The sequence below is a fragment of the Balaenoptera physalus genome, assembly GCF_965194825.1.
Source record: "Balaenoptera physalus genome assembly, chromosome: 14".
NCBI lineage: Eukaryota > Metazoa > Chordata > Mammalia > Artiodactyla > Balaenopteridae > Balaenoptera > Balaenoptera physalus.
In genome coordinates this window covers 77,748,337-77,876,326 of record NC_138893.1, presented here as the reverse complement: position 1 = coordinate 77,876,326, position 127,990 = coordinate 77,748,337, and the positions used below count along the sequence as shown (strand labels likewise).

The following is a 127,990-nucleotide window of genomic DNA, read 5'->3' as shown; positions in this document are numbered from 1 at the left end:
TATTATTATTATTATAATGGCCTTTGCAGTTGCCATTATCCATTGCTCATGACTAGTATAATGATCACTAATATAACCATCATTAGCTAAATGCTTCTAACTCTTCCTACCAGGCATAGTCCTTCAGGGGTCTCATGCTCAAGAAGTCAGTCTCTGCTAAATAGACATTTCTCCAAAGAAGACATATAGATGGCCAATAGGCACATGAGAAGGTGCTCAACATTACTAATTATTAGAGAAATGCAAATCAAAACTACAATGAGGTATCACCTCACACTGGTCAAAATGGCCTTCATTAAAATGTCTACAAATAACAAATGCTGGAGAGGGTGTGGAGAAAAAGGAACCCTCCTACACTGTTAGTGAGAATGTAAATTGCTGCAGCCACTATGGAAAACAGTATGGAGGTTCCCCAGAAAACTACATATAGAGTTGCCATATGATCCAGAAATCCTCCTCCTGGGCATATATCCAGAGAAAACTCTAATTGGAAAAGATACACCCACCCCAATGTTCAGAGCAGCACTATTTACAATAGCCAAGACATGGAAGCAACCTAAATGTCCATCCACAGATGAATGGATAAAGAAGATGTGGTACATATATACAATGGAATACTACTCAGCCATAAAAAAGAATGAAATAATGCCATTTGCAGAAACGTGGATGGACCTAAAGATTATCATACTAAGTGAAGTAAGTCAGACAGAGAAAGACAAATACCATAGGATATCATTCATATGTGGAATCTAAAATATGACACAAATGAACTTATCTATGAAACAGAAACAGACTCACAGACATAGAGAACAGACTTGTGGTTGCAAGAGGGAGGAGCAGTGGGGGAGGGATGTATTGGGATTTGGGGTTAGCAGATGCACACTAGTATATATAGGATGGAAAAACAACAAGGTCCTACTGTAGAGCACAGGGAACTATATTCAATATCCTGTGATAAACCATAATGGAAAAGAATTTGAAAAAGAATATATATATGTATATATATATAACTGAATCACTTTGCTGTACACCAGAAACTAACACAACATTGTAAATCAACTATACTTCAATAAAATAAATGTTTTAAAAAGTCAGCCTCTGGTTATTCCACCCATGAACATCCACCTCCAACTTCCAGTACCCCCTGCACACTTAAATGAGTTAATTCACATAAAGCTCCCAGAGTGGTGTGCCTGGAACATAGGAAATCCTCAATAACATCAGCTGCTGATGCTGCTATTATCACTATTGTTGTTGCTGTTGTGCTAGAACCACGTAATTCTAAACCTGCAGTTGTGTTGCTGCAGGGGCTTTCCCCCAGCTCCCCACCACTTCCACGATTTTTCTTTCTCCCTTTACGAAAGTTCCAGCCTGTGTTTCCTTTCACAGCCATGTGGTGTCACCAGCACTTCACAAAGGTTCATCTGAAGTGGCTGGTTGTTAATTTCAGGAGTATCAGGATCATGCCTCTGCTTATACAAAAAGCCAAGCCTCATCAGACAGATCTTTCCGTGGATTGCAGAAACATTTCCTTTTTATGTGTGTTTTCATGGAGATGTATTTAGCACTGAATTTTGTGTAAAGTACCCCTGCTTTAGCCTCCGTATTTCTTGTTAATTATGCTGAGAAGATATAAGCACACCAAGGAGCAACTTGAAAATAATAATGGTAATTTATTGAACGCCTGCCAGGTGCGGGCACTGTCCTAGGAGAGACAAAGTCTCTGCCCTCCTGGAGCTTACAGAGTAAGCTGAGCCAATGATGAAGATGAAGCTAGAGGAAGGACAGAAGCCACGGTGCAGATCACCTTGTATAGTTCAGGATCTTATAAATGTGGCCAGCCCCAACCTGGGTCTGAACCGATAGCAACCCGAAAACAGGCAGCCCTCGTCATGACGCTGGGTCAGGTTGTCTAGGGGGAGCCAGATATCCTCAGGCTTATGTGACTTGTTTCAGATGTGAGGTGAAAATTTTGCAAATGCGATGATGTGTCTGTGTGTGTGTTTCCTTTGGTCATCCGTGCATCTATCCAGTCATGTGGAGATGAATTGAAACCCCAGCTCTACCTTTTCCTTGCTCCATGACCTTGGCCAAGTCACTTATCCTCTCTAGGCCTTCAGTGCTCATCTTTAAGTGGAGGATCGCAAGGCTTTCTTTACAGAACTGAGGTGAGGATTACCTGAGATAACGTATATAGACCACTTAGCACTGGGCCAGACAGATCATGAACACATGGTAATTGGTAGTTATTAGCTTCATTATTATAACAATTAAGTTAACCCAAAACCACCAAGCATGAGCCAGGTACCGTGCTTGGCTCTGCACAGAGCAGAGAAATCAATCCAACATAATCCTTGCACTGAAAGAGCTTCTAATTCAATAGAGGAGCAAATAATACACCAAATAATGATCATACAGACTGACTGGAATCATGTGCCAAGAGAGGAACCACAAATTGTAAGAGAATCCAAGGCAGGAGAGTTGCTGTGAATGTAGGAAAGGAGAATTAGCCTAGACCTTTGATCTAAACACAAGTGGGGGATGGAGGGGCAAAGATCAGACCCATGGACCCAAGATGGTGCGGAGGGAGCCAACTCCACCACCCAGGGTTGCTTTTACTGGGAAAAACAGAACACAGGCGGCAGCCTACTAGGAGTGCCCATGCAATATCCTCAAGAAAGCTTCCTTCTTCTCCAAGGCTTGCAGTAGCTGACAAACTGGGTCATATAGGTGCCCCCTTAAGGTCTCACAGACACCCTGTGAAGAGAGGAACTGTGGGTCTGCTCAAAGAAATTTCCAAAGTGCCAGAGAAAGACTAAGCCCCTATCTCAGGTCCCAGAGCCTCCTGCATTCATGACCACCTGAGGACACATTCAGCAAACCCCCTCTGTAACACAGTGTCTTTATAGCCCAGAGCTACAAATCGACCTCTAGCACAGATACTTTCCTGCTGGGAGGGTCAATGAAGTCTTCAAGAATGAGGTGACTTTGATCTGGGCCTTGGGGGGGATTTGGGGAAGATGCTCTAGAAAGAGAGAAGAGAGAAGTAAGACAGAGGCAGAGGCTGGAATGCACAGACCACATATACAGTGTACATCTGGTAAATTATCCTACTCTGCTGGAGCAGAGGACACCTGTACTGTTGACAATAAGTCCAGTTTCCAAGTGCTTCAGAGAGTGCTTACATTGTACCGGGTTCTAGGCTCAGGTCCGGCATGCCTTATCTCATCAAGTCCTCACACACTAGATACTGTTATCTCTGTTTTTCTTTAAGAAAGCCTGAGTGAGATAAGTGACTATCTAAGGCTACAGAGATAAAGCCTGTTAAACTGGAATTCATCCCTGACCCTAAGTCTCAGCTTAAGTCACTGTGCAATCTTAGCTTCCAATATGATTGGAAAAGTACCTTAGGGTTGGGTCAGAGAGGGCCTTGAATACCTAGCAAAGAATATTGCATTCAGGGTAGCTCAAGTTCTGGAGTGAGAACATTTTGGAAATATCCAAGGTTGTGGTGGAATCTCCTTAAGCCTGAGCAGAAAGGTACATGCAGACCCAAGCCAACACACAACCGAACCTGGGGAGCAGAAAAACTCTGATTTGAGATAAGGTGGTGTCTGCTGGGAGTGTGACTCCAGACCCAGGGCACAGGAGAAGTCTTCCCAGGTGCTGGGTGTGTTCATTCTGCCACTCTTGGACAACAGTCTGGGCTTCTGTCATCTTTAGACCCAAAGGACCACGTGACTTGTTTCCATGGTTATACATATTTTTGCCCAGTAAAGATGAGCTACCCAGGAGGCTGATGAGGAGAAGAGAGTAGAACTGATGAGAATTTAGTGTCTCGCAGGGCCTCCCCCGCTGCCCTGGCTCGCTTGGGACCACCATGGGGGGCCTTGGGCTCCTCCCTTCCCTAATGAAGGAGGAGGGGAAACTCACTAGAGCTGCTGGAGAGGCAGGCTGCTGGAGCAAGGAAAGCATCCAGCCGTGAGTCAGGTCACCTTGAATGTGGATGATAACCTTGGGCAAATCTTTGCGCCATTTGTAAAACTGTAGGACAAACCAGGTGATCCGGAAGAAACTTTGTTTTGTTGTTGTTGTTTTGTGGTTAAAAAAATGCATAACATAAAATTTACCATCTTAACCATTTTCAAGTATACAGTTCAGTGGTGTTAAGTATATTCACAGTGTTGTGCAACAGATCTACAGAATTTTTCCTCTTGCAAAATTGAAACTCCATTAAACAAGAACTCCCGTGTCCAACCCCCTTCTGCTTGGTAACCACCATGTTATGTTCTCTTTCTATGAGTTAGACCACTTTAGATATATCGTATAAGTGGAATCATACAATGTTTGTCTCTTTGTGGCTGGCTTACTTCACTTAGTATAATGTCCTCAAGGTTCATCCATATTATAACATGAGACAGGATTTTTTTGATGCCGAAAGCTCAGCTTCTCTGTACATCAGTGCCAAATCAAATCTCGGAGACAGAGTTTTGGGTGAAGGAGAAAAGGATAGCTTTATTACTTTGCCAGGCAAAGGGGGACACAGCGGGCTCCTGACTCAAAAAACGATGTGTTCCCACTTGGAGAGGATAGTGAGAAGTTTTATAGCAGTGGTTCAAAGAGGGCATGATCAGCCCGTGGACATTCTTCTGATGGGTTGGTGGTGAGGTAAGCGGGAGTCAGCATCATCAACCTTCTGGTTCCAACTGGTCTGGGGTCTACATGCTTGTGGGCAGCATACGATCGTTAATCGTTAACTTCTCCTGCCCGGAAGGGGTTTCAGTATCTGCAAAACAGCTCAACGATATTGTTGTGTGTATCCTTTGATGGGGAACGGGGACCTTGTCCCAAGGCTGCACTATTGTTTCTCTTGACTGTTTTTTTCTCCCTGGTCTCGCATCCCCTCCCTTCCCTAATTAACAACTGCTTGAATCTGCCCACTGGAACTCAGGGAAGGTCATGTAGGCTGATTGAAGGATATTTCCTATAATCAAAGAAATGGGGAACACAGAATGGCTTTGTGCCCAGGAGCCCCAAAGGGCCCTGCTCGGTATCATTTTTAAGGCTGAATAATATTCCATTATTCATATATATACATATATGCTACATTTTGTTTATCCAGTCACCAGCTGACAGACATTTGGTTGCATCCACCTCTTGGTTATTGTGAATAATGTTGCTATGAACATGGGTGTGCAAATATCTTTTCAAGACCCAGTTTGACTCTCAGGTTTAAGATACAATTAGTTCAGTTGCGTGTTTTATTACTGCTTTCTTTAAACAAACAAATAAACAAACATGGAGCCTTTTGAAGAGTGAACTAATTGAGATGAACACTTCAGATGCTGTAGGGTGACGTTAATTTGGGAAGTTTGGACACTCAAAGCTAAGATTTTGGCACTCAACAAAGTCCCAAAGCTGCACCACCAGAAGGAGCTAGAATAGCCCTAAATTGGGGCCTTGCAGAGAAAGTCCCGGCATCATTATGAACTTCAGTCACAACATTATGTAGGAAACCCTTTCAGCGGAGATAATGGGTATCTATTAATATAAATCATTTGCTGGATGAGTTATGCATTGACTTGTTGGAAAATACGGGAGATTACATGCCAGGTGTGCAGGAAAAACATTCTTCAAATTCAGTCACGTATACTATACCCCCAGGGAAAAACATTTAGGATCTATACAGTTTCCCTTGAAAGAAAGGTTTGCTTTTCCTCTCCTGAATAGCATGGTTGAAAGGTCTGGCCAACAATCAGGCTGGCAGGCATGTTACTAAATACTGGGACCTCTGCCTTCAGCACGATGACTCAGTGGGGTGGTGGGCGTTTGTTAGATGATTAATGTTTCAGTGTAGGTGTGCCTGCTGGTTGGGGTGCAGGAGTAACTTAAATCGCTAATCACAGAATCCTCTTTAGAGAAAACTGTAGTGAAACCCGGCTGATCCATTGGAACTTTCCTCCCTTGGTTCGTTTCCACAATGAGAATGCCTATCTCAGGATGGTAGGGGGAGAGCCAAGCCATTCTTCTTAATAACAGTTGCCAAGTCCTTGTCTGGGAGTGTGGCTGTGATAAGCACAGTTTCTACCCTCAAGGTCCTAGTCCAGTGGGGGAGACAGAGGAGGATGATGAGGAGAAGAGAGTGGAACTGATGAGAATTTAGTGTCTCTCAGGGCCTCCCCCGCTGCCCTGGCTCGCTTGGGACCACCATGGGGGGCCTTGGGCTCCTCCCTTCCCTAATGAAGGAGGAGGGGAAACTCACTAGAGCTGCTGGAGCATGGAGAGCATCCAGCCGTGAGTCAGGTCACCTTGAATGTGGATGATGACCTTGGGCAAATCTTTGCGCCATTTGTAAAACAGTAGGAGCAGCCCCCAAATTAGTAGGGGGGTGTGGGCAGTGTGTTAGTAGGCAGTGTGGGAACAGAAGTAGGAACAAGCCTTGGGAGCCCAGAAGAGCAGAACTAACTCAGGCAGAGTGTGAGGAAGAGCATCGCACAGATGACTTCTGACCTGGGTGTTGAAGGATGAGGAGGAGTTTTACAGGCAGAAAAGCACGAGGAAAGGCAGTCTAGGCAGGGGGAAACAGCACGCGTGCAAAGATATCTCGATGTTCAGAAATGCGTAAGAATGGCAGGATGGCTGAATAGCAGAGGGTTGAGGGTGAGGTTGAGACTTGGGAAGGCCTCTTAATGAAGTGTGAGAAATCCAGAAGAGGCCCGCCGTACCCCTGCCAGGAGCTCTGGGTGGATGCGATCCCATTCCTGGTCTCCCTGGCTGCCCACAGCGTCTGACCAGGGAGAAGCCACAGCTTACACTGTGCAGCTGCGTGCCCAGAACCAAGGATGGAGAAGGCATTGCTTCATGGGTGGCACAGGCACCACGTTCATGGCCGTGTGTGGGGAGGAGGCACTCAATCACCAAAGAGGAGACCTTGCCAGCTTTGAGGGGAGGTTTCCTCCGGTGAGGCTGAGGAGAGTGTGAAGAATACTCACCTCTCGGCTCCTTCCTGCAGCAGCCCTGGCCATCCCAGCCACTGACCTGAAGCTCACCAACATTCCTGGGATGCAGAAACAGCATCCACTGGCTCCCACCAGGTCCCTGGGTGTCCTGGCAGCATGCCAACGAGGGGAAGGTGACACTTTGAGATAGCAGCAAGAGAACATAAGGCAAGGTGACTGCAGGCGGGGAGGAAGCTTTCGTTTTCTCTCAGAAGGACTGGCTGATGGCAGCCTGCTATTGTCCGAAGCAGGTTACCTGTGGTTTCGGAGACAATGCTTTTTATCATCGCAACCACGGCTCTTCTATCTGGGACACAAGCTATACTGAACGGGACACTAGGAAAAGAGAGAAAAATTAGACAGTGTTAGGCAAACCTAGACTCTCTCTGGGGTGCTCTTCCTTCTAAACATTTTTAGGCTGAAACTGAGTCTCCTGGGAGAGCCTCGAATGAATTTGGCGCACCTGTCTCACTAGACAGATTGCTCTTTGTCCGGGGGTTCTGAGTGTCTTCTCTAGCCTCCAGAAACCGTAGGTGATTTTTTAAAATAATAATTAATAATTTAATGAGAGGTAGGCAGAGCTGGGAAGAACTATAGAGAACTCCCAGAGCAGGGGGATGCCCAAAGTGTGACGTATGAGGAAACAGTTTTTTTTTTTTTTATCATTGCAGCTATTTTCTTTTTAGTTATATTGCTTTAAAAATACCAACATGAGTCTACACGTCGAAAAGTATATCTTCCTCTCATCTTCCTCCTTCCCAAAGTGGAACAATTGCTATCAATTTGTGGGGTTTCCTTCTAGAATTTGTTCTATGCCCATATGGCGTCAGCGTGTGTCAATACAGAGCTACACATAGCTAGATGAAGAGATAGACAGACAGGGCCAGAACTGGGATACAGATAAGGATAGAGACACAGCTGATGTCAGTTGTCCCTTCCTGTTCATCAGGAAGAGAGAATAGAAGATTTTAGCTCTTGGGAACAGGGAGTGAGGAGTACACATTTTCTGTTTCCAGCCAGCTGAGCAGTTACATTGGGGGAAACAAGCCAATACTTGGGAGGAAGGAGAGGCTGGAGAAGCCAGACCCATGGTGATGTTGAGATTTCTAAGACAAACGGAAGAGATGCGTCTAGGGTTACCCGACATGACGGAGGGCCTGAGCCCTCTCTGTCCCTGGATTGCTGCAGGATCTTTGTAGAAACTTGACCATATGCCCTAAAGCATTGAGGGTGGCTTCAAGGGTCTAATGGCAAGTGTGCTGTCAGTGGAGGAAACCACAGGGGATGATGGAAAGTACTAAATTTGGTGAGGATGTGGAGCAACTGGAATTCTTAGAATTAGAATGAAAATCATATAGGCACTTCAGAAAACAGTTTGAGAATGTCTTATAAAGTTAAACATACACTGACCATATGACCACTCCTAGACATTGATCCAAGAGAAATGACAACATACGTCCAGAGGTTGCATACAAATGTTCCCAGCAGCTTTATTCATAGCTGCCAAAAAGCTAGAAACAACCCAAATATATCCATCAACTGGTGAATGGAGAAACAAAATTTGGCATACCTATACAATGGAATACTTCTCAGCAGTAAGAAGTAATGAAGTACTGCTGTACACAGCAACATGGATGAATCTCAAAAGCATTATTCTAAGTGAAAAAAGCCAAACAAAATACGACATGCTGCATGATTCCATTTATATGAGATTCTACAAAAAGCAAAACTATAGTGGTAGGAAGCAGATCAGTGATCTCCTGAGGCTAGGGGTCTGGGGAAGGAATTGACCACAAGGGCCATGAGAGAACTATTGGGGGTTATAGAAATCTTCTATATGATGATGGTGGTGGTGATGGTAGATGTCTGCACACGTGGGTTCCAACTCTTCAAATTCAGCAGTTAAAATTGGTGAATTTTACCTCAACTCTAACTTCATAAAAAATTGAACTTTACTAAAGCTGACAAAACTTTTTTTAAAATAAATAAATTTATTTATTTATTTTTGGCTGCGTTGGGTCTTCGTTGCTGCGCGCCGGCTTTCTCTAGCTGTGGCAAGCGGGGGCTACTCTTCGTTGCGGTGCGTGGGCTTCTCATTGCGGTGGCTTCTCTTGTTGTGGAGCACGGGCTCTAGGTGCATGGGCTTCAGTAGTTGTGGCTCGTGGGCTCTAGAGCACAGGCTCAGTAGCTGTGGCACATGAGCTTAGTTGCTCCACAGCATGTGGGATCTTCCCAGATCAGGGCTCGAACCCGGGTCCCCTGCATTGGCAGGCGGATTCTTAACCACTGCGCCACCAGGGAAGTCCCCAAAACATTTTTTTTAATTAATTAATTTATATACATTTTTTTTTTTTAATTTTTTTTTTGGCTGTGTTGGGCCTTCGTTTCTGTGCGAGGGCTTTCTCTAGTTGCGGCAAGCGGGGGCCACTCTTCATCACGGTGCGCGGGCCTCTCACTATCGCGGCCTCTCTTGTTGGGAGCACAGGCTCCAGACGCGCAGGCTCAGTAGTTGTGGCTCACGGGTCTAGTTGCTCCACGGCATGTGGGATCTTCCCAGACCAGGGCTCGAACCCGTGTCCCCTGCATTGGCAGGCAGACTCTCAACCACTGCGCCACCAGGGAAGCCCAAAACATTTTTTTAATTCAAGCAAAAATAGGTGAGAAGGAAAGTGATAACCAGATTGAGAAATGGGATATAACTACAGGAAAAGCAGAGTTTTTAGAAAATCATTAGGGAACAACTTTAAATAAATACATCTTAAAACTTAGTTGAAATGGACAATTTTTTCAGAAAAATATAACAGTAAACTGAATCAACAGAAAAGTTCTTAACGGGTTTTACTATGCTAGATAACCCAGATGCCCCTAAACCTATCAAGGACAGTGAGGAGTTTGAGGGAACAAGACTTCTGACACCAATTTCAAGTTTAGGGTCCCTGAGACCACACTTAGGTTTGATAATTCACTAGGGGAACTCATAGAACTCACTGAATGCCATTATGCTCACGGTTATATTTTTTATTATAGGGAAAAGATACAGATTGAAATTAGCCAAGGGAAGAAGTGCACAGGGCAGAGTCTAAGAAAGTACCAAACTCAGAACTTCCGGTCTTCCTCTAACTATGGAGTCATGAAAAGTGTTACTTTTCCAGCAGTGATGTGTGACAATATGCATAGAGTATTGGCAACCAGAGAAGCTCACCTGGACCTTGGTGTCCAGCAAAAGAAGTGAGGAGGAAATCGATACCGGGATTGAAAATTGGGATATAGTTATAGATAAAGCAGAGTTTTTCGAAAATACCGTATTAATTTGAATTACAATGACTTTATGGTGTATTTTGATATTTGGTAAGGCAAATTTTGTCTCACTGTTTTTTCATGTAACTTTCACAACTACTTTCACACATTTGTTTTCCTTATAGAGCTTGGATTCTGTGTTAGTTAAGTTGCCTCCAGTTGCAAGTGCACATTGTTTATATTCCATGAGTTGAGTTTAACTGCTGTATAAAAATCTTCTAAGAGATTACATTAGGATTTGGCACTAAAGTGAAAAAGTTATTGTGAACACAGAAATTCATGGAAACAGCAAGTGGAAAATAAATTTATATTAGTAAAGGGAATTTTGTTATCAAGGGAATGACTTCATTTTTCTGTTTTCTTGCAAAGCAAAATCAAGAGGTTTATAGAACCAAGAAATAAAGCTACCCCCAATCCCCCTTCACACACATATGAAGTCTATTATCTTTCACTACAAGATCCATGCAAAAGGATTGTAATGCAATGGAAAATTTCCCAAATCTCTTGAAATAGATAAAAGAAATTCCAAAGCAATGAGAGATTGTCATCACAATTCATGTGTTTTGAAGGACTACCATTAGGATGTAAAACATCTATTTATCAAAACTTCCTGCTGGTTTTGAGCAGAAGACAATGGTGGAGCACTCTTTTTTTAAAAAAGATTTATTTATTTATTTATTTATTTATTTATTTATTTATTTATTTATTGGGCTGCATGAGTCTTCGCTGCTGCGCGCAGGCTTTCTCTAGTTGTGGCGAGCGGGGGCTACTCTTCGTTGCAGTGCGCGGGCTTCTTGTTGCAGTGTAGTGGAGCACTCTTTAAGAAATGCTGCATCACCAGTGTTTCTAATAGCCCAAGGATAATATTGTGTGATAAATGCAGACATTAGTGATTCTGAGTCCAAAAATGATGGAGAAGAGTTGGACTTTGGATGTGAAGATGTCTTAGGAATACCTTAACACATTTATTTCACTTCTATTTATCCTTTTAACTACGCACGCAATAATGTATGAGATGGGCACTAACCCAGACTTAGATCAATCAGAGCGCAGCAATACCTTGACCACAGTGACTGGCCTATCAGAGTGGCTGACTGGCTCTGGGCTTTGTTCACTCCTTAGTCTAACTGGCCCCTCCCCATGCTGCATCTTAGAAGCCATCCTATGACCACAAGATGAACCAGTCTTAACATGAACCAACACCTGGCTAACAGTGCAAAGAAGCAAAAGGACCTGGATAGTTGATGACTTTATTGAACCATAGGATCACCTCAAGGCAGTATGAGTTGGGTTTCTGTTACTTGCACACTAAAGCTTCCTAAATGAATGTTAGTGGATAGAGAAAAAGATAATGAGTGAGGACACTCAAGGCAGCCCTGCTTCCCCAACCTGGGGACAGAATTATCCTACTCTCCAGCTCTGGGTCAGTCACTGATGCATCTGGTGAACCACTGGTCACGTCTATTGAGGGCTCCAGAAAGGCTTTGCTGTGAGGTGCGCTGTGGAAGTAGAGCATCTTTATATACTTTTACAAAATAAGAAAGTGCAATTCAAGGATATTGGCAAGTAGAAAGATATTTGGAGCTGATCCGTGCACATCTGTTTTTGTGGTTCATACATGTTTCCAGATCTTGATTTGACTTTTATGCATTCACGGAACAAGAACCTAGCCCGGAAACAATGAAATCAAGCACCTATTTTTACTTTATTTTCATGTTGATGCTAGCTGCTTCCAGAACTGTCCCCAATGATCCCAGACACACTGCAGGACCATCAGCTTAAAAAATCATGTTATGATGCTGGCCTGGGTCACTGCTGAGTGAGCAGATGAAGCTAGGTGAATCTAGAGGTGTCTGTGACACTGAAAGAATCACAAATCTTTACCCAAACTGCCTCCTGTTAGCAATGTTTTCTGCCTGCCCCAGGGGATTTATGAAGGACAGAACAGTTTCCCTGCCCCTGCTGAGAGGGTACCACATCTAAGTTGTCACAAAGCTCGTAGTCGACCTTAATTTCTACCCCCTTAAATTAAAATCTAGGTTATTTCATGGTTTTTACAACACCAGAACTACTTTTCTCTTTCAAACTTGGTAGATTGGTGTTTTTCTTTTTAATCCCTGTGTTTGTAAATTTTCCTGTGCCTACTTTTTCTTCTGGTCTGATGACTGCTTTTTAATGAGTTCAGCCTGTGCCTTCTTGGACAAATTGGGAGTGTAAGGAGTGTGTTAATTAGCTATCAGATCTAGCCTGGCTTTTGAAGTCCAGAGCTTTGGAATGCTACAAAAGTATAAATATAATCATGGCTTTTTGTATTCGGTAATTATACCACAGCTTGAAGCCTCAGGGAGCCTTCCACCCCAGGATTCTGCTACCGGTGATCCCTGAATGGTTCTGGCATTAATGGTCAGTCTCCGGGGACCCATACCCAAGGGAAATGGCTTCCTGTTTTGTTCTAAGTGGCCCTTTTCCCCTGCAACCTTTCTCCCTGTTGACCAAACATCCTATTTCAGGATGGATAGAATAAGCCTTTTCCCCCTCCCCTTCATGGGGTAAGAAGGTAATTAAGCAGGAGTGAGAAAGGCCCTCTGGGGGTAAATTGTCTTCTTATGACTACACCCACATTGTACCAAATTATACCAAATATTTTCAGGCCTTCAAATCAAACACCTACTCCTGCAAGAAGGCTGCATGATCACTCAAACTGATTCCTCTCACCTTCAATTTAGAAACATCCTCTCTTTCACAGCACTTCCCTTGTGTACTTCCGTGCTGGCCTTGGGCCAGGCTCTGGGTTCCCAGAGATGGAGCAAAGGAACTCACAATCTGGTGAAGGAGAGATCTCTTAAATGGCCCATAAATTTACAAGGAGCTTGGAGTCTGGGTGGGAGGTCGGGAAGGTGACAGGGAACCCTTTGGACTTTGTACACCGGCAGGCGGTGCCAGGTGAACTCAGGGGACCAAACTGCAGGCAGACAGCTACCTCTGACCAGTGGGTGTGGCAGCCCTGCTTTGCTATTTCATTGCACACTGCCCTGTGACCCGATCAGTTGTCCCAGTGTTACTTTAAGTGTTGTATTGTGAATCAATTCTTCCTGTCTCTGAAAAGGTGTTCTCTCAACTGCCTTTTATAAAACAGTGTGGAGACTTAACATATGAGGAGTAAATGAATGAGTGGAAGAACCATGTGGGTCAAACTAGACCCTGACTTCAGAATCTGTGAAGTCAGGCAACATCCCAGTAGCCAGTGCTCCAGGCCTCCACTCACCACGCTCTGCCCAATGGCCAGCATTTTGGGGTGAAAGAGGATGTGGGATGGGGGGTCAGAGGCTGGCAATTCTGAATTTGTTGCTAAAGTGTGTCGGTCCTAAAGATTCCCCCTCCCTATGCCAAAAAACCGTGAAAACATAACTGCTCAAAAACTCGCTGAGGACTGAAAGGGGACTGTCCTCGGCTACAGGACTTCCAGATCCCAGCAGGGCAGTCGAGAGCCTCCTTTTGCTCCAGAAGGCGCCCCTGACAATGAATCAGGAGTCTAGGGTCACCACTCGTGAAGGACTGAAAGCAGCTGGAGCTGTGAGAACCAGGGACCGCATGCGAACGGGTCCCGGGAGCCGCATAGGGTTGGACGCGCGCTCCGAGCTGGCGACAGCGCCACAGCCGGGCTGGCACTGAGCCACGGCGGGGGGGCGGGGCGGGTCACGTGGGAGTGGCGCGCGGGGAGACGCAGGCGCGAACCTGCGCAGGCGCTGGGGCCACCCCTGGGACCCCTGGGGCCGGGGAGTGTGTTCCGTCCGCCAGCCACCGGGCGTCGGGCGCGAGAGGAGGCGGGCGGCAGGGGAGCGCGAGCGGTAAGTGCGGCGCGCAGGACTCTGCGGGGCACGTGACGTCCGCGAAGGCAGGTGAGGAAACTGAGGCAGGGAGGGGCGAACGAGGCAGGTCGGCGCGCGCGGGTTGGCCGGATGCGGGGCTGGTTAGGTCCGCCCCACGGTCGGCTTCGGAGCCCGCGGGAAGCTGCTTCAGAGCCGGCAGGGCGCGGCCACACCTGCGGGTCTCGAGGCGGCCCCCACCTCCCTCGGAGGACGACGCCCCTCCTGCCCCTGAGCCCCGCGCTCCGCGGAAAAACCCAGCGTTTGCGGTCCGAAAACCCGGTGCCGGGACCCGGCGCTGATCTGACCGGCCGAGAAACCCCCCTCTTCCCCGCCCCCAGGCTTTGAGAGAGGCTGATGGCACCGGCCTGCCTGGATTGTTGGGACAAAGAACTGAGAAAGGGGCTTTGTCCTGGCGCGTCTGTTCTGCGGGGCCGAGCCCGGGATGGGCCTGCGGGGTTGCCTGTGGGTGGCGGGCCGACCAGCTGGCGATGTGCCACGTGCGGGTGGAGGCCAAGAGCCTGGTCATCTTGGGCCCTGTGCCTGCTTAGGGTCCTGTGTTTTATGGCGCCGCGATTTCTCGCTTTTTTCATCATCTCAGGGGCACCTGTTTTGCCTCCCTTACCCAAAGGTTACAACCCCTGGCAACTTTGAAAAGAGCTCAGCCGTACGTTTTAATACACTGTGCTGAAGTCTGGGAGTGAAAAGTCAAGGCACTTGACTGATGATCGGACAGTCTCTCCTCGAGGTTGTTGCAGGGATCGGAGCTAAAGCAGTTGGAGAAGATGTTTAAGGCCCAGCCTGGCCAGGGCCGTGGGGAGGCAGCACCTCCGGCGGGCCAGAAGCCGGCTTGGGGTCCAGTCCCAGCTGACTCTGGGCCTCTTTTCCTTACCACACGAGGCTCTTTCCACAATCCAATTCTCTAACCGTCAAGTTTAGTTTTTGTTTTTTTTTTTTTTTTTTTTAATGTATTTTCCTTTGAACTTGTCAGTTGGTTAAAAACAGAAAATAATTACTTGGGATTTATTTAGCAAAGCATTGTCCGGGAGCCAGCTTGTATAGTCTCCGATGCTTCTGCTCCAGCCCAGTCCTGGAGATCCGAAACCCTGTCTCCTTGGAACATACCAGGTCATCAGAAACCCTCCATCTTATGTACAAACAACATTTTAGGGGCAATCATTGACTAATCTAGAAATGAGTAAGAATTACACCTCACATATGTCACTCTTCGTAAGGCAGCTTACAAAGCACCACGTATACATTTAATCCTTTGATTCTTACAACTCTGTCTAAGATCACATTTTGTAATTTGGGAATCATTCCTGTTTTACTGATACAAAAACAGTGCCTTGTCCAGGTTCTTACAGCTTGTAGGAATTTGAATTAGGTTTGAGCTATTCTTGGTGTGGCCATTCCTGTATTGCTGTTCTTTATAAGGGCATGCCATTTATTTGCGATCTTATGCGTTGTTCCTGAGGGGTATGAAGACATTTCTTATTTTGTCTTATCTGCTTCTGTCACTTAAATGGTGCTTGGAAAGTCTGGTGAGGACTGGAATTCTGAGGCTCAAAGCCCCAGGCTCTATTAGTATCCCAGAAATAAGGCAGCTCTCCTGCCAGCTGGGTACTTGCCTTTTTGTGAAATGTTGAGCAGAGACACTCCAAACCTCCTTCTGCTGAGGCGTGTGTGGCAAGAACTGTCTGGAGACACTGTGCGGGAACCAGCTCACCCCTGAGCCCAGTGGCCTCTGACACAGGGAGATTACAACTGGGCAGGGCCATTTGCCTTCTCTGGTTCTGGCAGGCTGCAAAAGGGCAGCATGGAGTATGCATTGTGGAGTGGCAGTTAGACCACAGGGGCCTGAGAAAAGCCAGGGTTCCCTCCAGATCCAGGACTTCCGCCCAGGAGGCAGGCCTGCAGTGACACAGCTGAAGAAGTTGTTCAGTGTTTTGTGTCTGTTCTGCTTCAGATCTCCTGCCCTCATAGGAGAATGAGTGAATCTGAGCCCTGCAAAGAAGAGAAAGATAATGCTGCCTTACAGTTTGTTCCTCATTGATCTTATATAGTCTTCCCAACAACCCTTCAAAGTGCCCTTTTTTTAAGAAGACACAGGTTCAGAGGGACGAGGTGACCTCTCATAATCAAAGAGTGAGAACCCAGGATTTTTGTCCTGAATCCCAGTTTCTTTTGTGGTATCTCCCTTGCCTTCCACCCACACTCATATAACTGAGCCCAGACAGGAGGCTGTGCAAGCAAGGGGCAGAATAGCCAGGTATTTTGCGTGGGGCTCTGTAGCCTCAGGATAGCTGATCAGAGGAAAAGACCTCTTCCAGCCCTCATATTCCTCACACTGGCAGTGACTCAATGTTTCCCAGTCCTCTTGTTCTACATTCAGCATCTGCTCAGAACTTTCTGAATCTGGCATTTAAGAGCTAAGCAGTCACTCCAAGGAGCAAAGCAGGAAGTCAGAGACCGAGGCAAGTAGGTGAGAGCTCCTTGCAACTGGCTAGTTCCATGGTGCTTGACAACAAGGGTGGGTGGGAGTGTATGTCCTACTGCTCGTGGGGCCCTGTGTGCCCTTGTCACCAGGCTGCTAAATTGCCATTTTCAAGGCTGTCTATCCAGAATTGACAGGACCTTGTTACTCTGGGGAGGAGAGGTATGGAGTGGCTTCTCAGCTGAGAATGGGCAACGTGACCCTTAAGAAAACACTTGGCTTTGAATTATAAACTGCTCACAAACCACTGGGCTTGGGAAAGATTAGTGCTCTCTCTAGCCACCCGATTTCCCAGGCTCTGTTCAGGAGCAGTTTTGCTTTCAGCCTTCTTCAGGCCAGTGAGCAGACTTGAAGACCTGCAGGCCCTCTTCCTGAGCTCTGATCCCACACTGTTTCAGCCTATGCGGGAGTGTCCAATGCAGGATAAATAGCTATGGACTGGGAGTTGGGAGACCTGAGTCCCGGCACAGCCACTAACCAGTCCTCCCCGCAAGTGACCTGGGGCTAGCTGGTCCCATCTCTGGGCCTTAGTTTTTTCTTTTGCTCAGTGAAGGAGGGTCTGAACTAGAGCTCTGAAGGAACAGAGGAGAGCAAAGAAAAGAAGATGAAGCATCCTTTCCAGCCTCGTTCACTGAGGGCTTGAGACAAGGAAGCCCATGTACACTCCTAGTTTCTTTTGTCTCCCTCAGGACCCCTTTCTTCCTTCTGCCCTGTGTCTGCCTCAAGCCAGCTCATTCTGAGGAGGGAGGATTCCCTGGGTCGGGCTTGGCTGGGCAGGTGTACCCTTAATGTTTGGAATATGATGCTGTCTCTACTTGTTTCAGGCATGAATTAACCCACCCAGTGCTGATACTTTGTTTTAGTAAGACTTTATCAGTTCCTGCCCAGAGGCAGCTCCTTGAACAGGTAGAATGAGGCCTGGGGAAGCAGAGGGTGAGACTGTACACACCCAGCAGGAGAGCAGTAGTGGCAGGTGTCCCCGTGGCTTTCTGGCTGTCAGAACCCTGGAGTTGCAATCATGCAGTACTTCAGAGTCTTTGGATGTCAGAACTGAGATGAACTTGTAGATTTCCTAGTTCCCTCCTCTGTACAGGTGAGGAGACCCAGGCCCAGAGTGTCTTCATAGCTTGTGTCAGATCACCCTGCCATGAGCGGTGGAGGTAGGACCCAACCTAAGGTCACCTAAGCCCCAGGCTTGAGTGTTTCTTTAAGGTCAAACCAGCTGCAGATTAGTTCCAGCTCTGCCTCACTGCGGAGTTTAAAGAGTAAAATTCAGATCATTTCATTCAGAGATTTAATGCCTACTAGTTGCCAAGATTTGTGTTAAATGCTGAATTTGCAGGAATGAATAAGACAACAGCCCCTGCCCTCAGATTGCTCCACCATATTGTGTAGACAGACACGTAAGTAACTAAATTCACTAAGTCCATCTGCTTGTGCATTGTGCAAAGCTATGTGTGTGTTTGCACATACATGCCTGCTATCTAACCAGAGGTGAGGGAGCAGTCAGTTGTCGGGGCTTTCAGGAAAGGCTCCGGAGAGAAAGTGTTACACGTGCTTGGGCCTTTCCCTAGTTGGCATGGGCGGGGAGGGCATTCTGGGTAACGGAAACAACACGAGCAGCAGTGCAGAGGCCTAACAAAACATGTCATAGTCCTTGCACATTAAGTGATCTGACGAGGGTGCTGAAGTGGCCAGGGGTGAGGCCGGAATGGTGGCCTGTAGCTGAGCTGTCAAGGGCCCTGGCGGCGGGCGGGCTGAGAGGTTTGTAGCTAGTGAGGGTCTGAACGCAAGGGAAGGATGTGATCAGGCTGGGGGAGTGTGACAATCGCTCTGGCTACAGCACGGAGAATAGGCTGAAGAGGACCTGGCTGGAGCCAGCCGAGCTCAGTTCTGTAGTTACTGAGATAGGCCAGGTACAGAGTAATAGGGGCTTTGCCGTGGACAGCAGCAGTGAGGCTGAGAAGAGGATGGGTAGCGAACCCGTGTCATAGGATGGTCGGAACTTCCTGACTGATTTCCTGTGGGCGATGAGGGAGAACAAAGAGTAAAATGCAACTCGCAGTTTCTGGCTTGAGCAGTTGGCTCCATGCTTGTGTCATTCACTGAGCTAGGGAAAAAGAACTCCGGAAGAGAAACTGACTCAGCTTTGGTCATGACGCAACAGAGACAACCTATAGAACCCCCAAGTGGAAACTTTTGAGTCCGGAGCAGCACTTGGAACCTGGAAGTCACTACCAAGGTGGTGGGTGAAGTGCTGGCTGTAGGTGAGGTCACTGAGGCAGGGAGTGTGGGTTGAGAGGAGTCTTGAAGTGGCAGGAAGAGAAGGGAAGGCAGAGGGAGGTGAAGAATAGACAGCAGGTTAAGGGGCCCCAGTGGTGTGGGGTGGAGGACAGGGGAAGGGAGCAGGCTGCACGAGTGTTACCAAGTCCAAACTCATACTGCTCGCCTCACAGCATGCCAGTAAATCGGGAGAGGAGGTGTTGGGGCAAGGAATAGCGACTTTATTTGGAAAGCCAGCAGACCGAGAAGATGATAGACTCGTGTCCCAAAGAACCATCTTACCCGAGTTAGAAATTCAAGCTGCTTTTATACTGAAAGGGGAGGCAGGTGGCTGGTGGTTGCGTACTTCTTGGTGCAGGAATCCTTTGTCCTTGCAGCTGTCCTTGTAGGTCTGGTCACAGGGTTCCTATAAACCTCCAACAAGACAATTGTTATTTTTTGTTCTGCTACTTTTTAAAGGTCAAAGCCTCAAGAATGGGCTATCATGTATATTTCAGGCGCTAGGAAACATCCTTTTACAAAGGTGCAGAGCCAGCATGACTAAGCGCAGGCCACAGAGCACAGGGGTTAGAGCTAAAGGAATAGATCCACTAGGGAGTCAGGCTTGTTTGTCTGTTACACAAGCGGCCAGGGAGAAAGGGACATCTTCCTTTGATTTCAGTTAGTGTGACCCCTGGGCTGCGTTAAGGGCCACATTAAGGGCTTCGCTTCATTAACCTGCCCCAGAAAGCAGAGAGGGAGTCTGTTGGCACTTGATAAATGTTATAATCTGCGTGACTGCAAATGACTCAACATTTGCTCAACGTTTTGAAGGGCTAGGTGGTCTTGGCAGCTGTCCATATTGATGTTTTCTGGAGATTGACTATCAGCAGCTGAAGGAGCCCCAGGGTTTCTGGGTGGCCTGGTCCTGCCAATGGAGTGAGCTTAGGGCCATAGGCGGGACTCCAGAGCCCCACCTCCAGCCCTCCCCGGCTGCCTGTTCCCAGTGGGTCAGCAGAAGCCAGGGTGTGCGCACTGCGGATGGTGAGTGCCTGGTGCCCGAGGTTGGGGATGAGGGACCATGTGTCGGGGAGGGGAGGTGCCTTGTGAAGCTCTGGGCAGCGGGGAAGAAACACTCTGGAAATTGACATGGGGGTGGGGTGGGGTAGAGCCGTGATGAGGAACCGAGAATGTGCAGCCTCCAAAGTGAGCTGTTTTTGATAGAATCCCACGATGTCACTGCGTGCTTTAGAATCTTTGCCATTCACCCCATCCAACTCCCTCATCTTGGAGTTGAGGAAAATGAGGCTGAGGGAGGGATCAAGCCAGCTGGGCCTAGGGAGCCCAGCCGGGTCTCCTGCCCCGAGACGCTTATCCCAGACCAGCGCTGCCACTCTGAGCCGCCCCAGCTGTTGTTTCTTTGTGGTCTTATCACGCTTCACGTTCTTCTGTGGGAGAGACCAGATCAGATAAGTGCCACAGTGGGGAACCGAATACTGTGGCTGTGTCAGGTGGCGGCTGGCTCTTCTGTAAACAGCCTTGCTATTATCTTTCAGAGAAACTGACCCTTTCCTTAACAGAAGGGGATAGAGAGGGGAGGAAAGAGAAGGGACATCTGTCACACGGTACATTTCCTTTAGAGTAAACATGGTTTGACTGTATGTGATGATTGAAAAAAATATAGGTTGCTCATTTAAAATTCTCTTTAAGACAAAAGGGATCATGCCCTTTGACCTCCAGAAACCCACCACTGAACGTGTGGGGAGGCCTGTGTAGTAGAAAGACTACAGGCTTTGGGGTCCTAGTGATCTGGGTCCAGGATGCAGCACTGTCCTGCTGGCTCTGTGACACTGGAAAAGGTACTGAACTTCTCTGAACTTCAGCGTTGTCAGCTGCATAACAGGATACTATCTGCATCATACGACTGTGTGAAATTAAGGCACGCATTCCGGGTGGCGCTAAGTAAGTGCTCGTTTACCGGCCTCCCTCTCTCTCCAGTTGGTAGCCTTAGAGGCCCGTGTGAAAATGCGTTGTTCCGTGTGGATGTTAAGCTTCCTGCTACCTCCAGTCCTTTTTTGTGGGTGGGAATAGCTGTGATGCAGGATTCAGAGCCAGCGGGTTGCATGGCACATGCTCCAAAGACATGCTGGGATGGGAATTGCTTTGCAGCTCAGGGGGGCCTGGCTGAGAGGCCGGATCTATACACTCTCTAGGTGTTTCCGGAAGTCAGGTTTCACTGCTTCCCACCAGCAGAAGAGGCAGCTGCTAGAGGCCCGCTGGGAGTCTATGTTCATGGAGAGGCCAGCCTCTCACCTCTGGTGCTGATAATACTCTCACATCTTAGTGCTGCGGGGCCTGAGGTCCCGGGCCAAGCTTCCCAAAGGGGTGACTCTGTGCTTATGCTTTCCGGATCACAGCTGGAGGCGGGGTGGGGTGCTAAACAATGCTCCTGGGGCTTCTGAAGCCCACATCTTGTGCTCCGGCTTGTGAACTTGAGGTAGGGTGTCGGGCGCCTTTGGGACGTTCACCCCAGCCAGCCCTCTGTGTCCCAGGCTTATTGAGCCCAAGCCTGGCCTAGCTGTTCCATCCTGCTCTCTGAATCCTATGGCTGCTCCAAAGCCATTTCCTTTTGGGTGCTTCTACGGCTGCCCAGACCAGACGTAACTGGTTCTCACCCCTGCACTGCCTTAGCCCCGTGTTCATACCTTTCCACTTGAATTTCTGTTATCTGTGTACTAGGCCTGTATCTCCTTGAGGACTGTTTATCATTTAGTTTTATGTCATCCCAAACTGCCATTTATTAAACAGGTCAGTGCTGAATAAATGTTTGGAAATAAATGTTCAGTCTGTTTGAGTCTGATTCCCTTGTGCTCGCGAGCAAACAGGCTCGATGACTGTTGATGGGCAGTGGGGAGCCGGAGCCTGTTTGCCTCCAAAAACAGCCAGTGGTGTGTTAGAAGGGTGTGGAGCTGACTGGAAGGGTCCCTGGACTTCCTGCAACGCTCTGATGTGTCCCAGGAATTGAAGTGAGTCCTTTTGGAGGGTAGGTGTAAGCTGGCCTTTGCAAACTGATGCAGAAATGTTAGCAAATCTGTGATCAGAGACCGTGCCATGTGGGCCTTAATCATATACACATGTCAGCAGTCCAGGGAGGTTTTGGAAGTGCGTCAAGGTACAGAAATTGTTCCAGGCTCTGGGGAATCTCCTGTTTACAGCAGGCAGGTGAGAGCTGTGGTTTTCCTCCTGATTGTTCTGTGAACTATAATGCAGTAATGTGTAACTTTGATACATAAAAGAACTGGAAGCTGGCCTGTGGAACGTTCTTTCCTGCTTCACCCGAGCGCTTCGGTCCTCCATAAGTTATCATTTTCATCACTCAATCCTACTGAATTCATTTCGGCACACATTTATGGAGAGCCCACTGTGGACCACAAACAGGCCCTGTGCTGGGCACGGGGGAATTCAGAGATAAACTGAGGAAGAGTCAAAAGAGAGAAAACTTGAAAACAGGTCCAAATCAGAAGGATCGTGGTGTGATTTGGACACAGGTGGGGGTGAATAATCCCCTCTTGCGGGGGCGTGGGTAGGCAGAGCATCCAAGAAGACCCCTGGAAGAGGCGTCTGAGTCATGCAGAATAGAGCGAATGAGGAAGGACACTCCGGGCAGAGGCGTGGAGTTGTGCCCCGGTTTTTGACTCTTGTTGTCTCTGCGGCTGCCCTCACACAGTGAGCTGAGGGGACAGAAGCCGGCCCTTGAGGAAGGCCCAGCTCTCCAAGGCCAGCCTGCCCTCATGGCTGTACTTTGTTCTGTGGCTTATGGCCGACCAACCACAAAACCTGAATTCTTTGTCCCGAGACAAAGCTTCTGAAACTTTCATGTGCCTGTGAATTGCCTGCCATGTCTGATGGAAATGCAGGTTATGATTTCTTTTTTTTTTTCTTTTTTTTTTTTTAATTAATTAATTTATTTATTCACTTATGGCTGTGTTGGGTCTTCGTTTCTGTGCGAGGGCCCTCTCTAGTTGTGGCAAGCGGGGGCCACTCTTCATTGCGGTGCGCGGGCCTCTCACTATCGCGGCCTCTCTTGTTGCGGAGCACAGGCTCCAGACGCGCAGGCTCAGTAATTGTGGCTTACGGGCCCAGCTGCTCTGCGGCACGTGGGATCCTCCCAGACCAGGGCTCGAACCCATGTCCCCTGCATTAGCAGGCAGATTCTCAACCACTGCGCCACCGGGGAAGCCCTATGATTTCTTAGTTCTGAGGTAAGGCTGGAAATTCTGCAGTTCTCCATGATGCCAATGCTGCCAGCGCACGAGAGCACGTTTTGAGGTTATAAGAGACTCTTCTCTCCCAGCTCACCTCCTCCCCCAACACACACAGAGTCCCCTTCTTTTTCCTCTCCCCTAATGTACAGATGCCAAATTCCTCTTTCTTAAAGGCTATTTTCATTTGGTCATTCCCATTACACACTCCACACCCCCTGTCTGAAAGTTCCCTTTTATTTCTGAACTCAAGTCTGAACTTCCCGGGCTGGCCTTAACACTAGTCTGGCCTACCCTTTTCTTCCCAAAGTTATCACCACCAAGTTACTCCCAACCCTACCTCATGGCAGTGGATCCCTCACAGCCCCCTCCCTTGGCAGTGACATGCAGATATCTGGGCCTTTGCTTAATCCTTTTTTAAAATTTATTTATTTTATTTATTTATTTTTGGCTGTATTGGATCTCCGTTGCTGCGCACGGGCTTTCTCTAGTTGCAGCGAGAGGGGGCTACTCTTTGTTGCGGTGCACGGGCTTCTTATTGCGGTGGCTTCTCTCGTTGTGGAGCACGGGCTCTAGGCACACGAGCTTCAGTAGTTGTGGCACGCGGGCTCAGTAGTTGTGGCTCGTGGGCTCTAGAGCGCAGTCTCAGTAGTTGTGGTGCACAGGCTTAGTTGCTCTGCAGCATGTGGGATCTTCCCGGACCAGGGCTTGAACCCGTGTCCCCTGCATTGGCAGGCGGATTCTTAACCACTGCGCCACCAGGGAAGCCCTGCTTAATCCTTTGGAGAGGTCCTCTCCTGAGTCAAATCCTGCAGGGGAGAATTAAGCCTTTGGTTAGGTGGGATGAGGTCAGGTGGGCCACACACACACATACACATAGACACACACCCGAGGTCGGTACCCAGTGATCCGAGCACATAGAATCGTGCAGGTACTTAGGGAGGAAGGCTCCGGCGTAAGTCAGATCCTAGGATGGCGAGAGGGCCAGATGGAAAGATAGGTATTGTAAGTGGTTGTCAAGAAAAGAAGGCTGGGTGGGGTACTTGCTGCGGTTACAGGGGTGGGCTGCTTCCAGGAGCTCCCACTCAGAAGCACAAGGCTTCCCAACCAGAGGAAGCCTTGGCGAGGCCCCCAGGCATGAGCTGGGGAGGAGGCCGGGTGCTATAGGACCTGCCTGGACCTCCATTTCAACTACAGAGCCCCCTGCCCAATGCAGACTGTCTGTTGCCCAGTTCTCTGAAGCAGACACCCCAGCACCGTGCTCTTTCGTACATGTTGCCTACTCTCTCAGTCTCTCTACCTGTTCACTGGACAGACATCTGTATAATTCTGTTCACAGGGGAAAAATGTCAGACTAATAGTGGCCATCTCTATTAAACTGTATAATTTAATAGGTGGTAGATGTTGAGAGGATATTTGCTTTCTTGTCAACTGTGGTTTTATGTATTGCTTCTTTTTTGGTTTTTTGTTTTGTTTTCACCGTGAGCCTGTTTTATTTGTATAATGAGTAGAAAATAAAGGTATTCACAGTTGGAGAAATGTACTGAGATTGCCTGCCTACTTCGAGTGAGGCCCTGCTGGGCACTGTCTGGGGGCTGGATGAATAGGACCTGGTCTCTGCGTCTGAGGGATTCACAGCGAGGAGGAAGGGTAGGGTTACAACAGGGTGATTGGTCTCTAAGTAATCTAATCACACAGAGAGGCTGCTCCCTCCCCAGGGAGGTGGGAGCTGCCACTCCTGGGCTGTGAAGGAAGAGAGCAGACATGGATGAGGAGGGCAGTGACACAGCCTGGAGGAGCGCCACCAAGCTGGGAGGCCACAGCCTTGAGCGAGAGAGAGGGGGCAGCAGGAGAGCCTGTTGCCTCCGTCGTGGCTGCTGACCCGCTAGTGAGCTCCCTGGTCGGGAAATGCCACGTGTGTGTTGTATTCCCAGGCTCCTGTAGCGGCAGGTGGGCAGGCGCTCAATTGGCAGCCCTTGTCCAGTCCCATCTCTGACACTGCTGCGCCTCCTCCCTTTGCCTCCGGCCCCCTGGTTGGCTGCCCAGCCAGAGCCTTGTCCGGGAGATCAGATTCCGGCTGTCCTGTGGGAGCAGTAACGTCTTCTTCCTTTCTCTCAATCCCCAGAAATGTCTTTCCTCCAGGATCCAAGTTTCTTCACCATGGGAATGTGGTCCATTGGTGCGGGGGCCATAGGGGCTGCTGCCTTGGCACTGATCCTGGCCAACACAGACGTATTTCTGGCCAAGCCCCAGAAAGCAACGCTGGAGTATCTGGAGGATATAGACCTGAAAACACTGGAGAAGGGTAAGCAGTGACCCCACTGGTGTCAGTACTTTTCCAAGATGCTGGGATGCAGGCTTACTTAGTTTTTTTCTCTCTAAAGTAGTTCTTTTTTTTTTTTTTAATTGAAAAGGCAATATAACATTAGGAAAAATTTAGTTAACACTTTAAGAATTACTGATAATTCCATTACCCTAACACAATAATCTTTTTTATTTTCACACATTTTTTCCCAGGTGTACACGTAATAATATGTAGTTATGATCTTGGTGTACTTGTACATTGATCTTTTACATTTTAGCTTTTTCTTTTTTTTTAAGACATAAAATCTATTTCTTTTTTTTTTTTTTAACATCGTTATTGGAGTATAACCGCTGTACAATGGTGTGTTAGTTTCTGCTGTATAACAAAGTGAATCAGCTATACGTACACATATATCCCCATATCCCCTTCCTCTTGCGTCTCCCTCCCACCCTCCCTATCTCACCCCTCTAGGTGGACACAAAGCACCGAGCTGATCTCCCTGTGCTATGTGGCTGCTTCCCACTAGCTATCTATTTTACATTTGGTAGTGTATATATGTCCATGCCACTCTCTCACTTCGTCCCAGCTTACCCTTCTCCCTCCCCATGTCCTCAACCATTCTCTACATCTGCGTCTTTATTCCTGTCCTGCCGCTAGGTTTTTCAGAACCTTTTTTTTTTTAGATTCCGTATATATGTGTTAGCATGTGGTATTTGTTTTTCTCTTTCGGACTTGCTTCACTCTGTATGACAGACTCTAGGTCCATCTACCTCACTACAAATAACTCAGTTTCGTTTCTTTTTATGGCTGAGTATTAGTTTTTTCTTATCAAAAGCATTTTTCATTTTCTCATGTTGTCTCTCTAAATATAATAATAATCGTTCCATAATATTGAGTAATATTGTACCACTGTTTACTCAACCAAACCTTCCAGAGTGTGTTCTGAGGAATTCCAGGCTCCTGGATCTTCAAAAACAGGAGCTCCTGAGTCTAATAAATTTGAGAAACACTATGCCCAACTGCATGTTCCTGGTTCTCAGCACAGGGGTTTGCTTACTGAAATGAGGTGCCTGGATCGTTACTGGTACAGGCATGGGCAGCCTCGCCTGTGGTGCAGCTACAGCACCCGGGGGAGCACAGGGCCACACCTTTAGAATGGACCTGCCTGTCTGCCTCTTCCTGGGGAGCCCACTGGTGTCCCTGCTGGACGGCTGAGAGCCGCACGTGGTGACTCTGCTGCCTCTCTGTGCTCTCAGCGTTGGATCTGAAGCCCAGGGAATTTTGGTCATGCCGATAGTGTGGGTGCAGTGGGCATGAGAGTTTGGTGCAGTTTGGGGCTCACTGACTAGGAGGTCTCCAGGTTGGCCCCTCAAAGGGAGGCGATCGCGTCTGTTCAGTAAGTGAGGAAGCCTGTCAAGGGAAGGCAGGAACTGTGACTGCAGATTTATGATGTAGGTCACCCCTCAGTAAGGGATTAAGAAGCCCTGCAGAGAGAGTCCTATTTAGCTATGTTCGACCCAGAGTTTCCCAGTGTCATTTGATTTCAATCCCCTCCCACCTTCTTTTTTTCCTATATAACATCCCACAGGGACATGGATTCCTCTGAGAAATGTTAAAATAATAAGGGATAGTACTTGTTGAGCCCTCACTAACTCTGTATTACCTGGAGAGCACTTTTATATCCATCTTTTAATACTCCCTGTGGCCCAGAGTGGATCTGCTAGGCATCTGCATTTACAAATGGGGAAATGGAGGTTCAGGGAGGAGATATAGCCGCCCCGGGTCACACCTAGATGCGGACTCAGTGTGACTGGAGCCGGGCTTGAGCTACACTACTCTGCTACCCAAAGAATTTCCCTGTTGGACATCTTCTACCCTCTCCTATGGATAACGTTGCAGTTAACATATTTAGGTTAAATTTTTTTTTGTTTTTAATTTCTTTTGACCTAATTTCTTTGAATACTTTTTTAAGAGTTGGGGTTTTCTTGGCCAAAGTGCAAGATCTCGTTCAAGTTTTGGCCATGTATCCGCCCTAAAGGATTGTTACAAGGTCCATTGAGACCAGCAAAGGAATATGCTATTTTTCCAGAAATGTTCCAGTTTGGGATGTTCAAGTTCACAACTAGATTTTTATGGGGGAGGGGCCTTCTGGTTATATAGTAGGACCCTTACACTGGATTCATTTTCCTTGGAAAGATGAATATTCCCTGTCCGTGTTTCCTGTTTGCTTTTTCCCACATGTGAAATACTTTTGCAGGTCCTCTGTTTGGCCTGGTGCTGTTTATGAGGTGCTTAGAGGTTGGGGCCAGGCTGAGAGGAAATGATACTGAACTCCCTTTTCTTCTCCTCAGAACCAATGACTTTTAAAGCAAAGGCGCTCTGGGAAAATAATGGAGCTGTGATTATGGCAGTGCGGAGGCCAGGCTGTTTCCTCTGTCGAGAGGTGAGTGCATTTGAGGATCTGTTTGGAGGAAGGGATCCTAGCAAGTGGGGACCGGGGCATTTCCAGTCAGGACCAACAGTGGCCCATTATGTTATTTACTCTAGGTTCGTTTTGTTTTGTTTTTTGCCTAATTCTCTGTTTCTGGTCGTTTAACAGCTCACCATATCCTAGGGTTAGCCACATATTTGACTTTCCTTTGGCGTTCCAAGGCCTCTCACTCTTGTAGTATGTGTGTCCTGGACCAGGTCCAACTGCATGTTCCTGGTTCTCAGCACAGGGGTTTACTTACTGAAATGAGGTGCCTGGATCGTTACTGGTACAGGCATGGGCAGCCTCGCCTGTGGTGCAGCTACAGCACCCGGGGAAGCACAGGGCCACACCTTTAGAATGGACCTGCCTGTCTGCCTCTTCCTGGGGAGCCCACTGGTGTCCCTGCTGGACGGCTGAGAGCCGCACGTGGTGACTCTGCTGCCTCTCTGTGCTCTCGGCGTTGGATCTGAAGCCCAGGGGATTTTGGTCATGCCGATAGTGTGGGTGCAGTGGACATGAGAGTTTGGTGCAATTTGGGGCTCACTGACTAGGAGGTCTCCAGGTTGGCCCCTCAAAGGGAGGCGATCGTGTCTGTTCAGTAAGTGAGGACGCTTGTCAAGGGAAGGCAGGGTCCAGCCTTGTCACTTTACACGTAGGTGAACTGAGGACAAGAGTGGTTTGTTGACCTATCCATGGTCATACAGTCAGTGACAGAAGACCCAGGTTCTGAGGTTCACGGCTTTGTCTGGGGGAGAACTGGGAACGACAGTACTCCAGCTCTTGAGAAAACTTTGCTTTCCAGGTCATGGCCTTGGTCCTGCCCGAGTTGCCATCCTCCTTCCCCAGGCTGTCCTCTCTCATCCTGAGGCATTTCCTTTCAGCCTTGCAGAGCTCTCCCCTTCTTGTGTGGTTGCGCTGGCTGAGAATCTGCCTACATTATAGCACTTACCGTACTATACCTTCAGGGCACTTTCCGCCAGTACCTCGTTGGTTCCCCACCGCATCCCTGGAAAATACAGCTTGTTGTTGTTATTCTCATTTTACAGAGGAGGAAATTGAGGTACAGAGGTAGTGACAATGTCATACTGCTGTAGGGGGTATATTAGTTTCCTATTGCTGCTGTAACACATGATCACATACTCAGTGGCTTTAAATAACACAGATTCATTTTCTTACAGTTCTAAAGGTCAGAATTCTGAAATGGGTCTCACTGAGCTAAAATAAAGGTATCAGCAGGGCTGTAATTCTTCTGGAGGCTCCAGGGGATAAATAATTTGTGTCTTTTCCAGCTTCTAGAGGCCATCTGCATTCCTTGGTTCATGCCCCCTTCTTCCATTTTTAAAGCCAGCAATAGCTGGCCACATCTTTCTTACATTGTGTCACTATGACACTGACTCTTCTGCTTTCCTCTCCCACATTTAAGGACCTTAGTGATTCCACATTGGGACCACCCAGATAAAACAGGATAATCTCCTTTAAGATCACCTGATTAGCAATCTAAATTTCATCTGCTGCCTTAATTCCCCCTTCCCATGTAACAAAACATATTCACGGGTTCCTGGGATTAGGATGTGGACATCCATCCTTAGAAGGTATTATTCTGCCTACCACAGGAGGTGACATTTAAACTCAGGGCTTCTGAGTCCAATCTCTGATGCCTCCAAATACCAACATGGAAGCCTGTTGTGACTTGATTTCTCAAGGCCAGCTAAACCCCAAGGTTCCAGGAGCAACTGCTCTAATTACAACCTGTTTTTCTGGGCTCTGGTCTGTACCCTGGTAGAGCATTTTATGGAAACTTATGTTTCTAAAAGGATGGTTGGATGGCAAGCAAAGTTATTTTGAGGGGGGAGGCATGTGACTCAGTTTCCACTTCACACTTTTTCTGAGTAAAGCCCAGGGAAAGTGAGTAAAACCTTTACTCTCACACACAGGTGGTCTTTGACCACATCAGACCTGTAGTCCTCTCTGCTCTTGGGCAGAGTTTGCTACTCACTGAACCTCTTGACAAATGCATTGTAATGAATTCTGCTTCATTAGCTATCCTTTTGTTGTTGTTCTAGAAAATAAATGAAAAATTAAATGCAGTTGCCACCATATAGCAATGTATTGGAGGCAAGTAGGCTGCTTCTGAAAGGATTTCCTGCTGTTTCTTTAATTCTGACACCAAATGTGAAAAAGGAGTTTGTTCTTAACATCGAAGCTCTACCTTGATGTGTGAGTTTCATCTTTCCATCTAGCCCGCAGTTCCTGAGAATCAGCGATGTCCATACTTACCAGCTCAGCTGCGGGCTCCCCACTGTCCACCTTCACCTGGAATCTTTCCTCCTGGTACCTAGTACCTTCTGCATATCCAGCCATGTGCTAGGCACTGAGGGATACAAGAAATGGAAGGCAGTTTCTGACTCTGAGACACATTTGGGAACTTAAGGGACAAAGCTCAACTTAGTGGGACCCAGTGGACTCAGTACAGAAAAAGTCGCCAAGCAGGAAAGATTCGATATACACAGAGAATCAGGCCTTCACTCCAGGCTGGGCTAGCCAGGGAGAACTTTTTAGAACAGGGATCCTTTTCTAGAGGGTAGGATTTGAGTTGGAGAAAGAAGGAAGGTTATTGCAATGAGAGGGGGCCAGCTGAGCAGAGGTGTGGAGGCAGCTATTCACATGGCCTGCATGGAGATCGACTGCTAGGCCCTTGTGCTAGTTTGCTCTAGGCTGGGAGATTAGGAGAGAAGCACTGTGGCTAGGAGTGGAGGACTGAGTTTGGGTGTAAGCTCTTACTTATCGGATGCTCCCCAGGCCATGGTTAGGACACCCATAACAGGAGCCCAGCCTCTCCTTCCCTCCACGGAGAGGACAGGAACCTGGGCTGAGGAGGGAACCTGATACTCTATCCTGAGGCCTCGTCTCCAGCTGGGACAGTCTTTTGCTGGTCTACACAGGCCTTAATTGTTCTTGGCATTTTGTCACCTTTGTTCTTCTGCATTCAGTGCCAGCCACGCTCTGGGCTTGTAGGAAAGAGGGTGTTGGTTGGCTGCAGAGCCTCGAGAGTTCGTGCCCCTGACCTTTCCTGTCTTCTGCAGGAGGCTGCAGACCTGTCCTCCCTGAAGCCCAAGTTGGACGAGCTGGGCATCCCCCTGTACGCAGTGGTAAAGGAGCAGGTCAAGACTGAAGTGAAGGACTTCCAGCCTTATTTCAAAGGAGAAATCTTCCTGGATGAAAAGGTACGTGTGCCGTGAGCCTGTCGGACACAGACCGCTGGGGATTGCGCTCGTGCGTGGAGAGTTCGGTGGCCCAAAGCATGTCTGGACAGGAGTTGGAGTCGGCCTTTCAGCTGCCCCCAGCCCTCTGAGCAGAGCATGAGTGAAAAAACCCTAAGAGCTGTCCTTCAGTTATTACTTGAGCCCTTCCTGACTTGTGACCCGGGAATGGGAGCATTGCAAATAGCTGAAAGCTCCACCGGTTTCCCCCGCGCTGCAGGGGGTGCCCAGCACAAGCCCCTGTCCCTTAATTCACTGCAGCCATAGTTCTCTCCCCTCTACTAACCTCTACAGAATGTAGGACTGTTATCACTCTGTCAGGCCCAAGAACCCTGTACGTCCGTAGCAAGAGATGAGAGTCAGGGTGGCAGGCTGCAGGGTTCTGCTGAGCTCGGGCAGTGGCGAGCGCTCCTGGGTGGCAGCTGTGTGTGTCGGGTGGGGGAGGACCGGAACCAGCAGCCTTTGGGTCTTTGTCTGAAAGCAGATGCCCTGCTGGGAACTTTCCTCCCCGGGGAAGGCAGGCATATGGGCTACTCACACGGGGTCTGTCTCCCTCGCTCCTACAGAAGAAGTTCTATGGTCCCGAAAGGCGCAAGATGATGTTCATGGGATTTGTCCGTCTGGGCGTCTGGTACAACTTCTTCCGGGCCCGGAGCGGAGGCTTTTCTGGAAACCTGGAAGGCGAGGGCTTCATCCTTGGGGGAGTTTTTGTGGTGGGACCAGGAAAGCAGGTAAATTCCTAGTGTGTTCACTCGTGGGTCTGTGAGCATGAGACCCCGATGTGTCGGGTGGGAGGGTGGCTTTCCCTACTCGGAGTCTCCCAGCCTTCCTTCCAGAAAGCCAGGGAGCACGAGGAAGGGGAAGGGAGGGAAATGATCGTTTATTGCACGCCTGCTCTCTCGGCCCCTCACACATGACCCCCTCCCTCGTCACAGTAACATCACGACACAGTCTGAGTCCTGCAGGTAAATAACTTGTGAGGGAGCGAGTGACCGCACCAAGGAGGACAGCTCCTCAGTGGCACTTCAGGAGCCTGGACCCGGGTTTCCTGATGTCACGTTCTGTTTTCTGCACTAGGACAAAAGCAGAGTCTTTATTCTGTGAAGAATTTACTCCCTTGCAGGGTTCCCTGTCATCGAGGATGGACAGTAAAGTGGAGAGGAGAGAAGGAAGGAAAGAGACCTCGTTGGGGGAGCAGCAGGGAGCTGTGGTGGGCGGTGCTTTCCCTGCGGGGGTCCTGGTGGCCTGGCTGTCTCCGGAGGGGCAGCAGACTTCTCTGCGCTCTCTATTTCAGGCCCTGGCTGCGGGGATCCAGAGTCAGCACGGGGGCTTAAGGGAAGGTGTGGAGAGATGAGGGAGGTCTCTGTGGGCTCAGGAGGCGGGTGGGTGGAGGCTCCACCTCAGACTCGGGGCAGTGCCAGCAGAGGCGGGTGGGCACAGAGAAGGGACAGGCTCAAGGGCCTGGCAGGAAGACCCAGTGGTCTGATTTCTAGGCTCGTCTCGCTAACTTTGGGCATGACATTAACCTTTGAGCTTGTCTGTAAAAAGACAGGGTTGGAATTCCCCGGCGGTCCAGTGGTTAGGACTCGGCGCTTCCACTGCAGGGGGCACGGGTTCGATCCCTGCTCGGGGAACTAAGATCCCAAAAGCCGCTGGTGCGGCCAAAAAAAAAAAAAAAAAAAGAAGACAGGGTTGGTCTGCATGGTGGAACTCACTACTGACAATGGTAACTGCATACTTTCCCCAGTTGGGGAGGAAAGCTGGTGGGACTAGAAAGCCTTCAATTTTAAGCTGTATTTCGAATCTCTTCCTTTTAAACCTTGGTATCTGCAGTTGCTTGTCTGTGTGAGAATCTAGCATGAATTGGTGTCTGATATAACATAAACCTGTTTGCTAACTTTCTGGTGATGTATCAAAATGTCTTAGTGATAATGGCTGCCAGTGAGTGGCTGCCTTGTGCCAGGTGCTCATATACATGATCTCATGTCTTCTCTGCAACCAATCTGGCATGGTCGGTATTTTTATTCCCATCTACATGTAAGGAAATGGGCCTGTGAAATAACTCAGCCAAAGATAAGCAGCTAGTATGTGGTGCAAAGGAAATGAAACTCAGGAACTCCGATCTGTCCTGCTCCAGAGACCCTGCCCTTCCCTTGCCCATAGCCCCTCTTTGGAGGTGGTTCCCAAAGACCCCTTCCAGGTACCCTTGCACTTGGGCAGGCCACTTCCTCAGGATCCCTCAGCCTCTTCCCACTCCAGGCCCCTGGGATTCCTTCCCCTTCCTATCTCTGCCTTTCCTCAGCCCCCGGGGAAGGGCTTGGCTCACCTGCCAGCCTCCTCTTGCCTGGCAGTGACTCACCTGGTGCTCACGGGCTGCCCAAGCCTGGCTGGCTCGCTCCTGGGGTGTTGTTTGACTTTGTTGGTGCTCCCCGGAGCTCCTGCCTTCTTCCTTCGTGGTGGAAGGTTGACCAGGCTGGCCTGGCCTCAGGGCTTACCTCCGTGTTTCTTGACAGCAGAGTTTTTGCAGTCCCACTGTGCCAGGTGCCACTCAGTAGAGATTTCCTTTGTAATAATAATCTTTAAAGCATACTTATCTTTAAAGAAGCAGTGTGTTTTCAACATAGGAAATTTGAAAACGGAGAAGGTGGGGAGAGCCATTCTATAAGCTCAGCTACCAGGGACAGAGCTGAGCTGACAGGCCTTTTGTGGTTTTAGAAAACGGTACCTTACTAAACTAGATGTTCTTTTTTCATTTAACAGCATGTCATGAACATTTCCCCATGTCATCATATGTTCTTCCTCAGTGTTTTTAATGTCTGCAAACCGCTCTAATGAGCAAGTAAATATAGTTTCCTGATCTGCTTCCCTGTAGTCACCACAGCGTGGTGGCACTTTTTTTTTTTAAAGTCTTTATGAATAATGGTACAAAGAACATGTTTATAAATGTTTATTTTTTAAATTCAATTTGAATTTAATTTGTCACCTCTCAAAGAACCCTTTAACAAGGATTCCTTGATGCTGATCTCAAACACATTTTATCTTTTTTACAACTGTAGGGTATTTTGGGGTGTAGTATGTCTTAGTGCATTTTGCTTCACGGTATCAGAAGTGAGTGGCCTCCAGTTTCGTAGGAAAACTAAAGATAGCGTCTCCCTTTTCAGGTGTTCACTTAGTGCCTGTCAAGGTCTGACCTCTGAGCTCTACTTCCACAACTTCAGGCTTTTCTGTGCAAGCTCATTCTGTTCTTTCTGCCTGGAATGTTCTTTTACGTACATGTCTACCTGTAGACATGCTTTATCACCTGTGAAGCCTTCTTTGATCGCCCTGTTATATTAATCACTCCTGACTTCCTGCTCCCAAAGTGCTGCTTGTACGGTCCAAATATTGCGAGGGAGCCTCCCCTGATCTACCTTCCCCAAAAGACTGAACTCTTCAAGGGCAGAGCCGGGACCGATTCAGATCTCTGTTCCTTGCTGCCCAAGCAAGGGCCTTGATGGACAGCTGGCGCTTAGTGTCTGTCTCATGAATGAATGACTCAGAGTGAGGACTGATGTACCCTCTTGTTTCCTTTCAGGGCATTCTTCTGGAGCACCGAGAAAAAGAATTTGGAGACAAAGTAAACCTAGTTTCTGTTCTGGAAGCTGCTAGGAAGATCAAACCACAGACTTCAGCCTCAGAGAAAAAATGATTGTGTGAAACTGCCCAGCTCAGGGATAACTAGGGCTCTCACCTGTGTTCATGGGATGTGTTGTGTTTCCACTGCTGTCCCTAAGGAGTTAGAAACCGATTTATGCCATATTCTCAGTATAAACAATTAACATATTTTAATATTGTACTCTGTTTAGGCCTAATAAGGCAAAATAACCCCCAAACAAGACTGATAAAAATCTAAAAAGCTAATTAATAAGGCTTATTTCAGCTAAAACCTGGAAAATCTGAGGCTTAAAGTTGACTGCTACACTTCATTATAAACATATATAGTGTTTGAGTGCTGTTATTTGAAATGATTTTTATTTTCGTGTCTTTAAAAAATCTAAGAAAAGTTGGTGATTGACTTGAAGATTAAGGGTATAAGGTTTTGGCTTGTGTTTTCAATGAATGATTCATGCTAATGATTCATTCATGTTAGTGATTTTGCTGTCTTTCCTAGAGGAATGACTTGGCATTTAAAATTGGTAGCTGCTTTCCTATTGATGGTTTTCTAGCCTAATTTGGTGACTGAGGAGGAAGAAGGACAGAGAAGATGAAATGCAACTTAGTTCATTGGTTTGTTATGATTTATCATATTATTTTAAAGTAATACTCGTATAAAAGAACTGATGTGCTTTGGATGGCTTGATAAAGGTAAACTATAAAGTGAAATCTATTTTTTCATTGTCTTCCATTCTAATCTTGGAGATTTGATTTTCTAGAAGAAATGATCAATAAAATTAGGCTCTAATAAAATTAGGCATCAGAAATTGCCCATATATACAAATGTTTCTGACAAAACTAACAATAAAAATATTTACCATAATAACGGCTGAATTTATTAAATCAGTGGTGCCAAAGACACTGAACATGAAAAATCAGTATTCTGCATGTGTATGGGGTAGGGTCGGGGGAGGAGTTCCTCTAGTTCTAATGATCTAAGAGGTTTCCAAATGCCCAGAAAAGTTCATCCTGTCATTCATGTTAGTGATTTTGCTGTCTTTCCTAGAGGAATGACTTGGCATTTAAAATTGGTAGCTGCTTTCCTATTGATGGTTTTCTAGCCTAATTTGGTGACTGAGGAGGAAAAAGGACAGAGAAGATGAAATGTAACTTAGTTCATTGGTTTGTTGTCTTTGAAATTTTGTCATGTGAGTAAGTATGAGGTCAGCAAGAGCCTGAAGGGAGCTCTGCCCTAGGGAGTCTTCTCAAGGCACCAAATTGGCCCAGGAGTAGGAAGGCGGGGATGGGAGTCCAGAGAAGAAGAGTACAGTGGTCCCCTCATATGTATATGTTCCAAGACTCCCTGTGGATGCCTGAAACCATGGAAGGTATTGAACACTACGCATACTGTGTTTTTTCCTATACATACATACCTATTATTTTAATTTATAAATTAGACACAATAAGAGATTAACAATAATTAATAATAAAATAGAACAATTACTATACTGTGATAAAAGTTATGTGACTGTGGTCTCTTTCAAAACATCATACTTATCCTTCTTGTGATGATGTGAGATGATTACGTGCTGAGATGAAGCGAGGTGAATGACGTAGGCATTGTGATGTAGGGTTAGACTACTACTGACCTTTTGACACTAAATCAGAGGGAGGATTGTCTGCTTCAGGTGATCCTGGATTACTGAGCCATGACAATGTCAGTGGCTGGATGTCAGCAGCAGACGATGTTGATGGCTGGGGATCCCAGGCAGGACAGAGTGGGACAGCACGAGATTTTATCATGCTACTCAGAATGGTGTGTGATTTAAAACTTATAAATTGTTTTTTTCTGGAATTTTCCATGTAATGTTTTCAGAGGGCAGTTGACTGTGGGAAACTGAAAGGGTGGAAAGCAAAACCACAGATAAGGGGAAACTATTGTATTTACCCAAGGAACCAAAGCAGCCAGGAGGAGGGGAGTCAGTGTTTATCCAGGAAAGCAAGGATGAAGACTGAGGTTGGAGGTAAAGCTGGGAAGGCAGGCGTGTCAACAATGAGTGTACAGTAAGTAGGGGCAGCTAGTTCAGGACTAAGACCAGGACTGGGTCTGACTTCATGTGGTGGCGGCTATGTGGTATGTGCAGGGGCCCCTGAAGCGCTGGGCTTCTGCAGACGTTGAGGCAGCGCTTTTTAGTACTTGAAGAGGGTCAATACAGTGACTCAGCCCCCAGTAGCTGTGATCTCTGGAACTCCAGCTACTGATAGGATAACCCAGATGATAATTCTTTTTTTTTTAAATTAATTTATTTAATTTTTTTTGGCTGTGTTTGATCTCTGTTGCTGCACATGGGTTTCCTCTAGTTGTGGCGAGCAGGGGCTACTCTTCGATGCAGTGCGTGGGCTTCTCATTGCGGTGGCTTCTCTTGTTGCAGAGCACGGGCTCTAGGCACGCAGGCTCAGTAGTTGTGGCACGTGGGCTCTAGAGCGCAGGCTCAGTAGTTGTGGCACACGGGCTTAGTTGCTCTGCGGCATGTGGGATCTTCCCGGACCAGGGCTCGAACCCGTGTCCCCTGCATTGGCAGGGAGATTCTTAACCACTGAGCCACCAGGGAAGCCCCCAGATGAGAATTCTTTGGTGCCAAGAAGACACTTGATTCTGAAACAGTTCTCCTGCAACCAAAGAAGAGCAGAGCCTGCAAGGACATTGCTGCATTGGATGTTTAGAGAGGAACCTTATTGTGATCTCCTTCACCAGCTGTTTTATTCCTGGGTCTTTACGTGCATTGTGTCTTCTCTCCCCAGTTAGCATGGCTTTATGGAAAGAGCACCAGACTGAGTTCTGAGGTGGGTTCAAGTTCTAGTTTAACTGTGTGACTTTGAGCAAAGCTCTGACCCTAATCTCTCAATGGTAGAATGGGCATAATAATTCCTGTCTATAATTGAGGGCTGTTTATTAAAAGTCATTTAGGGAATGATAAGTATTATGAAACAGTGCTTCTCCAACTTTCATATACATGCAAATCACCTAAGGATCTTGTTAAATGGAGATGGTTAAAGAAAAGCCAAACACTAGTTAAAGGCAGTGTAGACAGATTTTACTTGGAACTCCTGTAGTTAGGGGAGAGCCCTCAGTATAGAACTGAATTCAGGCAGGCTCTGTACAAAGGTGACTGGAATTTTAAAGGGAAAATGAAGAAGTGGGAGGGGAGACAAGCGGGGGCTTGAGCAGAGTCAGAGTAGTGGAAAATTACAGAAAGCAGGTGGGGGGACTGATCGCTGTGATTAGCCTTTGACAAGCATTAGCAGGTGCTCTTGTCTTTATTTTATAAACTAATCGAGAATCCATAATAATTCAAACTACCGAGAGAATACAAGAGACAGTCCTTGTAGGAAAGTTGATGGTTCTCAATATGGATGCACAGTAGAATCACCTGAGGGGGTTTTAAAAAATTCTGATGTCCCGGCCACACACCCAGGCCCATTAAATCAGAATCTCAGGGATGGGGCTCAGGCAACAACATTTCTTAAAGCTCCTGGGTGATTCCCATATGCAACCAAAGTTGAGAACCATCTTAAAAGAATTTAGCATCAAGTCTGGAAGACCAGCGCTCACAACTTACGAGAACTTACCCAGAACCAGGCTGCCCCTGGTGATCTCTGATGAGTTTTGGAAAATAGTCTTTGGATGGCAAAGGTCAGGGATGGTATGGACATGGATGTAGAGGGAGCCTGGGCTAGAACTGAACCTTCAAGGTGGAGAAGATTTGGGTAGGTGACCAGTGTAAAGACGTCATTTCAGATAGGATCAAGCCCCTGAACCTAGAGGTAACCAGAGGAAAAGTAAATCGGCATGGGAAAACAGGTGAGAGGTCTGGTCTGTTTTGTTTTCCTGATTCTGTGTTCCTTTCCCCAATACACTGATTTCTCAAAAGCAGTACCCTTTTCAGATCAATGAGGAAACAGCAAATCCAAAGGTCCAGAGGTGGGGATGGGATTATGTTCAAGGAACAAAAAGAAAGCAAATGTGTCTACAGCAACATGAGTGAGAAGCAGAGGTAGATGAGACTGTAACAGAAGAACAAGGCTGACTCCATACTGGATCTATTCCTTTAGCGCTAACTCCTGTGCTCTGTGGCCTGTGCTTAGTCATGCTGGCTCTGCACCTTTGTAAAAGAATGTTGCCTATAGCCTGAAGTATACAGGATAGCCCATTCTTAAGGCTTTGACCTTTAAATAGTTGCAGAATATAACTTCCCTGGTGGCGCAGTGATTAAGAATCTGCCTGCCAATGCAGGGGACACGGGTTCGAGCCCTGGTCCGGGAAGATCCCACATGCCGTGGAGCAACTAAGCCCGTGCACCACAACTACTGAGCCTGTGCTCTAGAACCCGCGAGCCACAACTACTGAGCCTGTGTGCCACAACTACTGAAGCCTGTGCGCCTAGAGCCCATGCTCCGCAACAAGAGAAGCCACTGCAATGAGAAGCCCGTGTACTGCAACGAAGAGTAGCTCCCGCTCGCCACAACTAGAGAAAGCCCGCATGCAGCAAAAAAGACCCAACGCAGCCAAAAATTTTAAAAAAAAAATGTTGCAGAATAGAAAATAGCAATTATCTTGTTGGAAATTTATAGGAACAGTGTAACCAGACCTCTGTGGACAGCTGCAAGAACAAAGGATTCCTGCATCAAGAAGTATGCAACCACCAGCTACCTGCCTCCACTTTTAGTATAAAAGAAGCCCAAATTCTAACTTGGGTAAGATGGTTCTTTGGGACACTAGTCCACCATCTTCTTGGTCTGCTGGCTTTCTGAATAAAGTTGCTATTCCTTGTCCCAACAACTCCTCTCTCGATTTACTGGCCTGACATGGTGTTGAGCGGTATGATCTTGGACTCAGTAACAAGATCAGAAGGTGGTGAGATGGTAGAAATGCATGCCATGTTCTGGCAGGCCCAGGTAAAACTTGATTTTACTGAGAGAGATGGGAATCCATTGGAGGGTTTTGAGAAGAGGAATGATCTGATTTATATTATCCTGACTGCTTCGAGACAATCAATTATAGGAGATCAACCAGAGAGACCACTTAGGATGCTACTGCAATAATCCAGGCAAAAGATTATGATGGCTGGAACCCAGTGGTAGCAGTGGAGGTGATGAGAAATTGTCAGATATATTTGAAGACAGAGCTAAGGGGATTTCCAAATGAATGGATTTGGGACATAAAAAAAAGAGGAGTCAAGGATGACTCCAAGGCTTTTGACCTGAACCACTAACTGCACATGAATTTTGCAGTAAAAGAGAGCAGAAAATGATGGTGTAGAAGTAAGGTTTTAACCAGCTATAATAATTACAATGAATGAACCAGAGGTGTAAGTAACAACTGGGATGCATCAAAACAATGCTAGGTAAAAACAAGCTCCCAGTGGTATACTCAGTAGGATACAATTTATATAAATTTTTAAGACTGCACAACAGCAACATTTAAAACTCCATACACAAGGTAGTAAAGTGTAAAACCACATATGGAATGATAAACAATGTGCAGCCAGGGTTCCACACCATCTGGTTGCTTCACACTTTTGCAAATTCTATTGCCCAGGCCAGATCCTAGTCCAGTTAAACCAGAATCTCTGGGCATGCATCCAGGATGGATCCAGTATTTTTTTAAAGCTCCCTAGGGGGTTCTAGTATGTAGGCAAGGTGGAAAACCACTGCCTTAAATTGAGAAACAACTGTGATATCTTAGAGAAGTACAAGGAATTTTCCCCTTTTATATCTAAGGCTTGAATAGAGTATCTGTTTTAGAGCTAGGCAAGAGACACCCATGCCCTAATTTCCATGTTGTTCAGCCAGGAAACATGAAGAAACTCTCCCAAGAGGCAGATGAGCCCAGACTGTGGTCTTCTGACATCCAAAAGGACCTCCTCGGAGAAATGGCTGATTACAAGCTTAGGGCAGAGAAGGTACAAGATGAGCCTGGAACATCTTGTCATATCGGTTGTCAAGCAAGCTCCCAAACACTACTGAAGGCTTGTAGAAAGAAAGGACCCAGGATCCACCTTGAAGAGGTTCTTTCTTGCTAAAGATGGGACAATATGAGCATCTTTAGTTAAAATGGATTAAAACACATCAGATATGTTTAAATCCATAAGTTCATAATGACCCTTTAAAAATAAAAAAATCCGGCTTCCCTGGTGGCGCAGTCGTTGAGAATCTGCCTGCCAATGCAGGGCACACGGGTTCGAGCCCTGGTCTGGGAAGATCCCACATGCCGTGGAGCAACTAGGTCCGTGAGCCACAATTACTGAGCCTGCGCGTCTGGAGCCTGTGCTCCGCAACAAGAGAGGCCGCGACAGTGAGAGGCCCGCGCACCGCGATGAAGAGTGGCCCCCGCTTGCCGAAACTAGAGAAAGCCCTCGCACAGAAACGAAGACCCAACACAGCCAAAAATAAATAAATAAATAAATAAATTTTTAAAATAAATAAATTTTAAAAAAATCATTGGATGATACTAAGAAATCAATTCATTTTAAAACCTGGAAAAGAATAAAGAAATAAGCACTTATCCTATCTTTGTTGCTTCACAGTAACCAAAGAGTTGATAAGAGAAGTTTCTCATTACAGAAGTACTTGCTCAGGGCTGGTCCAGCCTAGTTAGAATGGGAGTGGTCGCGGTGTGGCCAGTGGGAGAGGCCAAGTTCCTGGAAATGCTTCTCTGGCTCAGTCCATAGGGCAGCTCCTTACAAGCTCCCTCCCAGCAGATGATGCCTTGAACTACTCTCTACATCCAGCAAGACATTCTGGTTCCATTTCCTACTCCAAATGCTCCCTCAGTACAGACTGAGTCAGTTAAAATCTTGATCCTACCCCTCACTTTATGGGGGAAAACAGAATTCTGGGGAGATGATGTTATAGGACCCAAACTGGTCAGGAGCAGCTTTTTGATGGAAAGAAAAGAGCTCTGAACTAAGCCTCCAGAGCTGGTACACCAATTTGCTATGAAACCTTGTGCTGGTCTCTTCCTTCTCTAGGCCTATTTCTTCATCTGTGCCATCCATGGGCTATTTTAGATTTGGTAGCTACAAGCCCTGTATAATTCGTTCGTCAGGTCAAACCTATAGCCCAGATCTCTATGCTGTTGTTACAGAACCAGCCCTCCTTGGATCAATGGACTGGACATTCCAGGAAAGCAGGGAATTGTTGGTCTTGTTCATCCTGGTTTCCTCCGCACCCAGTAGAGCCTGTTCCTAAATAAATAATAGAGCTTGGATGGCAAAAACAGCCATAAGAAAAGTCAAAAGGCCAATAAACAACAGGGAAAAAACACTTGCAATTCAAACTACAAAAGGCTGGTTTTTCAAATACCAGTTCCTACAAATCAATAAAAGGTTAACAGAATTCCAGTTTCCAGTCCCCCCATGTACAGAGCTTGGAAGTTAATACTCTATCCTAACAAGTAAAAAACTGAGTAAGCTAGAAAATCAACAACTCTTCTTAGATCTTTAAAAGAAATGAGGCAACAGGGAAAACTGCTGGCCCCAAAAGTGGAGAGTCCAACAGGCTAATACAGAGAATTACAACTTACTGAAGCAGAAATCCATGTGTAGAAACCTCTGTGGGCACCAGTTCTAGGACAGGAATACCTAAACTGTAATTGATGAATTGCTGGAGGCTCAGTGTGGGCAAGTCTTTGAGTCAAAAGCTCCAGGGGACTAAGCCACAGGGAGTCCCCACACTTTTGTGAGTTTTACCTCCAGAAACTTGACCAGGTTCTCACAGTAAGTATTGGAGAAAAATCCCCTCATGCTTCTGGCAGGGGGAGGGGAAAAGCAACCATTTTGAAATATGCCAGAGCTATCTAACCAGAGCCTAGCTGGCATGGGGGAAAAGAAATACCCTACTCCAGCAGGCTCTAGTCTTCCATGTGGGAGAAGGGAAATCCCTAACTACAGCCCACTCTAGCCATCCTGTCCCACCTATGCGGGGATGGGGTACTAAGAAGCACTTGGGAAGTTCACAGTCCAGGTGCACAGGCTCAGTAAAAGACTCAGATTTAATCACAGGACTAAGAACACTCCCTCCACCCCACCCCCACATTACTAAATTTCTAACAGCAATTCCTTTTACCCAGCATACTATGCCCTGCAATCAAAAAAAAAAAAATTACACAGCATACTAAAAGACAAAAATCATAGTTTGAAGAGACAAAAATGAGCCTCAGAACCAGACTCAGATATGGCAGGGATGACTGGAATTATCAGATCTGGAATTTAAAATAACTATGATTACTATGCTAAGGGCTCTTACGGATAAAGCAGACAGCATGAAACAACAGATAGATAATGTAAGCAGAGAGGTGGATATTCTAAGAAAGAATAAAAAAGAAAAGCTAGAGATAAAAAACACTGGAACAGAAATGAAGAATGCCTTTGATGAGCTTTCTAATAGATTGGACACAGCTGAGAAAAGAACCTCTGTGCTTGAGGATATCTCAATAGAAACTTCCAAAACTGAAGAGCCTCATCCACCAGACGGCAGACAGCAGAAGCAAGAAGAACTACAATTCTGCGGTCTGTGGAAGGAAAACCACATTCACAGAAAGATAGACAAAATGAAAAGGCAGAGGACTTTGTACCAGATGAAGGAACAAGATAAAACCCCATAAAAACAACTAAATGAAGTGGAGATAGGCAAGCTTCCAGAAAAAGAATTCAGAATAATGATAGTGAAGATGATCCAAGACCTCAGAAAAAGAATGGAGGCAAAGATCCAGAAGATGCAAGAAATGTTTAACAAAGACCTAGAAGAATTAAAGAACAAACACCTAGAAGAATTAAAGGACAAACAAACAGAGATGAACAATACAATAACTGAAATGAAAAATACACTAGAAGGAATCAATAGCAGAATAACTGAGGCAGAAGAATGGATAAGTGACCTGGAAGACAGAATGGTGGAATGCACTGCTGTGGAACAGAATAAAGAAAAAAGAATGAAAAGAAATGAAGACAGCCTAAGAGACCTCTGGGACAACATTAAACCCAACAACATTCGCATTACAGGGGTCCCAGAAGGAGAAGAGAGAGAAAAAGGACCCGAGAAAATATTTGAAGAGATTATAGTCAAAAACTTCCCTAACATTGGAAAGGAAATAGCTACCCAAGTCCAGGAAGTGCAGAGAGTTCCAGGCAGGATAAACCCAAGGAGAAACATGCCGAGACACATAGTAATCAAACTGACAAAAATTAAAGACAAAGAAAAATTATTGAAAGCAACGAGAGAAAAATGACAGAAAACATACAAGGGAACCCCCATAAGGTTAACAACTGATTTCTCAGCAGAAACTCTACAAGCCAGAAGGGAGTGGCACGATATATTTAAAGTGATGAAAGGGAAGAACCTACAACCAAGATTACTCTACCCGGCAAGGATCTCATTCAGATTCGACAGAGAAATCAAAAGCTTTACAGACAAGCAAAAGCTAAGAGAATTCAGCACCACCAAACAAGCTCTACAACAAATGCTAAAGGAACTTCCCTAAGTGGAAAACACAAGAGAAGAAAAGGACCTACAAAAACAAACCCATAACAATTAAGAAAATGGTAATAGGAACATACATATCGATAATTACCTTAAACGTGAATGGATTAAATGCTCCAACCAAAAGACACAGGCTTGCTGAATGGATACAAAAACAAGACCCATATATTTGCTGTCTACAAGAGACCCACTTCAGACCTAGGGACACATACAGACTGAATGTGAGGGGATGGAAAAAGGTATTCCACGCAAATGGAAATCAAAAGAAAGCTGGAGTAGCTATACTCATATCAGATAAAATAGACTTTAAAATAAAGAATGTTACAAGAGACAAGGAAGGACACTACATAATGATCAAGGGATCAATCCAAGAAGAAGATATAACAATTATAAATATATATGCACCCAACATAGGAGTACCTCAATACATAAGGCAACTGCTAACAGCTATAAAAGAGGAAATCGACAGTAACAAAATAATAGTGGGGGACTTTAACACCTCACTTACACCAATGGACAGATCATCCAGACTGAAAATTAATAAGGAAACACAAGCTTTAAATGACACAATAGACCAGATAGATTTAATTGATATTTATAGGACATTCCATCCAAAAACAGCAGATTACACTTTCTTCTCAAGTGCACATGGAACATTCTCCAGGATAGATCACATCTTGGGTCACAAATCAAGCCTCAGTAAATTTAAGAAAACTGAAATCATATCAAGCACCTTTTCTGACCAGAATGCTATGAAACTAGAAACCAATTATGGGGGAAAAAAAATGTAAAAAACACAAACACATGGAGGCTAAACACGATACTAAATAACCAAGAGATCACTGAAGAAATCAAAGAGGAAATCAAAAAATTCCTAGAGACAAATGACAACAAAAACACGACGATCCAAAACCTATGGGATTCAGCAAAAGCATTTCTAAGAGGGAAGTTTATAGCAATACAAGCCTACCTCAAGAAACAAGAAAAATCTCAAATAAACAATCTAACCTTACACCTAAAGGAACTAGAGAAAGAAGAACAAACAAAACCCAAAGTTAGTAGAAGGAAAGAAATCATAAAGATCACAGCAGAAATAAATGAAATAGAAACAAAGAAAACAACAGCAAATATCAATAAAACTAAAAACTGGTTCTTTGAGAAGATAAACAAAATTGATAAACCATTAGCCAGACTCATCAGGAAAAAGAGGGAGAGGACTCATATCAATAAAGTTAGAAATGAAAAAGGAGAAGTTTCAACAGACACCACAGAAATACAAAGCATCCTAAGAGACTACTACAAGCAACTCTATGCCAATAAAATGGACAACCTGGAAGAAATGGACAAATTCTTAGAAAGGTATAACCTTCCAAGACTGAACCAGGAAGAAATAGAAAATATGAACAGACCGATCACAAGTAATGAAATTGAAACTGTGATTAAAAATCTTCCCACAAACAAAAGTCCAGGACCAGATGGCTTCACAGGTGAATTCTATCAAACATTTAGAGAAGAGCTAACACCCATCCTTCTCAAACTCTTCCAAAAAATTGCAGAGGAAGGAACACTCCCAAACTCATTCTATGAGGCCACCATCACCCTGATTCCAAAACCGGATGAAGATAAGACAAAAAAAGAAAATTACAGGCCAATATCACTGATGAATATACATGAAAAAATCCTCTACAAAATACTAGCAAACAGAATCCAACAGCACACTGAAGGGATCATACACCATGATCAAGTGGGATTTATCCCAGGGATGCAAGGATTCTTCAGTATAAGCAAATCAATCAATGTGATGCACCATATTAACAAATTGAAGAATAAAAACCATATGATCATCTCAATAGATGCAGAAAAAGCTTCTGACAAAATTCAACACCCATTTATGATAAAAACTCTCCAGAAAGTGGGCATAGAGGGAACCTACCTCAACATAAGAAAGGCCATATATGACAAACCCACAGCAAACATCATTCTCAATGGTGAAACACTGAAAGCATTTCCTCTAAGATCAGGAACAAGACAAAGATGTCCAGTCTCGCCACTATTATTCAACATAGTTTTGGAAGTCCTAGCCATGGCAATCAGAGAAGAAAAAGAAATAAAAGGAATGCAAATTGGAAAAGAAGAAGTAAAACTGTCACTGTTTGCAGATGACATGATACTATACATAGAGAATCCTAAAGATGCCACCAGAAAACTACTAGAGCTAATCAGTGAATTTGGTAAAGTTGCAGGATACAAAATTAACGCACAGAAATCTCTTGCATTCCTATACACTAACAATGAAAGATCAGAAAGAGAAATTAAGGAAACAATCCCATTCACCATTGCAACAAAAAGAATAAAATACCTAGGAATAAACCTACCTAAGGAGGTAAAAGACCTGTACTCAGAAAACTATAAGACACTGATGAAAGAAATCAAAGATGACACAAACAGATGGAGAGATATACCATGTTCTTGGATTGGAAGAATCAATATTGTGGAAATGACTGTACTACCCAAAGCAATCTACAGATTCAATGCAATCCCTATCAAACTACCAATGGCATTTTTTACAGAACTCGAACAAAAAATCTTAAAATTTGTATGGAGACACAAAAGACCCTGAATAGCCAAAGCAGTCTTGAGGGAAAAAAATGGAGCTGGAGGAATCAGACTCCCTGACTTCAGACTATACTGAAAAGCTACAGTAATCAACACAATACGGTACTGGCACAAAAACAAAAATATAGATCAGTGGAACAGGATAGAAAGCCCAGAGACAAACCCACGCGCCTATGGTCAACTAATCTATGACAATGGAGGCAAGGATATACAATGGAGGAAAGACAGTCTCTTCAATAAGTGGTGCTGGGAAACCTGGACAGCTACATGTAAAAGAATGAAATTAGAACACTCCCTAACACCATACACAAAAATAAACTCAAAATGGATTACAGACCTAAATGTAAGACCAGACACTATAAAAGTCTTAGAGCAAAACATAGGAAGAACACTCTTTGACATAAATCACAGCAAGATCTTTTTTGATCCACCTCCTAGAGTAATGGAAATAAAAACAAAAATAAACAAATGGGACCTAATGAAACTTAAAAGCTTTTGCAAAGCAAAGGAAACTACAAACAAGATGAAAAGACAACCCTCAGAATGGGAGAAAATATTTGCAAACGAATCAATGGACAAAGGATTAATTTCCAAAATATATAAAGAGCTCATGCAGCTCAATATTAAAAAAACAAACAACCCAATCCAAAAGTGGGCAGAAGACCTAAATAGACATTTCTCCAAAGAAGACATACAGATGGCCAAGAAGCAAATGAAAAGCTGCTCAACATCACTAATTATTAGAGAAATGCAAATCAAAACTACAATGAGGTATCACCTCACACCAGTTAGAATGGGCATCATCAGAAAATCTACAAACAACAAATGCTGGAGAGGGTGTAGAGAAAAGGGAAACCTCTTGCACTGTTGGTGGGAATGTAAAGTGATACAGCCACTATGGAGAACAGTATGGAGGTTCCTTAAAAAACTAAAAATAGAATTACCATATGACCCAGCAATCCCACTAGTGGGCATATACCCAGAGAAAACCATAATTCAAAAAGACACATGCACCTCAATGTTCATAGCAGCACTATTTACAATAGCCAGGTCATGGAAGCAACCTAAATGCCCATCGACAGAAGAATGGATAAAGAAGATGTGGTACATATATACAATGGAATATTACTCAGACATAAAAAGGAACGAACTTGGGTCATTTGTAGAGACGTGGATGGATCTAGAGACTGTCATACAGAGTGAAGTAAGTCAGAACGAGAAAAACAAATATCGTATATTAACGTATATATGTGGAACCCAGAAAAATGGTACAGATGTACCGGTTTGCAGGGCAGAAATAGAGACACAGATGTAGAGACAAACATATGGACACCAAGGGGGGAAAGTGGCGGAGGCAGTGGTGGTGGTAGGATGAATTGGGAGATTTTGATTGACATATACACTAAAATGCATAAAATAGATAACTAATAAGAACCTGCTGTATAAAAAATAAATAAAATAAAATCCAAAAATTAAAAAAAAAAAAAGAAACTTCCCAAACTGAAAAGCAAAGCAAAAAAAAGAAAAACACACACACTGAAAATAGTAGAACAGAATATCCAGGAACTGTGGGACAACTAAAAATTAGGTGTAACATATGCATAATGGGAATACCAGAAGGAGAATAGAGAAACAAAAGAATGTTTGAAGCTGTAATGACTGAGAATTTTCGCCAAATTAATGTCAGACACCAAACCACAGAACAAGGAACCTCAGAGAACACCAAGCAGGAAAAATGCAAAAACAAAACAACAGAACAAAAAACACCCTACACCTAGGTATATCATATTAAAACTGCAGAAAATCAAAAAGAAAAATCTTGAAAAATCAGGGGAGAAAACACCTTACCTACAGAAGAACAAAGATAAGAATTACATCCAACTTTTCCTCAGAAACCATGTAAGCAAGAAGAGAGTAGAGTGTAATTTTTAAAGTGTTGGGGGAGGTACTTCCCTGACGGTCAGTGGTTAAGACTCCATGCTTCCACTGCAGGGGGCGCAGTTTCAATCTCTGGTCAGGGAGCTAAGATCCCACATGCTGCACAGTGCAGCCAAAAAAATAGAATAAATAAGGAAAGAAATCAAGGATGAAAGGAAGGAAGAAAGGAAGAAAGAAAGAAAGAAAGAAAGAGAGAGAGAGAAAAGAAAAAGAAAGGAAGGAAGGAAGGAAGGAAGGAAGGAAGAAAGAAAGAAAGTGAGTAAGTGGTGGAGGAAAAAAACACCAACATTGAATTCTGTATCTGACAAAAATGAAGGAGAAATAAAGACTTTCTCAAACAAACATAAATTGAGGGACTTTGTTGCCAGTATATCTGCATAGCAATCAATGTTAAAAGAAGTTCTTCAGAGAGAAGGAAAATGATATAGTCAGAAACTCAGATCTACATAAAGAAAATAGAGCATTGGAGAAGGAATAAGTGAAGGGAAAATAAAAACTTTTATTTTTCTTATTCTTTTTTAATTAATTAATTAATTAATTAATGGCTGTGTTGGGTCTTCATTTCTTTGCGAGGGCTTTCTCTCTAGTTGTGGCAAGTGGGGGCCACTCTTCATCGTGGTGCATGGGCCTCTCACTATTGCGGCCTCTCTTGTTGCGGAGCACAGGCTCCAGACGCGCAGGCTCAGTAATTGTGGTTCACGGGCCCAGTTGCTCTGCGGCATGTGGGATCTTCCCAGACCAGGGATCGAATCCGTGTCCCCTGCATTGGCAGGCAGATTCTCAACCACTGCGCCACCAGGGAAGCCCTATTTTTCTTATTCTTAATTGATTAACAGATAAGTTTGTTTAAAATAATAATAGTAAAAATATATTCAATTATGGATGCTTATATATATGCTATGTATAAGTGAAGTGAATGACAGCAATGATACAATGATGGGAGGCAGGAATTCTAATTATTTTATTATTGCAAGGTACTCACACTGCACCATGAAGTGGCATAGTGTTATTTGAAAGTGCACTTGGATTAATTGCAAATGTATACTGCAAACTCTGGGGCAACCATTAAAAAAAGTAAACAAAGAAGGATTGATATACTAAGAAATGAAAGAAAACAGAATCATATAAAATGTTCAATTAAAACTATAAAAGACAGCAAAAAAGTGGAAGACAAAAATAGGAACAATATAAAAAAGGCAACAAATAAAAACTAATATGGTAGAAATTAATCCAACTATATCAATAATCACTTTAAATGTCAATGGTTGAAATACACCAATAAAAGACAGAAGATTGTCAAGAGTGGACCAAAAAACAAGACCCAACTATATGTTATCTACAAGAAACCCACTTTAAATATAAAGACGTGTATACATCAAAAACAAATAGGGACTTCCCTGGTGGCACAGTGGTTAAGAATCTGCCTGCCAATGCAGGGGACACAGGTTCGAGCCCTGGTCTGGGAAGATGCCACATGCCGTGGAGTTACTAAGCTCGTGCGCCACAACTACTGAGCCTGTGCTCTAGAGCCCGCGAGCCACAACTACTGAGTCCGCATGCCACAACCACTGAAGCCCATGTGCCTAGAGCCTGTGCTCTGCAACAAAGAGAAGGCACTGCAATGAGAAGCCCACACACCGCAACAGAGTAGCCCCCGCTCGCCACAACTAGAGAAAGCCCACGTGCAGCAACAAAGACCCAATGCAGCCAAAAATAAATAAATAAATTTAATTTAAAAATATTAAAAGAAAAACATAAATAAATGGATGGAGAAATACATATAATGCTAACGCTAATCCAAAGAAAGCAGAAGTATCTATATTAATTTCAGACAGAGCAAACTTTAGAGCAAGGAACGTTATCAGGGAAAAAGAAGGACACTGCATAACGATAAAGGGGTAAATTCTCTAAGAAGACAAAACAATCCTAATATGTATGCGCCTAACAACAGAGCACCAAAATACATGAGACAAACATCAATAGAACTGCAAGGAGAAACAGATGAATCCATCATTACAGTTGGAGGCTTCAACACCCATCTATCAGAAAATGGATAGATCCAGCAGGCAAAAAACCAGTAAGGACATAGTTGAAATCAACAACAGTCATCAATCAAATGTATATAATGGACAGTGATAGACTGCTTTGTCCAACAGCAGAATATACAATCTCCTCAAGCTAACATGGAACACTCACCAAGATAGAGCATAGTCTGGGCCATCAAACGTAACTTCTGTTCTTCAAGAAAAGAAATCATACAGTGTCTGCTCTCAGACTGCAATGGAATTAAACTAGTAATCAATAACACAAAGATATCTGGAAATCCCCAAATACTTGAAGATTAAACAACACACTTCTAAATAACACATGGGTCAAAGAAGAAATCTCAAAAATATGTTTAACTAAATGAAAATGAAAATATGACTTAACAAAATTTGTGGGGTGCAGTGAAAGCAGTGATTAGAGCAAAATTTATAGCACTGAATGCACATATTAGAAAAGAAGAAAGATCTAAAATCAATAATTAAACTTCCACCTTAAGAAACTAGAGAAAGAAGAGTAAATTAAATTCAAGGTAAGAAGAAAAAAAGAAATAAAAATTAGAACAGAAATCAAGTAAATTGAAAATAGGAAATCAATAGAGAAAATCAACTAAACCAAAAGTTTATCCTTTGAAAAGATCAATAAAATTGATAAGCCTCTAGCCAGGCTAACTAAGAAAAAAAGGGAGAGGACACAAATTACTAACATCAGAAATGAAAGAAGGGACATCACTATAGATCCCATGGCCATTAAAAGGATAATAAGGAAATACTATGAACAACTCTATATGCACAAATTTGATAACCAGATGAAATGGACCATTTCCACAGAAGATATAATCTGCCAAAACTCACACAAGAAGAGATAGACAATTTGAAGAGGCTATATTTATTAGAGAAATTGAATCAATAATTAATAACTTTCCAAATGTAAAGCACTAGGCCCAGATGGGTTCACTGGTGAATTCTACCAAACATTTAAAGAAGAAAATACGCCAATTTTTGGGCTTCCCTGGTGGCACAGTGGTTAAGAATCTGCCTGCCAGTGCAGGGGACAGGGGTTCGAGTCCTGGTCCGGGAAGATCCCACATGCTGCGGAGCAACTAAGCCCATGAGCCACAACTACTGAGCCTGCGCTCTAGAGCCCATGAGCCACAACTACTGAGCCCACGTGCCACAACTACTGAAGCCCACGCGCCTAGAGCCTGTGCTCCGTAACAAGAGAAGCCACCACAACGAGAAGCCCATGCACCGCAACTAGGAGTAGCCCCTGCTCGCTGCAACTAGAGAAAGCCCATGCGCAACAACAAAGACATAATGCAGCCAAAGATAAATAAATAAATAAATAAATAAGAAAATATACCAATTTTCTACAATTTCTTTCAGAAGATAGACGCAGAGTGAATACTTCCTAACTCGTTCTATGATACCAGCATTACCCTAATACCAATACCAGACAAAGACATTACAAGAAAACTACAGACCAATATCTCTCATGAACATGGATGCAAAAATCCTCAACACAATATTAGCAAATCAAATTCAACAATATATAAAAAGAATTATACACCACAAGTGGGATTTATCCTAGTATGTAAGGCTGGTTCAACATTCAAAAATCAATTCATGTAACCTATCATATCAACAGGCTAAAGAAAAAAGCCACATGATCAAATCAATAGATGCAGAAAAAGCATTTGACAAGATCCAAAACCTACACGTAATAAAACCCCTCAGTAAACAGGAAAAGAGGGGACCTTCCTCAACTTGATATCTATTTTAAACCCACATAGATTATCATGTCATCTGTTGTCTATTCTGTTCCACTGGTCTATGTGCCTGTTTTATGCCAGTACCATACTATTTTGATTACTATAGCTTTGTAATATAGTGCAAAATCAGGAAGTGTGATGTCTCCAGATTTGTTCTTTCTTAGGATTGCTTTGGCTATTTGGGGTTTTAGGATAGTTTTTCTTATGTCCTTAAAAAATGCCATTGGAAATTTGATGGGGATTGCATTGAATCTGTAAATTCCTTTGGGCAGGATGGACATTTTCACAATATTAATTCTTCCAATCCAGGAACACGGAATATCTTTCCATTTATTTGTGTCTTATTCTTTTTTCTTTTTCCTTTTCATTATTTGTGTCTTCTTCAGTCTTTTTCATCAATGTCTTATACTTCTCAGTGTACAGGTCTTTCTCCTTGGTTCAATTTATTCCTAAATATTTTATTGTTCTTTGGGGATGCTATTGTAAATGCGATTGCTTTATTTTTTTGCTATAATCATTTTATTTCTGAAAATAAAATAAAGGCCCTTCTTTTATTAATGATTTTAACAACTTGAATCTTTTACTTTTTTTACTAGTCTAGCTAACGATTTGTCAATTTTGTTGATCCTTTCAAAGAATCAACTTTTGGTTTTGTTGATTTCTTCTCTATATTTCTTTTACTCTCTATTTCATTTATTTTGGCACTAATCTTTATTATTTCCTTCCTTCTGTTTGTGTCCGGTTTGGCTTGCTCTTCTTTTTCTAGTGTCTTGAGGTGTAAGGTTAGGTTATTGATTTGAGATCTTTCTTTTTAAAATATAGATGTTTACAGCTATAATTTTCCATCTAAGCACTGTGTTGGTTGCATAAATTTTGGTATGCTGTGTTTTTGTTTTCATTCATCTCAAAATATTTCCTAATATCCCTTGTGATTTCTTCTTTGACCTCTTGGTTATTTAGGAGCATGTTGTTTAATATCCACATAATTGTGAATTCCTCAAATTTCCTTCTGGTAATGATTTCTAATTTCACTCCATTGTGGTCAGAGAACAAACTTTTTTGTATGATTTCAATTCTTTTAATTTTTTAAGACTTATCTGATGGCCTAACATATGGTCTCTACTGAAGAATGTTTCATAGGCACTTGAGAAGAATGTATTCTGCAGTTGTTGTATGGAGTGTTCTATAGATGTCTATTAGCTTAGATGTCTATTAACTTAGAAAGCTTAGATTGCTTTCTTTCTCTTTCAGATAGTTTGTTGTTAGTGTATAGAAATGCAATTGATTTCTGTATGTTGATCTTGTATCCTGCAACTTTACTGAATTCATTTATCAGTTTTAGCAGTTTTTTTGGTGGTCTTCAGGGTTTTCTATATCATGTCATCTGCAAACAGAGATACTTTTACTTCTTTCTTTCTGATTTGGATGACTTTTATTTCTTTTTTTTGCCTAATTGCTATGACTAAGATTTCCAGTACTATGTTGAATAGAAATGGTGATGGTGGGCATCCTTGTCTTGTTCCTGATCTCAGAGGAGAGGCTTTTAACTTTACACCATTGAGTATGATGTTAGCTATGGGCTTGTCATATATGGCCTTTATTATGGTGAGGAATAATCCTTCCATACTTAATTTGTTGAGTTTTTATCATGAAAGGATGTTGAATTTTGTCAAATGCTAAACATACTTCTTTCCCTTAAGGTATGCCCTGGAAGAAGCACATATCACTTTTGCTCGCATCCCATTGTCCAGGACTAAGGGCCGTACATCCATTCCCTGGAGATATTGTGGGTTCAGTTTCAGATTACTGCAATAAAGTAAATACAGCAATAAAGCGAGTCATGAATTTTGGGTTTTGCAGTGCATATAAAAGTTATGTTTACACTATACTGTAGTCTGTTAAGTGTACAGTAGCATTATGTCAAAGAAAACAGTGTACATACCTTAATTAAAAAATATTGCTAAAAAATGCTAACCATCATCTGAGCCTTCTGCAAATCATAATCTTTTTGCAATAGTAGCATCAAAGGTCACTGATCACCATAACAAATATAATAATAATGAAAAAGTTTAAAATATTGCGAGGATTACCAAAATGTGATACAGAGACACAAAGTGAACAAATGTTGTTGGAAAAATGGCACCCATAGACTTGCTTGATGCAGGTTCCTACAAACTTTCAATTTGTAAAAAACACAATCAAGTGAAGCTCAATAAAATGAGGTATGCCTGTACTTAACTGCAAGAGTGGTTGGGAAATGTAGTCTTTCTCATGGATGGCTTTACATGTTGCCAAACTTTGGTGACTCTATCCCTAAAAAAAGAAAGCAGAATGGATTTTAGGGTTCAACCAATAGTGTCTGCCATAACATACTGATAGGAAAATACATGAAAAACCAGTAACAGTATTTGCTTCTAGGAATAGGGTACTGGTGGCTGGGAACACAGGTGAGAGGAAAATGTCCCTTTTAATGCCCTTTTGAACTTTAATACATGTGAATGCATTAACTAATTAAATATTTTTAACAAAGTAATACAATAGCATTATCCTATGCACTTAGTAAACCTCCATATCTGATTCACTGATCAAAAGTTTTTTTGTGCCCTCACCCTCAGCCCCTCAGAGAGGGTTATAGATGTGGCATGAAAGTTGGGCCACATTAAACTCTATTAAATCAATATGGTTTGAGGAGCCAGGGAAGCCCTGTGGGCCTGCATAGGCAGAGGCCTGGAGAGGAATGCAAATTCAGATAAGCAGCTGGGAGAGCTGCTCTCCCTGCCAGTGGACCCAGTTGGCACTGGGCCTTCCTTGTGCCCTTCCTGATTGTGCTTGTTTAGGGGGACAGAAGGCCAGTTCTGCTACCAGGCCCTTACCCCAGCACTGGTCATACTCAAAAGGAGGAGGAGGCCAGCGCCCTCTGGACGGGAGGGGCTGGGGATCTGGGCCCGGAGACACAGCCAGCTCCTGGGGTGGGCCGTGAGGCTTGCCCTTTCAATCAGAAAGCCTTTGAAGCGTCTGCCAGGCAGAGGCCTCAGCTGCCCTTATCTGGCTCTCATTTCTATCCCAACATTTGTGACTCAAGAGAACCTTGGGGTAACTTTGGGCCTATGTGGGGTGAGGGCTGGGGGCCACCAGCAGTGAACCCCTCACCCTAGTGCACAGGGTCAGGCCCCTCACTGGCCCCAGCTGGGCCATGGGGCAGAGCACAGGACAGACACCCTCCCACCTCCTGGTGCATAGACAGTGAAGGTCCCGCTCCCTGGACTGGCTCCCAGCACCCCATGGGCTCCCCACAGCTGTTCTTTAATGCCCAAGGAGCTCTTTACCCACAGAGAAACATAGCCAACTCCACACCTTGTCTCACGTGCAATGTAGGAAAACTGAAACAGTTAACATTTCTCTAAATATTCACATACTATTCCGACAACTAACAAATTGACTTTTTATAATTTTAACAAAGTAGATTTCCCTGAACAATTTAAGTTAAATGTAATCAATTACACTCTTCCCAATTCTAATGCTTCAGTCTCATAAATGTTTCAAACACATTTAAAAATCGACAGATAAGAATATAATCATCACAAAACCGGATCTGCATACTCATACCGAAAAGGTTACAAATGCTAATGTGTAGGTTTAAATTTGTTTATTATCTCAAGTCAGCAGCCCTAGCAGCAGACTCGATAGACACGACACTATGTGCCCATTTGCCACCCATCACTGCCCTCTTCTGGGGATCTCAGAGAGCTGGCCATGCACCTCTGGCCTCACCAGAGCTCTGTACCCCAAACTCTCCGTCCTGGGCAGAGTGACTGGGCCAGAGGTGGGTCCTGGACTCTGAGTCAGGACCTCATGGGCTGGCCAGACACGCAAGGCATGCCAACCTGCAAGGCTGGCACAAAAGTTCTGCCCAAGAAGGGATGTGGATGGTGACAGCTGACCAAAGCAATCAGCATCTCACTCTTGGGGTACATAAATGTGCCCCTCTGAGAGAGGAAGGGGGCAAGGGCTGAAGACTCACAGAGGAGACAGTGGGCAGACCTCAGACAGGGCCCGAGGGGAAGCTGGGGACCAGTTGGCCAGAAGCAGCTGGAGCAGGAGAAACAAAGTGAGACACTGGTGCCAGAGCATGAGTGACCCTCTGGGAGCTGGTGACATGGGGACACCCAGGCCCGTTCTCCTGAAGAGCCTGGCTGAGGGGCTAGGCTGGCTAGTTTCTACTTCCCTGAGTGTTCTCACACAGGCAAAGGGAATGGGCAAAAGATGTTCTGAGCTCAGGTGATGACATGTGCTGAGGCTAAGTGCACAAAAAACAGAAGCTGATCTAGAGATTTATGTGCAGGAAGTGAGGGAAGCAGGACAGGGTGGGGGGAGAAATTGAACTGTGAGGTTATTCCAAGGGAGGCCTCAATTGACCCCACGGGGAGGCTAGAGCCGGGATCACTCATTAGTTGTCCAGAAATGAGCAAAGGGGGATTTGGTGAGCTTTGGGCCCAAGAACCCTGATTGAGGTAGCTCCCTTCTGCCCGGGGCAATTCCCTCCTATCAGATTCCAACACCTGGTCCTGAAGGGCAGCCTGTGTGGTCACCACTACACAGAGGTGACAGACCGGGTCACCGAGTGTGAAGGAGGCCTGTGGTCAGAGATGTGGTTACAGCGACCTGCTCAGATGTGGTTATAGTGACCAGGTGTGGTTGGCCTCTGAAGAATGTTCAGTGAAATGAACTTCTCATGGTCTGGGGGAAGGGGATGATGGGATCAGATTTTCCTTCTAGACTGGGGCTGGGGCTCAAGAGAGAGAGCAAGTCTGGTGATAAACATGAAGTGTGGCCAGGGAAGGCATCTAAAGACACAGGAACAGCAGAGACCTCAGAGACCCTGTGGAGATGGGGGCGCGCGGAAGAGCAGCAACAATTACAGGGAGGGGAGATCAGAACACTCAGAGCAGTAGGCGCGTGGTCCTGCCACTACAATATGTGGTGCTGCCTGAGTGGGTAACTAGAAGAGGGAGCCAGGAGAACAAGTGCTCCAGGAAGGAATCTTCAGACCAAGACTGAAAGCCCTTTTCTCCTGCCCCAACACAGCCAGCCGTGGCTCTGTAAACTCAGTTCAGCTGGCTGCCTCTAGATGGCAGTGTGTGCATGCGGCAGCAGCTGTCCCACACTGCTCCCCAGGGAAGGCCAGGTTCTCCCATGGGACCAGGGAAAAGTCCCCAGAGCTGTGAGGGGGACAGGCAGAGGCACCTGTGATGCCTGCAGCATCCACCTGTGCTCTGCTCTGCTTCCGGTGGGCGGGGCAGGTGCCTCTTTCTCCCCTCCTAGGGGTTCCTATCAGGGTCCTTCCTGGCAGGGCCTGAACATAGGGGGTCCCAGGGGCTTAGTGGACCCCCAAATCCATGTGTTCGTGACTCTCCAGTCTTGGGTGGAAGATTGAGACACAAAGGTCTGGACATAAAGCTAACACTTCTGATTCTACCACTTACGCGGAGAGGGACTCCCTCTGAGCCTACTTTCCACATTTGTTCTGCAAATGCATAGCTTTGTGAAAGTCAGTTCACATGAGATTATTTCAGAAGAAATAATTTTTCACTGTCAAGTGATTTTCACATTTGCACATAGTCCACAGTTCCCCTAGTGGACAGAGCTTTCAGGGGCAAAGCTGGGGTTGAACCTAGGCAGTCTGACCTTGCTCTTAACCTCTCTGATTGGCCTCCTCCCTCTGATGTCTTATTGGCCATATCTGGACTTTCTTCTTTGGCAAAACCGTCTTCTTCCATTTGGAGAAATTACAGTAGGGTTGACTCACAGGCAGTCAGGGTTAGAAGGGCTCTGGGAGGTTACCTACTAAACAACTGTCCTCTCCCTCCCACCTTCAATTTATGGATTGGACAACTAAGGGGAGATAAGACTCCTTGTCACCATCATCTGTAAGAGTCTTGGCCTCCATTATTAAAGTATGCTCCACTGTGTCTTGTGCTAACACATAGGTTCCTATCACAAATTTTTATAGTGTGGTAGGGGACATTGTCTGAGGACAGAGGTCTCAGGGCTGAGGCTGCAGATGCAAATAGGAGCAAGAAGCCCTTGGAAAATTGCAGATTTTTTTTTTAACATTTTAAAAATTTCATTTATTTTATTTATTCTTTTTCTTCTTTTTTTTGGCTGCGTTGGGTCTTCGTTGCTGTGCACGGGCTTTCTCTAGTTGAGGCGAGCGGGGGCTACTCTTCACTGCAGTGTGCGGGATTCTCACTGCAGTGGCTTCCCACTTCAGTGGGCTCTAGGTGTTCAGGCTTCAGTAGTTGTGTCTTGCGGGCTCTAGAGCACAGGCTCAGTAATTGTGGTGCACAGGCTTAGTTGCTCCACGGCATGTGGGATCTTCCCGGACCAGGGCTCAAACCCGTGACCCCTGCGGTGGTAGGCGGATTCTTAACCACTCTGCCACCAGGGAAGACCTGCAGATTTTTAAAAAAATAGATGGTTCTGGAACAAATAGGTCAGGCATTGGGTGAGAGGCCAAGAAATTAATTTCTTTTCTGTTCACCTTTCTCTAGGGCTCCCTGATCTTTTCAAGAAAGGTAACATCAATTCAAAACAGCTCGGAGTGAAAGGTCTACCAAAGACGTTAGCACCTGGCTCAGCCAAGTCCTGCCATACTTCATGGGGTGACCCATCCTCCCACTGGCCTCTTGGCCCCGACTTCCTCACTGCAAGGGCCACTGATTCCTTCATGTCATCTTGACCACTCACTCCCGTGGATACATCCCTCTGTCTGACCGTAGCCACGTGCAACCATTCCTGTCTTCTGCGGTCAATGAGGGCCCTCCAGCCTCACCCTTACCTTCTCCTTTCTTCCCATCTACTGGCCCTTCCAGCTGTCACTTCTCTCCCCTACCACCCAAGACTCATGATACGACACCTCAGTGCTTTCTTTCCAATATTCTTCAATCCTCTGCACTATTGTTTTTCTATCACGCCTTTCTAGCAAACCCTCAAACTTTGATCATTCCTACCGTCTGTGCTCTCTGCACCTGGACTTACCCCTGCCGCTGAGGACTGATGAAGGCTGTGCCATTTGAGCTGTAACTCTGACTCTGGTTGGCCATCCTCACCTGGGCTCCCAATCCTTCCTCAAATCTTTCTGTCTGCCCCTCCTCAGAAGCCTCTCTCATTTTCTACTAAGTTTCTCTGAAATCCCTGGATCCCACCAAACATCCACTTTCCTTAAACAGGTGACCTACTCCTCCTATTTTCAGAAAAAAAAGGAAGCCTTCACTCAGGAACCCCCACTAAACCCACAAACATCCACATCTCACTCAGCTCTTCCCCCATCCTCTTGTCTCCATGGAGGCCTATCTGTCCTCCAGTCTTTGGCTGCCCTCTTGCTCTGAACCCCAATCCTTCCCACCTTCTCCAGCAAGCATCATCTTTTTTCTTTCAGACTCTTCAACTTCTCTTCTTCTACATCATCTAAACATATTCAAGTCTCTCCTTTCTTAAACAAACCTCTCCCTCAGCCTCTTACCCTCATCATCTTCCAGCTAAAGACCTCACTCTGACCCTCATTTACTCTCCAGCCCACTTAACAGGCTTGTGACCCAACTATCCACTGGCCCAGCTCTCTGAAGCTCCCGACACCTGTGGTCCCTCCTCAGCCTTGTCTTGCAGCCTTCCTTGCAGCACTGGAAACTGGGGGCCACTCCTTCCTTCCTGAAACATTCATTTCCCTTGACTTGCACGCACACCAGCCTTCTGGCTTTGCTCCTATCTCACTGGCTGCTCTTTCTCAGGCTCCTTAATCCCTCTCCTTTTTCCCTTCCTGGTCGTCTCCACATTCATCAGGATTCTGCCTCTGTCGTTTTTCCTTCTCAACTCCCAGTCCCAGGATAATTTCCTCTACTTTCATGGTTTTAATCATCATCTCTGTGCAGCTCTCTCTCCTCTTCTTTCTTTCAAACAGGCTCGGAACCTAATTTTTTTTTTTAGCATTAAAATGTTGTTTTTTTTATTGTGGTAAAATATATATAACATATCGGAACCTAATTTTTAAAAATTACATTTCCCAGCCTCCTGTGGAGCTAAGGATTGCCATGCGACCAGACTTGGCCAATGAGGCATAAGCAGCAGTCGGTAGGGATTTCTGGGGAAGTTTTGCTGTCCTAACACAGATGCTACTCTCATCCTTTTTTTGTTCTTTCTCCTGCCTATATGGAATGAAGGTAGGAAGCTGGAGCTGCAGCAGCCATTGTAGGACCACAACTGGCTCTGAGGATGCAAGCTTCCCAGTAAGGAGAGCCAGAGCAGACTGACAGAGCGGACCTGGGACCTAAATGACTGTGGAACTGCTGAACTGCTGACTGCTAACAGCCTTACTCTACTTACCTTCAGACTTTGTGTTATGTCAAGAGTTTTCAATAACTATAGCAGCAAAGAGCAACAAACCGCATTTAGTCAAAGCAATGTGGTTGGGTTGATATTACAGGAGCTGAACACAAGTTCTGATTAATACAACTCCCAAATGTATAGTTTTTGCTTAGATGTCTCTCCTGAACTTCAAACAGAAAACTGGACATCTTTTCTCTGTCCAGAGACACCTCAAACGGAAGAGGTCCAAGTTGTCACCCCTCACGAAACACACACACACACACACACAGTCACTTGGATTCCTGGTCTCAGTAAACAGCATCACCGTCTATGCAGCCAGAATCCTATCAGTCACCATCCTATTAGTCATCCCTCAATTCTACCTCCTAAATATATTTTGCATCTGTTCACCTCTTAGATCTCCTCACCACCAATTTCCTGAACCATTGTAACAGTTTCCTTCCTATTTTTTAATCTTGCTCCCTCCAATCCATTCTCCCTACTGCAGCCTTAGGGATCTTCTAAAAGCACAAATGTAATAATGTTACTACTCTGCCTAAAACCTTTCAGAGACGGCTTAGGGCCTGAGGAATACCAGGCATATACTGTAAGACTTTGCTGGAATTATGTTGGTCCTGCACCACCACCTCTTTGGCATAGGTGTTGCTCTACAGACCACAGGGATGGGAATATTGACCTACACTTGGTTCAGTTACGGAAACCTCTCTCCCTTGCCACAGTGATTGGTCCAAGACTGGGCACATGACTAGAGCTGGGCCAATTAGAGGCCTCCCTTGGGATCTGTTCAAACAAACCTAGAGTGTAGTTATTCGGAGTCACAACTCCAACATGGGGCAAACTCTGAGCACTAGGAGAGGCAGAGGGAGGGGCTCTTGGACTGGGCAGCCCGCAGGATCAGCCCCCCGTGTTCAGAGTCAATCTGGTTTCCAGTTCTTCTTTTGATTCTGTGTGTGACCTGAGTATCCTTCCAGTAATCTTCCCTCCTTTGGCCTAAGCTAATTTGAGTAGGTTTTTCTCACTTCCAACCAAAACATCCTGACTAAAGTGAAGATCCTTGGTTGTCTGGTGGTTCTCAGAAAACAAATAGATTTCCTTCCAGCTCATGTTTTATAAACATTATTTCATTTGATTCTTACTATAAACTTGTGAGGTGGGTTTTATTATTATCTTGACTTTACAGATAAGAAGAGTAGGGCTCAGAGATGTAAAGTATTTTGCTCAAGATCCAGAGGCTGAGAATTAGGAGCACTTGGACACCAAGTTCCTCTTCTATTCAAGCTGCTTCCCCTCATCGCCCCGCTGCCCCCCAGCTTGTACACACAAACACACACACACACAGAGGGGCTACAGAGCGGAGCCCAGGGAGAGTAAAAGCAGCACTAGGACAGGGACCAGACTGGGACAGGGCGGTAAGCAGGAAGTCAGAGGATGATAAAGGCCAAGCTCCTCCATTTAAAATTTATAGCCAACTCCATGTCCAGGAGAAGAAGAAACTCTCAGCTTCTTTCTTTTACCCCTCCTTGTAATGTTTTTTGTTCCCATAATCTATACGTCAGGCTTGCAGTCTGTGCAATAATTCAGTTATATTCTTGGCAATTACAGTTCTAGGGGCTAGCCCGGAAACTAAGTCATTGTTTACAATACAGCCCTTTTATGAGTTGGGACTGTCCATATCTCAATTCTTTTATTTTGTTTTTTGGTTACGTTGTACTTTTTTTTTTCTTCCAGTTTTATTGAGATGTAACTGACATACAGCACTGTGTAAGTTCAAGGTATATGGCAAAATGATATGACTTACATACATCATGAAATGATTACCACAATAAGTTTAGTGAACATCCATCAACTCATATAGATACAAAATAAAAGAAAAATAAAAAAGTTTTTTTCCTTGTGATGAGAACTCTTAGGAATTACTTTCTGAACAACTTTTATATGTAACATACAGCAGTGTTAATTAATCATGTTGTACATGACATCCCTAGTACTTCTTTATTTCACAACTGGAATTTTGTACCTTTTGACCACCTTCATCCAATTCCCCTTCTCCCCACCCCCCCACCTCCGGTAACCACAAATCTGATCTCTTTTTCTATGAGTTTGTTTGCTTTTTGAAGTATATAATAGACCTACAACACTATGGCAGTTCCTGGTGCACAACATAGTGACCTGATATTTCTATACATTTCAAAATGATCACCACTGCAATTCTTTTTACTTTTTAAGAAAGGAAGAGAAAATGGGCCTGCCCTGCTTTGAGTGTCCCTGATGCTTTCTGAAGCCACCCCGTATTATTGTAAAAATGGGTCAGGTAAAGCTTGGTGGGTCTCAAAGGGCAGCTGGAAATGGCAGGCGAGTGTCATAAGTAACTGTCAGTGAGGCCTGGTGGGGGAGGGGTGGAGGCCTTGCCGGTTTTGTGGGCACTTCCCTCACCCTCTTCATGCCCTGCAGCAGTGTGGCCAACTGCTCCAGAAAGCAGCTGTCTCCCTGAGGCTGCTCAGGCTGGCGGGACCTCCAACATCATCGGGTCCATGATTCACAAAGCTGGCCTTACTCTCTCCTTGCTCTAGGCTCATGACCTCCTTCACATCCAGGGTTAAGCAGAAATCATCAGGCGTGGATGATCATCTTTCCAATCGCAACCTTCACTGGAACATCTTCTCTGCCTCCACACCCCCCTTTTTAATAATGGTGGAGTCAGCCCTCTACCTGAGGTGTCCTCACCATTCATGCCCACACAACATCTCCTTCCACCTTTTCTTCAGAATCATCACTCCTGCCGTCTCTCCTGCATCATTCCTATCAGTCTTCAAACCTGCTCTAGTAACTTCCATATTTTGACAAAACCCTTTGTATCCTAACAAAAGTAAAAACTGGATATGGCTATGAGCACTGGAAAACAGAGGATTAAACAAGACAGAAATTTCTTTTTCTCAAATACAAAATCAAGAGGTAGTAGCCCAGAGCAGGTACGGTGGCTCCCTAAACATTAGGAACCCAGATTTATTCTAACTTGTTGCACTAACATCCTCAACACATGGCTACCGCTTCAAAGTTGAACAGGCTGGCTGCAGCTCTATTTACATATTCCAGTGAGCACGAGAGAGCAATGGCTGAGATAAGCACACCACTTCCCTTTAAAGCTACTTCTCACAAGTTGCACATGGACACCTCCACTTTCTTCCTGTTGGCTGGAACTGAGTCATGTGACCACACGGAACCATGAGGGAGTCCTAGAAACTTGCTTTTATTCAGGGAAGCCATGTGCCCAGCTAGAACTGGAAAGTCTATAATAAAGGAAATGGGGGAGAATGGCTATTAGGGTCATCTAGCATTCTCTGTCAAAGCCTCCTATGATTCCACATCCCTTTCTAGACCTCTCCCTGTTCTGTGTTCCCTGTTGGACAAGCTGTCCAAACACAATAGCTCTACCATGGTCTGGCTGCCACCCCACTACTCCTGGAACACTGTCCTTATCGTGTGCACCAATGACATTCATGTGGCCAGAGTCAAAGGATCTTTCCCTTTCGTCATCTTATCTGAGCTGTAAGTAGCATCTAGCACAGCTGACCACTCTTTTCTGGAAACACTGCTTTGTCAGTCTCTGGGACATAGCACTCTCCCGGTTCTCCTTTCACCTCCCCAGCCTCTTTTTCAGTCTTCTTTCCTGCTCTGGCTCCTCTGTCTGACTCCTCTGGGTCCCTCTTGAACCCTCTCCTCTTCTGCATCTACCTCCTCAACCTAGGTGACTCCCTCAGATCCCAAGGTGTTTACCATCATTAAAATGATGCCTCCCAAAGCCCCACCCCCGGCCCAGGCCTCTCTTCTGAGCACCTAGTGACTGGACAATTGAATTGGATCTCTGACAGGCATCTCAACTCAACATGACTAAAACAGAATTCTTTTTTTAAAAAAATTAATTAATTTTTGGCTGTGTTGGGTCTTCATTGCTGCGCGTGGGCTTCTCGTTGCGGTGGATTCTACTGTTGTGGAGCATGGGCTCTAGGTGCGTGGGCTTCAGTAGTTGTGGCATGCCGGCTCAGTAGTTGTGGCTCACGGGCTCTAGAGCGCAGGCTCAGGAGTTGTGGGACACGGGCTTAGTTGCTCCGAGGCATGTGGGATCTTCCCGGACTAGGGATTGAACCCCTGTCCCCTGCACTGGCAGGCAGATTCTTAACCACTGCGCCACCAGGCAAGCCCCTAAAACAGAATTCTTGATGTGCCTGCCTGAACTGTAGTCCCTTTCCTCCAGGCTACTCCACTCAATAAATGAGGCACACTGTTCACCCACTTACTCCAGCCAGAAACTTCAAAGTTATCTTTGGTTTCTCTATTCCCTGCCCCTACATCCATCCTATCAGTGTCCATGTCCAAAACAGCATCTTTCAACTGCTCACCTTAGTGTGGCCACCAATTTGGTCGAAACCACCATTAGTTTTGGCCGGGGCTGCCATAACAGTCTAATTATCTCCTTGCTTTTATTTGTGCCTGCCACCCACCCAATTTATTTTCACACGGCAGAAAATCAGAACACATTAGTCTTCTGCATAAAACCCCTCAATGGTTTAATAAAAAGTCTCCATTGCTAAACACAGTCTTGCATGGCCTGGTCCCTGCCCACTTCCCCACTTCATCCTTGTTCTTTTTCCCAGGCTTGCTACTCTAGCCACACTGTTTTGTTTTCAGTTCCTTCACACATTCACAGCTTACCTTTCTCAGGGCCTCGGCACAAACTGTTCTTGACTTGGAATGTCTCTGCTTGGCTTTTCCCAAAGCTATCTCCTCATTTTCTTGACTTCAATTTCACCATCATCTCCTCAAAGACATTTTCCCTGCTGGCTCCACCTAAAGTACAAACAGCTCTTGTTCTCTATCCCAGCCCTTTGTTTTTGTCCTAGCATTTACTTCAACCTGCAATAATGTGTCCTCCACCGAAAATCAGCCTTATGTAGCAAGAGGCTTCAGCTGTCATGTTTACTGCTGAATCCTCAGCATCAAAACAGGGCCTGGGCTTCCCTGGTGGTGCAGTGGTTGAGAATCCGCCTGCCAATGCAGGGGACACGGGTTCGAGCCCTGGTCTGGGAAGATCCCACATGCCACGGAGCAACTAGGCCCGTGAGCCACAACTGCTGAGCCTGCGCGTCTGGGGCCTGTGCTCCGCAACAAGAGAGGCCGCGATAGTGAGAGGCCCGCGCACCGGGATGAAGAATGGCCCCCGCTTGCCACAACTGGGGAAAGCCCTCGCACAGAAACGAAGACCCAACACAGCCATAAATAAATAAATAATTAAAAAAAACCAAAAAACAAAAACAGGGCCTGGCACAGATCAGGCGCTCAATCAAGCACCCACCATCTGCTCGAGGATGAATGGATGGACAGGTTCTCCAAGGAGGTCTCTGAGCTGCCTGGGGTGTCACAAGCAGACTGCATCCCCCTTAATAAGAAAAAACTGGGAATGGACTGAACAGTTCCTTTTCAAGATCTCCTCCTTACATTGGACTTAACCTGTTGGTTGCTTTTACTAGAATGTGGTGCAACTAGCCTCTTGGCCCAATTTTAACAGATCCGAGTTTCCTGCTTTCCCCAGAGCAAACCGCTTAGCCCTCCTCCACCTGAATGAGTTTAAGGCTCATTAAAAAATGAGGCGTGCCTGGGCCTCATTTTTCAGATAGGCGGATTGAGACTTCAGAGGTCAGCCTTTTTAACATCAGAGCCCAGCCAGCGATGTGAATACCTCTCTAACACAGGCTGTACCTTCAGTCCCCCCGCCCCCCGCAAGAATCCTCTCAGCCATCTTGTCAGGATGAAGGTGAGGGACAAATCTCGGCAGGCAGTCGAAAGAGAGCGTGGTATTTTTAGTACGAAGGCTACAAGCAGCCAGTCTTTACCGGCCGGTTTGCAAAGAAATAAATATTAATTTACTACCCCAGTCTTGAAGCCCACCCCCATCCCCAGTCTCCGAGGCCCGGCAGGAACGCCTTCCAGTACTTTCAATTCAGCCATTTTTCTAACCCTGCGCTCACCTCTCTACCCGGTCACCCCCGTAGCCCCGAGATGTGCACCCACAACTCGCGCTTCTCTCAGGCTGGGTTCCGGTGGGGTCAGTGACAAGGCCGACGTGGCGTCCACGTATTGCTCCGGCCCCCAAACGTTGGGTGCGGGTCCGGGCTCAGCCTGCCCCGCGCACCCAAGGGGCGAGCGCCGAGTAGGGCCGCCCCCGCCTGCGGCCCCGCCCAAAGCGGGACGAAGAGGCGGGCCGGGGACCGGGCCCCGCGGGTTCTGCCCAGGCGCGGGCTGGAAGGCCAGGCGGGGCGAGCGGTGGGGGCGGGGCGAGCGGTGGGGGCGGGGCGTGGAGGGCGGGGCCGCGCCGGGCGGCGCAGGGAAGTGGTGCCCCTTTCTCAGCCGCCGCCGGGCGCCGCGCCCCCGGCCCCGCCCCTCCGCGCCCCGCCCCCGCGCTCGGATGGCCTGAGTCGCGCCCTCCCGCCCAGCGCCGCCGAACTTGCTCTAACTTCCTTGGCCCAGCCCGGCCGCACCGCTGCAGTCGTCGTCGCCGCCGCCGCCGCCGCCGCCGCCGCGCCCGGGTGAGTAGAGCGCGGAGTCCCCGCTGGAGCGTCGGGCCCTGCCCCCCTCATTGTCTGAGGCCGATCCCCCTGAGCGCCCTCTGGGGACTAGGACTGCTCCCCATGTCCAGGATCGGTCCCTCCGGTTCCCTCGCCTCTGCCCCGGGGGCGGCCCGGCGGGCGGCACTGGCTTTGTCTGCCCAGATCGCCCGTGAGGGGCCGGAGGCCTTGGCCCGGACCCCGCTGAGCCGAACTCGGGCGCCGGGCGGAGTGAGAGCCGAAGCGGGCGACCCGGCTGGCGCTCGGGGTTCTGCCGCCCTCGCCCTGTCCGTGTCCCCGGACGGGTGCCTGCTGCGACCGGGCGGGAGTGGGAGCACTCGGAGAGGGAGGGGTCGGACCGCCGCGGTTCTGGGCTCTGCCCCTCTCCCCAGCCTCGAGGTTTGGGTTGGGCACTCCTTTCGGTTCCGTCACGGACCCTCGGCTGCCTGGAGCTCGGGCCAGGGGTGGAGGGTGGCGCGGACTGGGGAGGGCGGTCCCCTTCCCCGCCTCGAGTGTGCTCCAAGTCGCCCACCCCGGCCGTGTGTTCCACTCTGCCCTGCACGGGTTTGGGGCGGGCGGAGTTTGAGTAGGTGGTGATGCAGCTTCTCCGTGTTGGTCGTTTGGGGTTGTGCTTTGGAGCAAAGCCCGACTCCTGACCTAACTGGAGCTTCGGTCGAGTTGGGTCTGTGGCTGCGGAGTTGGCTCGTCCCGGGGCCACTGCTCCTGCGGGGAGGAGTGGTGGTGCCGCCAGTGGGTATGGGTGTGTGTGTGTGTGTGTGTGTGTGTGTGTGTGTGTGTGTGTGTATGGGGGGGGTGTGTGTCTGTGTAGGGACTTGGGTACCGGGACTGCTGGGACACGAATCCGGGAGGCCCGTAGAAGTTGGTCTCAGGCTAGAAGGGGTCGGTGCTGTGAGGAGTCGGGAAATGGTTGGCCGCCCCGTACTGCCCTGGCGGCTGGCTGCGGCGCTGTGTAGCAGCGCGCCGGGGTCTGGGGGCATCGAGTCGTCCTGGGCCATGAGTGCAGGGCATTGCATTGGAGCCTTTGCAGATGTGCTCTCTCCCATGGTCTGCTCTGTGGGAGTCCTCCTGTCTTCTGAGATGGGGGTTGCCTTGGGGCTGATAGGAGTGGGTGGAGCTGCCTGCCAAATCCTCAAAAGTAGCCTTCCCCCTTCCCCTTGACCTCAAAGTAGGGGAAGTTAGTGCCTGCAGAGTGCTCGGGTCACCCTTCCCTGTTGGTGAAGGGAAACCTGGGGCCTAGGCCATCAGAGCACCCCAGCACCCCTACATCCCCTCTACATTCAGTCAGCCCTGTGGAAGGCCAAAGCACCCTTGTTTCCAGGGATCCTCCTGGGCCCTGGCACCCTCAGAATGAAGCGCGTACTCCTCCATGATGGCCCCGTTTGCCCTTCTAGCTCCTCTCTCAGCTGTCTCCAAGCTTTGTCCCATCCTGAGGATCCATAATGTCTGGGGGTCAAGCCTTGGAAGCCCAGGCTACCAGACGGATTTCCCCTCCCCTCTTATTGCATCCCCACATCTCTGAACTCCACTGCTTGGACTACCAAACATGGTCTTCAGTTCATTCAACAAAGCATGGTTGAGAGTCTGTGGGGTGCCAGGAGCTGTTGCAAGCATTGTTCCAGGCTCACAGCTGGCTGTCAGCTCTGTGTGGTCTTAGAACCCAGGCTGGACATGTAGTAGATGCTCTGTAGCGTTTATTAATCTGAGCTTGATCTCTGCTTAGCAGCATTATTCAGGCAAACAGGAGTTCAAGCCCACTGGTGCATTTGGAGGTTTGTGGCTGCCTCTGGGAAGAAAGGGCATGGAAAGAAAGGGGCTGCAGAAGGGTTGGCTGCCCAGGGAAGTTCCCCCCCTTTACCAGCTGTGCAGCTGTGCAAATCTCTGAGGACAGGTGAGGGCGCCTCCCTTCCCGTGATTGGGAGTGGGAGGACAAAGCACGTGTTCTGTGTGGGAGAGGAGGGCGCCCTGCCCTGCAGGTCCTGGTGGTACTGAATTCCCAAGGAGGGGAGGGAGCAGGGAGTTCTGGAAGCTCTGGGTTGTGGAAACATTTCCTGAGGTCTCACTCTAGGTTACTGTGTGCTCAGGGATTTGACTTGTTACTTGTTTAACTTCAACTGAGATAGAATTCAGTTTGGCAATGCCTGTAAAGTGCCATTGTGCCGGTCCTGGGAAACCTTTGCTGGTTTTAAAATGTGTAGTAATAGTAAGTTTATTGAGACTTAATGATTGAGACTTACACCACATACTATCCTAGAAGCTTTACTCGTATTCATTCATTTAATCCGTGAAACGACACAGTATGGTAGATAATGTTAATGTCCCGTTTTACAGAGGATGAAACTGTGGCCTAGAGAGGTCACAGAGTAACTTGCTTAAGGTCTGAATGTGAACCGGGTTTCCTCATACCTAATTAGATAATGCCTTCCTCTCAGAAGTGATTAAGGTTGATTAATACACTGAACAAGCCTGGCCCACAGAGGAACTAGTAAGTTCTTCAGTGCAGGTGCCCTTATGTTCCCTGCTTCTGAAAGCATCTCAACTATCTGGGCACATAGCAGGTTGACTGGTGATGTAGCTTTTGTCTCCCTAAGGCCAGGGAATGGGAAGACCAGCACTGCCATGCACAGTGGGAGCGAGTCATTGCCTGTATCTGTCTAGATAGATCAGAGTTTGCTGTGGTAACAATCCTCAAATCTTGGAGGCTTAAAGCAACAAAGGATTATTTCTTACACCACATGCATCACATGTCTGCTTTATGTTGTTCTCACCATGGGACCCATGCTGATTAAGTGAAATGTTCCTGGTCACTTGGACAGAGGAACAGAGAACATGATGAATCTCACCCTGGCTCTTAAAGCTTCCACCAGAAGTGGCATTTCATGGCCGAAGCAGTCACATGGCCGTACTTCCCTGCAGGGTGGGGAGCGAAAGAGGACTGGAAACATTTGGTGAACAGCACTGATGCCTGCCACCTGCCTACCACTGTGCCGTCTCTGTGACTTCTTCCCAAGGTCTGGGTCCGAGTGTCGTATGTTTCTGTGTCACCATGAACATCGATCACGAATTAGTCAAAGAAATGTCATTTAGGTTAAAGATGAATTGAGGTGCCACATTTGAAGGACAGAGGTATGGTGAACAAAAATGCTTATTAGGGTAGTAAGAGGTGGTCTGCAGAAGCAGCTTGCTCCTCTGACCCTGGGCAAGTTATTTGAGTCCCTTGGGTCTTCTTTTGCTCATTCACTTTTTCATTCATTAGTTCATGAGCCCAAGGACTAGTGATGAGTCCCAGGCCAGGGATTCTTACTAAGCACTTGTTTAGCTCCTAGCCTGGTGCTAGGGGCTGTAAACTGGGTTCCAGGATTCCTGTTTCCTGCTGCTGGGTCCTGGTCGCCTTTAAGGAGGGATATTATTGCCTGTGGGAAGCAAAGCAGGCTTCTGCTCCTCCTCTCTGCCCTGGCACACGAGCCCTTGGACTTCTTGGACTTCCTCATGCTCTATCTGTATGTGGCGAGTAGGGACAGCCACCTTTCTTGGAAGCAGGAGCATGTAGAAGCACCCTTCTAGGCCTTGCCCTTCCCCTTCCACCTGTGAGACTCTGGGTCTGAGCTTGCAGGCCTAGGGGTATGGAAAGGTAAGGTGGTGAGATTACTAAAGGATGGAGCCACATGGAGGACAGGCTTGACTATGGGGCTGGGGTGGTTCTCTGTCCTGCGAAGTGGGTTAGAACCCCTTTGTTAATTGCATTTTCCCACCCGGGCCACCCTTGCAGGGTGTCAAAGAGCTGGCTACCCTGTGGACCTCGCTTTTGTGGTTTGTCACCGGCTTTGTCCCTGGTGACTTTCCAGCAGGGTCAAGAAACACTGGTGGAGGCGGTGAGACTTCAGGTTCTTCTGCTTGTGGTAACGTACTGTCCTTAGGCATGTCTCCTCCTTTTTCAGGGCTTCGGTTTTCTCTCCTACCTGGAATAGAGGGAGAGAGGTAACGGTGGTCTACAGCAGTGGCCCCATTCTTGGCTGGTCATCAGAGTCCTCAGGGGACTGTGTAGACCTGTGCTTTGAAAATCTTTGGTCTAAGTGAATGCCAGCGTTCTTGGTTTGTCTTATCTTCATTATAGCAGTGAGGTATCCATAATGTCTCAACATCTGTTTTCTCCCTTAACGGCATGTTTTTTTTTTTGGCTCAGACAGGGCAAGTGGCTGTGTTGGACCAGCAAAGGGCCTGGCTAGTAGGAAATGTTTAGTGCCAATTAAACCTAACGATGAGTAATGTTGTCCAGCACCTAGAGTGGACAGTGGTGAGGCCAGCTTTAGAGTTGTATCTACTTTCTAGCTGAATGACCTAGACAAGTCTTTGATTTTTTTTTTTTTTCTTTCTTTCTTTCTTTCTTGGATTTGGTTTTCTCATCTGTGAAGTGAGAAGAATCTGCCCTTCCTGTCCCTCGTGGGGTTACTGTGAAGCATACACTGTTCAGGTTTGAGAAGCAGTGTGTGCAGCCCCTGAGTTAGGGTGATACCCTGGTTTAGGACTGCTGCCATCACGCTGACGGCTCTCAGCAAAGTGCTCACCAGCCGAGGATTCTGGGAAGCCCACTTCCTCCATTCTTGGGCCTGCTGGGGTTGGGCGGGGCTGGGCCTGGCTGGGCGTTGCTGTGGTTTTCCCTCAAGAGGCCGCAGGCTGGTAATCTGAGAGTAAGTGGGCCTGGGCAGGCTTCTGGAGGTCTGTTCTGTCTCGCACGCCCAGTAGCCAAGGAGAAGTTCCTGGAGCCCTGATGTCCATCAGCTGGATAGCAGGAGGGACCAGCTCCTCCCTTCTTGGGCTCTGTCAGCCTGTGCTGCGTGGCTGCGAGCCGTGGCGGGGCCATTGGGATCCTGGGTCAGAGGTACACTCCTGGTGCTGCCTCAGACTCTGCGTGTGTCCTGGAATTTGGGAGAGCTGAGGCTGGGCTTTCCTGCACGGGTAAGGTTTGGGGAGGGGTCAGGACGTGGGGCTGGGCAGAGGTTGACCCTGAGGAGAGGTTCGATGAACCCCCTGTCTGTGTTTTCCCCGTTTACCTGTACTAGCTGTTGGGGCCTGTGCCAGTCTATTCTGCAGGGCCCAGGAAGCATTAAAAAAAAAAAAAAGCGGCTTTGAGGAATTTGTGGTCCTGATACTCCGGAGAGGGGCCCTCACAGCAGCTGGAATTAAATGAGTGTCCCCTGTATCTCTTTCATCCACACCCTGAAGTCTGAGTGGTGAGCCTGGGAGGGTCGAGGGCAGCAGCGTATCCCAGGACACACGGTTCCAAGGCAGGGTCTGTGCCGATGCATCAGAAGCCCATCAGGGCACCATGGGGTACCCGGGCTTGTTGGAAAGTGGCAGGTGGAAATAAGGGATATGGCCGCCCCAGCTTCAGATTTGGCCTCCCAGGGATGGGCGACTGGGCCCTACACACCCACTGCAGCAGTTCAGGCCATGTGTGACTCTCAGCTTTTGGAGTGTTTTGATCCCCAGTCTGGGGTGCCCACTCAGCTTGCTCAGGTCCCTGCTCTTTCCAGGCTTCTGGCTGCTGCCACCAGCTGCTCCAAGGAAAGGCCCTGGTTGCCCACTGAGTGACCATGGCCACGAAGAGACCCTGTTTCCTCTCCAGATGACCTCCCTAATGTCCGACCACCCTGCAGCTTGGCTGTCTGGTTTCAGCCCTTCACCCCTGGGCCAGACAGACAGGGTCTGACCGCCAGGGCTTGGTCGGGGAGGCCAGCCCCAATCCCAGTGGCTCTTACACTCTGGGTGAGGGGTCCAGGAAGACTTGGAGCTCCATATTGTTTAAAAAAAATTATTCTGACACTCGTGAAGGCAGTCAGGCACACTTTATTCAGGAGTGTCGTGATAGGTGTAAGGACTACAACAATGGCGAATGGGGTTTTGCAGTAGGGGAGAGAGACTGGCCTCAACCCCAGATGTTACAAGGAAAAGTGGGAATTTATAGCCGGGAGCAGAGGTGGGTGGGTGGATGGATGGTAAATTTATAGGCGGGTAGGGTAATTCTTTGCTAACTGAGCTGACAGTTCTTGCTGAAGGCAGGCTAGGGTGATCAGGTGTCACGTGGCAGATGCTACACGGGGAGGTTGCGGAATTTGGTCACATGTGGAAGGTGATCAGGTATGGAGGGTGGGAGGAGATCCTGGCTAAACTGCCTTAGCGGGATTCCTGCTAAAACTGGACTCTACAAGGACAGAGACAGAAGCCCGGGTTTGGGCCTCATGGGGCAGAGGGCTCAGAGGATCCTGACTAGTTTGGTCAAAAAGAGACTGTCAGTGTACGAGGCACTAGCCTGAGCTCATCACCACTCACGCTTGTCACTCAGGAGTGGTGCCCCTCTTTGTGGGCGTCACTCCCTTGTTTCCAGAAACCCTAGTCCTTTTCTTTACAGCATCTACTGGCTCCTTGGCCCCTGGCTCCTTCACTCTTGGCCCCTGGACCGCCCTCTGCATCCAAGAAACAGCATGGACCCGTGGCCTTGGTTCCCTGTGCCCCCCACCCCCATCCCCCCGCCCCCAGGCCAATGCTGGCTGCCCTTGTTGCCAGATCTGTTGGGAGCCAGATAACAGCCATTTGACTCTGGACAACCCTCCCTACTTGACCCTCTTTCCTTGGCCTGTGTACCTTGTGTTTCCTGTTCTCTGCATCCTGGGCAAACCGGTCTGACAACTTTATGGATCTCCCTCTCCCACAGGCCTGGGACCCGACTGTCTAATCTGCCTGAGCTGGGCCAAGGGAGGCGCAGTAGGTGATCCCCTCCCTCCCCCCCACTGCCGCTCCAGGGGCCTTCTGGCCTGATCCCCCGCTGCTTCCTTCCGCTGCCCAAGGCCTCCCGATCCTCCTGGTTTTCTCTGCCCCTCTTGTCTGTCTGGTCACACCCTGCACAGATGACCCTGTTGGGTGTGTCTGCTACTCCTGGGGGTGCTCCTGTCTCAACAGTCAGCTTGTTAGGAACCAGACCCCCCGCTGTTGTGAGAAAAAAAAGGGTGTGTGCAGAAAATCTGCTGGCTGCGGGTTCGGGCCTTCCCCCCTTCCCGAGGGCTGGCTTCCACCCCTGCAGGGGACAGTGGCTCTGTGCGGCCATCCTACCTCCACTGTCATCGTCTCCTGTTGTCCTAGCTGCTTCCTGTGAAATACAAGTAATGATATAAACGTGGACAAGGGGGCCTGTCAACAAAAGAGCCGGTGGTAGCCATGGGGTATTCATTCATTCCCGAGGGAGCAGGGAGGTGCGAGTGGTGTGTGCCCTGGTGGAGGGGTGGGATGGGCAGGCCTGTCCGGGGCCCCTCTGGACTAGGGAGTCCTGAAGCTCTCTCTGTGGGAAGACAGATGCGGGGAGGTGGGGCAAGTGCCAGCCGGGGGGGCTGCAGGATTCGGTGTGTTGAGGGTCAGTGCCTACCTGGGTGTAGGGCACTGCCCGCTCATGCAGAAAGGCGGTCAGAGAGGGGCCGGCCTTGGGCTGATGGAGGGTTGTAGGATTCTGCACCAGAGGTGCTGAGGGCCCACTGAGGGCCCAGGAACTTGTCTCCAGCAGCTGAGGTCTGAGGGCTCCAAGTGCCTGCGTGATTCTACTTGTTGTGGAGTCTCATTTGTGCTCCTTAATTTGGGGGCTACTTGTCAAACATTGAACACTCATCAGAAAGCCTCTAATAGGATAGGGGAGCCAAACCTAACATCTTCCCTCTTTCCAGCCACCTTTCTCTGTGGTCTGGGCGGTCTGCGAGTCATTAGGAGATCTTTGTGGTGGGCTGCAAGGTGGGGCAGGGAACTTCTGCTAGGTAGAGAGAGCTCCATCCAGGAACCACTCCCCGCCCGCCGAGTGGTCTCACCCAAATGGTCTGGCCAGTCCTGGTTCTAATAGGCATTGTGTCATACCCCTCAGAAGCAGGAGAGAGACTGGGATGGTTATTATATTGTTCCTTAGGGGGAAAATCACTTGGAGGAAATACATCAGTGCTTCTGAGTGCAGAGTATTTATTGACATGTCAGTTAAAGTAGGCTTTTAAACAACATGTACGTATTCCTTTAGTAAGGAACAAATGTGCAAACCCATCTCACAGCTCCATTTTGCAGCTTGCATTTCCTGAAAGGTACAGGGAGTTTAGTGGTTAAGGGGTTGGAGTTTAGAGCTTGGATTTTGGAGAAACTGTTTTTAGCCTGTTCTTGGAGTTGGGCCAGGCCTAGAAATCTGTTGAAATAGCTTTCTTCAGCTGCTAAAATTGGGATGAGTTTGTAACACTAGGACCTTGAGCCTCACTGATGACTGGGGAGGGCCCTGAGAAGGGTCCATGCTGAGGCCTGGGATGCCTGCGGCTCAGTGCCCCCAGAACCTGGGGGTCTTACAGTCTCATCGTGGACCGAGTGGACCTGGCTACAGATGGTCCTCTGTATGGAATAACTTAGGTTTCCTTTCTGCCTTGGTCAAAATCTGCTCTTGGTCTTCCTAGGAAGGCTTTCTATTTTGGGACTTGGGGAGGAGTTGTGAGCAGGGAACTCTCTGAGTTGGTAAGTCTGTCTTTATTCCAGAGCCTGGCACTCTCTTCCCCCTTTCCCCCCCTTCTTCTTGTTCTAGGGAGATGCCAGAGACTGCCTGCAGAGAGCTACAAGCCAAATTTTTTGTGCCATGAACTTTAGGAATTTTAAATGTCAATTTAGTTTTAACTTTTTTCTTTAAAAAAATACATGATGAAAGATACATAAAAATATATAGTGAAAATTAGTGTTTCCACCCCTGACCCCTTCAGTTCTGCTCCCCTGAGGCCCTGTCACCATCACCAGATGTTGGGTGTCTAGTGAAGCGTCTCTGGCCTCCTCTTGTTTATCGCCATGCCGTACACTACTTAGGGAGTTCTGATTTCTACCCTAAAGTTTATCTTGGGATTGTTCCATTTCAGCACACGCAGTTCAGGCCATTCTTTTGAACGGCGGCATGTTATTCCTCTGTGTGGTCAACCCTGATTCACTTTATCAGCCCCCCATGGATGGACATTGAGGTTGCTTTCAGTGTTTGGTTCCTATAAGCCAAGCTGCAGGAATGCCTCACATGTACACGCTCAGAGGTCTGTCGTAGAGATGGCTAGACGGGGAATCCAGGCATGGGGTGCTTGACCAGAAAAGAAACACGCTGTTTTGATTCCAAGAGGGAGCATGAACATTTCTGAGTTTTTCTTTTGGAGGGATCTTGTGTTTCTGCAGTCAGAGCCTAGAGCTGGAGGGACTGCAGTGCTGGTGCTAGTTCCCGCCGTAGTCTGTCTGTTTCAGCTCAGGTCAGCCTGCTTCCAGGGCACCTGGTGTTTGCAGCCCTTGGCTGTGCCCTGTGGGCCTGCCTGTGCACCCGAAAGTGTGATGTAAGAGTGTGAAGAGGCAGTCAGAGCTAGATAGGGTCTAGGGAGGTTCCGGGGAGGCGGGGAGTGGGGAGGCTTTTCGTACGTGGGCTTGAGCGGGGCTTGAGCGGCCCCAGGAGTTTGCAGGAATTGGGCCAGGTGTGAGGTCTGGCATCCTGGCTGAGAAACAAACAAGGATTTGGGAATCAGCTTTTAGAAGAGCAGATTCTCCCTGGGTTTCAGGGGTTAGTGTGAGGCCTCTTGTCCAGGCCCCACTGGACCTTCCGCAGCTCTGGGATTCCCCCATCTCCTGCCTGCCCAGAGGCTCTGCCTGGCTTTGTGCCGCTTCAGGCTGCTCTGGGCCTGACTTCCACCCTGTGATTTTAAAAGCCTGTGTAGAAGGCACTTGGTGTAAATAATAGATGGGTTTTTCTGTTTTGAGCAGGTGGCTTCCTTGCAGAGCAGAAGCAGGGGGTGAGGGCAGGTGAGGTTTTCTTCCTGGGATGGGTTGGGGCAGGGAGGCAGGGATGTGAGAGAGGGCTTACGTTGGAGCCATCTACTGGGATCCTTCTGGGAGTCCTGGGAGTGCTCTGGCTGTTTCCCCATCCTTGTGGCCACCGTGTACCCCAGAAAGGACCATAATCTTCCCTATCTGGCTCTGGCCACCCCATGCCTGCAAAGGGCAGGGCAGGAAGTGGGGAAATTTTAGGGCTGGCTGGCAGATAGCCCCCCCTAAAAAGAAAGGTGCCCGATATGACCCTGACCTGGTGAGTTTGAGGCCTGCGTCCCTGCCCTGTCTCTCCCACCATTGCCCTCACATGCCGCCCCTGTGAGAAGTCCACAGCTTCCCATGCCCACCGCTCGTTGTAAGGAGCTTGTTGTTGGAGCTTGGCAGCACAGAAGTTTCTGTTGTGGCCGGGTGGCAGCTAGGGCTGACCTGTGGGGCTGAGGAGGTGGCGCCTGGGAACTGACAGTGGAGCTATTCATGGGCTCTGCCCCGGTTTCCTGCTGCCTCCCATTGTGAATTATTTTGGGGGGAGGGGAGGAGGAGAGGGGGTGGCCAGTGCCTCTATTGTTGCTGGTAGCGGGAGCCCATTATGCTAATAGAAGTCCTTTAGTGAACAGATCTTAGCCACTCCAGGGCCCCACTCATGTTCTCTGATGTTGGGTGAGCTGCCTAGCCCAACCCTGCCCTCTCCCAGCGCTCCCCATCCCTGGAAATCTGGAGGGACCCTGCCCTTTGTGGGTACCTCTGTCAAGATTCCCCTTCCCCCCCTCAAGCCCCCTAGCTGTGCCTGGAACCCCCCTGGGGGAGAGCTCTGAGCAGCTGGGCAAGGAGCAGGGGTGCACAGTGCCTGTCTTGTCAGCCACCTGCCCGCCGCCTCTGGGAGTGGTGTCTGCCTGAGCTCTCCCGGCCCAGCTGCACCCTTGGGTGGGGGCCAGGCGTGTGCCTGGGTAGCTGTCAGCCTTGAGGCCCCCATTTTCCTTTGTACCTCAGCGCTCAGCCCGGCGTCCCCTGTGCCTCGCTGGAGCACTCAGCTCTAGAAAAGCCTGCTTGCCGGCAGGCTGGCCTGCAGCCTCCCCCCCCCCCCGCTGCCTGAGCCACGGCCATTTTCCTTTGTTCTGCCATCTCCGGGCTCTTGAATCTCAGGCAGGCGGCGGCAGGCTGGGCAGGCAGCAGGCATCGGGCGCACAGCACCAGCGGAAGCCCTCACGACATGAATCTTCCCACTGAGTCGATGGCGTGCAGTCTGCCGGCTGTACCGTCACTTCCCCCAGCTGTACCCCCAGCTCCCCGGTGGTGCTGAGATTTCTGTTTGTTTAAAGAGGGTCTTGCATCTTATTGGATCACAGTGATGCTGACTTGTACAGTGGGGACAGAGAGAGGGCTTACCTGTTTGTGCCACTGAGGGTGTGTGAGAGAGGGAGAAGGATGGGGGGGAGGGCGAGTTCATGGATGCCTTTGGGAGCACCAGCCTCCTGGTCTTAGGCAGAAAAAGCCACTCCCAAGCGTAAATTTTGATCCCTTTACCTCCTGGTCCTTCTCCATGAAAGAGCCGTGTAGGAAGAGCTCTTAGCATTTAGTGGCAGGGGTAGTTGAGAAAACAGTAGGGTTTTTTTTTTTTTTTTTGGTCTCTGTGGTTGTGGGAATTTTTCTCCAACTGAGGGGAACCATCCACCCCCTGTCCCTTTGCATCTGAATGTGTCTCATCCCCAGTTTTTGGTGGGCAAAATGAGCTTCCTCCTGGGGGTCTGATTTCACCCAGTGTGAGGTCACAGGCCCAAGCTGAGGGTTACTCTCTGGCATCTCTTTCTGGAAGTGTGCCCGCCCCAACTCATACATCTCCAGCATTCTAAACCGCAGCCGGAATCTGAAATGTAGTCCCCCTGCCTTTGACATAAGAGTTGTTTGGTATGAGAACTCTGGAGCTGTCACTACTTTTATTCGTGTTTAGCATTTTTTTTTTATCTTTTCAAAACCCATCCATCTTGAGATCAGCCTGGCTGTCTTATCTGACTCTTATCAGCCAACCTCGCAAATTAGGAAGCAAGTCCCAGCCCTGGACAGGGTTGCCCTTTGGAGTGCCCTTGTTTCAGCAAATGTTGTACAAGACTCAGCAAAAATAGCTAAGTTCGCTGTCATATGCCTTGAAACACAGATGCAGCTTTTAGCGTAGTTGGGCCCAAACAAGTGTGGGAAAGGTCATGACTGAGGCAGCACGCTGCTCCGGAAAAGCGCAGGGAAGTAAGGAGAAGGCTGAGGTTGGGTCCCAGCTGTGCGACTGGCCCTCTGGGTGACCTTGGCGATTCATTTCCATGGGCGTAGGTCTCTGGAAAATGGAAGGGTTGCTCAGATGAACTTTGGACATTTTTGAGCCGTGACTCTTTGAGTTCTATGAATCTAAGTCCAAAGTGCTTGGTCGCTACACTGAGCCCCTCTCACCAACTCAGGGTACCTTTTTGGAGGAAATGTCATCAGATGGGGTTAACGGAGGGTATCTCTTCCCTGGCGCATTTCTTCCTCAGGTTCTTGAGGGGCTGGTGGTGGTGAAACCCACCCATCCTGAGCCCAGAAGCACACGGGCAGTCCTCAGGGGCTGAGTGTGGCACCAGGAGCCCACTGATAAATAGTCCTGCCTCAGACAATGGCATTGACCCTTTTCTTGGAAATACCACATTCCCTCTTTGGGGAACCTCCGGGGATGGAAAGAAAGCTCTTTATTTTACCTCCCAACAAAGTGAGGCCAGGCTGTTAAGAGTAAAAACAAAACCTATAAGACAGAGATACCATCTGTACTTAAATATCCAGTTTGGTCCTGGGGGTGGCAGGGTGGCGGCTAGATTTACATTTTGTCTTTATTTTGTTCAAAATTCCACGAGGCAAAAATGGGTTTCTGGCCCTTTATCTGCCTTTCCCCACCCAGCCTCCACCCCCTGGGAGGCCTCCTGTGCCCCATGGCTTTCCTCCCATTGTCTGCTGGGCTGGGATCAGCCTTGTCACTGTTCTGGGCTGTGTGTTTCTGCCCTGCGTCACAGGAGGTCTGTGGTCTTGGAAGGTATCCAAGGGGCAGGGAGTCCAGCTTTGATAAACATTTGGTTAGAGTAGCTTCCACAGCTGTGAAATGGGAATAAAAATAACCTGTGAGGATCCAGTGGGATGCACTAAAATACTGAGCAAATTCTACAGTTAAAGCATTCCTCCGAGAAAGCTGATTGCATCCCTGTCGGTGGACGCACGATTAGGTGGGTGGGCTTTCCCCCATGACTTGCCTTAAAGGTCCTTTCCCTCCATCAGTGTTACTGTTTTTCTTTTGGGCCTCTTACACCCTCACTGTTCAGACCACTGCCCACAGGCCTGTCACTGGGCAGCACCGGCAACACCTGGGGGCCTGTAGCGCTGCAGACTTGCCCCACAGCAGCTGATGCAGAATCTGCTTTTAACAAGATTCCCAGGTGATTTCATGCGCTTTCAAGTTTGAGAAGCACTGGCTCAGACACCTCCGTCCCGCCCTGCCCCACCCTGAGACTCTCGCACCTTCTTCTGTCTCTTTTGTGGTTTTGCTGTCTTCACCCTCTTGCCCTCCTTAAAGCTGCCGACTTTAAAGGGCTCTGCCAGCTCTGGCTCTGTGGCTCCCACCCCCTCGGGCGCGCAGTTCGCAGCAGGTAGCCCTGGGCGCTGGCGGTGTCTGGGAGGTGGGTCTGGGGACCGTGGAAGCCGCCTTGGCTGGCAGCTGGCTCCCTGAAGCCTGCTGGCGAGGTCAACTTCGGGGCACTGAGCTGAGGAGGTAATTGGAGCCCTCTTTTGTGGAAGGGGGCGCAGAGCCTCCCTCGGCCATCTGGTGCCATTTGCCCCGCCCCATCCGTCCAGCTGGGCGACAGGAGATCAAAATCAGGTTGTAAATGTTGTTTGCTTTTTGTAGAAACACAAAGCATTCTATATATAAAGATGTTTTGGTAGATGTTGAAGTTCAAATAAATAGGCCAGAAAAGGGATTGTAAATTTATTTTTTTTAGCGGAAAAATGTTTGAGATGACTTTCCGGATTTCGCTAGGATTGCCTGCCCTCCCCCTGCATTCTGGTTGAGGTGGGTGGAGGGCTTGTGGGTGTGAGCTTGGGCCCCCAGGCCTGGGGATGCCCCTGGCTTTCCGGGACTGTTTCAGGGACTAAGCTGCTAATCTTCTATCTCTTTGCGGATCCTTCTCAGCTTTTTTCAGTAGAGTTCCACCATTGATTTGCATTAAAAAAAATCTGCTTCTCCCTCCCCCACCCCTCTTATTCCTCTTCTCTTTTACATTTTCAACGCACTTTGTTATATTTATTTATTTTTCTCCAGCGGGCTTCACCTTTTGCTTTGTCCCTCTGTGAGCCTGACCCCAGGCTGTTTGCCTTGCTCGGAGGCCAGGAGCCAGGCTCTGCCCTGGCCTGGTGAGCCCCTGTCTGCCCAGGGCAGGATTAGGGAGTGCTCCCAATGCTGACCTCGGAGTGAAGTGGGTTGGTTGGTTGTCTTAAAACACAGTATATTGTAGTGAACTGTGTGACTTTGGATACAAAGATTTTGAATATCTTAGAGCCACAGTGTTTTATGCCTTTCAGGCATGGAGAAATGGAGTAAATGTGTGTAATTCTAAGTTCTCCTATATAGTTTCTTTGTGTTGGGGCAGAGGAGGGTGGGGATAGGGCAACCCCTGCAAAATGAACATTTCCCACCTACATTAGACGGGCAGGTCACATTCTCGCACCGGGGCAGCTCCCCTAAGGGCTGCCCAGGACTCAGCTATTGGAGCAGAATTTCTCTCCGAGAGAAGGCCCACTTGTCACTCAGTATGTTTGCGGCTGTTAGGAGTGGCCCCTACCACAACTGTGTCAGCCCTGCAAGGGCAGCCACACTGGTGGGGTCTTGGTGACATCCTCAGGGCCCGGCCCAGAGCTGGGGCCACACTGGGGCTCTGTTGAGACTGTTGGCTGCCACCATGCTGGGTTGTAGCGGTTAAACCCACTGCTGTGGGGAACATTTCCTGACCAGCTTCCCGCCTCCTCCTTCCTTCCTTCCTGGGTCCCATCCTGCCCTCCTGCTCCTGCCTGACTGCATTTAGCAGAGGGAAGCGTGTTCTGAGCCCCCTGCATCAGGCACGGGTCTCACTCGAGTTCTTGGTGTCCACAGCCCCATTCTAGGTGCCTGGCACGCAGCAGGTGCCGGGACATGTAGAAACAGGTCCTCAGATGTTCATCTCCCACAACAAAAGCCTTTCCCCCAGGGGCTCACAGAGTGAGTTAGGGCACTGGTGGATTGCTGTGCACTTGGCTTCAGTCGCGAACTGGCCTTGCCTTAGGCTCTTCGTGGGGAACCTCAGGGTGGACAGAGGGTCCAGGCCTCTGGGTCCTGAGGTCTGGAGGTCACAGCACGTAGGCCTCATGGGTTCTTGTCCATGCTGGGGATGTCGCTGTAAACTGGGCCCAGATTACCGCGTCTTGTGTGCACCTGGCTTCTGGGGGTGGACATTTTGTGTGCACTTAGGTTTTCAGAAACAGGCCTGCTGTGATTATCTGGGCACAAGGTGCCGTGCACTATGTGCCGTGCACCATGACGGCAGGGCTCCCCATCCTCACGTGAGAAGGCGGCTTCCCCTGCAGCAGCAGAGGGAAGGCAGCTGGGAGGCCAGGATGGTGCCAGGCCTCCTTCCCCACAGCCTTTTGAGAGGTTAGGGGGCAGCAGCTGTGGGTGACCTGGCCCTGCCTCATCTGGGTGGGCAGGCACCACCCTGGTGCTGCCTGAGCAGTTGAGTGAGCTGCCTGATGAATCATCTTCAAGATCTGTGTTTGGGCCCCAGGCGTGTTTGTTGCCCAAATGTTTTTTTGTTTGTTTGTTTAAAGGAAAATGGCCACAAATTCTACATTTTACTGGAGATGAGTTATTTTGTAGACTCTGCCTTCATTTGTTTTGTTTGTTTTTTGATCTTTCGTCAAGATAAGACTTGGGTTATGCATTTTATGGTGTGTCCTCATTGTATCCCCTCAGGAGGGATGGATGTTGGCTTGAGGGCCTCATTACTAGTGATGACAGTGGTGGTCACTTGGCTAAGGCGGTATCTGCTGGGTTTCTCCACTGCTGAGCTATTATTATGTTCTTTGTAATTAGTAAGTGTCCTATGGGGAGATACTTTGAGACTATGTAAACATGCTGCTTTCTCATCAAACTTTGATCAACTGGTTTTAGAACCTGTTTACGGTCTGAATGTTTTTGTGTCATCCCCTGCCCCAGTTCACATATTGAAATTCTAGTGCCTGGTTTGATGATGTTAGGAGGTGGGGCCTTTGGGAGGTGCTTAGGTCATGAGGGTGGAGCCCTCAAGAATAGGATTAGTGCCCTTACAAGAGACCCCACAGGGCTCCCTTGCTGCTCCATCTTGTGAGGACATGGTGAAAAGGTGCCAGCTTTGAACCAGGATGAGGCCCTTGCCTGACCATGCTGGCGCCTTAATCTTGGACTTCCCAGCCTCCAGAACTGTCAGGGATAAACTTCTGTTCTTTAGAAGCTGCCTGGTCTGTGGTATTTTGTCCAGTCTGGTGTTTTGTTACAACAGCCTGAACAGACTGAAAACCCATTATCAGTTATTTCTGTTGTGGTTGCTGAGTGACAATGATTTAATTACATTAATTTTACATTTATCCTTCTGCTGTAAAGAACTTTCCCTTCTCCTCCACTTGTTTATTTATCCATTTATATATATTAGAATGGACTCATGGATTCTTACTTTATTCAATGAGTTAAAATGCATTAGTATTATTGTTTATTTTGATGCTCACATTGTTCCAGATTGGGCCAGTGGGGGTCCCTTCAAACTGACGGCTGTGAAGGACAGCTCTTAAAAATGTGAATTTCCAGGTCTGTCACAGTCCTGTTAAACTAGTCTCTGTGTGCAGTTTGGAAAAAGCTCCTTGAGTGATTCTCCTGTTCTGTGGAATTTGGGATCAGCTGGACCAGGCCGGTCATTTTCAAGTGTGTAGCTCATGGAGCCTCCCCTTTCCACCAGCCACTTGAAGAGACCTGCTATGCCCACCTCCATGCTGGGTTTCTGGGTCAGAGTCTCTTTGTACAAAAGCTCTTGTAGCTTGAAAAGTAATAAAAATAGTAAGTTTGAAAATTGCTGGATTAGGTGACCTCCATTCCAGGCCCAACATTTCTCCCGCTGAGCCCTCACCTCCCCGCTTCCCTCCTCTGACCCACATCCCTCCCTCCCTCACCTTCTTCCTTGGTGACAGCACTGAGGTAGACAGATGTCTCCTCACCAGATTAGTGAGGGGCCCCTTGATGCTCCTCAAACTCATCAGGTTTGGGGTTGTGGGTTTTTGGTGGTGGAAGCTCATAATGCTGTGTTTGCTAAGAACAGAGTTTCATACAGGAAGCCAATTCATACAGCACTTAGAATCCTAGGCCCGTTGGAGAGCCTGGTGGGGCTCAGAGCTGGTGGCCTAGGCTTTCCTGGACCTCCACCTGGAGGCCATCCCAGGTCCAGCAGTCTAGGGCCTGAGGGTCTCTGAACTCTGGGAACCTCCCTTCTCCCACACCTGTGTGGCAGGGCCTGTGCTTGTGACCCTGTGATAAGGGACGGTGGCCCACCCTAACGCCTGCCTGGCTTTGTAGTGTCTTCCCATAGTGAAGAGTCAAACTTCCAGACCCCTGTGAGTGGCTGCTGCCACCATGTCCAACTTTGTACTGTTTCTGGCAGACTCTGAGTATGGGGAGTTGGGTCCTAAGGGGTATGGGTTAGAGGAAGACTTAGACACTTCTGACTCTGAGGGTGAGTCAGAGCTTCGTGGGGAGCCCATGAAGCTGAGCCCCTCCTTCCCCTCTCAGGGTGGCGGTGCCCCAGGGCTGAGGCATGACGTCCTTCCTGTGTGTGATTCCCATGGGCAGTGAGGCAGCCTACTCTGGCCTGCCTTTGTGACCATCTCTCCTACTGGAACCCAGTTCCCTTGAAAGTCACCTGTCTCCTCCTAGACTTCTCCCCTTGGGCCTCCCTGTTCCTATGGCCAGTGAATGCTCCACAGTACCCAGTGGGCTCTGAGGACCTGGACAGTCCAGGGCCTAAGGTGTGCTGTTTGGAGCTGCAGCAGGGTTCCCAGCTCCATTGGGAATATGGCTGCCCTTCCCTGGGATGGGCCTGTGGGCAGGTACAAGTACCGAGAGCCTCGAAGGCCAGGTGGAAAGGTTGAATCTTGGTGAATGGCTGAGTCTGGAGAAGGAGGCAGGGAGGAGCCAGCAGGATAACTTGGGTTCTAGCTCGGGATATGGGTGGATGGTGCTGTCCAGGTCAGCATAGTTCAACTGGGTTCTTTGCTTAGGGTTCTTACATGGCCCAAATCAAGGGGTAGGCAGGCTGCATTCAGAAGAGGTTCTGGGGCAGAATCTAGTTCCTTGCTGTTTGTTGTAGAACTGAGGTCCTGTTTCCTTGCTGTCATCCAGGGCTACCCTTAATTCCTGGAGCCTCTCTCTGGTCCTTGCATGTGGCTCCTCTTTCTCAGATCCAGCAACAATGCATTGCATCCTTCTCATGCTTGGAATCTCTCTGACTACTTCTGCCCTCAGCTGGGAGAAAGCTCTGCTTTTAAGGGCTCATGTAATTACACTGGATCCACTCAGTTTCCCTATTTTAAGTAAATTGATCATTCATCTTGATTACATCTGCAAAATCTCGTTTGTCCTTTCTTTTATATGGTTATAAATTATACTTCCTGTTTTTTGACTTTGCTCAGTAAAAAGATGGCAATTAAAAAAATTTTGAAGTCATCCTAGAGATCTGTGTAAAAATGGTGGATTGAGTGGACACACCTAATTTTATTTTATCCTAAAACCCCACAAAAGTTAAGATAAAGGGAATTTTTAAAAAGCAATCAATCTGCGAGGACAGGGAGAATGGGAAAGGAAACAACAGCAAGAAAAAATTTGCAAACCGGTAATTAGATGGGTGAGGGGCTCAGTTTGAAATGTAGGAGTTGGTGTCACCATATTATTATTTTGGGGGGGTTTGCAGGGGAGGAGCATCAGAGGTGGCTAAATATAAGAATTGTTTGAAAGCAGTTGATGTGGTTAGAGCCCTTTCCTTTCTCAGTGGTTCTTGGTGACTGCTTCTTCCCTTTAGCTGGACATTGGAGATTCCTTGTGCTGAAGGAAAAACCAAGGGCCTGGGAGACTCCAGGTGTTCTTGGAGGTTCATATGAAGACTATCTCCATTCCCCAGCCTTTTATCCCACTTGGTTTCTAGAACACTGACAGCCAGCCCCTTACCTTTCAGGCAGGAGATTAAAAGACACCTCACTCGGCAACCTGACCGGCCTAAGAGGAAAGAACTAAAGATGCTGACGACATCTTTAGCGGATGGCCCAGCCAGATCGCCCTGCACAGAAACTCACCTGCCCAAGAACTCAGTGCTACTAGTCAGTTCTTAGGCATTTATTCTTAGTCATGAGGATTACCAAGGATTGCTAATATCTGAAGAAAGTACCTAACATGAAAGGAAGCAAAACAAGTAGGGGGGAAAAGGCAACTTGAAATAAATATTTTATTTAGAGAGAATATTTTGAAAAAAATTAGACATTTTCTCAGAGAGATAAGAGAAATATTATATCTATGAAATATGAACAGGATACTATACAAAAGGAACATTTAGAAAACAAAAAAGTATTAAAAGTTTAAAAGAGTAAGAGCAGAGCAAAAATATCAGAATTAATAGAATAATTAGAATTATTATAAAGTTGAAAGAGTCTTCCAGAAAATAGACAAGAAAGATGAAGAGATGGATAATAGAGCAGAAGAGGTAAGAAATTTAAGGAATCAGCCCGGGTTCCCATGTCCATTAATATAGGAGCTGCAGAAAGAGAGAACAGAGAAAAATGCAAGTGGGAAAATCATCCAGAAAAAAATTTCCTAGAAAGGTATAGGTTTCCATATTGTATGGACTCATCAAATGTTGAGCCACGTGGATGAAGGTAGACCAGTACCCTGAAATGTCAGTGTGCTGGGGAGAAAGGGATGATCCTACAAGTTTACAGAAAGAAAGGAAGAGGTTAAATACAAAGATCAGGAATCTGAGTGGTTTCAGCCTTCTCAATACCCTGGAATATAGGTAGGGCGACCCCTTCATTGTTCTCAGTGGAATTGACTCCCAACCTAGAATTCTATACACAGCCAAACTTTTATTCAGAAATGAAGGTAAAATAAAGATGTTTTCAGACATACAGGGTCTGAAAAACTTTCCTTTTGCCCTGAAGATTTCCTCCACCAAGGTGAACAAAGACTGGCTCTCTTGTAGGCTGTATCCCAAATGAGGCAAAAGGGAGTTCTGGGACCCAGTCCAGATTAAAGCGGCTCAGAGGATTCCAGGAGAGGTTTCTTCTGGAAGAAGAACTAGAAATAGGACATCTGATGTGAGTGAGCTTATTGAGAGGAGATTTGGACAACTGGCATTGAATTTGGGGTTGAATATTAATAAATTTGTAGAAAATTAAACAAACAGAAAAAATAAGAATTATTAACTCCAGAGAACAAAAAGTTGTCTAGGAAAAGTAATCATGGTTTACATGGCTCACTCTGATGGCTCTCGTGGTCCTAATGATGTAAACACTGAAAATTACTCTAGCCATCACTATAGTTTAGCTATAATTGGAGTGCAGGTATGGGAAAGGAGTTGGTGGGGGGCGGTTTGGGGCACAGGTGGTTTGTAGAGGAGGGAAGAGAGTTATGCCCTTGTCTTCCAGGGTGGGAAGTGGATAGGTAACACGTAAATAACACTGAAAAGCCAGGGAATAGTAAGACAAACATATCATATACAGAAATTTCTAAGAGATATTTGGAAAGTTAACATCAAGACCAGCTAGAAGTTGAGGGAGTCCCTGGAAAGGGCAAGGCCTGGCCTTGGGACCTGGGATCTGCTGTTTTTCTCAACATAGCTTTTACAGTCGCTGATTCGTAGATTATGTGCAGGGACAATTTTGAAAAAAATTAAAGCAACAGCAAATCTAGAACACATGGCCTGTGATAAGGGGAAGTCCTGTTTCACAAAACTCAGGGGTGCATGTAAGTATGTGTGCCCTGGATTGATTGTTAAATGTGCTTCTTACTGTGGGCCATCGTAAAAAATTTGAAAGCCATTGTCAGTGGCTTCTCATTGCCAGTTCCCTTTGCGCACTTCTGAATTGTCCAAGTATTTTACAGTTGAGCGTGTGCTACTTTTTAAACTAAATAAAGCGGTGGGAGGGAGAGGGAAGAGGAAGGAATCTTACAAGTTAGTTAATATTATCCCAAAGTAGATGAGCCCTGTTTACTTTGACTACAGAGGTCATCACACTTGGGGGGGCCAGCATCCTCCACCAGCAGTGGCCTCCGTTTATTTTTTTTAAATTTTATTTATTTTATTTTTTATAAATTTATTTATTTATTTATTTTTGGCTCCGTTGGGTCTTCATTGCTGTGTGCGGGCTTTCTCTAGTTGCGGCGAGCGGGGGCTACTCTTTGTTGCGGTGCATGGGCTTCTCATTGCGGTGGCTTCTCTTGTTGCAGAGCACGGGCTCTAGGCACGTGGGCTTCAGTAGTTGTGGCACGCAGGCTCAGTAGTTGTGGCGCACGGGCTTAGTTGCTCCATGGCGTGTGGGATCTTCCCGGACCAGGGCTCGAACCCGTGTCCCCTGCATTGGCAGGCGGATTCTTAACCACTGCGCCACCAGGGAAGACCCTCAGTTTATATTTTTAATACAAAGGTGGTAATGGTAAGTGCGATGATGAAAACCTTTTCAGAAAATCACTTGTATGTCTACCAACCCATGAAACCATTTTCACGCTTTTAGTTTCCATTTTGACCTTTGACCACATGCTTACAAATTGTTTCATAATTGCAAACCAGGATGTTTAGATTTCATACTTAACTCATATTGTTTTTCTTCTTTTGGTTTCTTTCCTTGAGGCAAATTCTGAGTCATGAGTTTACTGGATTAAGGGTCTGGCTTTTTTTTTTTTTTTTTTTTTTTATGGATTTGAATGTCTGTAACTGTATTGCTTACCAAAGGGTTAGTAACAGTTTACTCCCATGCCAGCAAGGTATGAATGCACCAGGCTCATCGTGGTTTGCCAGCAATAGTGGTGGTGATTTTGTTAAATTAAAAAGTGTAAAACACTATCTGCGGGTTGTCTTTAAGTTTCATTTCCAGTGACTATGAATATTTTTCCATTTATGAATTGTATTGTCCTTCCATTTCAGTATAATGCCTGTATCCTTTGTCTATTTGTCTAAAACTAGGATCTTTTGTTAAGTATGAACTTTTATATGTTGCAGATAGTATTTACCCTTTGTCGTAATAGCTGCAGCTGCAGGTAGCTTATCATTTGTGTGTCCTTTTTCATTTTAATGTTCCTTTTAATTGTATGGGAATTTAAAAACTTACCTGTTTTATACTGATATTTTTGTACTTTGGATTGTTTTTTCCTGTTGGCTCAAAAGTGAAGGAGATTGGTGTGTGTGTGTGTGTGTGTGTTTGTGTGTGTGTGTGTGTGTACATGTAGCCTTTAATATTTAGATTGGTTTTAGCCTATTATTCAGTTCCTCTCTGATTGCAAACGAGCTATCTCAACACTTAAATAATTTTGACTTTCCCCCTTGTTTTAAGAAGTTGATGTTTTGACAAACACATGCCTCCTATTTGCCACATAAATGCTTTATTCTTTTTTGATAACTTTTGGAGTTGAGACAGTTTGAGGACTTGGAATTAAATTTTTCTGATAATTGTTTTCTATGCAAAAAACACAAAATAGCTTTTGGAGATTCTTCTCAATTGTGGTGGTAATTAGTATTTGTGAAAAGTTTATTCATCTTCTGTTAGAAGGCAAAGTTCTTAGTCTGTGTATGTATTTTAGGGTAAATGGTCTTGGTGTTAATTGGTTAGCTGGTAGAGCGCTGAGTTCTGCCTTCCTCTGACGTGACTAGGGTTACCAAAGAAGGTGAGAAGTCAGGGACCACAGTCACTCTGGAGTCACTTTGGCTAACTTTTGGGTCAGATCTGGTTCTGGTTTCAGCGCCGCTGTCCTCATCGCCTTCTGTTCTTTGGTCCTTGGTAAATTTTGGGTAACACCTCAGGCTGGTGGCTGGGGAGCACTCAACAGTCTTTTCTCCTTCATTGAGGTTCTGAAGCTGCCAAGCCAGACCTCAGATGCTCATTGGCTTCATTCCCCTCCAAACCCAAGGCCCTGCGTTGGAGGATGTGGCTTAGGCTAGGGTCCAAACAGGTCTAACTGTTTGTTACCTCCTTCCATTTAAATTCTGGGGCTTGCCTATGTGGAGACCTGGATCTTCTGGCTGAAGTTCAGGACCTGCTTCTCCACCTCCTGGTCCCAGAACAGAGCGAGCAGGTCAGGAGTGAGAGGCAGGCTTTCCTCCCTGCTCCTTAGGTGAAGTGTGGGCTGGGGTCACTCTCCTCACCTCCTGGTCCATTGAGTGCCTTCTCTTCCCATGGGGAGGAGGCATAAACAAGTGGGTGAAGAAAGACTGAACTAAATGGTTTCCCGTCAACAGTTTCCTCTTCTGTGGGTTGGAATGGGGAAATAAGTGTCATTGAGACACCCTGCCCCCAAACCTCGTAAGGTTATTTTCATCCAACACAAATGGCACAGTGCTCATGCGAGTGCTCTGGGGGCGGGGGCGGTGGCAGGCGTGTAAGGGGACGTATCTGAGTGTGACACATCATCTCATGGATGATTAGGGTGTTTCTTTCTGATCATTCCCTGGCACAGACCTGGCTAGTATAGTTCCGAGTGTTTAAGTTACCAGGGAGTGAGGGCTTGGGGTTTACGTCATGGTTGTTGAGATTCTCCGGGTGTGGGCTCGGACCCTGACATCTGTGAAAGCAGAGTTATTTCCTGGTTGTGAGTCTTTGTGGGGTGAGACCCTGGGAGCCCAGTGGAGGAGGGGGGAGCAGATGGTAAGAAAACCAGCCCCCTGCAGAGAATCCACATTCCAGAGCACAGGCTCCCTGCAGCCTGCATGCCAAGGAGCTCCCTCTGGCCTTTCCATGTTCTCCCTGCTGCTTACCTGGCTGGAGCTGAAGGAGACCAGGGATCTCCACATGGAGAGTCCCTGTGTCACCTCAGGGTCATCGTTTTTCAGAGGCCCTGGGCAAGCGGGCAGGGATGAGGTCTGCAGTGCTGTGGAAAGCATACAGGCCAGTGCTAATTAGCTGGCTTCTTTGTGGAGCCAAGACCAAGCAGAAAGAAGGGAAGCTGGCTTTGTTTACTGCTTCAGAGCTCTGGGGAGAGTTCTTTACTATGGTTAGGTTAAATGATGTCCAAGGAGCGCCCTCTTGGATTCCTGAACATTCGGGTGCCATGCCTGAGCAGCCCTCCCCAATCTCTGGGGCCCAGTTCCATGGAGGGCACGGCCATCCACTTTCTGGCTTCTTTAGGATGCACAGGTGGGGAGGTGCATTTGGCCTTCCAAGGAGCAGGATTGTCTTGTCCATAAAAAGAACAGGGTTTCTACCACTTAAACATTTTTCTGCCTCATAGGTCATTTCCAGCCAAGTTGGCTGTTCTCTGTCTTAAACTTACTTGAGTTTTAGATTAAAAAAATTTTTCCTGTGTGGATTAATTCACACATTTGCAGCTAGGAAGACAAACCAGTGCTTTGGCGTTTTGTAATCTGCGAAACACAAGTGGGTGAATTTTGGTTACTTTTAGTTAATTGCTTACCAGGAGCCATCACTACTGCACTCCCCAGTCTCTGTGCTGCAAATACAGCTGACAAGGTCCTTCCACCTTTGCAAGATCCCCAGAGGGACTACAGCCTTCCGTGTCCAAGCTGATACCTCGTCCATTAGGCATGGCAGGAATCACCTGGGGAATCTGTCAAAACTGGAGATTCTTGGCCCCAACCCAGACCTTCTTATCAGAATCTCCAGAAATCTGTGTTTAGAGTAAGTCATTTTGATGCTGCCGGCTGATCTCCTCTACACCAGTGACATTAGGAATCGGTCGTTAAGGCCCCATTTTAGCTGAGGATGCTGAGGCCCCGAGAGGCAGACGCTTGCCCAGGTCAGGTCATGTTGCTGAAGGAAGGAATCTCTGCCTGAGAGCTCCTTTTCCTCTCCCTGCAGCCACCCTGCGTGGCCCAGGCTGTGTTCAGGCCTCCTGTGTGTCCTTGTGTCCAGTATTGTCCCTCATTACCTGGGGTTGTGTTCACACGCATTCTTGGAGGGGAGTTTTGTAGAATTGCTGCTCTGCTGGTGAGATGGAGAAGTGGGCATGGGGCTGCTGGGTCACTGCCCCTCCCTGGCTGGGTTTGAGGCCAGGCAGGCTGGGCACTCCCAGCTGGGCCTTGACCACGCTCCCATCGCTCCTGGAGGGAGGGGAGCCAGCGGATGGTGGTGTCCAGGCTCTGCCTGTTGGTTCTGCTCTGTGGGAAGGATGGTGGAGCAGTCAGAGCACCCGTTTCCAGAAGGATGTGGTTTTCATGTCCCTGCTTGGCAACACTTTCTCAGAACGCTACAGACCAACGGCCAGGCCACCGAGGCCACCTTACAGGAAGGGATTTTGCCGTGGTTGCTCCACAGCGAGGCGCAGAAGCTGGTCTCTTGCTGGCAGTTGTGGGTGGTTTGTCTCCCCACTGTCAGAGTAGCCTTGTTGGTTTTTGCCTTAAGCCCTGGGTTACATCTTGTTCTTCTCCTCACCCTGGGGAGTGGGGCGAATAGGGGGTGGGGGGGGAGCATTCCCCGTGAGCCTTAGATCCCACCCTGCGGGTCAGCTTGAGGCAGGCACCTGCCTTCTTGCCCACCATTCAGCCACTGTTTGACAGCAGGGGATAATGGAGGAGTTAAGGGTTCACCTAGGTTGCCACTGGGGTTCAAAAAGGAACATAGTAAAGGTGGGCCAGGCCCTCGGAATTCATTCCCCTTTGAGGGCACCCTCGTTTGTGCAGGCTTTGGCGGGTGGACACAGATAAAAAAGAGAGGCCCCTCCTTCACCCTGTGCCGTTCAGTGTTCTATAATCCAAGCTTTACTGCAGCCCCAGGAGGCCAAAAGAGTGGTCCTGGTAGGTGGGAGGTTAGGCAGAGGAAGGGGGAATGGGGTGAAGGCTGGCTGCTGTGGGCTCACAGGATCTCTCTGCCTGGGCCAGGCTGCTCTGCCTTCCTTACCTTTTGAGGGCCAGCTTGGGGGCTTGTCTCGGAAAATGTTAGATGAACGAATATGGCTCTTCCTGACTGGGCACTGTTAGGTCACGTCCAGACCTGCCCTTTCATCTCTTCTTCCCAAACGCGGCTCACAGTGGTCAAGCCCTCATTTCTTCCTTTGGTTTCCTCGACTCCTGATTGCTCTGCCCCAGGTAGCCGTGGGTGGAAAGAATGTGGACTGTGGGGAACCCCCAACCCCCCCCCCTCCCCCGCCTTGGTTTAGATCCTGGGCCCTGTTGTTTTTGTCTTGCTGTTGGGCAAGTCACATGACCTTCCTGAACTCCTATTTCCCCATCAGGAAGTGGGGAAATCAATACCCAATGGAGAGGTGATGAGATAATGTTTGGGAAGGTTCCCAGCAGAAGTCCTGGTATTTAGAACACACTTTTTAAAAATCACCATTCTCCATTCTTTCAAAAATTCTCCTCTTATTCTTTTGGCTGTTTATGGAAAGTTGACTTCACCTGATTTTTGTCTAACCTGTAGCTGCCATTGATAGTAATCCCACGTCTGGACCAGTAAAAGAGCACAGGGGACAATTTGGGGATTTCTGGAGCCTGAGTCTGTATTTTGCCTTTGCTCTTTCCTTGGGGAGCAGGTTTTGGGGAGATGTTTCGAAACTGAACCTACTGTCTTATCACTCCTCCTCTCTCCACAGATCCTGCTTCTCAGAAGATGCACTATTATAGATACTCCAACGCCGAGGTCAGCTGCTGGTACAAGTACCTCCTTTTCAGCTACAACATCGTCTTCTGGGTGAGTGGATGAGAGCGGCCATGTTCCCTGGCGTAGTCCTTAATTAGTAAATCATGCTTCTTCTTGTTCTTTTGATTTGCCAGAGCCCCGTGAGGCTCTGGGTGAGGTGGCTGACGGTCAGGGTCCTGCCCTCATGAAACCAGTGACAAGGATTGGGTTGACCAAAAAGTTTGTTGAAAAAACTGGAAAATCCAGTTCCGTTCAAAACGGAAAAACCAGAACCAACTTTTTGGCCAACCCAATAAATTATAAAGTAGACTGTCAGGTGCTGTGATGGGGAAGGCCAAGGCGATTGAAGACCAGATTAAGGGGCCCTACCCCAGCCTTGGGGGTTCAGGAAGATGGGGCTCTGACCCAGATGCGTGTCGGTTTCCCTCCACCCACACCCCAGGAATGCCCCAATGAGACATCAGCCGCCGGGTCCTTTGTGCACATTGGACTGTGGGCCAGGCCTTGTCCTGGGCTCTGGGAGGTAAGGGTGGACAGGGGGAGTAAAACCCTGTCCTTGTGGTGCTGGTGTTCAATCAGAAGGGGTATTAGCCTACGGAGCCTCAGAGCAGGGCCGGTGAAGCCGCTTGGCCGGGTGGTTGGGAAGCACATTCTGAGGAGAGGTGGCTTGTAGGCAGAGACCTGAGTACTAGTGAAGACACAGCTATGTGGGGTCTTGGGAAGAAAGCTCCAGGTAGGGAGAGCAGCATGTGCAGAGGTCCTGAGGCAGGAATGAACTTGGCATGTGCAAGAAGCAAAAAGAAGGCCATGTGGCTGAAGCTGAGTGAGTACAGGGCACAGGGGACACAGCTGAGGACACGGGCATGAAGAAGCCAGGTCATGCAAGACTGTATGGTTCCCAGTAAGTAGCTGGAATTCTACTTCTTTCAGTAACTCTTGGTAGGTTATAAGTTGGATGGTGTCATCTGATTTTGGAGTGATTCTGCAGAGTGAAGGCATGGAGGGTGGTCCCATGTTCTGAGATGGGCATTTGGGGCAGAAGGGTTTGAATGGCCTCTTAGCCAGCCACATGGAGATGTCAGTGTCCCGTACCAGTGGCCGTCCTGGAGATGAAAGTCTTGGCCACCATCAGAGGAAGGGGTGACCAGATCATCGAAGGAGAGTGTATTGACTGAGGAGAGGAAGGGTCTGAATATTGAGGCGGGGATGCTAGAGGTGGGGTTGAGGAGGAAAGTCCTCTCCAAAGTTGGCTGTGAGTGAGTGGCCTGAGATAAAAGGAAGACCAGGAGATTTTGTGTCGTGGAAGCCTTGAGAGGAAGCCCTTCATGTAGAGAGGAGTAGGATGAGGACAGAAAATTGACATTGGCTTTGACAAGGTGGAGGGTATGACCTTGACCAGAACTGCTGGGGATGGAAACCCACCTGGAGTTGGTCCAGGAGCCAGTGGGACATGAGGAAGTGGAGACCAGTGACTCGTGACAGTTCTTTTAAGGACTCTTGCCTTAAAGAGGAGCAGAGAAATTGGGTACTGGCTGGAGATGGTCAAGGGGTTAAGGGAGATATCAGAGCATGTCAGTGGCATTGGTCCAGGGGGAGGCAGACATTGATTCTGTGCAGGAGAGCACGGTGACGTGACCGTGCACAGAGGGTTTTAAAACCTCATTTAATCCAAGTATCTGCAGCTAGTGTCTGGGTGGGGCCTGATGGAGAAGAAGGGACAGGATAAGTGGTCATGATGCCACATTCGCCTCTACTGAGGATTTTGGCATTTCCTATTTGGACTGGAGCTCTTGACATCGAGGCCGACTTACCAAGATCTCTCAGCCTTTCACCCTTGTTTTTCCAGCATCACCCCCTGATGATTTATCTCAAAGTTTGGGGGGTTTTCTGTCCTGGAGAAGTAGGGTGGGATTCAGTGGCTTGGCCATTCACCGCTGGACTTTTCTGGTGCCCAGACAACCTTTCACCAGCAGCCTCATCATTGCCCCTGAGGTAGGGCAGTGCTGGACATTTGAGGTGATCCCTGTGGGCCCCTCCTAATGGGAGGACTGTGGTTGCCCCGCCCCTGAGTTGTGTGGCTTCTCAGACCTGCATTGCTCCCTGTCTGGAGGAGAGCCTTCTGGCCTCACCTGGAGTCCCCAGCCCCCAGCCAGGTGCACAGTTGAGGGCCACCTGGCTTAGGCAGGTGGTTTGACACTTTAGACACTTTGTCCACCCGGCTGTTTTACCCCTTGCCCGCTGGCCAGCCGTGCTTGCTTGGCCTTATATCCCGACCTCTGACCCTCATCCTGATTTTTGCATCTGGAGTGAAACTCTCCTGCTGCTGCTGTGGCCCAGGGCCCTGGTAATCTCTGTTTCTTCAGAGCCTCTTCAGGATAGATTCTTTGCTCTTGGGAAGCTTTACTAACTTGCCCAATATAATACATTGGCAGCACCAGATTCACATAGCGGAGTTCATGAATCCAGAATTGTAGCAAGTCTGCTTGGTGATTGAAGGGGGCTACAGCGTTATCGGAGTTTTGCAGAATTGGCAGTGTCTGTGGTCGAGAGTTAATCATTTTTCAGTTAGTGTGCACTGGGGCAGAACAGGACAGGACAAACAGGAACAGTCAGGAAAACGAGGCATGAGAGCTCTGTTGGGAAAATGAGAGGGGGAGGCTGCCCGGCCCCTCCCTGCTGGGTTCTAGGCGGAGATTTGCTGTCTTCATCTGCACAGGAGCTGGGAATGTGGAATGAGGCTTGAGAATTGGGGCGCAGAGCCCTTAGGGAAGTGCGTGGTGCAGCGGGGGTTCCTGGGTGCCAGTCTGGACTCTCACCTGAGCTGATTTCTTTGTGAAATACTGCTGTCACCTGCCTGCTGCCTGCCTCACAAGGTTGCTGAAAATGAATAAGATGATGTGCCAAGCCCTTACCTCCTCAGAGAACTTTTCTTTTTTAAATGGAGAAAATACAAAACTAGAGGCATATAATGAACCCCCCACTTCCCGCTGCCATGTTCCCATCAGCTAGCTTCAAAAGTTACCAACTCAGCCTATCATGTTTAATTTATATCTTCCCCCACCTTGGATTATTTTGAAGCAAAGCACAGATGGATCATTTTGCAGAGAGTTTTTGTTTGGTTTCGATGAATGAACAGTGAGCAAGTGGAGCGGAAGGATGACAGCCTTGATGGTGGACTTGGGCTCCGGAGGCAGGTCTGAATATGCAGAAGCAACCTGTTGATTCTTTGACCGATTCTAGGTGCTGGAACAAGCAGAGGTTTTATTTAACAGTTTGCCCCATCCAGAATTATTTTCACGGTAACGTTCTTTATAGCAAACACCTGTAGCACTCTAACCGTTTTTTGTTTTTTGTTTTTTGTTTTTTGTTTTTTAAGCTGTCTCCTTCCAACTTCAAGGCCGAGATTTTTCCAAGGGACCATTAATACTTGCTTGAGGCGAGAGATGTGGATGCCCGCAGTGTTTGTGTCTGTTCTGAACTGCATGTTTTACTGGGTGAACATGGAGCTGGGCTTCATGGGGATCTTATCACAGGGATGTCAGGAAAATGCTGCCACCACAGCATTTTGAGGACACTAGCACTTTTTACCCTTTCTTGGTTTTTAAAAATTATTATTATTATTATTATTATTTTAAAATTTATTTTATTTTTGGCTGTGTTGGGTCTTCGTTGCTGTGCATGGGCTTTCTCTAGTCGGGGCGAGCAGGGGCTACTCTTCGTTGCGGTGTTCAGGCTTCTCATTGCGGTGGCTTCTCTCTTTTCTTTTTATAAATTTATTTATTTATTTATTTATTTTTGGCTGCGTTGGGTCTTCATTGCTGCGCTGGACTTTCTCTACTTGCCACGAGCGGGGGCTACTCTTTGTTGTGGTGCGCGGGCTTCTCATTGCAGTGGCTTCTCTTGTTGAGGAGCACGGGCTCTAGGTGCGCAGGCTTCAGTAGTGGTGGCACGTGGGCTTCAGTAGTTATGGCTCGCGGGCTCTTAGAGCGCAGGCTCAGTAGTTGTGGCACACGGGATTTAGTTGCTCTGCGGCATGTGGGATCTTCCCGGACCTGGGCTCAAACCTGTGTCCCCTGCATTGGCAGGCGAATTCTTAACCACTGCGCCACCAGGGGAGCCGGTTTTTAAAATTATAATCATTCCTTGGATGTGTTAGACCTGTTTCTAGGGCAAAATCTCGCTTTGACATAGGAAAATGCATATCAAAACCACAATGAGATATCACTCTCACCCATTAGAATGGGTATTATTAAAAACCAGAAAAATAAAAAATGTTGGTGAGGATGTGGAGAAACTGGAATCCTTGTGCACTGTTCGTGAGAACGTATAATGGTGCAGCTGCTATGAAAAAAGTATGGTGGTTCCTCAAAAAGTAAAAAATAGAATTACCATATGATGCAGCAGTTCTCCTCTGGGCATATACCTAGAAGAATTGAAAGCAGGATCTTGAAGAGATATTTGCACACCCTTGTTCATAGCAGTGTTATTCATAATAGCTGAGAGCTAGAAGCAACCCCTGTGTCTACCGAAGGATGAATGGATAAACAAAAAGTGGTCTATACAGTCCATGGAATATTATTCAGCCTTAAAAATGGAGGAAGTTCCTACACATACTACAACATGGGTGAATCTTGAGGACGTTATGCTGAGTGAAATAAACCAAACACAAAAGGACAAATACTCTATGATTCCACTTATATGAGGTACATAGAGTAGTCTGCTTCAGAGACGCAAAGCAGAATGGTGGGTACTAGGGGCTGGGGGGAGGGGAAAATGGGAAGTTACTGTTTAATGGGGACAGAGCGTCAGTTCTGCAAGATGGAAAGAGTTCTGTGGACGGTGATGATGGTTTCACAATACTGTGAATGTACTTAATGCCACTGAGCCGTACACTTAAAAATGGTTAAGATGGTAAGTTTTATATTATGTGTACTTTACTATGATTAAAATTCTTTTAAAAAATCTCACTTTGACTTGCAGAGGAAAGGAAGCTGGGAGGGGCTTACAGCCTTTGTCTTTGTTCATTCTCACCCCACCTGATTCCACAGAGAATCTGAGCTTCCCTGGTTTTGCTGAGTGAATCCTCTCGAGGGATGATTCCAATGATGCCTGCAACTCCCGCCACAGACACTGAGTTTAATCTGCAAAGATCCTGATAAAGCCCTTGCCTGGATCTATTTCAGAGGTGGAATAAAAGTGAAAAACGGAGGCTGCTTGTAGGCACAGACGACAGAGCGCCCCCCCTGCTGTGGACCTTCTCAGTGACAAGGGCAGGTCTGAGCCACAGCTTCCCTGCTTGTAAAATGTGGGAATTCATTTCTGACCCTGATGTGCAGCCTGTTTCTGGGTGAGAAACATGGACATTTGTGCTCTGTGACCAGCGTGGCTTTAGGCCCCTTCCTCCGAAGTAACAGATGCTCCCACGAGTAGGGTGAGCATGTAATTTGTGCTCCAAGTTGGGAAACTTTTAAGAATAAAAGAGAGGTTATTAAGAATTTTGCCGGAACAACAGATGTGCCCCAGGACTGCCCCAGGCAAACCAAGACAGCCCCTAACCCTAACCCTTCCCAAGAGAGGCAAAGCCAGTCCGATGCGGAAGGACCTAACGGCAGCTCCCGTTTGTGGCATTTTTGTGGGTGGATGGTCTTAACTCTCTTTGTCTGGCCCTACAATGGGCCGTTGACTCTGGATCATTCTAACCGTTAGAGAATTGCCCTTATTTGAGCTGAACTCTGTCCATGTGATATCAGACCCCAAGGCCTGATCCCTAGGTCTGAGTGCAGATGGTTTCTCTGCTTCCATTTCTTGGTAATTCAATGCAGTCAGAAAGGGAAAGTCTAGTGTTTTAATAACATGTGTAGACTATTTCACTTTCACTGCTGAGAGGTGGTACCTTTTTTCCCTTCCAGTTTTATTTACTAAACTTTTGTAACTGCATGGAAATTCTAGAAGACTACACAAGGCATCCCAACTTGACTGTGTTCCCTCCTTCAGGCTCCATTTTCCTGTCTGCAGTCACACATAGTTTCACATCTTGGTGAGAGTATCCACGTGATCTTGAAGTCTGCGTTTTCGTATCAGCATCACCTAGTGTAGAACATTCCAGGTTGCCGCATAGACTTCCTGATTGTATTTTTGGAAATTCCTATATTGGACATTTAGGTTGTTTCCAATTTTTCTACTATCCTAGATAAGGAGCAGTGATTAGCTTTTGTAACACAGATTCTTCCCTTTGGGGAAAGGGGAGAAATTATTTGCTGGGATAGATTCCCAGGAGTGAGAGTAAAGTAAATGGGTCAGAAGGTGTGTCCATCGTTTTGACCGGCTTGACATTTATATAGTCATATTCTCCAGAAGGGCTGCCCCAATTCATAGGAAATAGACTGCCTTATCTTTTGACTCATAGGGGTGTGTGTTTGTATATTTTTCCACATTTTGTCTTGCCAAGACAGAAGGCGAGGATTGCTTAATTAGAGACTCCGCTAGAACTAGGAGTTGCTGATCCGTGTAGGGCCTCGGCTCCTGATCTCACTGGCTCAGGCGCATCTGCGGCTGGGACCACCAGGAGGGATTCGCATGGATGGGCAGTATGGTGCACTGTGATTATTCCCCAGGACATATGATTATTACACACTCACAGGGTGGCGTCAGGTCTAAGTAACTGGTGGTGTGTATAATTCTGCTTCCTTGGCCAGTAAATAGCGTGGCCCAGTCTGCTGGGGTGATTTGTCATCTATGGGGGAGTATCCTACTCCCATCTTGTTTGTACCTTTTTTTTTTTTTTTCCTAGAAATACTTTTTTAAAAATCACTTCTAGGGACTTTCCTGGTGGTCCAGTGGTTAAGAATCCGCCTTCCGGTGCAGGGAACATGTGTTCAATCCCTGGTCAGGGAACTAAGATCCCACATGCCGCAGGGCAACCAAGTCCACGCACTGCCACTACTGAGCCCGTGCGCTCTGGAGCTGGCACACCACAACTAGGGAGAAGCCCGCGCACTGCAACGAAAAGACCCCATGTGACACAACTAAGACCCGACCCAGCCAAATAAATTAAAAAAAAAATCACTTCTATTGAAGTGTAGATTAAATAGAATAGGGCTCTCGCCTTCTGAGATGGCCCACACTCTGTCTGTGGAGTGTATTTCTCCCAAGGCCATTCTCACCTTTTGAGACGGACTGCATTCTGACTATGGAATGTGTATCTCTATAAATAAATCCACTTTGAATATACATATTGATACATACATACATAGAAAGAAGGAGGGAAGGGAGGGAGTGAGGGAGGGAGGGAGGAAGGAAGGAAGGAAGGGAGGGAGTGAGGGAGGGAGGAAGGAAGGAAGGAAGGAAGGGGGAAGGAAGGAAGGATGAACCTGTACCCATTTCAAGTGTTCAGTGAGCTGAGCTGGCAGCTGTATCCTCCTTCCCCTCTGATCATGATCGCCACGATGAAGATGTGAAACGTTTCCATCCCTCTAGAAACTGTCCTTGCGCCCTTCTGTAGTCACTCCCTCCCCACCCTTCCTCTGGCAACCACTGATTTGCCTCCTGTCACTATAAATTAGATTTCACTCTTGGATCTGACTTCCTTTAGTTTAGGTGATGTTTCTCTGTTGTTTTTCTGCTTTTATTTTATTAATTTCTTTAAAAGTTTTTCAAAAGTCATGTTTTTATATTTAAAAATTGTGGTAAAACATACATAACAAAACTTAGAATTATAACTATTTTTAAGTGCCCAGTTCAGTGGCATTAAGTGCATTCACACTGTTGTGCAACTATCACCACCATCCATCTCCAGTCTATTGCGCTGATTTCTGCTCTTTTTATTATTTTCTCTCTTCTACTTATTTTGGGATTATTTTGTTCTTTGTCTGGCTTCTTAAGGCAGAAGATTAGGTCATTGATTTTAGATCTTTCTTCCTTCCTATAGTATAAGTACAGGCATACCTCATTTTATTGTGCTTCCCAGACACTGCATTTTTAACAAATTGAAAGTTTGTGGCAACCCTGCGTTGAGCAAGTCTATTGGCACCATTTTTCCAGCAGCATTGGCTGACTTTGTGTCTCTGTCACATTTTGGCAATCCTTAGACTGTTTGAAACTTTTTCATTATTATTGTGTTTGTTATGGGATCTGTGATTAGTGACCTTTGATGTTACTGTTGTAAAAAGATCTATGACTCACTGAAGGCTCAGATGATAGTTAGCGTTTTTTAGCAGTAAAGTATTTTTAAATTAAGGTACGTACATTGTTTTCTTAGACATAATGCTATTGCACACTTAATAGACTACAGTATAGTGTAAGCATAATCTTCCTATGCACTGGGAAACCAAACAATTAGTGTGACTTGCTTTATTGCGGTGGTCTGGAACCAAACCCAAGTACATCCAAGGTATGCCTATATTTGATGCTCTGCGTTTTCTGCATGCTATACATTTTGATATGTTTTCATTGCATTTAGTTAAATGTCTTGTATATGCATACTGTTTATATAATGTGTCTTTTCTTTCCCTCTCTGGCTTACTTCAGGATTTTCTCTTTGTCACTGGATTTCAGCAATTTTATCATGATATGTGCTGGTGTGTTTTCTTTGTGTTCTGTTTGAAGTTCATTGTGTTTTTTGGATTTGTGGGTTTGTATTTTTCACCAAATATGTGATTACTCCCATCATTATTTCTTCAAACGTACACCCTCCCTCCCTTGGACTCCTTGTTGTCCCACAGGTCACTGAGGTGCTGCTCAGTTGTGGGTTTTTTTAACCCCCTTCTACCATTTAGTTTAGAAGGTTCCTATTGCTTTTTCTTTAAGTTCACTCATCTTCTATAGTGCCTAATTGGCGGTTAAACCCATTTAGTGATTCTTCATTTCTAATGTTGTATTTTCTATTTCTAATAGTTCTATTTGGATCTTTTTTATACTTTCTATTTGTCTCTTCATTATGTTTATTTTCCTTTAAATCTTTGAGCATATTTACAATATCTATTTTAAAGTCTTTGCTTATTCCATCTTCTCTTTAATTTCTGTGTCTTCTTCTAGCTACTGAATTTCTTTCCTTGTTATAGGTCATGTTTTTATTTTCCCTCTTGCCTATCTAGTAACTTTTGATCGGATGCTAGATCTAATTTTTCTGCCCGAGTATTCTTCCTATCTTGGTCAGCTTGGGCTGCCATAACAACATATCACAGGCTGTTTGGTTTAAACAAGAGAAATTTATTTTCTCTCATTTCTGGAGGCTGGAAGTTTGAAATCAGTTTGCCAGCATGGTCAGGTTCTGGTGTGGGCTCTCTTCCTGGCCTGCACATGGCTGCCTTCCTGCTGTTTTCTCATGTGGCAGAGAGAGAGAACCCAAGCTCTGGTCTCTCTTCCTCTAATCATGGAGGCTCTACCCTCATGACCTTATGTAACCCTACATACCTCCCCGCCTCCAAATACCATCACACTGGGGGTTAGGGCTTCAAGATATGAATTTTGGAGGGACATCTTTTGAGTCTGACATCTTTTGTTAAATCTTGTATGTGAGATTCATTCATGCTGTGGTATGTAATTGTAGATCGTTGATTCTCATTGTTGTGGGATATTCCATTGTGGGAATATATCATTTGGGTTATTTGCAGTTTTAGGCTATTAAGACCTGTTGAAGTAATATAAAAACCTACCAGGGTTGGAGACCCGAATTATAGGGATGTCCTGGGGCTCTTGTGGCGAGCTGAAGGAAATCCTGTCTAGGTCCAGATGGTTTCAGTGTGATAGTTTAGTGCAGGACTTGGCAGACTACGGCTCGCAGGCCAAACCTGGCTGTCTGCCTGTTTTTGCACGTACAACTTTACTGGAACACACTCCTGTCCATTCGTTTACGTATTATCTGTGGCTGCTTTCCTGCTGTAACAGCAGAGTGGAGTAGTTGAAACGGAGACCTTCCGGCAGGCAAAGCTGAAAACACTATCTGGCTTACGGAACTGTCGACCCCTAGCTTAGTGTCTTGTTCTCTACTCACTGTTAATCACTGAACTGTGCCAGCGATGGCAGGGGCTGGGGTGGGGGTTCCTCCTCTCCATTGCCTGGGGCGCTGCCTGTAACCTCCCTTGGAGAACTCTGCCTCCCTGCCTTCCTTTCTTTCAAAGGCTGATACAGTCAGATTCCTGGGCAGGGTGTGGTGGGCGTGAGCTCCCTGTTATCAGGGAGCACAGAGATTCTGTGGAAGCTGCCCCAGAGCCCTGTGGGTAATCCTCCCCACCTCCACGTCGGGCCCCTCTCAGGAGTTCACTGGCTCTGCGGGAAGGGCACATGTGCTTCTGGTTTTCAGAACCACCCTTCCGGCAGGAGGAAAAGCTGGTGTGTGATAGCTGTGTGACCCTGAGCAAGGCACCATCCTGCCCTGGGCCCATTTCCCTCCGGGATAAGAAGCTGGGCTTTAGCGTCCCTTCCAGCTCCCAGAACTTCCAAACTCCCACAAAGAACTGGCTTGGTTTAAGCTTTTTTTTTAATGTGGGACTGTTTAGAAAGAGGCATTCCTTTTATGCTCTGTTTAGGGTCCAGAGTGATTGCAATCTGGAGGGGCAAGGCCTCCTGATCCCGACAGATGTCCTGGGACTCCCCCCTCAGTGCACTGGCTCTCAGGGCCAGGTTGGGTCTAGGGTCTGTGCCCTCTGGTGTCCTTTCAAGTGACCACAAGCATCTCTGGTGTTCCCTGGACTCCCCAGGCCTGGACTCCGGATTTCCAGTTCTGGAGAGTGAATGCCAGGACTGTTGGGTTTCCACCTGGCATGATTTATGGTGGCAGAGCTTAGGCAGTGGGAGGTGCAGAGGCCCTTGGAGATCATTGGTCTCCATCTATTCAGTTTTGCAGGTTGGCAAACTGAAGTCCAAGAGAGGGATGGCTTGCTCAAAGCCACAGGGTGAGTTGGGAACAGAGCTGAGACAGTTCTATCTTCTTCCACTCCCTGCCCTGTTTTCTTTCCGTCATCCTTTCCCCACCTCACTTGAGAAACCTCCAGAAGGCATCTGTTTCCTTAAACTCTGCTTTACTCTTGTCTCCAGAAGCCCAATACAACAGATGCCTCTGGAAAGGAGGACCTTGTCTCAGGACAGAGCTGCGAGTCGTTGGGGGATGGTGAACAGAGTGCTTTCAATCCAGCAAATGCTGATGGTGTCTTTAGGGTCCCCGCGTCTCTGTTCTGCCTCCATGTCAGGGCGGGGCTCGCTCAGTGCTCCAGGGTAAGCACATCACTCCGGATACTTCTTTGAATTCCTACAACCCTCCTATGACCCAGGAAGGGTCATCCCCACTTTGCAAAGAAAAACAGGCTCAGAGAAATTTCTGGACTCGCACAAGTCCTGTCACTTGTTGCAGGGTGGAGCCGGAACCAGGACCGGCTGACCCATGCTGTTTTTTCAGTGCTGCCCTGGACTCCCTCGGGTTTCGGTGCTTACTCTTGGGTTTCCTTCTTGTTTTTTTTCTGAGGCTCCCTCTGGTGGCCCAGGGGCAGGGGCTCTGTGCATGTCACCCTTCCTCAGCCAGGGGAGTCTGCAAGAATCAGGGCATGGCCTGAAAGCGTTTCGTGGCTGCTGGTGGTTTGTCTTGAGCTTGTGGAGGAAAGTCCTCTGGAGCCTGCAAGAATTGCCTGAGTGCTTTCACACGCACTGAACTGAAATCTTACAGGAGACCAAGCCCACTAAATTGTAGGTGATGAGGGGCTGCTTTTGACCTGCTTGATGCTGAAATCCTCCTCCAGTCCAGCAGGGCCTGGCTAGATGTCTACACTTCCGTTGTGTCTGGAACCTGCTGGGTAAAGGCTTGCCCACTTGGTGAGTGGACCCTGTGTGGCTTCCAGAACAAGGCAGGGCTGGACCAGCCCAGAATGCCCCCCAGGAGACCTCTCACCTTCTTTCACAGGGGCCTTTGCCTAAGGTGGAGAGGTCACTACTGAATCTTCACAGTGACCCCCAAAGAGGGCCTGACTGGACACAGAGTGATCCTCCCCACCTGATGATGTGGGACGTTGGCTTTAGGGTTGCACAGCTTAGAAGCCCCGTCTGCGGACTCCCACGCCGCCGGGCGCTGTGACTAGCCCTTGTGGTGGAGGGCACAGGCTGGTGCCCGCTCTTCCTGCCTTGGGTGGCTGCCCTGTGGGCAATGAGATAACATGACGTCAGGACAGAGACACGCAGGTTTGTTTCTTGACTTCGCCACCAGCTAGCTGTGTGACTTTGGGCAAATAACCAAATCGTTTTACATCGGAACTTTCCCATTTGAAAAATGGGGGTAATAGTACCAGTGTTATGGGGTGTGGAGGGCCTCTTTAGGTGTATTGTGTTTAATGCAGCACCTGGCACTCAGGAAAGGGTGGTGCTACTTGTCCTGGTGACCACCGCAGGGTATGCACCTGATGGTCCAAGGCTGGCCTCCCTTTGGGCTTGGCGGGAGTTGGGCTCCATTCTTTGGGAAGGAATTTAATCAGGTCATAGAAGAGAGACAAAGGAGGTTACTCTGAGGCTGGAAGGCACCTGAACTGTCACTCCCAGATGGTTGGCAGCCAGGAGGACAGCCCAGCTCCATAGACCATCTGTCCCAAGGAGGTCCAGGGAAGGGGCTCCATGGGGAGCCAGGCGAAGCTGGCCAGAGTCCTGGCTCATTCAGGGGGCTGTCGTGTGAGCTCCCAGACAGGTCACTTCCCCTGTTTGGTTCTCCCTCAGTCTCCTTGTCTCTAAAACAACTGTTGGTCCCTGAAGGTCCTGCCTTGGACCACTGTTCACTGAACCCATGATCTGACATGGGTCCCTGCACCCCCGGTTCCTGTCTTTCTGGTGCAAAGTTAACTTTAGTTCTTCCTGTAAAACAGAATGGAAAAAAACACAAGCTGTCATTCTTAGAGCCCCGTTGTTGTGAGAGAAGGAGAACTGGGTTGCGGTGGTAGGGAGCTGGTGTCTCAAGCTGACCGTATTCGGCGAAGGGTTTCCGAGGGGCAGACCTTCCTCACTGTCCCTCGTGGCACCGGGTGGTGGGTGGGTTGTCATGGAAAGTGGTTAGGCAACCCTGAACAAAATAGAAAACATCTCTGCCCTCAGAGGGCTTAAGTGGAGGGGAGCCACAGTAGACAGACAGACAGCTCATGTGGTCTAGGATATGTGCCATGAAGAAGATCTAGCGGGGAAGGAGATCAGGAGTGATGGATGGGGAGCAGTGGCATGGCAAAGGGAGATGTGTTTGAGGAGGAGAAATTTGAAGAGACCTGAATGGAATGAGGGAGGAAGCCAGGAAGGGATATGGAGGAGGAACATTCTAGGCTGAGGGATCTAGTCAAGGCTCTGAGGCAGGGATGAGTTTGGTGAGTTGAAGAAACAGGAACAATACCAGGGTGGCCCAGAGAAGGGGATTGGGACTGGGGAGCCGGGTCAGAGATGGTGTTGGAGATGCACACCACAGCGTGGCTGCCCACGTTCTTGTGGTCTACGGCAAGGAGTTTGAATTTTATTCTAAGTATGAAAGGAAGTCATCGGAGCATTTTGAGGAGGGGAGTGATCTAGACGTATTTTTAAAGGATTGTTCTAGTTGCTTGGGGACCTGTGGGGAGAGGGTGGGGAGGCCCCTGCAGGGATGAAGCATGGACACGTGGGAGCAGAGAGGGTATGCTATGTATTTTGAAGGTAGGACTAACAGAGGGGTCCTGATAGGTTGAATGTGGAGTTGGAGGGAGAGAGCTGTCAAGCCTGAGGTCTAGGTTTTCTGTCTTAAACGAGTAGATGGTGAGTGGTGCCATTTAGTGAGAAGGGGAGAGGTGGGGAGGAGCTGCTCCGGGGTTGGGAGGCCACGGCTCCATTTGGGGGCACGTGAAGATTGAAATGTTACTAGTCATATTCAGTGGACAAGTCAAGTAGACATTGGGGTGTTTGACTCGGGAGCAGCTATGGCTGGAGGTTAAGATTTGTGAGTCAGGCATGTTAGTTATGAGCTCATCTAGAGGGCTCAGGGGAGGGCAGGGGTCCAGGACTGAGCAGTGAGGTTCTCCAGCATTTAGAGGGCTCTGAAAGACGAGGACAAACCCACAAAGGAGACTGAGAAGGAACGACAGGGAGGGTGGAAGACAATTGTGTGTGTACACTTGGTGTCCCCAAAGCTGAGTGCCTCAGTGACAGAGGGAATGACCAGCTGTGTTGGGTGAGATCAGGTAAGCTGAGGCAAAAGACTTGACCACCACCCCCCCCCATCTTGGCAAGAGAGAAGTGAGTCACTGGAGACCTTGAGGAATGGTGGGGAGAGAGGCCTGCTGGGATTCGGCAGATAGTGACTGGTCACCTTCAGGCTTGCTTACTGTGCAGTGTCAGACACTCGGGAAGAGAAGGGAAGTGGCCGTGTACCCCATCAAGGAAAACGAAGCCCTCTTCATCAACTGGTTAATCCAATGGGAGGATGGAAAAGTGGGAAATCAGCACAATGTGGTGGAAAGGACCGCGTGTCAGCTCCATAGAGCCTAAGTTCCGACAGCAGAGGGATCTTTGCCCACGTGGCACAGTGCTGTCTCCAGTGCTTGAGATGGTGCCTGGCACTTACTCAGTGGCTGTTGAATGAATGAGTGAGTGAGTAAATGAATGAACTAAACAGAGACTTGGGATCTGGGCCTTCTCACTTACTGCTTGGGATTGTTACTGAACTGAACTTGGGTTCGCTCGCCCGACTTGCAGCAAAGCCAATCCTTTTGCTACCAGGTTGTGGTGAAGGGAAGTACAAGGTTTATCGCAGAGTGCCCAGCAAGGAGAACGGGCAGCTCGTGCTCAAAAGATCCAAACTCCCCGATGGCTTTCAGGCAAGGGTTTTTAAAGGAAATGTTAAGGGTGAGAGTCGCAGGGTATATGATTAACTTGTGGACTTTCTTCTGCTTGGTTAGTGGTGATGTAACAGGGAGATGGTTCGGGAATCTGAATCATCTGCCTTCCGGTTCCAGCCAGTCTGGGGTCCACGTACCTCTTCAGGTCAGCGGGTAATCACCATCCTCCACAGGGTTGGGGGTGGTAGTCTTAGTTTCTGCAGAACAGCTCAAAGATAGCGTCGTATTGTTATCTAAATCCCTTCTGGAGGAACCAGGAGTCCTGTGACTCTGTTCTAATCAGTAGCTGCTTGAGTCTGCTCTTTGGAATGGGGGGATGGGGGGAGGGGGGACCAACAAGAAGCAGCGGGCACAGAGGGGCTCGTACCCAAGAAGGCCCCGCAGGGTCCTGCTCGGTTTCAGTCCCCCTTTTCTTTGATATTCCTCAATCTTGAGGGAAACAGGGGCGGAACGAGAAAGGGAATAAAGTTGTGGATCATCAACTTGTCAGGGAACTCTGTTTCAGAGGAACTCTGTTTCAGTGGGACTTGGTTTCAGAGTTTTGGTCCTGGCCCTCTCGGCTCGCGTGCTGCTTTGTTAGGTGGGGGAATCAGGTCTTGGCAGGACTCCTTCACTTGGGGTCCACAGACTGCTGTGGGAACCAGCAGTAAGGAGTCTGAGAACCCTCTGAAATTCCCTCCAAAATATTGGGCATGTGCACATTTTCTGAAAGTGGCCTGTGACCCAGAGGAGGTTGGGAACTCCGGGGCTTTCTCTGAAGGCCCTTCTTCCGAGTCCAGCCTCCTAGGGCTTGCAGTGAAGTAGACAGGAGTATCCTAAAGCTGGAGAATACACTTGGGAAAGTTGCAGTCACAGAGAACCTTGCCCTGTTGTTTACCGTCAGGTCCTGATAAATGGCAGCAAAATGCCAGCAGAGTATAAAGCAGTTAAGCAGAAAAATAGGGGGCTGCTTAATTTGTAGAGGCCACGTGGTGTTTGTTTTCTATGGAACGATCCTCCCTGGTGTAGGAGTCTGTGGCGTGTATTTGGGGGTCCCTTTTTGTCATGGTGCACGTGAGGCACCTTAGCCCCGGTGGGTTCCTGTGGGTAGGAGGTCAGGTTTGGGGGGCACTGCTTTTCTGGGGTGAGCACTTGGCTTGGTGCAGGCTTCTTGTAATTCGGTAACATAACCAGGCATTTCCTGAGCACAGGCATGCCCTGCAGTGCAGAGTGTAGGGACCACGGTGAGGAGCCTGAGCCCGGCCAGCAGATGGCCTGGGCGGCTGCTTGTCTGTGCTTGGAGTCTGTCTCCGGGGCTGGAGGCCCGAGGCGGGCGGCACAGGGGGTGCTCTGTCCTATGCAGGGCTTCACCTGCACTGGGAGCCCGTGAAGGCTCCTGGGGCAGCCATCATAAAGGGTGATGTCTTCTTACACACCAGATAGTGCATTGAAATGAGGAGGGGGCTTGTGGAATGGGGAAGAAATGGGGCGTGGCCTGATGTCTCTAACTCCATAGTCTCTCCTGGACAGAGTCTGCTCCGAGATCTTTGTCTCTGCTCTCCAGAGCATGGGGCCAGCTGGGGTTGAAGGAATTTGTCCCAATGGCCAGGGAAGATAGGTGTGGGTTATCTGAAGAGCCTCACCGTCCTATTGTTCTGGTGTAGAGTCCCTGTCTTCTGCAGGGGCCAAGGGGGCCACCTTCCCCTTTTTTCTCTGCCCAGCCTGGACACGAGCCAGGAACACCCCCTGACTAGCAGTGTGGTCCCTCCTCTGAGAAGCACGTGCGTGGAGCTGGTTTCTGACCTAACTTGCTCTCTCTCTCTCTCTCTCTCTCTCTCTCTCTCTTCCCCCTGCGCCTGCTCAGTTGGCTGGAGTCGTCTTCCTCGGTGTCGGACTATGGGCGTGGAGCGAAAAGGTAGGTGTGACTGTCACTAGGACCCTGAGCATCAGTCCGCCAGGTTTGTTCAGCTTTAACTGTCCCTTCCTCCAAACTCCTCCCTGACGAGTCTCTCCTGTGCAGGGTAATGGTCTGTAGTCATTAATCTTTACAGAGCCGGCTCTTGGAAGTCACTGAACTTATGATGAAAACTCCTGGGGTCCTGCTGCTGGCCCTGCTTCTCCGTGGTAGGGTCGCTGCTAGAGGTCAAGGTTGGGCTGGTTGGGATTTTGAGCCCTGTGAGTGTGGGGAGCCCTCTCTCCTGTTCCCAGAAGCCCTGAGTCACCCTGGGGCATGTCTCCAGCTGTGTCCAGGGCAGGCCTGGGGCTACCTTCTGGAATGAACCCTGTCTGTGCCTCTGGGAGCCAGCAGGACCCTGAACACAGTTGTGTTGATTCCTGAAGCTCTTGTTCTCATTCACGGGAAGGACCCCTGAGTCAGGGATCAGGGCTCTGGGATGTGCCCCCTGGGCGCCCTGTAGGCACCTTTGAATCTCCTTGCACAACCTGTGGAGGAGAGGGGAGGAGAGAAGACCAGGCTCTTACTGTCCAGAAGGACAAGGGGCAGATGGACCTCCAAGGAGGGGACTAGACCAGGTGTGGGCAGGGTGGAGCTTTGGTGCCACATTTTGCTCTGCAGGTAGGTGGGCGCTGGGGAAGTCGAGAGACCAGGCTGGAAACAGTGGGAGCTAAAGCTTCCTCTTGAGTCTCAGGCCCAGGGCCCTCTGTTCCTTCAGTGGAATCTCTTTCTGCTTTCAGGAGGAGGAGACAGGAGCGCTTAGGTCTGTGGGCTTTCTTGCCATGGCCTTAGGAACTGGATAAGGTCTGCCTTTGGGTTTGGGCCCCTTTAAGAGCTTGTAGAGCAATGTCACTTTGCCCTAGTGACCAAGAAACTGGTGCAAACCATGACTCGTAGTGCCACCGTGTGACCGCCTCTGGAACAGCGGCATCTCAGCCAACGGATCCCTGAGCCTAGGCCTGGCTACCCTGGCTCCCTGATTCTAGCTGGGTGCCTGGTCCGGCTGCTCTTTTCTCCGTCCTCCTTTGAATCCTGTAGAACTGCTCTGTCCATTTCAGTTGCCATTAGCCAGATGTGACTAATTATATCTAAATTAATTAAAATGAAATACAAATTAAAATTCAGTTCTTTAGTTCCACCAGGCCACATTTCAAGTGCTCGAGAGCACATGTGACCAGTGGCTAGCATTGTGAACAGTGCAGGTGTGGAACATCTGCATCATCACAGAAAGTTAGTGGACGGCGCAGCCTTCGCCTGTCCTCGGCGGGTGTGCCGTTCACAAGCGTGTTCATGTTGAAGCTGTTTTCATCTCAGGCTAGTGGGGTGCTCCATGAATTGAATGCAAAGTCAGCCACCAGATGGCCAGAGGCCAGGGCCCTGGGGTGCCTTGACCACGGACCACAGGGCCCCTCAGGGCCTCTTCCACCCCAGACCTGGCGTCAGTACCCTGCAGGCTACAAAAGAAGTGTGGGGTCTGCCTGGGAGGCGGTCACAGCCTAGATGGAGACCGGGAACGGGAGAGCGGCTGGGGGCTGACGTAGGCAAAGATCTACTGGGCAGAGGGGCCTCTAAGGGGGCAGGTGGGGAGGGGCCGTGCCATGCCGTGGCTTTTAATGACAAGACTGAGCCTTGGAAGGCAGGTTCCTGTCCTCATTTCGGTCCGGACACAGCCCCCCCAGGGCACCCCCGACTCTCTTTGAAGCTGATGTTACCCTGCTTTCTCTGCCTCTTTCAGGGGGTGCTGTCCGACCTCACCAAAGTGACCCGGATGCATGGCATTGACCCTGTGGTTCTGGTGCTGATGGTGGGCGTGGTGATGTTCACGCTGGGTTTCGCTGGCTGTGTGGGGGCCCTGCGGGAGAACATCTGCCTGCTCAACTTTGTGAGTGGCCCCAGACACGTGGGGGGGAGGAGGTGGGGAGGTAGGGGTATGGGCTCTGCCGGGCAGGCCTGGCCCTTATCTGGGGGGTGGGTAGCAGCTCTTACGAGCCTCCCCCAGGATCTGGCAGTTGGGGGAGGAGGCAGCCCTTGGTGCCCTGCTGCCCAACGAAAGGTAAGATTTCAGGGAACAGTCAGATGAACCAGATCCTCATCTCTGGAGAGGTTGGGCCCCTCTGGATTTTAGCTCCTGGTGGGCAGAGTCGGCTGCTCCCTGGCCTGCTCTCCTCCCCTTCCCTTGCCTTTCATCTCCCTTCAGAAGTTCCAGTTGTTTGTTTGCTACTCACCTTTGCCCTTCCTGGCTAAGATCAAAAGATGTCAGTAATGTTAGGAAATCTTTTCCCTCCTCCAGGGTGTGTGAATCTGTTGGATGTGCAATGCAGAATCCTTAATTTCCTGGCAGAACTTCAAGTTACTAAGGGTTTAGTTTTATACTTAGGTACACATTCATTTTGAAATGCATTCAGCTAAAATTAAATAGCACCTGGTGGGGAAAACACATAATTGTGTTTAGCACTATGTTTTTTGTCGAATTTATTAGATCAAGCCTTTTTTTCTGGGCTTCATTTAAAAAGCAAAACACGTGGGCTTTTTCTCATTTTTTTTTTTTCTCTTAAAGATTATGTTTGGTTACCTTGCTCCTCTATGAATGGAGATTACATTCTGGAGGGCCTTATGTGTGTGTATGTTTGTACATGTGCGTGTCTTATTTTGAGATATTGCTGGTTGTTGCATAGCTGCTTAGTGTGCTGTATGGCCAGTGATAACGGCGGTGATAACTTGAGCTCTACAGGCTGGAGCCCCGCCGTGATGGGAGGGGGTGTGGACCTGTGACTGCAGTGGCCTTTACAGAATTCCACCACTATTGTGGCCAGGGACAGCTGTGCTTCTGCAGAGGTGTTTATGCAGTTGACTCTCATATACACACATACAGAGTAGGTACTGATAACGTTAGCAACACCAGAGTTGTAATAGAGCCCTGCCAGGGAACTCAGATGTCCCGTATCTAAAGTATGTAACCTGAGTGAACCTCAGCGTCCTTATCCCTAAAGTAGGAGTAACAGATTTCTAGCAACTGGGATGGTTGTATGTGCGAGGAGAGTGGTCAGATAGTGTGTCTGGGGCACAGTCTCTGCCCTAAAGGAGCTGATACCTGGTGGGGTAGGACAGCCATTCATTCCCGTGTTGGAGTTTCCTTGGAGCGGGGGCTACTCATAGGAGACGGTTGGTACGTTGTCTTGGAGCTTTCCCATACCTTCACTCATCTGACTCTTCCCAACAGTGCAGCAGTGTGAGTAGGGGTGAGTTGCCCGGAGTACCCAGCTAATGACGTGGGATCCCCCAGACTCCAACGCGGGTCTCTTGGGTGCCGAGCCCGTGCTCTTCGCAGCAGGCAGAGGTTCTGGGTCGGACAAGGACGCGCGTCTGGCTGGGAGGCCAGAGGTGTGGTGACTCCTGCTCCCGTGCTTGTCCCCCTGCAGTTCTGCAGTGCCATCGTGCTCATCTTCTTCCTGGAGCTGGCCGTGGCCGTGCTGGCCTTCCTGTTCCAGGACTGGGTGAGGGACCGGTTCCGGGAGTTCTTCGAGAGCAACATCAGATCCTACCGGGATGACATTGACCTGCAGAACCTCATCGACTCCCTTCAGAAAGCTGTAAGCACCACCTTCTCCCTGATAGAGCCTGGCTTTCCTGGCTTCAGTCTGTGCGCATGGCTCGGGGGCCAGGCTGGTGGGGAACACTGGGCCTTCCCCCCTCAGCTCTGCCCACAGCCGGGAGGCCAGGGGAGGTGCTACCCCCCGACTCTGGTCAGGTTAGCTTTGTCTGCTTGTGGTTGCTGGCGGGCCGGGCTTGCTCTCAGGGTGCCCTCCCCCATTTGCTTTGGGCAGGCAGTCCAGCTGCACCCACGGCCACCCTACCCTCTCCCCCCGCAAGGACCGGATCTCTCCAGCCCTGGCCACGCAGGCGGCTGTAGTCTCCTAGGTGCTGTGTGTGCTGAGGGGTAGAGCTGGGCTCGTGACTCCCCGTCTGAGGCTATTCTTGTCCCCTTCCTCCTCGGGACCTTTTCCCCTTCCTGTTTGGGAGGGCAGAGCTGCCTGGAGGAAGGTTCTTCAGATGGAGAGGAATGTGACCTCCCTGGACTCTGTTCCCGGGGGTTTGTCTAAGCAGTCCCAGGCTGTGGCCTTTTCTCTGTCAGGCCTTCGTCCCCCTTGTGTGTGGCTGTACCTGGAGGCTGGGACCACTGCTGTCCCCCATCCCTGCCACCCCTCCCGCCCCCTCTGCCCCTCCCCCCATCCCCCCCCACCCCGGCCCCGGGAGAAACCCACTCCCCACCATGCCAGCCTGCGCAAGGTTGTTGTTTGATCTGCGCTCTGCCAGGAAACCTAGCTTCCTCAGGAGCTTTTTATATGGAACCCTTTTGTTCGGAGGAGAAAATAGAAGAGCATTAAAAATAACTATGATCTGTTCTCCTTATTAACCAGAACTTGTTTACCCCTTATTTCATGTATTGTAGGATCCCGCAAAACCCATTTTTGTGATCAGAGATCCTTCCTGTGTTGTTAGATCCTTCCTCTGTTGTTGTTAGATCTCTTCCGTGTTCGTCTGCGAAAGTCCCCATCCCACCCTCTTCTGACATCACTGCCTCCTGTGCCTTTTCCTTTTCTGTTCAAGGCTGCCATTCTCTCTTCACTTCCACATAACCTTGGGCTTGCTGGTGTCAAGGATGCCAGAGTGGTTCCTCTCTGCACTGGCCTTAAAGACATTGTAGTTTTCTCCACTGCCTTCCTCTCCTTTTAAAAAATACCTTTCCTTAGAGATAGTAAATGATGGAGCTTCCTCATGGTAAAATATCAGGTAGTAGTTAGAGCACCTGGAGCCACGGAGGACGGGGGCAGGGGAGGCGGGGCAGGGGAGGCGGGATTTTTACCTTGGAAATGAAAGTGAAGCCAAAATCCTGGTTGTGGGCCATATGGCTGTGATTACGGCCATAACCGTGACAGCTGTAAGGGCAAATGTGAAAACAACATCTGCTCTCGGATTGGTACGCCACTGACGTCACAGTGCTGCTTTCACTGTGTTTGGTTTTACGATTTTTTACACAAATGGGGTTTTTCTTTGCTGCTTCACCAGATAGTGGGGGGTTCTGGGAAGGGAGGGCGGAGACCCCGGGTCAGGGGCAGAGCTTTGATTGCGTTACCTTTCACCCCAGTCGTAACTCTCCTTGGGAGTAGACTTCAGCAGCTGTTTCCTGTAACGAGGCATAAAAGGTGACTGGGGCCAGCTTGGACCTTTCTTGGGGAGGAAGGCACACTGCCCACAGAGAGGTGTTCTCTCGGGGGGCAGTAGAGGACCACATCAGAAGGAGAGTGAGAAGCCCGCTCTCCCGGGTTGGGGGTCAGTTGGGGAGGAAGGGAAAGTTCCATGGTGAGGAGGGAGTGGAGCTGACTCCAAGGGCGCTGCCGAGCCAGCCTGGTGTGTTGGGCCCAGACGGGACCTGGACACAGTTTCCTTCTTAAAGGGCCACTCGGGTCACCTCGCTCACGTCTCAGTGATGGGAGGTCCGTGGGGCGGGCTTCGATTTCTCTGTGTGATACACAGAGGTGCACTGAACCCCGTGTCCCTAAGACAGACGCCCTACGCCGGGCAACGACAGCCCTGGCTCAGAGCCCTGACAGTTCTCGGCTTTATGATTGCAGAACCAGTGCTGTGGGGCATATGGCCCTGAAGACTGGGACCTCAACGTCTACTTCAACTGCAGTGGCGCCAGCTACAGCCGCGAGAAGTGTGGGGTGCCCTTCTCCTGCTGTGTGCCCGACCCCGCGGTGAGTCTGCCCGAGCATGGACGGTCCCTCTGGAGCGGAGCAGATCCTGCCTCCCTGAGGGCTCTGGCTTCTTCTCTTCTGCGGATGGATTGAGTGCCCGGCTCCCCCTCAACTCGCCTCAGGGCTCTTGCAGCTCTGAAATCCTATACCTATAAATTCCATGGTGTTTTTGCATGGCCCACCCTGGCTCTGGTGTGCTGGGTGAAGCAGGCAAAAAACAGTGGTCCCCCTCCCATGAGGGGCTCTCACTCAGGGGCGCCTGGACAAGATGCTGTGAATATAATGAGGCCTGGTCTCCTTTCTCTGGAGAAAACAAACGCTCAGTCCTCAGAAGCCCGGGGCAGTGGGGTACATCGCCATCTGGGGGTGGTGCAGAATTCTTTCACTGTTCTTTCTTCTTCACCTGTCTTCATCCCCAGTCCACAGACCACATCCTTGGGTTCCAGAAACTGAGCTCTTGGGTGCCCCCGTCCCATTTTTTGGCCACGCTGCATGGCTTATGGGATCTTAGTTCCCTGACCAGGGATTGAACCCGGCGCCACAGCAGTGAAAGCTCCGAGTCCTAACCAGTGGACTGTCAGGGAATTCCCTTGGGTGCCCTTGAAGGAGCACTGAATGTTTGCCCAAACCTAGCCTGAGTAGAAGGGAGCCCCTACGGCCGTCAGTACCGTCACACTGCCTGGTGCTGGGCCACGGGGCTCTGGGCGGGTTCCCCAGCCCGGGAGGGACTCAGGTCTGCAGAGGCTGCACAGCGGTGTCTGACATCTCCACCGTGACGGTGAAATCTTTAGCAAGTGTAGCTTTTCCCTTCTAGCTCAGGGATTGGCAGACTACGACCCCTGCACCAGATCTGGCCTGCTGTCTGTTTTTGGATGACTTGTGAGCCATGAATGGTTTCAGCCGTTTTTAAGTGGTTGAAAATAAATCAAAAGAAGGATAATATTTTGTGACACATGAAAATCATGAAATTCAAACTTCAGTGTCCATAAATAAAGTTTTATTGAAATACAGCCATACCTGTTCATTTACATATTGTCAATGGCCACGTTCATGCTACAACAGCAGAGTAGAATACTAGCTACATAGGTGGGTTTGAAATATTTACTATCTTGCCCTTCACACAAAAAGTTTGCCAACCTCTGTCCTAGCATGAAAGGTTAGTTGGCAGCATGATGGAAGGTCATGAGCTGTAATGGAATTGGTGCAGGTGTTTGCTGATGTTTGGTTGTGACTTTTCTAGAGCTTTCTACCACCGGCTTCTGGAGCACAAAAATGACTAATCTTTCTGCTTTTCTTACAGCAAAAAGTTGTGAACACACAGTGTGGCTATGATGTCAGGACTCAGGTGAGAGCCCCCATGCATATGACTTTGAATTCTTCAGGTTTATTCTCTAGAGTCCAACTTCCCGATTTAGCACAAGTGCAAAGTGGAGTGGGAAAGCCAGGGGAGACTAAGCTCAGAGGTGCCACGTAAGCTGGGAACCAGGCGAGCGGGAGCACACGGCCACGCACACGCCTTCCCTGAGCCGCTGGCAAGATAAGATTCATGGGAACAGTAATGGGTGTGATTTCAAGCTCTGTGAACCACAGTCACAAAATCTAGCAGTTGCTACATTAGTGGAAAGAAGATGGATGAGAGTTTGGGGGAACAAAGACGACATGTTTAAGAGGCCCTTGGAGTCCCAGGAGGTGTCTGTTATGTAGGGGTTCAGGATGGAGTTGCAGGAGGCACATGGCTTGGTCCAGCTGCCGTTATGGAGGCCATGCTGACAGGGAGGGAGACAGGCTCAGGGCAGGAGCAGGGCTCAGTCCTCTAAGGGCTTCCTCAGGCCGCAGGGAGTGTGCGCTTGGATGTGAAGAGGCGAGGGCCCACCCCAGTCCTTGCTCTGGTGGCCTCTGGTGATGTGAATGACAGCTGTTCTGAAGGAGAGGGATCTCAGGGAAACTGCAGACACCCTGCTGTTGGCCGTGGACACTAGGGATGTGACCCTCCAGTCTGGGAAACCTCAACTCCCTCTGCAGTGAGCTCCGCTTCATAGCGATGGGCCTATGTCAGCATCAGCTTCTTTAGTGACCGATTTCCTCGCCACTTGTATCAGTTGCTAGGGCTGCTGTAACAAAGTACCCAGGCCGTGTGGTTAAAATAACAGAGATTTAATTTTCTCATAGTTCTGGAGGTTAGAAGTCTGGGGTCAAGGTGTCAGCAGTGTTGGTCCCTTCTGAGGCCCCTCTCCTTGGCTTGGACGGTGCCTCCTCCTCCCTGTGTCCTCACGTGGGCTTCCCTCTGTGTCTGTCTGTGTCCTAATCTCTTCTCACGAGGACACCAGTCATATTGGATTAGGGCCAACTCCAATGACCTCATTGTAATTTATTTACCTCTTTAAACAGCCTCTCTCCAAATACAGTCACATTCTGAGGTCTTGGGGGTTAAGACTTCAACATAGGAGTTTTAGGGGGACATAATTCAGCCCCTAACACTGCTAACGAATGAATGTTCCGTCAGTGTTTCATGGGTGAGGCTGATAGGGGAGGGCGGCCGGGGCTGACTGCTGTGCTCGGGGTGGGTGGGGGACACGGTGTCTGCCGAGGCCACGTCCCTGTGTGCTGACTGAGCCTTCACTAGGGTCAGCTTCAGCCTGCTCCTGCTGGCTCTGCTTCTTTTTTTAGTTTTTTTTTTTTTTTTTTTAAATTTTTATTTATTTATATTTATTTTTGGCTGTGTTGGGTCTTCGTTTCTGTGCAAGGGCTTTCTCTAGTTGCGGCAAGCGGGGGCCACTCTTCATCGCGGTGCGCGGGCCTCTCACTGTCGTGGCCTCTCTTGTTGCGGAGCACAGGCTCCAGACGCGCAGGCTCAGTAATTGTGGCTCACGGGCCTAGTTGCTCTGCGGCATGTGGGATCCTCCCAGACCAGGGCTCGAACCCATGTCCCCTGCATTGGCAGGCAGATTCTCAACCGCTGTGCCACCAGGGAAGCCCTGGCTCTGCTTCTTGGAGCCAGGCTCACCTGGGCTCGGGGGCACACTCTGAGAAGCCATTGTCCCTTCCTTCTCCTGACTCAGAAGACGCTGAACCCTCTCTCCCCAGCTTCTCTCTTTAAGGCACATTTTCCTTCCCCAAGCCCTCATCCCCCTCCGCTTTCTCCAGACATGGGCTGCGAGGTGTGTTGAAAAAGTTGACCTTGAAATCTTTGGAGGCCCTAAGAGAAAGGGGTTAAAGATCACAGCCAGGGAGCCTTTGCTTAGACAGGTTATAAAACGTGAACTGCCCGGGGAGGGGCAGAGACCGAGGCAAATAGACGTGTTTCTCCTGGAGAGTTCTGTCTGTCCGTCTGTCCTCGGCACCAGCCTCCCAGATCCCTCATTCCCCCCCGAGCTTTGAGTTTTGCTCTACCCCTGGCGGGAGCCCTCTGGGAATCCAGGGTGGGGACGGCCTGCATGTCTTGGGCTCAGGCCGCTGTCCTGTTTCCCTGCAGCTGAAGAGCAAATGGGACGAGTCCATCTTCACGAAAGGCTGCATCCAGGCTCTGGAGGGGTGGCTCCCACGGAACATTTACATCGTGGCCGGTGTCTTCATTGCCATCTCACTGCTGCAGGTTTGCTCCCGCTGCCCTTCGTGGCTTCCTCTCCCCTTGTGGCTGCACCTGTTCCCTTGAGCCAGATCTTACACTCTGGGAGAGATGCTGGTGGCCGAGGGCGCGTGAGGCCCGGGGTGAGTAGGCTGGTTAGTGTCTGCCGGGAGAAGAACTGATGGGAGGAAGTCAAGAATTCAGTGAATCAGAAAAACCAGGAGTTTTTTCCAGTGTTGCCCAGGGCTGGGAGGAGAAGCCGGCAGCCCCCCAGGCAGCCTCGGAGGCAGCTGAGGCTGCTGCTCTGTGGAAAACCCACCATTTAGAAAATGTTCGGCTCTGACCTTGCCTTGAAGAGGGTGACTGGGGTGGACTCGGGGTCACCAGCCACCCACGCACCTTTTTCCTCCTTCACTCAGTGGTTGACTGATCTCAAAGGAAGGCCGAGAGACAGAAGCATCTGGAAAAGGAAAGAAAAAAATTTACTTGCAAAGCAGGCAAGGATCTCTTACTTCAGAAGGCCTGGCCCATCTGAGATACCAACCACAAGAATGATTTAAAGTGGGGGTGAGGGGAGCAGAATTCCTCAGGTCACCAAGTTCACATTAGTCTGTTCCTGGTAGGAAGACATCAGCCTTCCCACATGATTATCCTGGTCACTGAGGTCGGGGTGTAGCTTCAGACATCAGCATGGCCCAAATCGGGGACAGTTTTGTTTTTATGATGGAATCCAGGTTTACGGGAAACATTCGAGATTTGGTATTTGGGGAATCAGAACCAGTCAGGGTGACCCTGTCATTTTCCGGTTCACCCCGGGTACAAAGTGAGTCGTGGCCTGTGGTATGGGATGTGCGTGGTCATTTTGCAGGCAGGGCGGAACGTCCGATTTGCTTCTGTGGTGCCTGCTGTTTGCCCCCTTCTAGGCTTTAGGGAAGGTCCCACTGTTTTTTACACAGCAAAGCAGACCCCGGGCTCATTTGTTTTGACTGTGGGTTGGTCTCGTTTGCCCACATGCCCAGTTGCTGCTCTCTGTCCTCAGCCTCTGCGGGTGGGTGTGGAGGTGATGGGCAGCGCGGGGTACCCTGCCCCACCTCACCCTCTGGGCCCCGATGCTGACGGCTGCTGCCTCTGCCGGCTTTGTTGTCAGATATTTGGCATCTTCCTGGCGAGGACCCTGATCTCGGACATTGAGGCAGTGAAGGCAGGCCACCACTTCTGAGGAGCCAGAGGTGGGCGAGCACAGCTGAGCCACGCCGTGGAGGCCGAAGCCCTTCACCGCCATCAACTCCACGTCCAGAGGGAGAGAAACGGACGCACCCAGCCCGAGCCAGCACCCCGCCTTCAGCATCCGCGTGACACGATCTCTCTGTTTCTGCTTGCTGGTGCTGGAGGCCAAGGGGCCCCCTCTCACCTGCACGGACTTGTGACCAGTAGCCCCGCTGGGGTCTGCCTGGAGTCAGAGGACATGTCTTTACGTGGGGGAGGTGGCTCTGAGGGACAGACGGCTCTGGTGGCAGCACCCTGGCCTCCTCACCGCTCACGTCATTGGTGCTGGCCTAGGCGGCAGCCACACCTTCTGTGGCCCTCTGAGTGCCAGGGGGGCCCGCAGTGTCTGCACAGGTCGGGGTGTTGGCAGGATCCTCGGCCATGTCAAGTGAAGTAAGCCTGAGCCAGTGCGTGGGCTGGTGCCACGGGAGTGCCTCGTCCATTGTCCCCCGGCGTCCAGGGCGGAACTATCTCCAGCCTCAACAGCATTATGCCCTGAGGGCACGAGGGGGCAGCGGGCACGGCTCTCCTCCGGAGTCAGCTCTCCTTTTCCTGAAGTGTGTAAATAGTTTATTTATAGGGCAAGAATGTTCTCACACCACGTCTTCATTTCCTCTGGCATTCTCCTCTCAACAGCCTTATGCGGCGTCTGGGACTGACGCCATCCTTTTCAGTTCCCCTGAGTGTCTCACGAACCAACTCCAGCAGCTTCTCCGTATCACCCCTAGTAACCCAGCTGCACATACATGCTCCCCCTTCGTCTGTGCACCCCCAACCTGCATACTCCCACTCCCCTCCCCACTTGGCCTCACTGTCTTCTGGTCTTGGTGCTACTGAAACTGTTACCCGGAACTTGAATCCTGACCCTCCCCCACTGCAAGGCCAGGGAGCCCCAGCCAGAGATGGCCAGCTAGACACCTTTGGCCAGGGCTCCTCTCCAGGCCACATGCTAAGGGCCGGCTGGCCGGCCTGGCGTTCGCCTCTCCCTGGAAAGAGAAGCCCCGTAGCCAGGCCCCTGGGCCGAGCCACGGACCCCAGCCTGCAGCTGCGTAGAGGCTCAGACGTTTCGTTGCTCACTTTCATGGTGACCTTCCACCCCCTGACGACGGCGATATCTGTGGTCACCGTGTCCACCCTTCCTGTCAGGGCTACTGGGGGCTTGCTGTTGGAAATGAAGTCTGTCTTATGTACTGAATCACCCCCCAGGCGTAGCTGGGGCGTTCGTGCATCTTTGGCTGGGCTACACTCTAACGCCTCTCTGGATCTTGTACCAGTTCTGTCCTCATCGTTCAGGTATGGAGTGCTACCTTCACATACTTGCCGAAGTGTACATGCTAATGTGGTATTTACTGGTGGGTGTTTGTTGATGATGTTGGTTTTGTTTAGTTTTTTTACAATTTTCTCTGTAGACTAGGGGAAGAAGAATGCTTGTGTTTTTAGGAAGTGTGATGCTTTTCTTTGACTGCCAAACTCTTTTATGGAATATATCTTTATATTAATGCTGTTGTTTTGATTGTTTTTGTTTTGGGTCATATCAAGATGGCATTAAGCATCTCAGTGGTAAACTCGGCTGCCGAGGGAAACAGTGGGATCGGGTGTGGGTAGGCATGACGGGAAGGTAGGTGGTTGGCACAATCTGAAATAAATTTCATCGGGTGATTTTTTTAGATTCTGTGTGCCACTTTCAATGATTCTTTGTGTGGCGGTTACACCTGGAACAAGCTGGCTTGTGGCTTAGTTATGCCCAGCTGGAAAGCACAAGGTAGAACTTTGACTCCATAGGCCCGGAGGAAATGTTATTTTAGGTTATAACTGTACAGCCCCAGGCAGTAGGGTCCAGGCAAAAGAGCTTGGGGACACTGGGTTGGAATTTGGGCACTGCCACTGCATGAGCTGTGTGTCTTGGACCTGCTGACCCATCTGTGGAGGAGGTTCGTGGCAGTGCCAGGTACATCTGACCCAGGCTGCCCTGGGGGAGTCGGTGGCCCCAGGCCCTCACCGCTGGTGTGTGGGCACCAACAGCTCCTGCTGTCCCATCTATTCACGTGGACCTGGTGGCTGGAGCCCTTGCAAGTGTCTTCACAGGTCACAGCCCAGTTCAGGGTGAAGTCTAGCTGTGACTTTTTCACAGTTTGGGTTTGTTTTCCAATTAGTTTACGAAACTTGCTGGCCGCTTTCAGCCATCTCATCTGACTCTGAGTTGGATGAGAACAGCAAGTGCAGGGTAAGGGGTGCTCACGTGGCATCTCCAGCGCCCTGGGCTCCCTCCGCGGAGCCACAGTGCAGCCCTCCCAGTCACTCCCTGCCCAGCCTACCCTGAGTCTCCAGCCACTCCCTGTCCTCTCAGACCGAGACAGAGGCCAGCCTGTGCCTCTGCACTTCCCCTCCTGCCCCCCCGTACACTCTCGCTTTGAAGTTTCAGGGTCTTTGCTTATCCTTCCTGTGACCCTCCTGCCCACCTCCTCCTGGGGCTCCTGCACTGTTATCTTTCCCACCTGCTGTCCTCACCCCATCCCACGTATCCCCATCCCAGAAAGCTTGCCTTGGCCCTCTTGCCCTCTTACCAGCCCACGCCCCACCACTGCTTTCCTTCCCAGGCGTCTGCTCGTCCGGGCTCTGTCCGCCTCCCACCACCACACAGTACTCTCCTCACTTGACTGAAAGCCACACACCCCAATCACCGGCCTCCGTGCCTCTCTTGGCCTCTGCAGCACCTGACGCTCTGGACCACCCCATCCTCAAAGTCCTCTGCTGCCGCCAGGGCTCTCAGGTCTCCTCTCCCGCCCATCCTTGTCCCACCTTCAGCTGCACCTGCCAGGGCTCACCTGTCTCCTGGGGCTCCCGTGCCCCCAAGGCAGGGCTGTGAGCCGGGCAGGAAAGCCATCTGTGCCGGTGCATGAGACTGCGCTGGTCTTCTCCACGTGAGTAACAATAAAAATTAATGGATCCAGAACTTTCTGGAACGTAGGAAGTACACAGAGTACCTAACAGTTAAAAACTGATTGTCACCAGAAGAGCTCGGGGAAGCCATTTTTATGCTCAAAACATGAGGTAAGTTGCTGGTCAAGGATTTGGAAGAGCTGGGTTGAAAGTCTGGGAGCCTTGCCCCTGCACCTGCACCTGCAACTAAAATAGGAGGTTTGGTGCCTGCCAGCTTCTGATTGTGAACCTCTGCTTGGTGCCTGCTGAGCAAAACCAGCACCAAGGGCACGACTGAGAAGCATCAGTGTCCTGAGGGTGATCCAGTTACTGGGCTCTGGGGCACGTTGACAAGCAGCTGGAGAAAGAGCGCGGATCCCCGTCTCTATACCTGGATTTGGGTGCCTGGTTTGGTTTGGGGGCCCTTTGGGAGAGCATGATGTCATCCCCAAGGAGCTCAGCCCCACCCTGTGCTGGAGGCCCTGGCTCTGAGCAGCAGCAAGCTCACTTCCTTGCGTGGCCAGAGCTGCCGTCCACCCAGCAAGCCTGCTGGGCGGTGAGGAATCGAGCATAGCTTTCTCTTCAGGAGATACTACTTGGGGGCTGCCACTGGGGCAGTCATGGGCGTGCCTGTGAGTGTAGGCCACTGCAATCTTAGGGACCCCAGGGGAGAGCTCCCCAGAAGAGGAGGCTGGGAAGTGAGAGGCCAGCAGAGGAGGGAGGGACTCAGTCTCGGCAGTAGGGACCACCTGATCGCTTCCTGGCCGGCAAGCTCAGAGTGTGGACTGCAGAGGCACAGAGAAAGGGGAGGGGCTATTGCCGTGGTCCCAGCGCCCAGGGCATCCTCCTGCCCAGGTGTCAGGAGCTCAGCCCTGTCACCTTGCGGTCCAATGCCCTCAGCTGTCCCCGGTGAGTGTGGTGGCTGTATGACCTGCATGGGTGGGCGCTTTCTAGCTCTAGGGTCATGTGAGGTGTCTGGCCACAGGGTTTGTAGGATATCGGCCCCCAAACTGTGGTAACCTGTCCCCAGGGATGAATCTTGGTACAGGTGCTTGCACGTGCTTGTCTGTCATCCAAGAGAATGCCTCCCAGCCTTCCAGGGCAGACTGGGCCTCCTGCAGTTCCTTTCTCCTTCATCTGGATGCTCTCTCCAAAAATCCAGAGAATTATACAACTTTAGGTCCTTTTTAGCTCCTTGTAAACTCAGTAAGACTTGGCTTTTCCTCCTCAAAGGCTACAGTAAAGGTAGATTCATTCTCAAAATGCTTTTGGGGTCTCCAGGGCACCTCAGGAAAACCTGACGTGGGCACTATAGAATGGCAATGGCAGTATAACTTTGGGAGGGAGAAAGTTAAGGCTACATTCAAATGGATACTGTTCTGGTGTACTTACCGATTTTAGAGACTCCAGGTTTGTAAAAGGAGGAAGTCTGCACGCCTTATAAAGGTCTGGAAGAGTTATTTCTTCACTCTGCTTTCTTCCCCTGCTCTGCATCTTGTACGTCAGCAGGGGCTTCAAAACCATGGCTTAATAACTACCAAACTAAATTATCCCCTTGGACTGTAATTTTATTACCTCAAACAGCTTTTAAACTAATCTGTTTTTTTCAGTATAAGTAGAAGCAATCCAAGCATAGAGTGTAAAAAGTATGTGTCCTGTTTTCCAGAGGCATCCACTATTAAGTACCCTCCTAGGAAACGTCCATGCATATTCAAATGAGAATTTTCCGCCCAAATGAGAATTGTGTTTTACAATGAGTTTTACTCGGTGTATCTCAGAAATATTTCTCTGTGGCCGCATACGCATCCACAGTGTGTTTTCACAGTCCGCTGCAGGACCGCCATGAGTGAATGAACCTTGCTCTGGAACGGGGATCATGTTTACAGTCACAGGTAACAGAAAACCCAATTGAAACTGGCCTAAACAATGAAGGGAGGCTTTTGGCTCCTGAACCTGGAAAGTCCAGAGGTGGGGTGACTTTAAGGGTTTGATCCGAGTGACTCAGTGATGCCAGCGCCGAGGATCTGGTTTCCTTTCCCCTGTCTGCTCTGCCTGTCACAGTGTTCCCATCACCCAAGGCAGAGGGAGGCAAGACCCTACCACAGACCACCTTGAGCCTCTGGTGAGGACGGCATGGTGGTCCCATTGAGGGAAGTCCCCCCCGCCCCAGCCCCCTGTGCTTGTCCATCCCGCTGAAACCACGTGGTGGGGAAACCAGGATCCTATGGGAGGAGATGGACATGGGGAAGGCTGCCAACCACCCCCATTAACTCCTGTGGGTGGACGTTTCAGTTACGGGGTGTTTTGCTCTTACAAGGGCTTATGAGAACCCCATGGTATTTTGTTATTAGAATTACTTCCTAGAAGGTTTTATAAGAAAAACATGTTTTTAAACAAGTTCTCCAGGGAGGTGGGCTGGTTTCATGATGAGCGGCTACTCGGGGCTGGTGTGTGTGAGGGCGGCCTGAGCGCCAGGGATGTACGGGCTGTTTCTGGGCCAAGAGGGGTAGTTGGGAGGGAGGCGATGACATCTCCTCCAGTAGCCTGTGGCCCGCAACAGCACAGCTTCCATAGGGAGGCTCAGCAAGGTGGCCCTGCAGTCCGCCTTTGCCTTCGGAGATAGCTGGTCGTGTGGGAGAGCAGTGGTTTGGGTGGCATCCCTGTGTACGGATGAGGACATGCCCTGGAGATCCAGTGCCACCCCGAGGTTGCCAGGGAGGGAGCTGCAGAGCCTGGCAGACAAGCCTGCAATGGGGCTTTGGGGTACAGATGGCTCACTGCCTGCTTGCTGGAGAAGGGCAGCACACTCCGGTGGGCTCTGCCTGCCCATGTGGCCACTTCCCCAGACAGGCAGCTATGTGCCAGAGGCAAAACTAGACAGTGAACCCTGGGTAAGTGGGGAAGGGAGAAGAGGGGGTCGTGGCCCTGTGGGGCTGCATTCCCAGGGAGACCAGGTGGGGTTGCAGTATATCTGTTTCCTCTGTAGCACCAGGCAGACTACTTTGGATTAAGGATTAAGGCCTGTGCTGCAGTGGGAAGAGCACTGAGCCTGAGTTTGAGCTGGGGCTCGGAAACAAACAAAAATCACGCGCACACACACACGCAAACCCGAAACACCTTAGTGCCTCAATTTTTTCATCTGTCAAGTGGAGATCATTTTATTTCTTTACTTCACAAAGTTTCTGGCAGCATTTGATGAGTTCGTGTAGATG

General features: G+C 48.3%; 2 protein-coding genes and 1 long non-coding RNA gene across 12 annotated transcripts; 2 read left to right on the top strand and 1 right to left on the bottom strand.

Annotated features, from left to right (window-relative positions):
* Positions 1–14,013: 14,013 nt before the first annotated feature.
* On the top strand, positions 14,014–35,739 carry PRXL2A (peroxiredoxin like 2A). 5 transcript variants are annotated; one of them, XM_082425771.1, is made up of 6 exons: positions 14,014–14,143; positions 25,308–25,487; positions 27,839–27,930; positions 31,044–31,184; positions 31,787–31,951; positions 34,795–35,739. In XM_082425771.1, exons 2-6 carry the CDS (start codon positions 25,310–25,312, stop codon positions 34,906–34,908), a joined length of 690 nt encoding a protein of 229 aa, XP_082281897.1. In that variant the 5' UTR covers positions 14,014–14,143; positions 25,308–25,309; the 3' UTR covers positions 34,909–35,739. The 5 variants fall into 5 exon arrangements, with proteins under 5 accessions (XP_082281897.1, XP_082281899.1, XP_082281900.1 ...); XM_082425773.1 differs by having other exon boundaries at positions 14,015–14,143; positions 25,325–25,487; XM_082425774.1 differs by having other exon boundaries at positions 14,056–14,194; positions 25,325–25,487.
* Positions 35,740–62,954: 27,215 nt separating this feature from the next.
* Positions 62,955–67,434, bottom strand: LOC309643214. Its single transcript, XR_014253623.1, has 2 exons — positions 67,167–67,434; positions 62,955–64,430 (listed from the first exon to the last, which is right to left on the bottom strand). It is a non-coding gene; the product is annotated as an uncharacterized lncRNA (long non-coding RNA).
* Positions 67,435–67,590: 156 nt separating this feature from the next.
* TSPAN14 (tetraspanin 14) lies at positions 67,591–123,526 on the top strand. 6 transcript variants are annotated; one of them, XM_082425738.1, is made up of 10 exons: positions 67,595–67,724; positions 94,471–94,568; positions 111,180–111,230; positions 113,005–113,151; positions 114,689–114,859; positions 116,903–117,028; positions 118,329–118,373; positions 120,501–120,620; positions 121,013–121,090; positions 121,741–123,526. In XM_082425738.1, exons 2-10 carry the CDS (start codon positions 94,488–94,490, stop codon positions 121,810–121,812), a joined length of 891 nt encoding a protein of 296 aa, XP_082281864.1. In that variant the 5' UTR covers positions 67,595–67,724; positions 94,471–94,487; the 3' UTR covers positions 121,813–123,526. The 6 variants fall into 6 exon arrangements, with proteins under 6 accessions (XP_082281866.1, XP_082281864.1, XP_082281865.1 ...); XM_082425739.1 differs by lacking the exon at positions 67,595–67,724 and adding an exon at positions 72,517–72,716; XM_082425740.1 differs by lacking the exon at positions 121,013–121,090 and having other exon boundaries at positions 67,591–67,724.
* Positions 123,527–127,990: the final 4,464 nt, after the last annotated feature.

Bases quoted from the DNA above. Each gene is read 5' to 3' on its own strand.
- PRXL2A (XM_082425771.1), top strand. From the start codon at position 25,310: ATGTCTTTCCTCCAGGATCCAAGTTTCTTCACCATGGGAATGTGGTCC. The intron at 25,488-27,838 runs GTAAGCAGTGAC...TCTTCTCCTCAG, and splicing joins CCTGAAAACACTGGAGAAGG to AACCAATGACTTTTAAAGCA. The intron at 31,952-34,794 runs GTAAATTCCTAG...GTTTCCTTTCAG, and splicing joins TGGTGGGACCAGGAAAGCAG to GGCATTCTTCTGGAGCACCG.
- TSPAN14 (XM_082425736.1), top strand. From the start codon at position 109,305: ATGGCTTTCAGGCAAGGGTTTTTAAAGGAAATGTTAAGGGTGAGAGTC. The intron at 111,231-113,004 runs GTAGGTGTGACT...TGCCTCTTTCAG, and splicing joins TATGGGCGTGGAGCGAAAAG to GGGGTGCTGTCCGACCTCAC. The intron at 118,374-120,500 runs GTGAGAGCCCCC...GTTTCCCTGCAG, and splicing joins GCTATGATGTCAGGACTCAG to CTGAAGAGCAAATGGGACGA.